This window comes from Sphaerodactylus townsendi, linkage group LG01, assembly GCF_021028975.2.
Source record: "Sphaerodactylus townsendi isolate TG3544 linkage group LG01, MPM_Stown_v2.3, whole genome shotgun sequence".
Lineage (NCBI taxonomy): Eukaryota > Metazoa > Chordata > Lepidosauria > Squamata > Sphaerodactylidae > Sphaerodactylus > Sphaerodactylus townsendi.
In genome coordinates this window covers 35,984,765-36,128,943 of record NC_059425.1, presented here as the reverse complement: position 1 = coordinate 36,128,943, position 144,179 = coordinate 35,984,765, and positions in this window count along the sequence as shown.

Here is a 144,179-nt window from a genome sequence, read left to right as displayed (position 1 = left end):
GGTTCCCATGGTGGTGGGATTCAAACAGTGGTGTAGCGCCAATGAGGCTGGGCGGGGCATGACGGGGGCTTGGCCGGGCATTCCGGGGGTAGGGCATTAATAATTTCTCTGTTAATGTAAAAAACTCTTACTGTAAAAAAAAGTTCCTAATTTCCAGCTGGTATCTTTTTGTCCATAATTTAAACTCATTATAGCAAGTCGCATCGTCTACTGCCAACAGAAACAACTACTTCTCTAATTGACTGCCTGTCAAATACTTAATACTTTCAAATACTTAATTTTGTTTCTAGAAATCAAAAGAAGGATACTTTCCTTAAACAAGGAACTTTACCATATTTCTAAAACATGTTTTTAAAACAGCCCAACAGGGAGAATTATCCCTTTTTCTTACTTGCTAACCAGCCACGTAGGAAACAACAGGGCTTTCTAACGGAAAAGCAGACCCAATTAGTAACCCTCTCTCGGCACACACAAATAATTAGTAACCCACTCTCGGGAACTGGTGAGAACCTGCTGGATCCCACCTCTGATGCCCCCTAACCCTACTTCTGCTTAGTAGCCCAGAAGGGAAAAAATGCAGGAGATATTACCATTACATTGACAGCCTGAAATCATTTCCATGACAAACATGGAAGTGATATCATGCTGTACTTGGATTCAGTGGAAATTCTATGGTAAAATCATAGAATTTCCGCTAAATCCTAAAGCAACGCAACACTGCTTTTGGGTTCACCTTACATATGATGTCATGCAGCTGAGTGATGGTGCCTTCCCATATCCCTGTTCCCTAGTCTCCCTCAGGTGCCAGCCACCAGTTAGCAACCTTACAGTGAAGCCATAAACATACACCATGCTGAAAATCAGGAAGTGCCTGAACTAAAAAGCATGGCCTTTTCTCCCTTTTCTTGCTCTTAGTGAAACAATTACTTCCTGGTTCAGCAGTAACTAATTGTGTGTCTTAAGTTCCATCAAGTCAATTTCAGCTTATGGTGATCCTATAAATTAAGGACTTCCAAAACACCCTATTGTTAATGGCCTTGCTCAGGTCTTACAAACTAAGGACCCCTTCCGCACATGCAGAATAATGCACTATCAATCCACTTTCACAATTGTTTGCAAGTGGATTTTGCTATTCCGCACAGTAAAATCCAGCTACAAAGTGCATTGAAAGTGGTTTGGAAGTACACTTTTGGCATTCTGACATGGGACAATAGGTGCAACAACAAAATGGCCACCACAGGAGGCCAGAGTCTAATCCCAGAAACTGGACAAAGGCTATAGTTGTCCCAATGTTTGGGGACTATATGCCAAATTTCTACTCACTAGATTGAGTTAATGGGTTGCCTTGAACGAGATATTAGGCCCTGGACAGATAGGGTTCAGTAAAGGCAAATCTACTCTTGATCACATTATGGTTATAAACTAACTTATAGCTAAAACTTGCAATAAACGTGGAAGGTCTCTGTACACTGCATTCTTGGACATCAAGGGGGCCTTTGACTCTGTCCCCAGAGACAAACTATGGGCCAAGTTGGCCAAAATGGGTGTTGAGGACAGACTGATTCTGCTTATTTAGGCCCTTCACCATAACACCGAGTGCCAAGTCAAATGTAATCAAGAGGGACTGCTCACATCTAAAATATCAATCTCCAGGGGAGTTAAACAAGGCTGTGCCCTTGCTCCAGTTCTCTTTAATTTATATCTAAACGACTTAGCACCAGTACTTAAATCAGACAATTCACACTGCCCAAACCTAGCCGAACATCAAACCCCTCTATTATTATATGCAGATGATGCAGTCCTCTTATCGCTTAGTAAAATTGGTTTGAAGCGATTATTAGTGGTCTGTAATGAATATTGTCTTAACAATGGCTTAACACTAAATCTTCAAAAATCTAAGATCGTAGTGTTCTCAAGATCCTGGAAGCCATCTCAATGGCTGTTAGGAGGTCATCAGCTGGAACAGGTCAAATGTTTCAAATATCTGGGTCTGCACCTTCATTATAGAGGAGGCTGGGTTAGCCATAGAGACCACATGATCACAAACTGTGAGGCCAGTGTTGCAGCCATCATACTTTTTTTTACAAGGGCAAACAATATGTACCTGTGGCTATTAAAGTGTTTAATACCAAGGTATCCCAGCAGCTTCTGTACAGAGTCTCACTTTGGATAGGCTCCTGGTCTAACTTAGTTGAGCAGGTACAATCATGATTCCTGTATAGGCTTCTGGGTATGCCCTGCTGTGTGCCCTATGCTACTCTGTGCCTTGAAACTGGACAACATCTACTGGAGACAGGGGCCTGGCTTGTCACTTTTAAATTCTGGTTACGCCTGTGTTTCAGTTGTGAAGCCACCACTCTGATTAATAAGTCACTACAGCTTTTCCATCAATCTGAATGGTGGGGCCATATCGAATCCAAAATTCTTATGCTGGGCTACTCTCTGGATTCCTTGACCATATTTTCACCCAAAGAAATATTTCAACTCCTGAAAAGGAGGCTGCTGGATTAGGAGCACTAAACTCTAATTGAAAAGGCCACAAGGTCTTGCTCCCCTCTCGCCCTGGGTATCCCCTGCTCGGGAAGCAGGGGGGCTGAAGATCTTCATCAATTAATCCCTCTCAGGTTTTGCAGAGCAGTGATGCTGGCCCGCTGTAATGCTCTCCCATCACCTGTGCTATCAGGGAGGTTTGCCAAAACTCCCTATCAGCAAAGGCTTTGTACATGTAATGGGACACTATAGTACATATTTTATTATACTGTCGCCTCCTTATGGCACCTAGAACAAAATGGCTATCTCCGCTGTTAGCAAAAAAAAAAGAGCATGCATCCGATTTGCAGAAGATCATCTTTTATTAGATAACACCAGCAGCGAGGTAACAGATCCAGTAGCCAGATTTCTTGACCTATATATAATCCAGAGATCCAAGTGCTAACTTGCCTAATTCCTTTCTCCCCCTTGTTTTAGCTTTCAATTTATGTATTGATATTTATTCATAATTTTATTTTCATTACCTGTTGGTGACTGAATTCTCTGTGTATTGAGTTGTTGAGTTGTTGAGTTGTTGAGTTGTTAAGTTGTTGAGTTGAGTTAATAATTTTATAAATAAATCATAGCAATTAGACTGGGTATGGACTCCTGAGTTTCCTCAGTGATTTTTGTCATGGCTTTATTATGGGTGCATGGGGTGAACGTGATGGTGATCAAATTATTTCCCCCCCGTTTTTCTTTAATTGAAATTAATGCAGCTACAGATGTCTTTTTGTTTTTTCTGGGGCTCTAATCCGTGGGAAGAATCCATGTGAAAATGAGATGTGACAATACACTTTTATCAGTGCTGTAGGACTTTTCTAACCTGCAGGCAATTAGTCAATGCTGCCATCACTCACACAACCAATTAAAGAGTTAAGCAATGCTCTCCAATTCAACAGGAACACTACTTTTCAAGTGATAAGATTCTTAACTGACTAATGTGCAGCATGTTCCTAAGCATAGTTACTCAGAAGTAAGTGCCAGTAAGTTCAATGGCCTTTTTTGCTGTAGTAAATGAGTTTGGGAGTGCAGTTTAGTCACTTTGCATTGGCTAGAATTTTATATAACCAAGTGACAAAATGAATGTGAAAAGAGCCCTGATTCTAGTGATCCATTTCTCTTTCATTCATAGTGGTTACTCTTTTGCGTGGGCACACCAGTTGGACCACAAAACAGTCCTGGGCCGAGGAAACGTAACACTTTCTTGTAGTATCATTTTCCCCATCTAAATTGCATTGCCTGAGGGACTATGCCTCTGCAGACATTGCACCGGAATTATGTTCATGCAAAGCAGGAACCTGCCAGCCATGCATTTGAGGATCATGATACATACAATTGACTTATCACATGAACTGGGCAAAGTGTGGACATGAAAAATCACATGATCACATCATATGGTGATTGTGCATATTGTTCTCCCCATGCACAGGGCTGGGAAGCTCCCATTTCTGTGTGAATGGAACACCAGTGTAACATTTGAAGAGAGCTATTTGCTGCTGGAGATAAAGTGTAGATGAGTGTAGAAGACAATGGCAAACCACCCCATAAACATAGTCTGCTTAGTAAATGTTGTTATGTGATGTCACCCCATGGTCAGTACAGGGGACTACCTTTACCCTATTAGCCTTGTTTTGTGGGTCTTTTTAACAATCAAACTTCAACAACATCTGGGTCTGGCTAGGGATGCCAAACACTAGATAAAGTGTTCAACAATGCAACCCTAAGCAAAGTTACACCCTTTAAAGTATACTGAAGCCTATGGGCTTAGAAGGGGCTATGTTTTTAGGAAAGCCCTATAAACGGTAGGGGCAAGCCATTTAAAAAAAAGAAAAACACTCTGAAGGGATTAGTTTTGAAAACATGGTTTCCCAAACAGGTGGTATTTTGGAAGCCATGAACCCCCAAATTAATGCAGGAATCCAAGAATGTGCATATATTTTCTGATCCAAACACTAAAAGGCCTGTTCAGTGCAGCTCTATTGCAAAGCTAACTGGAATCAAAAGTTAGGACTGAATCATCCTGAGAGGTATTTCTTCTTTCCCCTTTTGTAACTTCACCACTAAGACAAAACCCACAGGGCATCCCAGGGTAGCAGCTTCTTGATGAAAGCATGGTATAACTTGAAGTGAGTGACATCATGGAGTTAAATAAATTGGACAGTCCAGTGACTCAAGGCGACTCTCCTTTCCCTGCTACCACACGGGAGCCAGCAACATTTTGATGCAGCAACTAAGGCTCTCCTGTTTTCCAGGTCAGTGGATGTCGGGAGCCTCACCAATATGACACACTAGACCACAGAGGAGGGAGTTGAATCAATAGTTGCAGGCACTAAAGGACACTTTGTGGTAGAGACAGAAGACTGTTACTTTCTCAAGAACAGAAATGGGGATGCAGAAGACCAAAGAAAAGGAAATCTGTGCAGAACTTGCCATGGCTACTTAAGCATTTGTTTGTCTTCTCTATTCAGTGTACAATGTATTTCATAATCTTAGGTTGACATGCAAAATACATCCCTTTATCTGAAGTGCCTCCTCATAACTTTTCTATATCTATCTATAATCAATCTTCCTACTTACCCAACTACTGATCTGCTCAGTTTACCTTGCAATGTTTTAAAATTCAAATTTATTCGAGCATAAAATTATCTGTATGCCTGAATAAGACAAATAACATATTCAGATATACCCGAATATTTGGGTATATCCAAAAAAATTGGGTCTGTTTGATTTTGGGGGGGGGGGGGTTCGTGCTTTGGCCTGCAAGGGGCACATTTTTCATGCTAGTGGCACCAAAATTTCAGGGTATGCTTCGGGGACTGTTCTGATGATGCCCTACGAGTTTGGTGAAGTTTGGTTCAGAGGGGGCAAAGTTATGGACCCCAAAGTGGGTGCCTTTGAGGGTCCTCATCTCAGCCAGCAGACTTCACATGCAGGAGTGGGGACAAAATAACCCTTTTGGGGGCTTGGCAGAGCTGCCAGGAAGTGACCTGCCAGTGAGCAGTAGAGCCCTCTGACTGAGCACCAGACTCCTTGTCAACTTCCTGTGCCCTTTTCTTGCTGATTGCAGCCTTTGGACTATGAGCCATGGACCTATTTGAGAGTCACCACTGGTGGGAGACTTGTGTAATTCTATCAGCTGTCCTGTTACTGTTAGGCAGGATTCTGTTCCTTTAAGAGGGTGGGGATGTGAGTCGTGGACAAAGCACTGTAGTTTTTGGCCTTGTTCTTTGGCTGTGACATGTGTAGGGCTGGATCCCTGGTCCTGCCACCCCATGATTGGTTCTGCCTGCCCTGTCCATCATGGTCCTGCAGTCATATCTAGTGAAGTAATGTAAGGCTGAACACACTCAAACGAAGTCGACTTTAAAAAAGATATGAACTTTATTGATTTGTGTCACCCTAGCTACAGGGTGCTGGAACTGAGGATGTGTGGGCAGGTCGTCATCGTGGTGGGAGCCAGGGGATTCAGAGAAATGAAACTTACAAGGGAAAGTGAAACTACAAGGGAAAGTGAAACTTAATCCTGACATCCTGCTTCCCTTAAGGCCCCCTCCCACCCGGCTTGTCCAGATATGCCCGGTGAAAGGCTCGGAGGAGGCATGGTGCAGCGATGTGTTGGACCGCCACCTACTTGTTGTACCCGGGAGGGAGATCCTTTCACTCCACCAGATACTGCAGCATACCCCTATGCATGCGGGAGTCTATAATGGGAGTTATCTCCTGGTGGATCTCCCTATTGACCACGTACAACTCAAGTGGAGGGGCATCTGGATGCCAGGTGTTGCTGGGAGCTGCTTTTTTCAGGAGGCTGATGTGGAACACCGGGTGGACATGTGCTAGTTCCTTTGACAGTTCGAGTTCCACTGCGACCAGGTTGATTATTCGAGAGACGCGGAAAGGTCCGATAAACCGTGCACCCATCTTACGCGTCCCTGGGAGACCCTGAAGGTTTTTGTGGAGAGAAATGCCCGGTCCCCCACACTGTAGTCCACCGGTCCGTGTTTGCAATCTGCAAAGCGCTTGTATTATGCCTTGGCCTTGGCTAGAGATTCCAGGCCGGAGCTCTATGTAGCACGCAGGGAGGTGATACACTTGTCTAGGTCCATTGGTCCATTCAGTGGCTCCTCCTCCAGGGGGAAAGGAGTATTGTCATGGCCGTATATGGCTTTGAATGGGCTTTGACCCATGATCGAGTGGAGTTGTGCACATACTCGGCGAACGGGAGGAGGTTCGCCCAATCGTCATTATGATACGTAGCAGCGCAGGTACTGCTCGAGGATGCCATTAACCCATTCGGTCTGGCCATCTGTTGCTACTTGGTAGGCGGACGAGAGCCCCAATTCAACTCCCGAGAGCCCCATGAATGCCCGCCAGAAGTGCAAGATGAACTGGGGGGCCCTGTCAGAAATGATTTTGCGGGGGGCCCCGTGGAGGCAAGTTTGCGGGGGGCCCCGTGGAGGCCAAGTTGAGAGGGAGAAAACACAGTGCCCACAGACCGATCTGCCAACGAGGAGGAGTCAGGGAGGCAAAAGAGGGCATCAGCAAGCAGGTTGCTTTTCCCCGGGAAGAAATTGAGCGTGAAATTGAAACTGGCAAAGAAATCAGCCCATCGTAGCTGTTTGGCAGAGAATTGACATGGGGATTTGAGGAATGCCAAGTTTTTATGCTCTGTCCACACTTCGAACGGAAGTAGGGCCCCTTCCAACCAGTGACGCCAGGTAGCCAGTGAGCGCCTGATGGAGCTTGTCTCCTTGTCCCCCACCGTGATGCAATGATGTGGTTGCTGGGGATGCTAAAATGGTTGCAGGCTATGTGCTCCTAGTTCTTGGTCTTTTACCTGCCTCCCAGTTTCTGGATCAGGAGAAGACTAGATTAGACTGGTGTTTGGCTACTGAGATGCCAGTAGCCCGTATGATTGCAGTGTTAATCAGAAAGCACAGAGAAAAATTGGCAAAGAGATCTCATAAGATGTGAATACAGGAAATATGTGTTGTCTGACATGCAAATAGCAAAGCACTGGAAAACCAGATGAAAGGACTAAACGGGGACATATGACATGCCAAGAATAAAGGCCCCTGTGCACCACTTAGAGATGGAAAGAGGGAAGAATATGATGATATCAGAGTTGTCAGGTTAAGTTTGTTTTCTTCATAGAGGCCTCTTCTTTTAAAGTTAATTATATCCCACAGCAGTAAACATATCCTGCTAATACTTATGACACAGACTTCTTGTGCACTAAGGGCCTTGAATAAAGTGAGATTTAAATTCCTGTAATGTAGAAATAGCCACATCATATTTATCCATGTCACCGGAATAAATATGCCCTCTTTCTTCTCCACTCCTCACAATAAAAATAAATTCTTCATTCTCAAGGATGAAATCCTTAATGGTGTGTTTTAGGGGACCAGACGAAGCGTCTTCAATCAGTAAAGTAACTCTGACAGAAACGTAAGCGGCGAAAATGTACTCCGATTAATATAAATGCCCTGTGCATGCTTCCATCTGTTTAGGATTATGATGGCAGAATATTTTCCTCAGAATTGATGTTGACAGAGATCAAGAAGGCAGTCATGCACCAGTCAAACATTTACCATTTAATAGGGATAGATACGGATATAGATAATATTTGGGCCCAGGCAATTCCATAGCTAAGATCCAAGTTCCTATATTTAGATTTGCTATGTACCTCTACATGGACTATTTATCATACTATAAGAACAGAGGGACAGAACAACCATGCGACATCAGTAGTTGTGTAATGGGTACTTTCCTCTCACATAGCCAGCCTGCCTCAGTCTTCAAATCTCTGCCATTGTTTTTCTACATCCTGTGTTCCTCGAGTCTGTTTCAGTCCCTCCATGGCATCCAATGCCAAACTCACTACAAAGACATCTCCCTGCATGAGCTGCCCCTAGACATACATACAGACATAAGACACACATGCCAGTTAACTGGATACAACATATCAAAGCACAATATTTCAATCCAGGCTCTCAAACCAAGGACTCCATTACAATCTAGGGATCGACCCTGAGCACCTCCATGCAGGAGCCTACTCAGGTTTTCTCAGTGGGGCTTGCACACAGGAAGTATCCTTAGAATTGCACTTTACCACTTCCTGCTTCAGAACCCCGGTGATGAAAGTGAAAACACTGTAGCTGGAAGAAATATTCTGCCACAAAACAACTTGCTGCAAACAACAGTCAGCCCCAGTGCTTATTGCTGTAACCCTGCAGTCCAGCCCGAGTTACCTTTGTGCCCATATCATTTGGAAAGCAGTATCTAATCACCTTAAGAAAGAATCGTTAGGCCATCTTAGAAGTCCATCTTTAGACTTTCATCACTCGAGAGAAATATTTTGCAGCGCAAGGCCATCTGTTATCTATTCTTATTTTCCTCAGTATGTGAACATATCTCTCCATCTTACTCTTTATCAGTCTAGTTATTAGTTATCAGACAAATGCACTGTTCATGTCAGGACCCTTTTCAAACTCTGATTTCTCCACTATTTTATTTTATCATCACAGAATTCAGAGCAATGTCAGCTTTTACCGAGTTCACTGGTTTGCAAACTGTGTTGTGTTGAACCCTAAAAGTCTTCAGAAGTTTCAACAAAGGTTCTGAAAGAAGACCATGAGAAATGGTGAACTTAAAAAACAAATAGCTCGTCTATAATTACTGCATATTTTCTGATGTTTTATGCATGAAAATGGGGACATGAGATTATAATGCCCCATTTCTCATATCAAGGATCACTGCCCAAAGCCTACCATCATTTATGTTTTTATGACTACAGCCTTGTGAAAGGTAAGGTTGTGGCCAAGAGTGCCTTCGATCAGCCACATTTGGCTCCCAACTTTCATTTCCTAGATTCAGCTAATCTGACCACACTGATCCATTATTGTTGGACTCTATATAAGGACAGAGAGTATTGGCATGGTATGGTGCTTAAGAGCAATGGGCTCTGATACGGAGAACCAGGTTTGTTTCCCCACTCCTCCACATGAAGCCTACTGATTGAGCTTGGGCAGCTAGTCACAGTTCTCTCAGAACTCTCTCAGTCCCACCTACCTCACAATGTGTGGAGGGGAAGGGAAGGCGATTGTAAACTGCTTTGAGACTCCTTAGAGTAGAGAAAAAGTCAGGTGTAAAGGTGTAAATTTCCAGGCAGCTGGTTCAAAATGCAGCAGCTCAATTGTGAGTGTCTAGCTGATAGGAATATATCTCACCCACCCTGCTTACCCTGCCTGCTAGTTTGTTTCTGATTCCAGTTGAAAGTGCTTTTTTCAAGCTTGTCATGCTATGCATGGCCTAGGACCCACATATCTAATGGGTCCTTGATTGCCACTACTATCCTCAGACTGCCACCTACTGGCTGTTCCCCCAATTAAGGTAGCCCACCTGGTATCCACCAGAGCCCATGTCTTTTCCTTTGTTACTCCCTCTGTGTGAAACAGACTACCTGAGGAGATGGTGGAGCGCAATTGTTAGAAATCTTCAGGAAACACTGAAGGGTTTTTAAAGAGATATAAATTGCAGGTGTCAGTTGAGGGAGGGGGTTATCTGTGGTTTTATTTTGCTGGTTTTAAATTGTAATGTTTTAATTGTTGCCTTGAGCCATGAGGGAAGGTGGGATGTACATATTTTAACAAAAAATATAAATGTAAAATTACACAATGCTGAAGGCTCTACTCCAATTGCTGAATGCTGTTTTCATCTGCTCTGCATTATGAATAGTACTGCAACAATGGTATGGCATGAAATGGCCGGCATGATCATTCAGCCTTCATGCATATAAACAATACTCTTATTCCCCAGTCTCAGATTTAACTTCTAGGCAAGAGTGGGTGCTAAGTCCTCATCGATGAATGACACCTCTAAGAGTGCTCGATAGGTGTACCAACCCCTGAGCCTGGAATTCACTCTCGATGACTAGCAAACTCTAGGCTATAAACATCAGTTACACGAGCAGCTCTGGAGGGTATTGTCTATAGCAGGGGTCTGCAACCCGCAGCTCTGGAGCGGCATGCGGCTCTTTCAGCCTTATAGTGCGGCTCCGCAAGGCCTCCAGCCCTCTAGAGCAGCGCTAGAAGGAAAAGTGAGTGGAGGGGCCGAACCAGAGGTGAATCTGTGCGTGAGGGTGCCGCTTTTCGTGTCCCCTCCACTCACCTCTCCGTCCAGCGCTGCTCTGGAGGGCTGGAGGGACACGCCCACATTGCCGTCCGACCCCTGGAGGTCAGAGGGTAGCATGGGCGTGTCCCTCCAGAGAAGTGCAAGAGGCAGCAGCACCAGGCAGGTCACAGCCGCCATCCCCCCTCTGCTTCACGGAGAAGGTGGCTGCCTGCTCCGTTGGGCAGAGGGGGTTTCTCTACCTGGCGCCTTCCCCTCCCAGCGCTGGAAGGAAGGGTGAGTGGAGGGGCCAAACAGGAGGCAGCTCCATGTGGAGCCGCCTCTCCCGCTCAGTAGATCTTTGGGGTCATGGAAAACGGGTCCAAATGACTCTTTGGGTGGTAAAGGTTGCCGACCCCTGGTCTATGGCATCACATCTCTGCTGGGTTCTCTTCTCTCCCCAAACACCACCCTTCCCAGATTGGGTCCCCCAATCTCCAGGAATGTCCCTACACATAGTTGGCAACCCTAGTGTTTGATCCCCTCCCAATTCATCTTGTGGCCTATCCTCAAATTGAGATTATAGGAATGTAACAGTAAGCATGCTGCTGTTCTGTGCCCACCAAGTAGATCCCTTTAATCATTTGATCTTGACCCGGAAGAGATCAAGAAGTGTTACAGCTACATCCACAGGCCAGGCACCTGGCCGTGGTGCTACAGCTGTGCTGCTCTGCCACTCCTAAGAGGGGTTCCCAGCTGCACTGGAAAGGCAAAAAGCCTCCCTGCCTCTGAGAAGCCCCATTGGGCAGCACCACACTTACACCAGCCAAAAGGCTGGCCTAAGTACAGGCTATGTCCCACCAGCACAACTCTGCAGCATCCTTCATCACTTCCCAACACTCCCAATGGCGGATCCGGCCTTCTCCCTTTGGATGGGGCTGTCAGGCCACCATCTGTGCAGACACAAAAAACATCGATATGCTTCAACACATAACTGGCAAATATAGCTTTTTACTACAGCACAACCTCAGTAGGGTATGATGTCATAGATCCCACCCGCCAAATCAGACATTTTCCCCAGGGGAACTGATGTCTGTAGCCTTGAGATCAGTAATATACCTCCAGGCCTGACTTGCAACCTTTATCCTTGCTATGATCCTGCAGTACAACAAGTGCTAACCAACAGCTGCAAAACTGTATTGTCGAAGGCTTTCACGGACGGAATCACTTGGGTGCTGTGTGGTTTCCGGGCTGTATGGCCGTGTTCTAGCAGCATTCTCTCCTGACGTTTCACCTGCATCTGTGGCTGGCATCTTCAGAGGATCTGATGTTGGGAAAGCAAGTGGAATATATATATCTGTTGGAGTGTCCAGGGTGGGTGGAGAGTCAAGACAGTGTCTAACCAGCTCCACACAAACACAGGATGACCATAGACAAAAGAAACAAAGGCCAGGATACTTCTATTCAGATGCTCCCACCAGTGACCTTGCTATCTCCATTGACACTCCCATGCTATAGTCTTCATTGTTACTCATATTTCTATACAGATGCCCTCAACTATTGACCTGGTTGCCTTCTTTGTTACTCACAGACAATGTTTCTCCACCCACCCTGGACACTCCAGATCCTCTGAAGATGCCAGCCACAGATGCAGGCGAAACGTCAGGAGAGAATGCTGCTAGAACACGGCCATACAGCATCCTCTGAAGATGCCAGCAACAGATGCAGGCGAAACGTCAGGAGAGAATGCTGCTAGAACACGGCCATACAGCCCGGAAACCACACAGCACCCAAGCTGTAAAACTGCTTGCTGCAATGTTTTATTATTTATGTATTTATACCTCTTGTGTCCGTCATGGAACCATAGAGTTGGAAGAGACCACAAGGGCCATCAAGTCTAACCCCCTACCATGCAGGAACACACAATCAAAGCACTCCCGATATATGATCAAACCACTACACTATGCTAGCTCTGATCAGCTACATGTCAGAATCTGGCCCTTATACCATGTTTGCCAAGACACCTGGGCAATATAGGAGTTGGGGTCAGTTACAGGGAAGATCTGCAGGAGATCTATACACGTATTGCTTCTTTCCTGTCATAGGATTCCCACCACCCCAATAATTCTCTGCCGTTGCTCCTAAAAAAGTTTCATTTATTTTATGTTGGTCTCTGGTAGCATGGAGGTCTTGGTCTGTTTTTGCTTATCCTTATCATGCAACCAGAAGATGAATGCCATTTCTTCTGATAATTGGTTTTGTGATCTTTTATGCTATTTACCTCTTTATTTACTATTTACCCAAAAGATTAGGGTTTTTTCCCCATATATGCTGTGAAGAAAAGAGGGGTCCATCTCAAATTGACATAGGTGACAGTTATGCACAGCGATAAACCACCTTTCATGCACAACTTTTTCAAAAGGGAATTGTCGTACATTCTGGGCCATCTTCTTCCCTTTAGATATATCTGGCCTTTTGGTAGCCAGCTTAAGAGCAAGGGATGAGAGTCCAAGAGCAAAGCATTTTCAATAAATAAATGTTCTCCTCTCCTCAAACCAAACTCATGTCAGGATTCAGCTGGGGGAGATTCAAAAGCACTCTTGGGAATGCATTTGCAATGAATAATCAACAATTGGAGGAAGTTTAAGAATACTTCTTCCTGAAAGCCAGATAGTACAATGAAAACACCTTTCAGCCCTCACATTAGCTTCCCAGAACCCCATAGTTGCTCACTACCATATTCAAAACGAAACTGAGGGAAAGATAGAAGGGGCACCTGAGACCTGCTAAAATTATGGATCACTAAGACCCTTGACAATGTGTGATGGCATGCCAAGTCTCCCAATATAGAACAAGCCAGATCTCCCAATGTAGCAGTTTCCCCTAGTCCTTGCTGGTAAAAATGGGGGTGTAGATAATTTTTTTTACCAGTAGGTAAAAATGGGGGTGAAAGGTGGGGGGGATGGACTGGCATGCTACATCGCTTCCATCACAACACTGGATGCCACATGCCAGCACAATGCCGGTGTACTTGCCCCCACAATGCCCCCCCATACCATCCAGTAGGGTACTAGCCCTAGCTTGGCAACCCTCTTATGTAGTGGTCCTAGCCAATCTGAAAAGAACAACAAAATATATTAAGGACCCACCATAGGGCAGTGGTTAGAGTTTCAGACCAGACTTTGGGAGGCCCAAGTCCAAGTTAATATGAAACTTGTTTGGTGACTTTGGGCCTGTCCCTCTCAGCATAACCTACCTCACAGAGTTGTTGTGAGGGTAAAATGGACGGCAGAACAATGTACACTGCCTTGAGCTCCTTGCAGGATATGGGGAGATGAAAATGTGCTTATTAAATAAATTCAGTTTTCGGTTGGCCATAAAAGGTGGATAATGAACTGTATTTGGCATAGTGGGTTGTAAGATGCACAGGTCTAAAGCAAAACAAAACAAATGGAACATGAAGCCCTCTTTGTGCTATGGGTAAGTGCCCCAAAGTAAAAGGAAAACACCAGGACCTAGAAGTTAATTCCTCATCTCTGCAATATTCCAGGGTGATTGCTGTTATTAAATACTGGAATGCCCTTGTTTGGCCTGAGTTCGTCAAAGCCTGGGAACTAAGCAGGCTCAGCCGTGGTCTGCACTTGAATGGGAGACCACCAAGCAAGACTGGGATTGCTCTGGAGAGGAAGGCAGTGGCAAAAGCATCTGTATTATCTCTTGCCACGACCATCCCATGGCTGGGGTTTCCATGCTAGGGTTGTAACTCAAAGGCACATTTTAAAAAATCATTGTTGTTTTACAAAACCAGTTGGATGTCCATATCAGTTAGCTTCTCTTGGAACATTAAAACAGAATAATATTATTTGATAGTTTTACCTTTCACTGCCCAGCTACATTAAGATAACAGCAAACCGCATTCTTATGGTTGTCATAATATTTAGCTCTGTCAGGTTTACTGTGTGAGTAATCGATGGGGATATGCAAGGTGCAAAAGGTGGGGGAGGAGAGGAAAGCTGCCTTTGTGTCTCTGACTCTCGGCAATCAGCAATAACAACCCAGCGCAATTACTGGCAGTGTGATACATAGGTTGCTGCCTGCTGCTGCTGCCGAGAACCTGTCGAGGGCTGGTGGATTTGCACTGGTGACCCCATCCAGCTTCGGCCGCTGCCACTGGGCCTGCTGAGAGCCACCATCCTCCTGCTCTGCTTCCCTCGCCCTCCCCCCCAGCCTCCCTCCTTCCTCCTTTCCCAGTCTGTCATCAATCTTACTAAAATGACAGCAGACAGATGTTAGCCTTTGCAAAGATCAAATGAAATCTATGGCTTTAGGGCTGTTCACCAAGGAGCAGCGTCGCTTGCACCAGAAGCCGGGCACCAGCAGTCACCTCCTCTGCATCAGCCGGCCTGGAATCAATTTGGCAGCCATCACACAGTCTCCTCTCCATGGGCAACGGGGAGTCCTGAAAATACATTTTGACAAACTTTCATGCTTTTCAACTCTCCTTCAGGGAGGGAGGGTAAAAATCTGCCAGTAAAACTTTTCAGATGATCCCTTCTCCTTTTTTTTCCTCTTCCCCTCCCTTACCTTTTGAGAAGGTCTTTTGAAACATAATAATTCAATGGGGGTTAATTTGGGTTGGTACTCTTTGGCCCTTATATGTCCAGGACCCTGAATGTTGCTCGCAAGAGGGGAGGGGGTGGGAATGACTCTGCAGCATAAATATGCTGTATGTGTCCTTGTCTCATGCAATTTCTTTACATATCTAGGCATATTTATCCCCAGTAGAAATGTTTAACTAATCTGGTAAATGTCAAACCATATGGTACATGTTGTAAAGATTTTGTCAGTACGTTTGTGTTTAACCCTTTCGGAAATCCCTTCCATCTTCCTTTTCTTACAGACCGATTAAATGCTGTTAGGAAGAATAGCTCCCTCTTCACATGTACTGGGCATCTTCCTTACCTCCTCCCACGGGATGCTGGATGCTGTAGTCTGGTAAAGGCCACTGAGCACATTATGATAGGGATGTACATTAGGGTAAAACCAAGCAAAAAATACACAAAAAAAAGCCATATCACTATTTTTTAAAATATAGTCAGCATTACGAATATATTCAGGAATTTTCCAGAATACTGGAAAAAAAATGGTCCCCCAAATCCTGGACATATTCAGAATTTATTGGAAAGACAGGAAACCAACATTTGCAGGCCCACACAACTCTTCTCTTTCTCTCTCTCCCCCCACCATTTTTTCTTTGTTTCTGCATCTCCTGAGGGATTCTATGGCTGCTTCTGTCAGTTTCAAGTCTGTTTTGTCAGTTTCAATATTTTTTTTCTTTGCTGGATTGGCTTTGCTTGGATTTATTCTGCTGTGATTCTCCAGTTTGAAATGAGTCCTGTTGAGCTTGCTCTACCACAGTGGCACTAGGTTCGCACAGGCATCTGTACATTGTCATGTGCTCTGCTGGGCTTGCAACCCCCCTCTTTGGGGTCTGTTTGGCTTGGCACATTGGTCCTACTGGGATTACTGTGGTCCTACTGGGATTACTGGGTTCCGCAATGGTTCTGTTGGGCTTGTTGTTGGTTCTTCCACGGAAGGCATGATTTGATCATTGAGTTCCTGCTTGCAGACATGCTTTTGCCCTGGGACCAACCTGGCATTCCCCCTCCCCATCCATCCTTGTTCAGAAACCCAAAGAGTTGCACCCCTTGGTCCAATTCACTTGAAATTTGGGGGTTTAAAGGACAGGCACCAGCAACTCCATGGCAATTTTGGTGGCTGTAACTCCCAAGCCATCAAGGAAATTTCCTCAAAGGGAATAATTGGGAAACCCCGAAAAACCCAAAGCTGACTACCATACTGGTATTTGGCATTCAGGAATACAAGTATTTTTGGGGTCCAGTATACCCAAATCTGAAAAATTTCCCAAATGTTTGGGTCCAGTATACCCAAATCTTTCTGCACACCCCTACGTTATGAGGGAGCTGCTATAGGAGCTATAAAAGTGACACAAGCAATACACTGAACAAAAGTTACTAGCCCCAAACAGTGATTTAGTATCCTGCCTGTCCTACTCATTCCTACATTTGAACAAAAGTCAACAAAAGAAACTTTTGCAGCATGCCTGAAAATGATTCCAACTTGCTGTAGGCAACCAGGTGTGTGGTTATCTATAAGCCAAGATTCATGAATTTGCCTTCTGCGCATCTCAGTATCATCACATGGGATTTCTAATCAACCAGGAAAAGACCACAGCTGACTAGTATTTTTGCCCTGGGGTCAGTTGCCATAGGGATAAAATTCATTTTTGACCCCAGGGTGTATTTTACACTGCACTTTGGAATCCACCTTGTTACTCAGTGAGAATGGAGGACTACAAATGAAGTACGGGTAAATATATAAGTAAATAAATGTAGGTGGGTTTTTGAAGGGAGCTCCATATGCAGACCAAGCAAAGACCCCCTTCCCCAGGCTCTTCACCATATACAAAGCTTTCCTGTACCCTCAGAGCATAGCTCAGTATTTATTGATTATTGAGTGACAACAGTTTTTGAGGATGTTTGGCAGAGGACTTGCTGCCCACACAATATTAGAGTTGGAAAGATTGAACTGGAACCTTCTGCATAGAAAGCAAGCCCTCTTCCACATCCTCTTTACCTTTGTACTGCACCCCCTTCCATTACCCCCGCTTCACACACAAACCCCTCATTCAGGCTTAGGGTTGCTAGCCTTCCCCTGGAGAAAATGGCTGCTTTGGATGGTGGACTCTATGGCACTGTACACCACTGAGTTGTCTCCCTTGATAATCCTATCTGCCACTCCAACCTGGCTTGAATCCCCGCTCTGCCGCTTGAGCTGTGGAGGGTTATCTGGGGAATTCAGATTAGCCTTGCACTCCAACACACGCCAGCTGGGTGACCTTGGGCTAATCACAACTCTTCAGAGCTCTCTCAGCCCCACCTACCTCACAGGGTGTTTGTTGTGGGGGGGAGGGGAAAGAAGATAGTCAACCCCTTTGAGTCTCCTTACAGGAGAGAAAGGGGGGATATAAATCCAGCTCTTCCACTCTTCCTTTAAAAGCAATTTCTTGTCCACTGGGTTCAGGATTATCCTGGCCTGATTCTGAACAGCTTGTATAGACTCTTGCATCTTACTAGCAGGAACATGTGTAATGTTTTGGGAATACAGGCTGTCAAGGGGAACAACGTAACCACTTAATCTCCATATTAGGAAGAATGTGGTAGTTTACCTGCTCGTAGATTGTGGAGCATAATACCTGGTCTTTTTTGCAGTGGGAGAACAGAAGGTGCGAACAAGCTTTTAAGAAGCTCCTGTGTTTGCTCCAAGTAGCTATTTTATTGCTGGAAGGCATCAGCCCAAGAAGCAAGAGCTACAAAGGAATCTATTTCCACTGGGCTCATATTCAAGATGTTTTGTTTCTGTTGCTGAACTAATTTTTCTATAAAGCCCTTCCTCTTCTTCAAATTGGTGCCCCTTCATTGGTTGCAAATGACCTCCATTTCACTCAAAAACGCAGAAGTTATAAAGGCCCCTACCATGTTATCACAGCTAATCTCACTGCACACCTACCACCTTTTACAAAACTGAGTCACCATTACTGGCAATTCTACCACTTTATGTACATGCAATGAAAAAAGGCCTGTACTTTTGGGGGAGCATCAGAGCTTTAGGGGGCCAAAAAGGCAACCACATTCTCTATCTTCCCCAACCTGATTGCTTGCCAAGCAATGGATGCCAGCCCTTGCAATGGCTGCTGCATGCCTCTTCCTCATCTGGCCCTATTTCCACCCCCACAGCCCTTCTTGAGAGTGTGCTACTGGAGTGGTATAGGAGTGGATTAAGATTTGGTAGGCTCAGATTCCAATCCCCTCATCACCCTGAAGCTTTCTGTCAGACCATGGGCCCATCATATGGTCAGGCTGCCTCACAGGATTGTTTTGAGGATAAAACGGGTATATGCACACCACTCCGAAAATCCTTTGGAGAAAGAGAAGGGTAACATGCAAATATAGGGTAATACATTGGCTGTATTTGCCCACCGAAGGCTTTAACTCTCCAATTTAATGTGTTGTAACCAGTTTACTGAAACGAAGACCCTATGTACTTTTAAAAATCATTTAATGTGTCACTTTAAGACTTATGGAAGTATAAATAAATAAAGTTATTTACCCACCCACAGCTGACAACCCAACATCCCTTTTTATGATAATATCACATCTGAGTGTACCTATTAGGTTTGCCAGCCTCAAAGTGGAGTCTGGAGATCTCCCAGAATTACAACTTATCTCCAGACTACAGAGATCAATTCTTCTGGAAAAAAAATTCTTTTATCTGTATTGAACTTGGAGTACCAAACTCATAGTTTTCCAAATACATCAGACTAGTGTTCCACTTTTATGCCTCTTCCTGAATGGTCTACAAATTTGGTATAATCTTGCTTTCTTAAGTTTGATAAGTGTTTTTTTTTTCAAATTAAGCATTTTGGGACTACATTGCTACTTTCCAACATGGAGCAGCTGTAAATGGCTTCCTCCACCCCAGACACACCAATAAGCTCTTCTCTTTATCACTTCCTGAAAAGCTTAACCCCCCCCCCCCTACATTTCAGCTGAAAGGAAACAGGGTGGGCTTTCCCCCCCAAATTCTTATGCCATCGCTATCTAAAATCTCCCTCTGAGAGATAGAGGGCAGTTTACAGTAAGCAATACCCCAAAAAGAATAAACCATTATACCACTGCTTATGCTGATGCTTATTCACACTTTTGCAACAAGACCTTTCTGCTATTTTGTCCATAGAAATCTCCACTCTATTTTTAGTGGTTTGCAAATAGTAACTCACATACTTGGCTGCCTGCCATTTCAAAGTGAAAACACAGGATGGCAACTGAGGCCTCTGAAGCAATAAATGCTCTCTCTCGAAAGTCCAGGCTCATGAGTTTATTACAGAGAACAGAAGAGCACCCCAGGCTCAGAGCAAGGTCCATCCAGCGGCAAAGTAGGAGCCTCGTAGAAGTTCATAAGCAGGGTTGCCAGCTATCTGGAGAGGAAAAAATCCCTATCCCTTTTACAGAGACTTAATTGATTACCAACATAATATGAAAAGCTTCAGCTGCCCATTTCCATATATTAAGCCTTTATTTCCACATATTAAGCCTTTATTTTTCTTCAGGATTGTTGGCAACCTTGACATGGATATGAGGGCCTTCCCTAGTTGTTTATACCTGGTATTCAGACTGAGGCACACTGCCACTGTACATGGAGGTACAGCTTAGATTTCACAGCTCTCTAAACTTGTTCTCCGCCTATTTGCTTCATCACATTATAAAACCATAGATGAGAAAACAGCTTTTTTGAAGAACATACATGAGTTGCCCCCAAAGCCATAACTACATTATTTATGTATTTGTTTGTTTATTAGTTTTGATATTGCCCCATTCCCTAAGGGTTCTGGGCAGTGTACAGATCATAAAAATACAGTAATATTTAAAATTTCAATTAAAACCATTCCAAAACAGACACTCCAACCTTAACTCCAAAAAGCATTACAGATTCAACATTATGGCTCATCAGGATGGCTACTCAATAAATGTGAGTTCAGGAGATGGAATAAGGAATACAGGGGATGGCACCCTCAATGGCTGACCTCACCAAAAGCCCGGCAGAACAACTCCATCTTGCAGGCTCTGAGGAACTGTTCTAGATCCTGCAGGGCCTAGATGGTTGGGGAGAGAATGTTCCACCAGGTGGGGGCCAGCCGTATCATGGAGGGGCCTGGGACCACCAACAAATTGGCCCATTCCAAATGCAGAGGCTGAGCGGGGACAGATGGTCCCTAAGATATGAAGGCCCCAGGCCACGGAGTGCCTTAAAGGTTAAAACCAACACCTTAAAGACAATCCAGAACTCCACCAGGAGCCAGTGCAGCCGGCGCAGCATGGGTCAGATGTGGTCCTGTGATGAACTGCCCGTGAGAAGCTGGGCCGCTGCATTCTGGACCAGCTTTAACTTCCGAATCAACCATAAGAGAAGGCCCACATAGAGTGAGTTACAATAATCTAGCCTGGAGGTGACCATCGCATGGGTAACTGTGGCCAGGTCAGACTGGGAGAGGTAAGGGGCCAGCTGGCATGCTTGACGTAGATAATAGAACACCACTTGAGCCATATGGGCCACCTGGGTCTCCATAAAGAGAACTGAATCCAGGAAGACACCTAGGCTCTGGGCGGAGGAGGATAATAATAGAGGGGCCCTCTCCAGCAACGGCAGCTGAAACCCCGCTCCCTCCCTTGTGACCCACCCACAGGACCTCTATCTTCGATGGATGAAGTTTTAACCTGCTTTGCCTCAACCAACCAGTAACCGCCTCCAAACAATGCTGGAGAGCTGCAGGGGCTGCAGGAGGTAGACAGCCTATCCCTGAACTTTCCCCACGTTGTGTTCATTTATTTCATTTATACCCTGCTTTTCTGCCCAGTGAGTATGCAAAGCTGCTCACATTGTTCTCCTCTCCATTTTATTCTCATGACAACCCCAGGAGGTATTTATGTTAAACTGAGGGAGTGTCATTGGATCCAAGGTCACCCAGTAAGCTTCCTTGGCACAGAGGGGATTCGAATCTGGGTTTCCCAGTTCCCAGTCTGACATTCTAACCACTACAGAACTCTGTCTCTCCATGCTTCAGATCACAGGTGGGGGCAAGCATGACCGAATGTTCCACTGTGCGATGAAAAAGTCCTCCCCCCCCCCCCCCCCAAAAAAAACTAGCAGGTCTAACACATCATCCTGTCAAGTTACTTTTCTATATGCAATTGCAAGGATCTGTGTTTGCTTGGAGAACCATTCAGTGATGTGAGCCCCCACCTGCAATCCCAGTCCAGACACAAGTTGACTCCCTCCTTGACTATTTGAGAGAACCAGGACGACCTCTGTCTCATTTTCAAAAGGAAATCAAGGTTGCAGAGGCAGACTTTGTGGCTGAAACAAGTTAAGTCGATGTACAGGCCTGAAAGTGCCTCCAGGAAATATTTTAACCCCTCCACTGGGCCTCTTGACAGCACACTCAGAGTCCATGGCTTTTCAGGCAGGCAGGCAGGCAGCTCTGTTACCGTCAATAATATCTGGACATAGTACATATGCCTACTGGGCTCCTAACAAGTGTCCCTTCCCCAGCTGCGTGCTGTGCCTCAAAGGCTCTCGAGGGGTTAATACATGCCATTCCCAAAGTTCAGGGAAGGGACAATACTAAGGGAACAGCAGGAGTTTCAGCATGTTAATAGCCTCGCCTTTTCTGACTGGCCCAAAACGAATGCATGGTACAGTAAATTGTCCTTGTCAGCTTAGCTCAAATGATGGTATGCTTTATTTCTACACATGCCTTGACTCTGTCCATTGAATTTATGTCCAGAAAATAAACACTTCCAGATGGCAATAAAGCATCCGCTTGTAGCTGCCTGGCTATTGAGGCAGGCGGAAGCCAACCTCGAGTGCTTTGCTGCGGAACTTGTGCAGCCGGCAAAAACTGGAAGTTGGTCCCCGCTACCTTTTCCACCTATTTCTCACGGTGGAGTAGTGTGGAGTCAGAATTAGATGGGGTAATGTAGAGTGATAAAAGGAGTGTCATCCCACTCCCAAAACATTTACTTGTTACGGTGCCCTGTCGCACTGGTTGATTTCTTCACTAAGGGGGTTAAAGAGACCCATGACTGGCTGACTCCTGCTCTCTCCCCCTACTACTTTCTCTTTGCACTGCCAGCTTTTGCTCCATGCCATTCCCACACTTTATTATCCTTGATACAGCAACCCAAAATGCCACCCGAATTCTGGAATATTTTTACCCCACAATTATTATGGGAGGGATAATAATATTTTGCTGGTGTGTTCCACTGGGATTGCAGACCTTTAAACTGCAGTGGTGATAAATGTGACAGAATGCTGGACCTTCAGTCTGAACCAGCACTTCCTATGATATTTCAAAATCAACTCTAAAAACAACTTCAAAAATTAAAATACAGTTTTAAAATAATACAGTTTCTAGAGTATGAAAACAAAAATTCCCAAAGTAATTTCTACTCCAGTCTATAAAATGAAAGCAACCTCACTTCCTTATTGTGTCTTTTCCTTTTTTCTCTAACAACTATCCCTAATTCCTTTTCCCTGCCTCCAAAACCTAGCTGCTCCTCACAGCCCCCCATCCAGGTTCTGAGATTTTGGACAGAACTTTGGGGAATTGATTTCTAAAACAATTGATTTCAAAAACAACTTTCTTAGGGTAGCTTTATATATGAAGAAGAAGAAGAAGAAGAAGAAGAAGAAGAAGAAGAAGAAGAGTTTGGATTTATATCCCCCCTTTCTCTCCTGCAGGAGACTCAAAGGGGCTTACAATCTCCTTGCCCTTCCCCCCTCACAACAAACACCCTGTGAGGTAGGTGGGACTGAGAGAGCTCCGAGAAGCTGTGACTAGCCCAAGGTCACCCAGCTGGCGTGTGTGGGAGTGTACAGGCTAATCTGAATTCCCCAGATAAGCCTCCACAGCTCAGGCGGCAGAGCTGGGAATCAAACCTGGTTCCTCCAGATTAGATACATGAGCTCTTAGATTAGATACATGAGCTCTTAACCTCCTACGCCACTGCTGCAGAGCATGGATACTTAAACATCTACACAGTGGCCATTTAAACACTTGAGTTCTGACTTGCAGCAAGTTCACCTTCCCTTTACTGTAGACTTTCCATTATGCATTCATTTTGGCCTCTTCCAAAGTCACTGCGCCACAGATTGGAGAAGCTGCATGGTTTTTCAAAACTGGTAAATGCTGACTTTTCCTTTGGTTTCCAAGTGAACCAGGAAGTATTACTCTTCCCACAGGTTTTGTTGCTCCTCCCCACCCCCTAGCCCACAGATTGCTCTTCAGCCAGGGAACAGCTGCCAGCCACCAGGCCTTGGAAAGCTCTAAGGAAGTGTACATGGGACAGAATGGGGGGAGGGGGTAAGGAGAACGATGAAAGTGGAAGTTTGACAGGGTTTCTGTGCAGTCACACATTCCGGAGGAAGTGATGGGAGGGCAAAATGGCAATCAGAACAGCGTGACTGGAGGACACTTCACAGCGGGAGACACTTTGCTAAACAGGGAACCATAGGGAAAACCCCAAGTGAAGCATCCAGCCACGCCGCAGGCAGTAAGTGCATAAAAGGCCACTGATTCTCATGAGAGCAGTATAAATGCAGCAAGGGAGCACCCAATGCTGACAGTGACTTCCCCAGCCTACTATATGGTTAATGTGCTCCCCTGGTTCTTGGACAGCCCTTAAAATAACTAGAATCTAAAGTAACTGGGGTGGGGGGGAAGGGTGAGGAAAACATCAGTGGTAGCAAATAACAAAAATAAAAATATCTCCTGTTCACTATATGAATTTCCTATCATGAAAATGAAATTAAACAGCTGTTTCCTTTTTCCCTGATGTGGCTACAGAAACCACTAGTGGCAGGATGATTTACCAATTGGGTAGGTTGAACATGATCCTCTCCAGGTGTTGTTGTTAGCCCTGCAGTCTTTGTTAGCACCTAGTAATTTTTATAGCCACATCCTCTCTCCACCTCAGTTCCCCTCCATAACACCACCCTCCTGTTCTGCATATTTACACTATAAGACAGCTGGGCACGTAGAGAGTGGGGAGGGGACAAACAATTAAACTCCCCCAAATGAAGCATCAAAAAAAGCAATGACAAACTGAAGAGTTTAGCAATCCAGTGTGAAGCATGGTGATGTTTCAAATGACACTTGCCCCAATATATCTGAAGTGCCAATAACATCTTCCTATATATAAAAGAAGAGTTTGGATTTATACCCCGTATTTTTCAACCACTAGGAATCTTAAAGCAGCTTTAAAACTTTTTCCCTTTCTCTTCTCACAATAGACACTGTGTGAGGTAGGTGGGGCTGAGAGAGTTCTGAGAGAACTGTGACTAGCCAAAGGTCACCCAGCAGGCTTCATGTGCAGAAGCAGGAAAACAAATCCAGTTCTTGACTCTGCCACTCATGTGACGGAGTGGGGAATCAAAGTCAGTTCTCCAGATTAGAGTCCACTGCTCTTAACCACCACACCATGCCGTGTGAATCAGGCCTGATTTCAGTGTGACACTATAACTTTGCCTTTCACTTGCCACTTAAGGAGATTTACAATTCCAAATATAAAAGTGCACAGTGAAACCCCATTACCCACCCTCCTCAAAAAATGCATGTAGCTTAGCCGTGGCAGATAAAAGGGCTTTACAGTCCTTAATAAGTGCTAAAGAGGGTGCCTCCCTCACCCACTTGGAGGGAAACTGTAATAGAGAAAGAACGAGCTGTAACAGATGCCTCACGGCCAGGCCACCTTAAGAACCGTGGGGAACAACTAGCAGGTAGCAAACAGAAGACTACAGAACTTAGCTATGTGAGTTTGCATATACAAAGTGCCTCATTTAAACCAAGCTGCTACATGTGCAAAGCAGAAATATGAGCAATGTTAGCAGACCAGTATAATACATACCCAGGCAAAGGATCTCTGACATGCTAGTGTGCACCTTTAACTACTGAGACCTGAGTTTAAATAATGCACTGGGTTCCTGCAGACTTTCACAGATACATTCATTTTCCCATCAATAGGCTTGGGTGAAAGTAAAGCCAGGACCAACACCCTTCCAGACTGCAAAAGCTCCCTCTTGTGGTAGCTTGGTAATAATATCTGTTCTCCATAGGTGACCAGCCATGGTTACCATAGATTTAGTGTTAATAGTGTATGGTAGTATCCTTGCACTGTCCAGCTTGCAGCATGCAGTACTAATCACAGTACAATCAGAACTGCATGTATCTACAAAACACAGAATTTCCAGTCCACATGTGATCCAGAGTCTGAGGTGACCACCAGTGAATTGGACTTGGTCTAAAGTATTTTCCATTTTTCTTCTGAGCCACAATGCAACAGAACATTTCCTTGTGTACCACTGACTTCAGCAGTTACCCTATGCCTATCACGTTTACATGAGATGTTATAATCTCATCCCCTATTGTAGAGGCATAGGTGCTTCTCTCATAAAACATGATGACAACCCAGGAATTATACTGAAATACAGGTAAAATGAGCCCCAAGCAACATATTATTGTGAAGAGAGATGATCTTCCAAGATGTCTTTGAACATTAAAAGCAGCCATATGAGGTGGGAGGGTATGGGTTGAGCAGGGCTATAATGTGCAGAAAAAGAAGAAGGGTTTTATACCCTGTTTTTCTCAAAGCATTTACAATTGCCTTCCCCACCCACAAAAGACACCTTGTGAGGCAGGTGAAACTGAGAGAGTTCTGAGAGAATTGTGGCTAGAATTGTCACCCAGAAGGCTTCATGTGAAGGAGTGGGGAATCAATCATGGTTCACCAGATTAGATTCCACCACTCATGTGAAGCAGAGACTCAAACCCATTTCTCCAGATTCGTCTACAGTTGTGCTTAACCACCCTGCTAGGTTAACCCTTTCCTGACATGCTAGGTTAACCCTTTCCTGTCATAATCAACTCTGTCGTGATCAAAGAGAAATTTAAAAAGAGGGAGGACAAAATTTTGCTCCATAGGTGCTCATAGGCAGACATCGTCTTCCCAAACCTTCCCACCATCCTGCTAAAGTACCATTCTGTGGTGTATAGGGGATGAAGTTACAAAAGGTTGCACTGATTTCCCTACAAAGAGAAATCAAAGCAAAATCAGACAGAAATTCCTCTCTTAAAAGAAGGGGAAGAGAGAATAAATGGAGTCAGTGGCTGTATTTTAAAAAGTGGATGGGGAGAGAATTACCTGCCCCATACCAACGGTCAACCCAGCCCTCTTCCTATCACTGCTTTTAAAAGTTAGATCCAGTCACAAATCCCCAATGCCTTGAGACCCGTATTTGGAGAAAGGCAGCTTATGAATACTGCAAATAAATAAATAAGCAGTTTTGCCATGAGGATGTACCCAGATTGTCACATGCAGTGAGGTTGGCTAAAATGTTCTAATTATGAGCACACACTGCCTTTTGTGGCAGCCAAAAGAGCAATTATTGCTCGCTCTCTCTCTCTCTCTCTCTCTCTCTCTCTCTCTCTCTCTCTCTCTCTCTCTCTCTCTCACACACACACACACACACACACACACAACACATATGTGCATGCATTCACTTTATCTTCTCTTCTCCCTTTAGCATTTGCTCACCTCTCCTATCTTCCCTCTCCTTGTCTTCCCCTCCCTCCCCCCTGAGATTTCAGAGGGCTAATTCAGTCTCGCAGACCACAGGTTGAGATAAGTAGGAAACAATGAATGGCTTACTACAATTAAGGGAAAGTTATAAGGCTGGAGAATTGTACACACTCAGCAGTCATAGCTTACTGAAGGGTTGGACTTTATCTCTGCTAGATACAGACCCCTTCATTAGTCACTGTTGCTTCACCCTATCTCATTAAACTTAAATTTCCACCATTTCGTGATTTTTTTTATTGCTTAGAAATTTGTACTTCAGTCAGAAACTGATTACCAAGTGCAAGGCCTCAAAGGTCTTTTCATTAGCAATGTATCCTTTCTTTTTCTTTCTCCTTTTTATAATTCCTCGGAAGTTTGACAAAGATAAGTAAAAGGTATGTAAAATATATATACATATACACACATTATTGTTGCCAACCTCCAAGTCTGACATGGAGTTCTCCAGCTATTACAATTGGTCAACAGTCAGAGGCCCCTTCCGCACATGCCAATAAACCTGGGCTGAGGATGAGGAAAAAAACCATTCTGGAGAGGGGGGGACTTCACATGGGTCCTGTCCCTAAAGCGAGGTTGCCCCATGCTAACCACCCAGAACCACCCGAAACGGGTTGAGTCACACTATCTGTGATTCTTTGGTTGTAATGCGTGTTGCAGCCACTCACAAGTGAACGGCTGCCCTGGGAAGCGCTTTACTCAGCCGTGTTTCTCCACCTTGCAGCTGTGTAGCCACACGGGGTCACAGGGATGGCAGCATGGCTGTGAGGATCCATGCCAGCCTACCCATGTACCTACACAGCATGGGAGGTAAGGCGCAAAAAAAACCCCACGTCTCCATGGGAAGGTGCTACAGCAACCCAAATTGTTTCCACAGGCTCCGGTTGCTGCCTGCACTGAGGCATGGGAAAACAGGCGAGTGGGTTACTTTATCCCGCCTTCAATCTACTCTCCCTGTGCTGTGAGAAAGGGGCTAGAGATTAGTTCCCCTGGAGAAAATGACTGCTTTGTATGATATTGTACCCTCCCATGGTCTCTCACCCCTTCAAATGGTGTCATTCCTCGATGTCATCGCCAAAATCTCCAGGTATTTCCCCAACCAAAGATGACACCCCTAAATTGTTCTCCTGCACTTTTCCCTGCTTCCTTGCTTTGGGTATATTGCTCCTGAAAATTTTCCAGGAGGCAAGCATAGGCAGAATCAGGTGAAAGGGATGTGAACAGCTGCCCTATGGGGGGAAAGCTACTACTTGAGGAAGAAACCCTTGTTTGGTTTGCACAAAAATTCTGCTTCAGTGTTTCCGTTATCTGTGACTCCCATTGAATTCTGTAAGGCAAAATAATATATTATATTCTAGTGCTGTGAGCTGCCCTGAGCCCACCTTGGCGGGGCAGGATGGGCTACAAATCTAATAAATAAATAAATATTGCACAGTCCAGATGGGGCAAAAATATTTGTTTCCACGCCTACACATATTTGTTTCCACACATACACATGGACATGCCAAAGCTAAGCCAAGCAACATTAAGATAACTGACCACCAAACTGCACGTTACTTTAGAGAGCCAAGTGCACATCTCCCATTACTCTAGCCTCAAAATCATTTTTGTATTTACAACAGCATAAGTGCACATCAGTAAAATGCCATACACATCTTTTTTTAAAAAAATCTTGATGTAGTCATAAGATGATCACATGAAATCACTTGTGTGTGCGTTTGTGTGTGCAGTGTTTAATCTATGAAATGTGCACGCTACAGACTCTGAGAGGGTGGAACAGAAATGAGCGAGAGGAATGGAAGCCCGCAGAAAAGTTTGCACGTTCCAAATCTGGTTCAGCTGCATTTAAGGAATAATGAAATGTGATCCACAGTCATTTGGGGGAGAGGTGATTAGTGAACAGGATGGGGAACTTTACCCTAATGAGGAGTCTTTAAGTTCACTGTTGATAAAATTTCAGCCATCCAGTTGTCAGGTAAAATGGCATGCAGTGGTATAGGTTGCACAGGACACAGATGTAGGGAAAAGAGGCTAGAAAAATCATATTACAGGGTTTTTAGATTGAACTGGATAAAATTGTGGGGGTTTTTCCCCCTGCCACGCTTTTATTTGATACGGCCAATTTAAAACGGCAATGTGGTCCCTTTCGCTATCAAAATCCCTTACCCATTGTGGAGACTGTTTGACTCAGCCCAAGGGGCCAGGGGGTCTCTATTCAGCTGCCCCTCCAGCTGCAATCCAATCCAAAGAAATAAACAATTCTTCAAAGAGACTGGAGCTAGCCCTTTTCTTTACATTCCCATTTCTCACCCCCGCCTGCTCGCCCACCCTTCGTCCATATTCACTATCATCTCTGGCTGGCTTGGATGTCACAGCAAAACTTAGGACTGTCATCTCCAGACGGCTATTTTCTTAGCCATGCCATGAATGACACTTTAGTCCTGTGTTAATTGCCCTGCTACAGGCTCAGCTATCAGCCAGCCCCTGTCTCAGATTTACTGATTGAAGACGTGACCGGAGTGAGTGAGTGAGCAAGAAAGGGTCATGGCGCAGAGGGGCCAAGTTCAAGGGCGCCGACTGGTACAGACATATAAACAAGGGAATGGTATGTAAGCAATAAAGACATAAAGGTTGTGATCAAGGCTAGCAATACAATAAACAGCTGTGATAAGCCAGTTTGTTTGTAGATAAAGGCTACAATCCTGTGCACAGCTATGCGTCTCTAAACCCCATGGCTTTCCAATGTGATTTATGTGCATCTGACTGTGTACAGGATTGCAGTCAAAGAACTTACTGTCTTTTTTTAAAAAAAGCACAGGGTACGTTTAATACTTTTCAGGGTGCATTTTCTTTTATTTGATGTGTCTCTCCTTTAACCTTTGAGATATTTTCATTTACTGTCAACTCAGCCTATCCACAATCATCCTTGGAGTTAAATTAAAATTTGTTTGAAGTGCTAATTAATTAATTAATTCCGCAGAAGCCTACCCATTTTACTAAGATATTCATGATGATAGACATTAATATAACTAATTTAACAAATACCAATAGTTAAACTTTTAAAAAATTAGATGATTTTTTTTTTACAAAAAGAACCCATCTATTCCAACCCTGTGCAAATTTCTTTCGAAGTAATCCTGTTAAGTTCCACCACCCCAAATAAGAATGCAGACTTCATTTTTATTTAAGCAAATACATGAAGTGGAAATTAAGTCATGGAAATCTGAAATGGTAGACAACCACTTCAGACTGCGGGTAAGGTGCCATTTTTGAATGCTCCTCATATTAAAATAATTTCTTGTGAAAAGAAAACTAACACATTAAATATGTCACTTCAACCCATACCCTGCTAGTGGTACTTTTGTGTTTATGTAGTTGTTTTTTTAAGTATAAGCACCACCTGATGACTGAAAGTTACTTGTGCCAGAGGCAATAAACCTTTGAAGTTTTATTTTTACCTCTGTTAGGGGGATATATGAGGAAAAGGCCTTGGCATCTGTCTTGCTTACTAGCCCTCCAGGGCAACTGTTGGTCCACTATGTAAAACTGAAGGCTGCAGTACATGGGCCGTAGGTCTGATCCAACAGGGCACCTTTTATGTTCATGTGATTCCCAGCCCCACAGTATTTTACTTTTAAAATAACTATTTAAAAGTATTCATAGCTCATGCACTACTTCACTGAGGATCCTGTTAAATTTTAATCTGTGGTGTGTATGTTTTCCACTATTTTGAAAGCCCATATTGGAGGCTGAACACACAATTCCCAGCTTTTCCATCCCCTTTAGAGTTATATCATGTAGGTATAATGTAGGGATAATGTTGATCTGAATGGTCACATTTCTGAAGCAGAAAGTGATTATGTAACAAACAGCGCAGAGGTGATGTTTCTCAAAAGCCCTCAAACAAATAAAGATGTAAAGATTACAGTCACCCTTTGGACTCCTTTAACTCCTCTAAAGCCACTGCTTAATAAAGTAAATCTTAAAACCCCATTAATGTATGTTGCCTCTGTGTGGTGATAAAGCAACTTCTCAGCAGCAGTGGAGGGAGATACAAAGCAGTTTTTTAAGGCTGGTCATTCTTATATGAGACGTCAAAGAGAGACTACCTGGAGAACAAAAGCAAGACCTCTTCATCTAGGCCTAATCTCACAAGCTATTAGCCCCTCCGCAAATCCATGCAAACCACATAAGCAATGGGGGATTGTGACCCCCTGCTTCATCACCTGCCCTGCCCCAGGCATGCCTTTCATCTCTGCATGAGGCATGGGCTTAATATCCATAAACTTTACCCATCAATAGATTTACCATTAACCAGGTGTAGCCTGGTTATTTGTTTGTTTGTTTATTTGTTTGTTTGTTTGTTTATTAGATTTTAAACCACCCATCCCCAAAGGGCTCTGGGTGGCGTACAGCAGGCCAGCAACAACAATAACATAGTAACATTAAACACAGCAGGCTACGAACAACATTATACACAATAATAACTAAGTTAATTTAAAGCAATTTACAAAATGTATAAAACCATAAAAACATAGCAGCAGCAATATTATATGGCGCCCGATCCCAAGGCCAGGAGGGGACAGTAGTGCTAATTAGATATTATATCGGGCGTGCCAATGATGGAGTAGCACACAACACAGGGGCATCCTGGAGGGGGAATCCGTGGCCGGCCTCACCAAAGGCCCGGTGGAACAAAACTGTTTTACAGGCCCTACGGAATTCACTGAGATCCCGCAGGGCCCGCACCTCTGATGGAAGAGTGTTCCACCAGGCAAGGGCCAGGGCCGTAAAAGCCCTGGCCCGGGTAGAGGCCAGCCGTATCATGGAGGGACTGGGGGCCACCAGTAAATTGGCCTTTGCCGATCGCATATGGACATATGGGGTGAGACGGTCATGAAGGTATGAGAGTCCCAAGCCGCGAAGGGCCTTAACGGTTAACACCAACACCTTAAAGGTGACCCGGAATTCCACTGGAAGCCAGTGTAGGCAGCGCAGCATGGGGGTGATATGCTTTCTGAATGAGCCACCCACCAGCAGCCGTGCCGCCGCATTCTGGACCAGTTTCAATTTCCGGATCAACCGTAAGGGAAGGCCCGCATAGAGCGAGTTACAATAGTCCAGCCTGGAGGTGACCATTGCATGGATCACAGTGGCCAGGTCAGCCTGGGAGAGATAGGGTGCCAGCCGTCGGACCGAACGAAGGTGGTAAAAAGCGACCTGGGTGACATGGGCCACCTGATTCTCCATGGAAAGGAAGGAATCCAGGCGGACTCCCAGGCTGCAGGCCATGGAGGTAGGGGTTAAAGACACCCCCTCCAATACCGGCAGCTGAAAATCCCCGTGTCCCCCACCCCGGCCCAGCCAAAGGCCCAGTCTTCGATGGATTTAGTTTTAACCTGCTCTGCTTCAACCAACCAGCAACCACCTCCAAACAATGCTGCAGAGCCGCAGGGGCCGAGGTTGCCCCCCCCCCTCCATCATCAGAATGAGCTGGGTGTCATCCGCATATTGATGGCAGGCCAGCCCAAAGCTCCGCACCAACTGAGCAAGGGGTCGCATGTAGATGTTAAATAACAGCGGGGATAACAAGGCCCCCTGGGGCACACCGCAATCAAGCGGGCACCTTCAGGAAGCCTGGTCCCCATGCCACACCTGCTGATTCCGGTCTCGGGCATGATCGACCACATCAAACGCTGCAGTAAGGTCTAATAATACCAACATCGCCGATCCGCCACATTCGAGTTGCATGCGGAGCATATCTGTGATGGTGACGAGGACGGTCTCTGTCCCATGCCCAGCACAGAAGCCGGACTGGAAGGGATCGAGTACCAATGCATCCTCCAGAAAGCCCTGAAGCTGCTCCAACACCACTCTCTCAATTACCTTCCCCAGAAACGAAAGATTCGAGACTGGGTGGTAATTGGCCAGATTGCCAGGATCTAAGGATGGTCTTTTCAAGAGTGGGCGGACCACCACCTCCTTCAACCCATCTGAAAATACTCCTTGCTCAAGGGAGCAATTGATGATATTCAACAGGTGGGGTCATAGCTCCTCCCGACATGCTTTAATAAGCCAGGAGGGGCACGGATCCAGAGGACAGGTAGTAGGTCTAACAGCAGCCAGGACTCTGTCAACATTGGACCCAGCGAGAAGAGAAAACTGGTCCAGACATGAACCTGAAGACGGCCACGGAGCCTCCAGTTCGCTAATTGTACTATTACAGTTTCATTCCACTCATCCTCTAGGGAATTAAAGGTAGGATGCATGAATGGATATAGTGCCATGGTAACTGCCAGTCTGTTGGGTTAAAGTAATAATGAGGTGCCAGACATCTACTGAGTTTTAGCATAACAGAACCAAATTAATATACAGAGTTAGAACTGATTTCACACATATGTTCATTGACAATTGTACGGTGGACAGAAGAAATAATATAAGAACATAAGAACATAAGAACATAAGAACATAAGAACAAGCCAGCTGGATCAGACCAAAGTCCATCTAGTCCAGCTCTCTGCTACTCGCAGTGGCCCACCAGGTGCCTTTGGGAGCTCACATGTAGGATTTGAATGCAATGGCCTTCTGCGGCTGTTGCTCCCGATCACCTGGTCTGTTAAGGCATTTGCAATCTCAGATCAAGGAGGATCAAGATTGGTAGCCATAAATCGACTTCTCCTCCATAAATCTGTCCAAGCCCCTTTTAAAGCTATCCAGGTTAGTGGCCATCACCACCTCCTGTGGCAGCATATTCCAAACACCAATCACACGTTGCGTGAAGAAGTGTTTCCTTTTATTAGTCCTAATTCTACCCACCCAGCATTTTCAATGAATGCCCCCTGGTTCTAGTATTGTGAGAAAGAGAGAAAAATTACTCTCTGTCAACATTTTCTACCCCATGCATAATTTTGTAGACTTCAATCATATCCCCCCTCAGCCGCCTCCTCTCCAAACTAAAGAGTCCCAAACGCTGCAGCCTCTCCTCATAGGGAAGGTGCTCCAGTCCCTCAATCATCCTTGTTGCCCTTCTCTGCACTTTTTCTATCTCCTCAATATCCTTTTTGAGATGCGGCGACCAGAACTGGACACAGTACTCCAAGTGCGGTCGCACCACTGCTTTATATAAGGGTATGACAATCTTTGCAGTTTTATTATCAATTCCTTTTCTAATGATCCCCAGCATAGAGTTTGCCTTTTTTACAGCTGCCATGCATTGAGTTGACATTCCCATGGAACTATCAACTAAGATGCCTAAATCCCTTTCCTGGTCTGTGACTGATAGCACTGACCCCTGTAGCGTGTATGTGAAGTTTGGATTTTTTGCCCCTATGTGCATCACTTTACATTTTGCTACATTGAACTGCATTTGCCATTTCTGAGCCCACTCACCTAATTTATCAAGGTCCGCTTGGAGCTCTTCGCAATCCTTTGTGGTTCTCACCACCCTACATAATTTGGTATCACCTGCAAACTTGGCTACCACGCTACCCATCCCTACTTCCAGGTCATTTATGAATAGGTTAAAGAGCACTGGTCCCAAAACGGATCCTTGGGGGACACCACTCCCGACATCTCTCCATTGTGAGAACTTCCCATTTACACCCACTCTTTGTTTCCTGTTCCTCAACCAGTTTTTAATCCATAGGAGGACTTCCCCTCTTATTCCTTCATTGCTGAGTTTTCTCAACAGTCTCTGGTGAGGAACTTTGTCAAAAGCCTTTTGGAAATCCAAGTAGACAATGTCCACTGGTTCACCCCTGTCCACATGCCTGTTTACACCCTCAAAGAACTCTAGTAAGTTTGTAAGACAGGATTTGCCTCTGCAAAGCCATGCTGACTCTTTCTCAGCAGGTCTTGCTTTTCTACATGTTTTATAATTTTATCTTTAATGATAGATTCTACTAATTTACCAGGAACAGATGTCAAAATGACTGGCCTGTAATTTCCCGGGTCCCCCCTAGATCCTTTCTTAAAGATTGGTGTGACATTGGCCATCTTCCAGTCTTCAGGGATGGAGCCTGATTTCAGGGATAAGTTGCATATTAAAGTGAGAAGATCAGCAATTTCATGCTTGAGCTCTTTAAGAACTCTTGGGTGAATGCAATCTGGGCCAGGGGATTTGGTAACATTTAGTTTATCAATGGCTGCCAGAACTTCTTCCTTGTCTACCACTATCTTCGCTAGTTCCTCGGATTCGCCTCCTAAGAAGCTTGGTTCAGGTGCAGGAATGTTCCTCACCTCCTCTTAGGTGAAGACAGATGCAAAGAATTCATTCAGCTTCTCTGCAATCTCCCTGCCATCTTTTAGCACACCCTTTGTTCCTTTGTCATCTAACGGGCCTACCGCTTCCCTTGCTGGCTTCCTGCTTTTGATGTACTTGAAGAACTGTTTGTTGCTGGTCTTGATGTTCAAGGCCATGCGTTCCTCATAATCCTTTTTTGCCTCCCTTACAGCTAACTTGCTTCTCTTTTGCCACCATTTGTGTTCCCTCTCATATTCTTCATCAGCCAAACTGGACTTCCATTTTCTAAAAGACATTTTCTTTTTTCTGATAATTTCCTCAACCTCTCTTGTTAACCAATATGTTTGTCTTTGTGTGTGTGTGTGTGTGTGTGTGTGTGTGTGTGTGTGTGTGTGTGTGTGTGTGTGTGTGTGTGTGTGTGTGTGTGTGTAATTCAGACAGACAGACACTTTGGCTTAAACTCCTGTTACACATGGATTTCCATGAAAGGGGTCTCTACCTGTCAGCCTAACAGCCCAATCCAGAGTGGAAGGGCTGAAGGGAGTTGTGGAGGCGCCACAGCCCTATGCTGGTGGAAATGCCCACCTTGGAGCACTTACCCTCGCAGAGGAGCAAATCTGTTGACAGATGGCCACCACAGCCTTCCGGTATACTCCAATGTGATGCTGAGCACCACATTGGTGTTTCAGTGCTGCTGCCAGGCTCTCCTGTGTAGTGGGGCCATTCCCAAGGCATGGCCAGAGGTGGAGCAATGTTAGTAAACTTCTATCCCAGCTTTCCCTCCAGAGGTGCCACACCCCTGGGCTCTGACCTATACCACCCTTTTGAGTGGTACACCCCTGGACTCTGATCTATACCACCCTTTTGAGTGGTGTAGGTCCATGGCTTTCTGGCAGCGGGGTGGTTTTTAGTTTGTCTTTTTTCCCTCTCCCAATACTGCTAAAAAGCCCTCAGGAGGCAGTGGGGTGGGGTGGCTGCAGCACTGTCCCTGTCTGCCTGGCCCTCTGGATTGGGCTCGCTGTTATGTTAGGATTAAAATGGGATATCTATTTGTACAATCCCACATTCCTTGGAAGAACAACAAGACATAACTATGAATAGAAAAATAAAAGAAGTCAAAGCAGACGACACTCAGGAAGTTCTAAAGTGGGAGGGTTGTAAAAAGATGTGCAGTATTCTGCTTATGAGTTGGATTAGGATTTGGATCAGGACCACAGAGCAAAAGAAAAAAGGGCTTATGCTTCCCCTTTACACCATTGTCCTGTCCTGAACTTTGCCCCATTATGGAAAACTTCATATACCTTATCTAGGTTTATTGACTGAGGGTTGGAAAATTCCTGGAGATTTGTGGGAGGATGCAGGGGTGCTGAGGGAGAGCAGAGTTAGGGGAGGGGAGGTAGCTCATTAAGATTGCAATTCAATACAGTCTACCTTCCAAAGCTGCCAGTTCCTCCATGAGAACTGATATCTGTAGTCTGGAGATCAATTTCAACTCCAGGAGAACTCTAGGCCTCACCTGGAAGATGGCAACTCTTACCTGATTAGTACACATAGAGTTGCCAGTGAGAAAATTAGTACCCCCCCCCCCCAGTTATGGATGCCAAGCTGCCAGCCAGCATCCCTGAGAGCACTTTGTGCAAAGTGATGGGCAGAGATGACATCCAGCAATGTGTGGTGTCACATCCATCCAGCAAGGGCAGGAGATAGGACCCAGTCCTCAGGAGACCTCCTCCTATAAGCAGACAAATTGCCTTCTTATCCCCAGGCCTTGTTGGATCAGGAAAATGCTGGGTGATGGAAGTTTATAACACTTCTCCCCACATGCCATGTTTCAGTGTGAATCAGGACCTGTGCTCCTTGAATGGGAAGGGCCCCTCTGGACTTGTGGACCCAGGAAGAAGATGAGGGAAAATGTGATGTGTTGGTAAGCCTATATATGGTTGCATATTCGTACAGAAAGGGTAAACAGAAGTTCCGCAGACCCATTTCAGGTCAGGAATAGAGGGTTCACCTACTTCCCTATTTAAAAGTCCCAAGTTGAGTCTAACACATAGCTGCTATTCAATCTTAGCAGTTTGTATTTTTAAAGCTGGTCTTAATGCTTATTGTTTGTCACCTTGGGAGCCCTAGGCTGGGGGGGGGGGGGAGCATTAAAATATTGTAAATAATGTTACACAAATGGTTAGAAATTTCAAATACAAAAACACTAGAAACACCCATTTTTAATGTACAACGATCAAAAAGGAGTGCCAGTTTTGTGTCACTTGGCTTTTCTCAAAAAGATATCCAAACTTCTTTCCTCACCCCCCTCCTCCCCTCGTAACATTTAGATTTTTTTCATTTGTATATGCCTAGGATCTTTGGGGATGTGAAATGTTCTTTTCAGTTTGAAACCAGCTGCTCCGTGCAATGATGGTAATTAATATGAGAAATTTCAGATTTTCAGAGTTTGGCTGCTGGGACCTACAATCATCTTCATCGTCATCATTTTTTTTTTTGTAAAAAAAAGAAGAAGCGAAATATAGACGTGTCTGGAAAATGACACATTTTTGCAAGTGCCTCTCGCCAAGCACTTTTGAGCAGCTAAGCAATTTGCATCTAATCACAAAGTGTTTTTTAATCAGTCAGATCAATTTGTAAAGAATTGGAACATTAGGTGCAACCATATAGTAGAGATCTTTACCAGCTGAGGTTTAGAAGTAATTGTTCTCTGACCCAATGAGCAGTGTACTACTATAGAAGTTTGTATTCTATTAAGAGTTAATAAGTGACCAAGAGCTAGTCTAATATACTGTCAGGGTTCATTATCTTTACAGGTTCTATGCTATTTTTTCCCCAGTGCCTTTTGCTCTGCCCTTCTTGCTACATATGGAAAACCTATATCAAGATGGTTGTCATGGCAATGGACAGATTTGCATGTGTCTTATCTATCTATTTAAATACCTTCTTATGGTTTATAACTACCATAATACAGCCCTCCAGTCTTCCTCATTGCTAATTTAAAGCTAGCCTAGTGTGTCTGAGGTCAGTGATACCATCTAAAGGATGTTGTCTAGACAACTCGGAAGCCACTGTCCATGGGGTAATTGTTTTATGCAAATTTTTTTAAAAGTACAATAGTGACATGTTCATCCATGGTTCATGCTATCTAAGCCATGTTGCACAGTGTATGCAGAGAATTCCAAATCATGGGCTCTGCGTAGTGGTGTTGTGCTGCTAAATTTCAGGAGCTGTATTTTGGAAAGAACCAATTTGGAATTGTTCTCCTGCACAGTCTGCATACAAATAGATACCTCCTGTGACATGAAATATCAAAATTGTCAATATTTTTCTGTTTCACAAATTAATTTGCCCTCTCTGTTACAGACATTTCAAGATAAAATTTCATCTGCCTGGGATTAGTAATTCTTTTTGACGAGCAGTAGCACATTTCGGTGCTTTGCTCCTGTTCACGTTGCTTATTTCCCCTTCGTCTTGCATTGATGCAGCCAGGTTATGTGTATTTTTATTTATGGATTATTTAAAAAATTGTACAGCTCAGGGCTGATTATGCTTTAAAATATGCTGAACCCCCCAAACATGAAAATAAAATATAAGCTGCATGAGCATAATGTATCCTGAAAGAAATTGAAATATCTTCAATGAAATGCACCCTTAGTGCATTTTCAAAATGTTTTGGCAAGTATGCCTGGCCGCATCCGATTTCATTATTTGTAAATAACAACCACATTCCTTCATACATAGTGAGAGGTTTTTTTTATTTAAAAGAAAGTCGGGGAAAAAGATGATCTAAGATTTTGCAGATGCATATGAACAGCTTAGAAATGTTTGTTCGTTCTCGCTACATCTTTTTCTACCAGCCTGCCTTGCACTCCCTTTCTCTCATATACCAACACAGCCCCCCACCCCCCCGTTCACTTTCCTGTTTAAGGAGTTTTCAATTTATTATTCTGCTCAAATGATAGCAAAGGCAAACATGATTATCCCACAGAAATCCATGATATAGAGAATATGACAGGCAACCTGGAAAACATAAAAAGAAAGAAGAGGGAACAAAACAAAATCTACCCCGCTCCACAAACTAAAACCAGCTCTGTTCCTGTTTGATGCTGAATTAAAGGGTGTGTTAGGCCTTCAATTGACAACTTTTACTTTCAAGCATATTTTAAATATTGCTTATCTGACTTCCCCCTTTCTTTCCTCAGGATAATTTCTATCGCTGTTCTCAATCTCGAGGAAAACCTAATCCGTTCAGGTAGCAAATTTGGAAGCATTCTTCCTGACAATGGCATTAGTCGGCATGCTTGCAAGGACTACAAATGCTGTTTTCCTCATCCTTCAAAAGGGTAGATTATGGGTTCCCCCTGCTTCCCCTTCCTCCTCTCCATTGCCCTTTTTCTATCATCCTTGTATTCCAGTTTGTGGCGAACTTTCTAAAGATGTATTTTGTTTTGTTTCCAATTTCAGAGTGTTGTAATCTGGAACTGAAGTTTCAGTGACAGATTTAGTCCAACTGGCACTTTTGCGTTAGGTATTACAGTAAACATTCTTTTCATGATATATATAGACAGACACACACCCACACAGGCACATACACACACACACACACACTGGCAAATCTATACAGAACTGACAACACAATCCCAAGATAATTTCTGGCAATTTTTGCAAACGCACAGACTTGAAGACAACCATCAGTTTTCTGGGTGTTTTTCATAATGGATTTTACAGCCGATGACCTGACAGCTAATCTTATGATCTAAGTTGCGCTTTGCGGCATAACCACAAACAACCCCGCCGTCAAATGCTCAAAGGATCACACTGTTTTTCACATGACATGCCTGCATGTTAAGAGGCACAAATGTCCAGAGGTCCAGACTGACCTCCTGACCTCTCGTCTGGGAAACATTCCTGCTCGGGCAGCTCATTCTTAACAACAAACAGAGCAAGACCACTGTGCAATGTTGTTGAAAAGGGGAAAGGGAACGGCCATGAATGGAGCGTGTCTGATACAACAATGACAGACAATGAGGATGAATAGGAGAGAGAACTGTGCCCCTGTTGAAATGGCTCAGACCATCTCCTGTCTGCCCACACCCAGCCCCCTCAGCCTGAACCCTGTTCCTTTTCAGACCACATCCACTCCGCCCCTGCCCCCCCACCACACACACACTTTTATACTTAGGTTGCTGGGGATAGCTAACTAATTAAAAAGGACAGTTTCAAATCAACGCTTTCTGCAAGAACACCCTCTGAACCCACATGATTGCGGTTTGAAGGAAGCGTTTCAACAAATTTCTAGCAGGAATTACAAAATAACAATTATTAGTGTCACTCTGCGTTGAAGAGCACTTTGTGCAGATCATCTCAGTAAGCCTTACAACGGCCCTGCAAGTTAGGCTAATATTAACTCGACATATTGCTGGAAGTGTGTGTGGGGCGGGGGGGGGGCAGGGGAGTAGACTGAGAGAATGGTGATTACCCTAAAGATGACCAAAAATCAGGGACTGCTAGGCTCATGCATTTTATTTTGCCAAGCAAAAGGTGGGTACGATCACTGTGCAGGTTGAAAGAAATGGCCCTACCTTTTAATTTCTAGCATTTTTTGCATAAACAGCACAGTTTTTTATGCGTGCCCCACAGCATCACTCATCCATACAGTTTAGAAGATTCCTAAAGAACATTATTTTGTTTATTTATCCTGTATGAGACATTTATGTCTGCTGCCTACTTTGTAAAGTTCGCAAGTAAGCTTACAAACAAGGGAATGATTCAATGTAAAACCACAGGTTGACACTAGCAACATTTTTTGCAGCTTTATTTATGCTGTGGTTTTACATTTACATTGCAATAATTCTCGATTTGTAAACCACCTTGAGTACTTCCAAAGTGGAAAGGCAAAGATAGAAGTTCTTAAAATAAATAATATGCTTTATCGACATGTTTTAAACACACACAAACAACATGCACAGCAGCAATAAAAGGGGTTTAGAGAAAACAAGTGACTGGATCAGACAGAAAGCCTTGTTCCATGCAGTAGCCAACCAGATGTTCCCAGTAAGCTCACAAGCAGAGCATGACAGGAATGGGTCTACACTGCTTTGCTCCTCACTCCCAGCAAGCATTGCTCAGAGCTATACTGCCTCTGAACATGGAGGCCCTGCTTAGTTATCACAGCTAATAACTGATGATACACTTATTCTCTCTGAGTTTGTGAAAGCACCCTTTAATAAAGGCATGGTCATCATCATATCTTCTGGAAGTGAGTGAAGTTGATTATGCTTAGTTCTGTATTTTTTTCCCCTCCTGATTATATTGGCAACACATTTTTGTGAATGAAGCCTAAATTTTATTGTTCTTTGACTCCTTTTTCCATGCATATCTTTATAATCCTCAATCTCATCCCTTGTCTCTCCTTCCTTCCTTCTTCCCTCCCTTCTTCCCTCACTTCCTGGAAAGCCCTAGAAGCTTTTGCTGGTTGGGAAGACTTTCCAACCTCTTCAACATTTTGGTTGGGGTTTTTTACTCTGTTTCACAGTTCCACAAAAACAAAACGAGGTCCAGTGACTAACAGTGCAGCCCTAAGCAGAGTTAGATCCTTCTAAGGCTATCCGACTTCACTGTAAGTGAGCAATCTTAAGCATATCTATTCGGGTCTATCCATTATGTACTTGAGGGCAAGTGTTTTTAGTGATCCAGGATATTATTGGTTTGTATTTTACCTCAGCCTTGTATTCACTAGGTGAACTTATACCAGCTGCTGTCACTCAGAATGCCCCACTCACAGGCATTGCTCCTGTTTAAAGACACTGTGATGATACTAATAACAAAACTACAGCATGTAGAGATGTTGATAACTTTAATGTGAGTACATTCAATAGGTGAACATACTGTGTGTGACAGCCACAGGCACCAATAAACTAAACATCCAGTCTGACTGTCTGTTGGCTGCCTCAAACTGTGCGTGGTAGCTGTGGAAGTGGAGTTTCATTTCCTTACCTTTTAGGTCAGGAGGTTGCATCTGTCTAGTAAATGAAATTATTTTCCGCAGAGGGAATGACACCTCCTACAAGGCTGTGCAAAAACGCTCATGCATGCTAACACAGGCTTAAATAAACACCAAAAAGTAATGGTTTAATTACATGCAGTATCAAATGCAAGCTAGGTTGGGACAAAACCTGCATTTCATTTATGACTCGATACTCACCATTTAAAAAAGCAGGGGGCAAATTTGGCTCTAAAGAAGGGATGTCCAATTCTGTCCCTTCAGATGTTCAGGGACTATGACTCCCATCAGCCCCTGCCAGCACAGCCAATTGGCCATGCTGGCAGGGGTTGATGGGATTTGTAATCCATGAACATCTGGAGGGCCAGAGTTGGATACTCCTGCTCTAGAGCATAGCACAGGAGAAGGGAGGCTTCAGTATTCCCATCCTTCAAGCCTGCATTTTTTACCAGAAAAAATGATACCAAGGAGACATGTGGAGAAACACCCTGCCTTGTTGTCATTTTTTTCTGGTGAAAACATGGTGTGGAAGGACAGGAAGTCTGAAGCCTCTCATGCTGCTATGCTATCCTTTGGAACCAAGTACTCCCAACACAAGTCACATTTCAGGTCTTATGTAATCAAACTTACTGATTGATTTGTTCACTGTTTATGTTTGGCTGCCAAGTGGCAAACAGCAACAACAGCTCTATCAGAGAGAGAGGGGGAAAGTAGGACTCCCATCAAGCTTCAGGGGCATACCGCTCATGGGGACACATGGGGACACATGTCCCTGGGAGAACGCCATTTAATCACATGCGGGGGGACATCGGCCGGGTCCTCGCACCCAGCCCCTTCTTCAGCGCAGTGCCTGGTGGCTCCCTCCATGCCCGGGCCACACTTGCCAGCTTTCAGGCAGTAGACCTGAGCGCCTCACCAGCTTTCATGTGGTAGATTGGGCACCTCATCGGCTTTCATATGGTAGATCTGGGCACCTTTTCCAACTCTGTGAGATTGGCAGATGGCTTGATCTCTCTACCCACCACATATCTAGGGAAAATAGAGCTCGCCCGCCCCCAGAAAACTCAGATTTTGCCCCAGGCTCCATTTTTCCTAGTTATGCCTCTGTCAAGCTATGTGAGAATTAGCAGTGTTTCACATATGAACATAGCACTATACAATACTGTACTGTTTGACTACTTGAAAAGAAATGTAATGAACAGGCTCAAGCTCTTTACAAACAGCCAAACTGTTCAACAAAGAATTAACTACCAGATCATAATTGGTAAACAGACCAAGAGCCAAACAAGTTGGAATGTAAACATTTATAGTAGCAAGAGTGGAAAAGGAGCTTTATGTGGTTTTAGCAAGACAACATGAGCATATTTACAACCTCAAAGGTGAACTAGAGAATTCAGTTGGTGCAGTGGTTTCACATGAAGTCTTCAAGGCACACATCAATACAATAAAGTTTCTTTTTTTAAAAAAAATCCTGTTCTGACACATTATGTTGCAAAAGTCCATCCAAATACAGCTGCTTGAGGGTGGTTACATTGTGTAAGGCAGGCTGTATCTGGAGAAAAGGTTTGTCACTATTAAGGTCACTATCAGGGGTAGAGCAAGGGGGAACTGTGCCCAGGGCATGCCCCACCACACCCCCGCCACACCCTTGCCACACTCCCATAGGGGCGTGCACCCGGTGCATCATGCACCCCCCACCCCCTTGGCGCTATGCTACTGGTCACTATTGTCTACTCAGACTGGTGGCAGCTTTCCAGGGTCTCAGGCAGAGGTCTTCCATCTTTCACCTGACACGTTCAACTGGAGATGCTGATGATTCAATCAGGGATCTTTTGTAGGCCAAGTGGATGCTCTACCACTGAGATTCAGTTCCTCTCTAATTTGTATGAAAAAACCCTACACCTACACCAATCCCTTCTTTACATGAGAATAGGGTGACATACAAGATTAGTTCCCTCTCCCCAGGGAAATACTATACCCAGAAACATCAATCATGTATGATAACTCAGTGACAGAAGCATCAGGAGGCTCTTCTGATTGGATGAAGGACTGTGCCTGCCAGGCACATGCTTGCTGACTTACTCCTTGCTTTCCAGGTAGGGTTGCCAACTCTGTTTTTGGAAATGCATGGAGATTTGGGAGTGGTGCTCAGAGTGAGTGGATTTTGGCTAGGAGGGCTCTTTGTTGATGTGATGCCATAAAACATGGGTCCACAACCTTTTTGAGCCTATAAGTACCTTTAGAATTCTGACAAGGGGTGATGGGCCCAGGAGGCAGAAGCAACTATAAAATGGCTGCCACAAGAGGTGAAGCAAACCACAATATGTCAGTGAGTGAGGTCATGCATAACTGATAGTAACTTCAACATTTCAGGCAGAAGCTACGTTTAACAGGATGCTTTTAAAATGAACATATTGTTTGAAAATACTTTTCTTGTATACATACAGCATATCTTCAGCAACACACTGTAGATCCTGGTGTTATGGATTCTGCCAAATCAACTTTTTAAAGATCTGCACAGCCCCTCATGGGCAAAAGCCCCACCTGGTCCCATCTACTTTCTAAAAGAACTCAGCAGGCACTAGGAAAGGTGTTGGCAGGTGCCACATTGAATTTTCCCACCAAAGCAGTCTTTTCTTCCCAGATAACTTATTTCTGTAGACTGGAAATCAGTTGTTCATTCTGAAAAAACTCCAGGCCCCACCTGGAGGTTGGTAAGCCTATCTCCATCTGGGTGCAGCAAAAGAAAGAAAGAACTGACGAAAGAGGCGAGCGATCCAATCTAAAGAAAGAAGGCGAACGAATCTAATCCAGAAGCGAACGAGAGCGTAATCCAATCCTAACGCAGTAATCCTAACACTGGTAAAAGAGCACCAGAACTTAAGGATTTTCAGACTTGCCCAGCTGCTTGCAAATCTCAAGGGTAACTTTCTTTGGCTTGGATTTTCTTAGTTCCATTATGAAGGCACCAACATGCCTGTCAATCAACATTTTCCATTTTTCCATGTGTACCTAAAAATTCTTTGTGTACACTTAAAACAACAAAATGTGCACAGAGGCCTTCCCTTTGAATAAGTCAAGCACACCTAATTTTGTCCAGGTAGCACCCGCACTGTTTGTATTCATTTACCAATATATGGCCCATCCATCTATTTGAAGGATGAAAATCCATAGAGAGGGGTAACTCAAGCAATCCATATATAAGCAAACTCCTTGAGTGTCTTCAGATAGGCAATGATTTAAGTGGTGCCTGGTGTTTTACTTGGCAAGAAAAACCTTATAAAAACACATTCTAATGCAAACCTGAGAATTCTATTCCACATGTTGTCCTCTTGACTTTACTTGGTCTTGCTTGGCTTCATATTTGTCTAGTGCCAAAATACTGTGTGTGATGGGAAGTTCAGCCACATTGAGCATATCCTTGCCCACAATCACATCAATGAAATCCTGTGTGATTCAGACAGTCACAAATTTGCAAATGTTCCCCTTCCCCAAAGTGGTGGTATAATAGTGTGATGTTATTTGTGTGGGCCTAGACCTGTAACCGACAATATCAAACCACCACTGTTCATCTTTTCCCTTGAAAACCATATGGGGCCTATAACGAGGCACTGCCTGGTCACTTCAGAGAGAGGGGGGGGGTGCCTCTCTCACACACAAGTGTCTGCCAACTGTCTGTCCCCAAAAGGATTTTTCCCTCCAAAATCTCTGACAGAACAGCTCTGACTGAACAATTTTTTGTTATTAGAACAAAAATTTTAGTAATGTGGAGAAGATCTTTATGAGTTCATATTTCTCTTTCAGTTTTCCCACATACATTTTTTATAAGAAGCTGTCTAAATAGTCTTTAGCTGCTCTTCCAGGGCACTTGCCTATTAGGCAGGGCAGTATCTCTGAAAGAAAACTAAAATAACCTGTTGTCTTTCTGTCATGAACTACACAAAGAAATGGCACCAGAGGCTTGTAAAGTTGAAACCAGAAATTGAAAGATTTTATTTACTGGAACAAGTTTAAAAGTGCAAAAGGAGCAAAGAATTAAGGAGAAAAAATATATATAGATACAAAGGAAATCAGTTTCAAAGAGGCTACTATGTACAATGTTTTATTCAGTAACTTTTTCAGTTGATACAAATGAAAGACAGGAAACTATCAGTATTACTGTGTTACATTTAATTCAAAGATCCTCTGAAGATGCCAGCCAAAAATGCAGGCCAAATAACAGGAGAAAATACTACTAGAACACAGCCATACAACCTGGAAAATCCACAACATCCTACAGGACAATATCTTTGTGTCTTCTTAATGATACCGTCACTTTAACACTAGACAAAATAAATCTGTTACTTCAATACAGTTTTTACAGAGTTCTGTTTGGCAATCTAGTCCCTGTTCTAAAAATATTACTTTTTACCCTCAGGTAAATACTACTAGACTTGGAGACTTGAGTGCACCGAATCCCAGATTTGTCCTGAATCTGGGCGCATTCGGGCATGTTTGGGCTAAAATCGGCTGAATATGTCCTGCACAAATATTCGCAAATCCGAATGCAAGGCATTTGGGCATTTGTGGTGTTTTTTCATGTTTTGCCCTGCCAGAGGGCGCATTTTTAAAGCTAGCAGCACCAAAACTTCAGGGTCTCATCAGGAGACTGTCCTGATGATAGTATCCAAGTTTGGTGAAGTTTTGTTTGCCCCCATCCTCCATTGTCTCCAATGGGAGCTAACAGGAGATGAGGCTACTTTGCTAGTTTTCTTGTGAGGGGCAAATGCTGTGGGCACCCAGTTGAAGGTGAACCTGATGCCCACAGAACAAGTGCCCAGACATCCAAACTTTAGCAAAGTTGGTTGGTTCCTTTCAGGAGACTAACACCAGCAGTCCTGCAGGAAATTAGGTGCTCCTACTCAGAACCCCCCCCCCGAGCCCTTCCCAAATCTCCAGCAGAAAGCCAGCTGGGCATAACAGCAAGCCCCATTGAAGTCTATGGTGGGAAATGTTAATTAATTTTTCCCACCATAGAACTTGCTGAAAAGCCTGGCAGATTCTGTGCTCTGCGGTGGCTGCATTGTACCCAATGGTGAATTTTGCTTCTGGGGGTGGGGGTTGGGGGTTGAGAGAGTTCTGAGAGAACCCCCAGAAGCAAAGTTCACCACACCTGGATGCTATTACCAGGAGGGCTTCCTGGAGCCACCTTGAAAGTCTAGTGCCTCTATCTTCAAAAATGTGCAGCCTGCACAGAAATTCCCCATTGGGTACAATGGTGCCAAGGCACTGCAGAGCACAGCATCTTGGGCAATTGCTTGGGGTGGCTGTCAGGGGTGCATTTTTAAAGCTAGTGGCACCAAAAATTTCAGGGTTTCATCCAGAGACTGACCTGATGATACAACCTGAGTTTCATTCAGTGGGTCCAAGGTTATGGACCCTCAAAAGGGTAGCCCCTATTTCCTGTTAGCTCCCATTAAAAACAATGGGGGATGGGGGTGTTTCATTTGGGGGTCTATAACTTTGGACCCCCTGAATCAAACTTCACCAAGCTTGGGTGACATCATGAGGACAGTCTCCGGATGAGACCATGAAATGATGGTGCCACTAGCTTTAAAAATGTGCACCTTGCAGACCAAAATGCAAAATAAAACCCCATACCCGAATTTTTTAGGTATATCCAAATATGTTATTTGTCTTATTCAGGCATACAGATAATTTTATGCCCAAATAAATACGAATTTTACTGAATTTCTATGCCTAATTGTACTACACACACACAATTCTCTGGACACTAACTTTAAGACAAACACTCTCTTAGAGTGTCTCTCTCACACAGTGCTTATCACAGAAGAATGGCTACTCTCCTTGAGGAAGCTCCAATACTCTCTATATAACTTCCTTTCTCTCAGAAGTTTAACTGCTTCATACTTGAGTGGGGTTCTCCTCAGAGAAAAAAATAACCAAGTCACCAGTGTGATTAATCAGTGTTACTGTGTTACGTTTAACTCAAAGAACTCTGGTACAGATTCCTTTACTGAATTCTGTCCTTCCTAGTACTTAATTCATAGAAGCACAGCCCACTCTGAATTGGCCCTCCACTTCCAGAGAATGGATCAGCCTCAGAGCTACCATTCACTCTGGCTGCCCCAACAGAACTCTTCCTGCAGTCTCAATGTAGTGGCTCAGATCTTGACTGAAACTTTCTTTTCCTCCAATTGTCACATAGTACACAGATTTACTGTTACTCTCCTTCCTCCCCTCTGGTGTACTAGAAAGTGCATTCCATGCTTCTAGTCCTTCCCCAGCCCATATCAGTTATTAGTTGTTTAGAAACTGCTCTCCTTTATCTGTTGAAATCACTTCCTGGATCCTAAAAAGATTTCTCCCAGCCTACTCTCCTTTCCTTGCTTCCTAAGATTCTTTATCAGCCCTTGAAGCAAAAGTAAAATTCAAGTGGAATGTGCTAGACTGAAGCTCCCCACCCCCTCCCTGCACCTGGCTGCAGGAAGGTTATGGCTGGGTCAGCCTGTACTTTTTCAACAGTGCCTCTATCTTTTCAACAGAGCTTTGTTTTCACCCATATCTCTGAGTTACAGTTTTAGGGGTCAGTTTTAAGGGCCTGGATTTTGTTAAATAAAGCATTTTGTTTACTCCTGGCTTTTTATACTGGCATATTTCATAAGACATAAAGGAAGAGGCCAATTTGCTTTGCAGAGTTCAACATTGTTTTTTAAAAGGTCTTTCCATTTCCATTTTAGGCTTGTGGTTTTTGCCAGCTTTTCTGTTTTTCAATGAACCTATGTTCTCCAGGAACCAAACAATTTGGCAACAGGACATGTTAGTCTATCAAAGTAGTTAAAATATTGTTTCAGATAATTTTTTAAAAGATAATAAACTCTTTGCAGCAAGGTCATCTGTCCAGCCAGGCCCTTGAAGCTCCCTCTAATCAATGTATTTTCATTGTGAGTCCTTCCATTTAGCATACTCTGGCCAGAAGAAGGTGGTAGCCTTCAGTAGGTCCAAAAAGGTTGCCAGCTTTCAGGTGTGGCCCAGTGGCGTAGCACCAATGGGACAGGGGGTGCAACACCCCAGGCAGCGCCATGGCAGAAGTGTGGCCAGCCCATGGAGAGGGAGTGGAGGGTGTGGAAGGGTGGGGCAGGGTGGGCAGTGCTGCAGCAGGGGCACAGGGTGTACACGTGCCCCGGATGCAGTTTCCCCTCGCTCTGCCCCTGGTATGGCCTGTAGTCCTTTCAGACTTATAATTTAGATATTAGTTTCTTTAGGCAAAATGACAGCTTTAGAGGCAGCCTCTGTGACATCACAGCTCTGCCTAGCTCTCTCCTCACCCCAAACTCCACCAAACACAGGCTGTGTCCCCAAGCTGCCAGTAATTTTCCAATCTACAGTTGGCACCCCAAGGGACATGGTGGCAACTGTCTTTACCTATTGTCTGCGATATAGGAAACAAAGGAGGGATTTTGCCACTCCAATTTGCCAAGACAGGAACAGCTGAAGGCAAATTTCAAGCAGGCAGAGCAAAATGGATCTTTAATGATTATTCTATTGCCTTTGTGGTGGCTAGGAGTGACAACTCTTTTTGGTCTGTGTCACCTATGGCTTTTTTGTTCTAAGGAAGGTAATAATCTCACGTAGCAGCAGATTGTACAAAAGCCTCCTCCAAAAGCAAAGGTTTTGTTTCCCTCAATGCCCACCCTTTTCTCTCAAGGGAGTAGAAATTCAGCACAGCAATGCATATAATGCATTACATTGTCTAGTTTGTCTGTTTCTTCCAGAACTTTAAACAAGATTAAGGATGAGTCACAATATATAAAAAATGTTGACTAAGCACATTTATGCAAAGTTAAAGATTTGTCCCAAATGTGCCATTCCATTTTAGTTCCTCCCCCTGAAACTGAAGCATCTACATTTTTTCCTCACTAACTGGCCTACCAAAGTCAAGTCAAGAAAAAAGGGATTAGACAATACCCTTCTGACTGTGATTTAAACCCATTATTGCAAGTCCTATCTTCTGCTGCCAACAGGAACAGCTCTCTGCCCTACTTTGACAAATAAAGATAGCAATCATGTGTGCCCCCCATCCCCACACCTCCTCTTTTCCAAAGTGAACATTCCCAAGTCCCTCAACCTTTCCTTGCAGGGCATGGTCTCCAGGCCCCTGATCATCCTTGGTGCTGTCCTCTGCACTCACTCCATTCTGTCCACATCCTGTTTAAAGTGAGGCCTCCAGAACTCTATAGTGTATTTCAGGTGCGGCCTGACCGATGCAGTGTGCAGCAGGACTATGACATCTTGTGGTTTGGATATTATGCCTCTGATACACCCCAAGGTGCCCCCTCCCGGTTTGGTCCTCGTCTGACCCCGACATCTGGGTCATCTGTCAGCTAACGAGGCCACCATGCCTCCCTTGGGGGGGGGGGGAGGGGAGGGAATTTTAAAATTAGGATGCTGGATCCACTCATATCCTTATTTTTTGATAACTATTATTCAACTGTTGCTGCTTTTAATGTTTTAATAACTCTGTATTGCTGCTTTTACCTGTTGTACACCGCCCAGAGCCCTCCGGGGATGGGGCGGTCTAAAAGCCTCAAAAATAAATAAATAAATAAAGACCACATTACCTTTTTTGTGTGCGCTGCTGCATCACACTAGCTACTCATGTTTAGCTTATGGTCCACCCATACCCCAAGATCTTGTTCACACACACTGCTATGCAGAAGTGTATCCCCCGTCTAGTATGTGTGTTTCTCTTTTTTTATATCCAGAAGTAGAACCTTGCACTTGTCCTTGTTAAACTGCATCTTTTTCACATCTGCCTATTTTCTGGTGTGTTCAGGTCTTGTTGAATTCTGCCTCTATCATCTGGTGTGTTTGCTGCTCCTACCAATTTGGTGTCATCTGCAAATTTAATGAGTAGTCCTTCCACCCCCTCATCCAGATCCTTTAGAAAAAGATTTAAAAGTACCAGGTCCAGAGTCAAGCTTTGTGGCATCCCATTGGTTATCTCCCTCTATTCAAACAAAACACCATTAATAACTACTCTTTGAGTTAATGTATCATATTGTATTTTATTATATTTTGTAAGCCGCCTTGAATATGACTATAGAAAGATGGGACATAAATACTACAAATAAAGGAATAAATTGTGTGTGGTTTTCTAATCAGTTTCCTATCCTCCTGACTATCCTAGAGTCCAGTCCACATTCCTCCAGTTTACACATCAGAACATCATGGGGGGCCCTGTCAAAATCTTTACTGAAATGCAGGTAAACAACATCGACAACATTCCCTCGATCCAGTAAGCTCATCACTCGATCAAAGAGGGAAATAAGGTTGGTCTGGAAGAACCTGTTGGGGACAAATCTGTACTGACTTCCCCAGATCATCAGATGGTTCTTCAGATGCTTGCAGATCGATCCCTTTAAAATCTACTCCAGTATCTTCCCTGGAACAGACATGAGTGACTGATCTGTAGTTTCCTGAGTCATCTATTATGCATGCACTCAGTATAAAGCACATAAGTTCAAATCAGGAATTCAGTTTTGTGAAGTGTTTCACCCATGGAGCATCAAAAGCAAGGTCAATTTGATTTCTGGACTTCTTATTTGTGAAATTCGAATTATCTCTAACAACAAATTGACATTTTGATTCTAAGTCTTTAATACAAAGAAACTTTTAGAGGAAGGCTGGAATCGTCAAGGTAACATTAAAGGACAAGGACTGGGAGTTTAGGGAATTAAGTGAGGATGAGAAACCTTGCGTACGAAACTGTTTCCACTCACTTTTTATTGACTGACATGTTGGTATTACAATTAATCAAATATAAATTAAAAATGTAGTATTAGGTTTCCCGGGTGACATAACTTGACTTCGCTATCCTGTTGGTTACTGGGTAGGGATAGGTCCCTAGCTCAGCAAGTCATTTTATAATTTGTTGTTGGTTGGTATAAAGAATTTTTATAAGGTGATTTCTGAGTTTTATGGATTCAGTATGGCATAATTTCCTTCCCATCAAAAGATTTTTTTAAGCTGAAGGTCCTTGCTATGATTTTTTTTCCTGCTTGCACTTTGTTATGATGATGATGTCAGTGTGACTATTTGCTAGTTTTCTAGACATGTTGCTTTTGGTACATTTCATATGTGGCGTTTTCCATGTATGAAATACAAGTTCAGACCTCACTTAGACTGAGAATTTATTTTAATGGACAATACTTGCATCCAGTAATTCTCTTCATATGGGACCAGGATCAGCAATAATTTTAATATGGAGCCCAAACCCTAATACATAATACAGAATTCAGGGAGAATACTTTGTTCAGAAGCCTGTAATGTTCATGTAGAAGAACAAGTTGCGTGATCACATACACACATTCCTTAGCACTTTATTTTTTAGGATTTAAGCACCTTGATTACTGTAGGAGGCAGAGCTGGGACACGGAAAGGGGGTAGCTAGTTCAGCTACTTCCCTACCTACTGCCAGTGTCAGTCACATTCTACAGGTGGAAGTGAGTCTTGCACAGTGATTGGTTGAAAGTAGCCATCAGTTCATGTTCCAAACTAGTCCCCCTCCTACCTTTCCCCCACCCCAGGGAGCAAGTGGACCTAGTAGGGCAGCGGCAGCTAGCTGACCTTCCCTCCAGAATCAGCAGAAGCCTCCCCATTCCCCAACTTGTCTTCCCTGGCCTTAAAACCAAGCCAGGTCTATCAAGGCAGAGACAACAAGCTACCCTCCCAACAGGTCTGACAACACTGTCCCCAGGACCCTCCACCCTCCCCAATCCCAAACTCAAGCCAAGCCCAGCGGGAAAGAAACACCAAGCTGTCCTCCAACCGGGCCTGGCAACAACATCTCCAGTCCCATTCCACACCCTACATTAGCCCCAAACCCAAGCCAGGCTTGGTGGGGCAGAGAGGCCCCAGTTGCCCCTCCCCCCTCAAACCCAAGTCAGGCTCAGCAAAGCAGAGGCAGCAAGCCACACTTTTCCCCAGGCCCAGCACAAGCCTCCCCATTCCCCACTCCTACCCCTCAAAGCCCCATCCCATCTGCACTTACCCATGAGCCCCCAACAGTACCAGCTGAAGAAGGCGAGGAGGCGCAGCTGAAGAGGCTGGCAACAGGTGACTCCATGACCTCAAAGCCCCTCCCCATCTTAGAAAGTAGTAAGTTGGCAAGGTGGGGATGGGCAGAAGAAGTGGCTACAGGAGCAGTGGGGAGTGGAGAAGCTTAGTAGTCAGGAAAAGCAGCTGCCCTGTTAACAGTCTGCCATTTCCCCTCCCCCTTTTGAGAGTCCATTTTATTTTAACTTAAAATGGGCTTTAATGCTAGTAAGAAAAAAACAAAGTTTTATGAAGACCTCCCTACTCCCACTGCTGGCCTTCCTTTTCAGGAATGCAGAGCCTCAGTACACACTCCCATCCACAAAAGGGATTTCACCCCTAAGCACCTACTGTGAAATCAGTCAGCAATTCTGCAGACTGGCATCCAGCTCCAGTGTGGATGTAAATTAAATTCAATCCCTTAGAAAAGTTTCTGAATGAACAATATATCCTTTGATACAAAAATAGAAAGATGTTTGTGTAACTTATTTATTTATTTATTTATAATTGGTCTTGTATACCGCCCTTCCCCCGAAGGGCTCTGGGCGGTGAACAACATGATAAAAACAATAATTACAATAAACCCCCATAAACTTCTTTATCCTCACACCAAGGAAAACTCCCTGACTCCCAGCCAGAGGTGTAGCTGGGCCATACTGTGCCCTCAAAAGACTCTGCATTTTTTTTCCTCGACACCTCTCCCCTTTCACCACTGTAAACACACTTTGGTAGTTGCAGTTCAGTTTCCTGATGAGGAAGAAGCGTCCTGTTCACTTGAGGCTGAACATGGCCTGGTGGGAACTACACTTCCCAGGAGACCTTAGGGCTTGCAAGGTCTCCTGGGAAGTGTAGTTCCCACCCAGCTGTTTTCAGACTCAAATGAACAGGCCGCTTTTCCAGCCTCCACTTGCAGACTGAGCTAAGGTAAGTGGGGGGGGGGAGGCGGAACTGTGGGGGGCATCATGGGGGAGCAGAGCACGATTTTCTGCCCCCAGGTGCACATATGGTGCAATGCACATCCCCCCTCCCCCCTGGTAACTCTGCCTCTGCTCCCAGCTCCCCTGTTATAGTTCATTATTGCTCTTTGGTTGATGCTCATAGAAGGGAAAACACCCTTCCATCCTTCTGTGCTAATGTGGTGTAGTGGTTAAAAGCAGCAAACTCTAATCTGGAGAACCAGGTTTGTTTCCCCACTCCTACACATGAAGCCCACTGGGTGACCTTAGGCTAAGTCACAATTCTCTCTCAGCCCTACCAACTCACAAAGTGTGTGTTGTGAGGAGGAGAAAGGAAGGTGATTGCAAACCACTGTGAGACTCCTTAAAGGCAGAGAAAAAGTGGGATATAAAAACCAACTCTTCTTCTTCACACTGAGCTAGTCAGCCCACACACTCTTCTGAGGAATCCATCCATTCACCAGAACTCTGTGCAGGCCTCTGTTCTTGCATTTGGAGAGGCCGGGGTTCACTGGTTCAGATTCAATCCTAATACCTCCAACTAGAGAAACCTTTTTCATCTCAGCTTGCAGAAATGGGAAAGATTTTCATGTGTCTGATATACTCTTCCCTTGCCCACCGATTCCTGTGGCTGTTTGCTGTCCCTCAGCTGATTGGTGGGTGGAAGAAGATGGCAGACTCCAAGGAGCAATCCATACTCCCAGTGCAGTGGCATCACCTCCAGATTCCAGCATCATGTTGGGGAGTGCTCTAGTAGCACTTTCCCCAAAAACTGCTGGTCACCCAGCAGGATTGATATGAAGGAATGGGGAAACAAACCCAGTTCTCCAGGTTGCTGTTCACCTGCTTTTAACCTTTACACCAGATGATAAGGGCACACAAGATGGCTCAATTTGGCCCTATTGAGCACATTGATTTGTACTGCTGCAATTGAAAATCCTGCTTGATTAGGTCAAAGATCTGTCTACTTCAGCATCCTATTTCCAATGGTGGCCAGGTTGGTTCTCCTGGAAAACCTACGGGCAGCTTACTGAAGCAGAAGTCCTCTCCTACTGTTATTCAGGTTCTGTTGAAATGGAGGTTCTATTTAACTACATGGCCAACAATAGGTGCCAGTCTCCAGGCCATTCAAGTCAGTGACTATCATCACAATATTTTTGGCACCATGTTGGGTTTTTTGCCTGACCTATTAGTAGTGATGTAGTGTAGGCTGAAATGTGAAAAAACACAAAAATACCCCCCCAAAAGCCTGAATACCTTGCATTCAGATTCATTCATATTTGAGCAGGACATATTTGGCCGATTTTGGCCCAAATATGCCTGAATTCGCCCAGATTCGGGCCTAATCAAGTATTTGTTGCACCCAAATCTCCAAGCCTAGCTATAAACAACTTCTGACAGAATTTGATTACGTCCAACGCAAAATTTTAAATTGCTATGTGGCTTTGTGTGCATCTCAGATATCTAAGATGTGCTCTGCCAATTGCAACTCAAGGTGAGGATTTTGTCATGGTATATGATGGCCCATTTATCATATCTGACTTGGTTTCATTCCCATGAAAACCAGAAGTTCAAAAAAGCAATATTCCCTTTGGTAGAAATCAACAAAGATGGTTCAGGAATAAACCTGGCCTGGTTGGGGGCCAGAAGGGGGATTATTTTGGTCAAATATTTTTGTTGCAACGGTAGTATAACGCAGGTGTCATGTTTTACAGGGGAAAAGATGAAATTAGAAATTCTCAGAATCCTAAAAGGACGTCAGGAAGAGAGAACATAAAAGAGAAAAGTGGCCTGTAGTCACAGGAAGGCATATTTCTTTAAGAACACCTCAGGAAGTTCTGCTCTTTTTAATGCTTTGTTGTTGATACTGTGAAGGAGATTGTGTTTCCCTTTGTCATGTAAAAGGAAGGAATAAATTGAACCTGGGCTAGCTAAAGGTGCTGTCTTTCTGTCTCTCTGGCAAAATGCCTGAAACTGCAGTAAGTCAGGTATGTATGAAGGGAGGGTTTGTGTGTGAGAAGGGCCAGAGTCTCTTGTGCATTGAGTGCAAAGCCACACCATACTCTTCTGAGGTATTCCTGAAGGGGTTGGCTGTCCTGTGATTCCAGCAGGGCTGGAGCAGAGGAATTGCCCTCACAATTATAGCTCTTGATTTTCCTATAAAGTATCACGTGGTAATGATACTAACATGGAAAAAAAAGAGGTGCGACTTGCTTAAAAACTACCGAATGTAGTAAAGAAAAAGGGAAGTGCTGCCATGCTGGCTTAGGTCTGATACTCATGTTAAAAAATCCTTGTGCCTCCACATGGCTGTCATGAAAACATTTGACCAGGCATACCCTGGGAACTCTATGTTTAAGATTTAATCACCAGGTGTGTGCAAACCCAATTCAGATTGAGACCACCGCATGCAAGAAGAAGGGGCCATATTCTTTATCTCACACAGCCACAGGGAGTCACTATTTTTCTGCTTGGGGAAATTTACCAGTAGGTGTACATGAACTGGGCAAGTAGTGGGGTCCCCAGGCCATTTCAATTGGAAAAATGGCAGAGAGTGAGAAGGACTGAAATCTCTTCTTCCTGTGCCTCATGAACCAAATCTGAATCAGGTCTTTGCACACCTGGGAATTAGGTTCTCCTCAGGGAGTTCCCAGAACACACCAAGCATTTTCATGAGGTATGCATGGACTGTATAACATCTGAATTGGCTGTTAGAAACTAGTAGCCAGGAATGAATGGGGAGGCACAACCAGCATAGCTATCCCATATGCATTTCCTTCCTTTGGTGAGCATTTCACTAGCGGAGAGATATTCTGAGTGACCTTTTCAAAGTTGTGGGGGTTGTCTGTCTGCAAAGCCTCAAATCTCAAACATGCAACATTTTTCTGAAAAATAGCTGATCCGGAGGGAGATGGAAAATTATCGTCTTCTCCATGTACAATGTTGCTTTCCTTTTCTCCAGGAGCCTACCTACCTTGCTGTAGCATTCTCGTTACACTTTCACAAGGTTATAGACTTATCTGCCTTCAACTCGTTCCTGACAGGCTTCACCCAGGGGCGCCCACCGTTCTTGGTGCAAAGAGAATTGTTTGTCCCTTTCCTTTGAGCTACCTCCACATTTCATGTTCTGACAGTTCAAGAGATGTTTGTGCATTTGATCACTGAATGCAAAGAGCAGCCCAAGCCCTAACCACGTAGAAAGCTACATCCCTGTTTATCTGTACAGTCACCTGGCTGTTTCTCATTCACATGTGATACTATAGTGCATCCTGCCAGATCTCAGTGGAATGTAGAGTCAGCATTGAGAAGGTCATGGAGTCTTTATGTGCTTAAACATTTAATTTGTCTGAAATGGATATAAAGCTCCACACCAATTCATATCACTCTGGCAATTTTGCATTTTTGACTTATTTTACCACCCCTCTCCCCAGTCCTTTCATTATTTTTAAACAGCAATAGATTTGAATAAAGTTCAAATAATTTGATTATGGATCAGTGCCGTAATCAATAGCAGATGCTCCTAAGAATTAAGGGCTCAGCACATGACGAGCACTCTTTAGGAGTGGTACAAAGTTAGAAAATAGCAGGCTTGTAATATGATTTTTTCTGGCTTGCAATATGCACGTTATGCCCTGAAATGATCACTGCATCTGGTGCTGAAGTTCTCTAGGCTTGAAGTGACTCAATACAAATTTTAACTTGGTAGTATTATTAGTCCTTTGTCCTCTGTAACTGATTTGATCTGTAATCCAAGTGGAAGAATTCCTGCTACTGAAGCTACTACTACTACTACCACTGCCATCACCACTATTATCATTCTCTCCTTCTTCCCCCAACCCCTCAACTGAATTTCCCTTGGTCACCTATTACAGAAGCTGCAAGTAAGTGAAGGGGAAAATGGAATGAAGAGTTTCTCTCTATCTGTCCCAGTCTGTTGCTGCTCACCTGCTGACCTGTACCTGCCATGGTGGGTAGTTGCAAGGGTGGATTCACAAGGCAGGAAACTGAGGGGATTATTGGGAGGGCGCTGCTAATTAATTGCATTGAGAACCTTTTGAAAAACAAGATTCTCCCCCTGCCCTTGCCCTCTTGGCTGTTCTTCAATGTCTTTCATAACTTACTTTGTCTGATTTGACTCCAGGGAAGTTTGAGATGTACTTCAAGTGCCTGTGCTTCTTTTGTGTCTCCACAGTGGGTATTAATCAGACTAGGTTTCTGGGGCTGGTAACCACTTTAGGCACCTGCTCAGAAGCTGTTTCCTTTAACCCCATACTCAGACCTGATGAAGCTGCCCCGATTGCTAAAACTGACTCCAGTGTTTGCAAATGTACTTGTAAATCTTGCGGGAAGCTGCTGATACATTTCCTCTTCCTCCACAAGGGGATACATGCTGGTGGATATAAAGCATGAGCCAAGGAGCTGTAGGGATGCAAAATGTAATGAGAATAAAAAAAGACCATTGCATGGTTGCTTGTTCAAACCACTCATGTCTCTTGCACTTGTGCTACAGTTTAGAGCTCTTAATAAAAGTCACCTTGTTTTGAAAGGTTACAGATGCCACCCAAGATTAGTAACCAAAGCCATGGGGAAGTTTACTGACCACTTTTGTTCAGTCAGACAATGGAGACATAAGGACAATATAGAGGCAGCCATCAACAGCCACCAATGGAGGGACCATGGCTCAGTGATAAAACTCCCACCTGTATGTAGAAGGTCCCATGTTTGATCCCCAACATCTTCAACTGGATAGTGGGTGAAGTGAAAGACCTCTGCTTGAGACCCTGGAAAGCCATTGCCAACCTGAGTAGACTTTGATAGACCATTGATATGATTCAATATAAGGCACTTTCTTGTACTCACGTTGCTGCAGCAGGATAATTCCCAGTCTCCAAATTAAGGACGATGCAATGCTCACAAAACAGGTGTTAAGAAATTGAACTTTGCAATGTCCATTTGCTGTCAAGGTGAGCACCTTATATGATCGCACGGATGATTTGCTTACAGTTCTAATTTGCAACATAATTATCAGGTGGAGTCTAGTGATTTTCTAGAATTAGAACTGATTTCTAAACTACAAAAATGAGTTCCCCTATAGAAAATAGCTGCTTTGGAGGATGGACTCTACGGCATCCCACAGAGCTCCCTCCCCTTCCCAACCATGCCCTTATCAGGCTCCACCCTGAAATCACCAGGATTCTCAACCTGGAGTTAGCAACCCTACAATATCAGCTATGGCTTTTATCAAAGAGAGCACTTTTCAGACTCAGTGCCATCAAGAGGAGGAGAAATGAATTTATGTGTGATGTCATTGAGTGCCACCAAATAAAGTCACATGAAATAGCATAGTTAATGCCTTCACTGATAAGCAACATCAAGATGTCATATACAAATATGTGTCCGGGAAGTCTTGAAATATTGAGCAGAGGATCAAAATAGTAGAAGGAAGGTAGTTTTCTCAAAAGAAAATAAAAGTGGATAAAGGTAGGTAGTTTCAGTTCAGCTTTAATGCCAGTGTTCAGTCTATAATGCTTGACCTCACAAAAAGTGCTTCATATACATTACCTCAGTAATCCTGACAAGCTTCCCTGTAACAAAAGCCTGCATTGTTACCCCCACCCCCACCCCCCACATCACAACTTGTGGCTGAGGCTCATAAACACTACATTATTTCATCTCCCTATCAAGAAGAAAAGATGTGGACCAGGGCCCAAATCTGGCCCACAGACCTGAGATTTCCAACTTGTGAAGATGAAAATAAACAGAGCCGTGAGTAAATTTGTTTCATAAGGCCTTGGAGGATCAGAGCTGCCTTCTTCTTTAAAAGCACAATGGTTGTTCAGTTTCTCTCAGGTACAGATTCATTAGCTCTTGACCGGCTCTCGCTTGTTTGCCAACTACTTGTGTGGAGGAAGGGAGGGAAAAAAGTCATTTACCCTCGTGAATGTCAAGGTTAGTGCAAACTGTCCTTGTCATCAGTCTCTCTGGCAGAAGGTCAGGGATAAGCTTTCGTCAAATGGGCAGCGTCAAACAAAGCAGAGGCTGACTTAACTCACTGAAAGAAAGGAGACCTTCCCTGTAAGTCGATAAACATTTCACTGGGCAAAAAAAAGAAAAGAAAAGAAAAAAGACAGAAAGGAAGGGGAGGGGAGCTGCAGAAGAAAAGGCTAACTCTTTCCTTGCCATTCTGTTCATCTTCTTGTTTACCCAGTATCCCCACTGAGATGGAAAAGACTATATACTGTTATGAATGTAACACCTTTTCAATGAGACAGTGTGCTGGTGATGCAACAGGTAGACATATGCAAATCCAACCCCTCAAGAAATGTGCTGGAAATCTTTTAACATGCCCTGAAACTCTTCAGGTTCTCCCTGAGCAGGAACTTCAAAATGACCTTAGGTTTCACTTCAAGTAAAAATTCAGTGTTAGTTCTAAGCTCCCCTGGAGTAATTTTGCTGATCTTCCTAATACTCTTAAGTTTTAGTCATAATTCCTCATATGTTTGCGTGGGAAAGAATCACGGTATTCACCTTGAAATTTGACTCAAAGTGAATTTTTGGTGGCTTTCAAAGTATCGAATGGCCCTTCCCCCATGAGAAATTTCACTGTTCTTGGCAAAACTCCTTCCTTTTGTCAAAGAAGAAAGCACCACATTTGCCCGCGGATTTTGCTCAAGGAAACTTCTAGTGACTAATCTAAATAAGAATAAAAAAGGGGTTTTTTTAAAAAAAATCTAACTGAATAAAATAACGTTTTATGAGCAAATGATATCCATCATTTAAGCTTCTTCAAAAGCCCAATGATTTTAAAATACTGTTTTGCTCTTCCAGGGCTATGCTTGCCACTAGGCATGGTGGAGCAATAGGGTTGCCAGACTCCAGGTGCTGACTGGACAACTCCCACTATTACAACTGATTTCCAGGCGTTGGAGTTCACCTGGAGAAAATGGCTGCCTTGAAAAGTGGTCTCTATGGCACTCTACCCCACTTTAAGTCCCTCCCCTCTCCAAGCCCCACCTTCATGAGGCTCCACCCCCAGGCTCCAAATATTTCCCAACCTGGAACTGGTAACACAATGGAGTAGCCTTCTTCAAGGGAAAGATTTCAGGATTACCTTTTATGAGTATTTACAGGCCTAGGCTATAGTTCCGTGGTGGCGAACCTATGGCACTCCAGATGTTCATGAACTACAATTCCCATGGAAAGCACAATACAGCAACATTGTTGATGCTAAGCATGAATGGGAGCAAGGAGACCTTTTCTCATTTCTTTGAGTTATAAGCAGTTCCAGGGTAGCTTTACAACAACACTCTTCTTGGTAGGAGACATTCCCAGTGCAGTCATGAGCAGAGTTATACCCCTCTACATCTGATGAAGTCCATTACTTAGAAGGTGTAACTTATGCTAAGGACAGAAGATTGTGACTTATGTTAAGGATCTCCGTTAGATGCTGTTGATTTACAAATATGCATGCTCAGCAGGTGGGGGGAAAATCAGGCACACAGGCAGTGTTAATTTGAAAGTAAAAGCTACTACAACAACAAAACAGCAGCTTCCTTGACATCCAGGTGTTTCTGATCAGCTGGTTTTAAATTTCAAGTACATCTCATTTTCAGATTAATTTCAAGTGTTGTCCCCTCCCCCTCCTTGAGATAAAAGTTCAAACCTTCAGCCTCAAGAGTACTGGCAGAGAACTTGGCTGATCACCAGGAAGGCAAGTCAGGAGACCAGATCAGTTGCAGGCCAAGGGATGAGTTGAGAAAACACAGTAGAATCAAATCTGACAGCAAAATCCAACAGGATGGCCCTGCAAATCCTTTTTTTTTAAAAAAAAACATTTTTAAATACCAATTCCAATTGCCTGAAGAAAGATAACCCAGTAAACCCCAGAAACCTTAAGAAATACATGTTATTCTAGTACTTCAACGTATATTTTTCACAGTTGCAAAAAGTGAGGGCAGAGGAAGGGGCAACAAGAAGAGGATGACTCAGCAGAGAGAATAACGGACTAGGGCAAATTTCTACCAGAAGAAACAGCAGCTGTTCCAGTTCAAGTGAAGGTTCCATGCAGGGTTTCTGCTTTCTGCCAGTCATGGCAATGAAAGCTTTTTTGTTTCTATGTTATATGCGAAGCCATAGGGTTGTCAACTTCCAGGTGGGGCCTGGAGATTTCCTAGAATTATAACTGATCTCCAGATGACAGAAATCAGGTCACCTGGAGAAAATGGTCACTTTCAAAGCTGGTCTTTATGTCATGATACCCTCCCCAGGATCCACCCCCGAATCTCCAGGAATTTCTCAACTCGGATTTCATAACCCTGGTCCCGCCCAATGATTATTTCATTCTCTTATCTAGTGATGAACCTACTTCCTTAGAAAGGGCGAATGTTTTGCTAGATCTCTCTGAAGGCAAACATGACACATGAGGGGGAGAAAAGAGGCAGAGTTTGCCTCTGTTACACTCCTACAGGGAAGCAAGTTGATGTATCTTTTGAAATGCAGGCTGGGTGTGGGGTAAAGGAAGACATTGAATTCACATGGGTGAGAGGCAAACGTTTTGCTTATACTGGCTGTTGTGAGTTTTTTGGGCTATATGGCTATGGCTCCCAATGTTCTTTTTGCATCTATGGCTGGCATCTTCAGAGGCATGTCATGCGATGAGATGTGTTTTTCTCACATGTCATCATGACATCCCACTGAAGATGCCAGCCATTGATGTGGATGAAATGTTATTAGAAAAAAAACTACCAGACCACAGCCACACAGCCAACTGATTCTGGCCATGAAAACCTTTGACAATACATTTTGCTTATACTGTCTGGGAGAAAGGAAGCCTACTTCAGAGCAGGCTGGGGTGGACGAGGGGCAAACAGCCACCCCAGTGAAAAACAGGGCTGGACTTAGGGGTGCCAGCCTCCAGGTGGGACCTTGGAATTAAAGCTCATCTCCAGGTTCCAGAGGTCAATTCCCTTGGAGAAATAGATAATGGAGGTTGGACTCTGTGGCATTGTCCCCTGTTGAGACACCTGTCCTCCCCCTGTTCCAGGAATTTCTGAACCTGGATCTGGCAACCCTATTCCCCATCCCTTGCTGGTGCCCAGGTGGGAACTGGCAACCTTAGTCAGACAAGACAAGAGTTAAGAGATATATGACAGATGCTTCCGACAGCTCAGTACACAAGAGATTAGTGAAAATCAATTTTTAAAATCTCTCTACCTCCTTAATTTTATGTAAATGTAGCTGTGCCTGTTCTTGCCACCTGGAGCAGCTATTAGTTTCAATAGGAAAAGAACAGGAAACCTTCTACACATATGTAAGGAAAAGGCCTATTTTAAAGCAAAACTGGATCACATCAGAATACAGGAGAGTTTCCATTATCCTTCGGGATACTGGAAGTCAGTCAGTCTAGGAGATATCAACCAAGTACAGTGAGTGTAGTTGCATACTTTGCTTTTATTTAAAAGTATGGTAGTCATCCCTCTCATCTGGCATTTGAGGATCTCACTCTTCATCCAATGTTGCCAAATGCCTTGCTACACCTATTTGTCTAGGGGAGGTGTTAATCATCTGTAACAATACCCTTTCTCCTATCTGCCTGACTTGTGACAATAATGGTCTATCAGAGAAGGTGATAACCCTTGTGAATTCCATCCTAAGTGGTTGGGAGGGAAAACTATTAATGGGTGTTTGTGTTTCCCATTGAAACCAACGAACACCAAAACTGAGCATAGGGCAGATTAACAGATTTTACAATGATAATAAATAAAATTAAGAAAATCCAGTTGCACCTCTTAGGCAATCACTTTCCTTACAGAATCTGGATTTTCATAGATTATTAGCATTTTGTCAAATGCTACTGCATCTTTTAGCTGTGTGTTAGGGAAATCAAATGGCAGAATGTTTACCCAAAGACTCTTAAAATTATTCACTAGTCTTATTCACTAATAAGTCTTATACAGGGGGAAGTCAAAGACACAAAACCATGTGTGTGAAAAGGAATCTAATCCCTCTTTAGTCTTGGACTGAAACAGTCCAGTTTCTGAATAAATTCCTGTTCGGCCATCTCATGTTTCATATGTCCATCAAAATGCAACTGTTTTACGGATAGCTATTCAGAGACTTTTAGTGAGTTCTGCTAATGGTCAGAGTCATTCAAATGTTCACTGGCATGAGTAACAATAAAGCTAAGCTTTAAAAAACCCTAAAATCCAAAAGAAATGGGATGAAATGTTATAGAATCAAAGAATCATAGCATTGCAAGAAGCCATACAGGCCATGTAGTCCAACCCTCAGCTCAATGCACGATTATTCTAGACTAGAGGATCCCAGAGAAGTGTTTGTCTAGCTGCTGCTTAAAGACTGCCAGTGTGGGGGAGCTCATCACCTCCCTAGGTAGCTGATTCCACTGCTGTATAGCTCTTGCTGTAGAACTGTTTTCCAAATATCCAGTCAGAACCTTTCTGGCTTTAATTTAAACCCATTATCATGAGTCCTCTCCTCTGCCAACAGGAACATCTCCCTGCACTCCTCTAAGTGACAGCCCTTTCAAATACTGAAAGAAAGCAATCATGTCCCCCATCAATCTCCTCTTCTCCTGACTAAATATTCCCAAGTCCCTCAGCCCTTCCTCATAGGGCTTGGTCTCCACTCTCTTCGGTAACTGCTGTCCACATCATTTTTGAAGTGAGGCCTCCAGAACAGTACACAGAACTCCAGGTGAAGCCTGACCAATGCAGTGTATAGCAAGGCTATGACCTCTTGTGATTCGGATGTTATGCCTCTGCTGATACACCCCAAGACTGAACTAGCCTCTTTTTTTTGCTGCATCACATTCTCTGTTCATAGTTAACTCATTGTCCACCCATATCCTTGTTCACACATACTGTGTGTATCCTTTGATGCCTGTCAGACACAAAAAGAAACATGTCCAATGATTGGCCAGGCACGTACTCAGGCAAGCTGGGTAGCAGACCCCCCCAAATTTTGTGGGGCAGCAAAAGAATATTCAGGATGCAGTAATCAGTTCATAGCAACACAGAGAGGTAACCTAATGCTTTTAAAAACTCTGTGTCTGTTAGTCATCCTAACTCCTTTGTGCTCATTGGCCAGAACACTGGAATATGGCAGTGTTCTTACTGAGTAATAGGGTAAACTATTGCTTGCACCCATTTAATTAAATCTCTACAAGTAAAAGGCTTAATTTTTAAAATAAATAAAACTTGGACACTCCAGAAGGGGAATGGAATGCCGGAAAGGAAATGCCCCTCCCACCATAATGACACTGCCTGGGAGCAGTGTAGTGGTTAGAATGTCAGACAAGGATCTAGGAGATAAAGGTTCAAATCCCCACTCTACCATGGAAGCTCACTAAGGTAAATTCCGCATGGGCCAAAAACAGCAGTGTGAAAATGATGTGAAAACGGTGTAAACCCTTTTACACCATTTTAAACCATTTTACACTGTTTTCACACCGCTGTTTTTGGCCCATGTGGAATCCACTTAAGTGAATTTAGGTCTGTCACTGGCCTATTCTGCACAACACAGATGAAACGTCTTGCAGACCTTTTGAAAAGAACTGTTTTGCCTTTTTTTTGGTCTGCATAATGCAGAATGTTTCAGGGGGAAACAGTTATTTTGTCTGTTGTCACCCCCCCACCAGCTCTCACTTTCAGTTTCTAAGCTCGCACCCTCTGTTTTCTGCCTCTTCAGGATTCTCTGTGCTGCCTGCCATTTGCAGAATGTTCCCATGGATGTTTCTTGTGCTTCCACTGTAAAATACATGAACAAAGAAAGTGGCGTAGCACCGATAAGGCGGGGGGCACGACACCTTGGGCACATGCCATGGTGGGGACGGGGGTGGGGCCAGGGCATAGAGGGGGCATGGCAAGGGCATTCTGGGGTGGAGCAGGCAGCACTGCAGCAGGGGCACAGGGCATGCACATGACCAGACGCAGTTCCCCCTTGCTCCACCCCTGAATGAAGATAGTTCTGATTGTCAATTCAGCATGCTGTTTTTCACTTTTTTTTGTTTTCAATGAGATATTTTCAAAGCTACAAAGGCTCGATATGCGAATTGCAACCAATCCTCATATTGAATCTTTGTAGCTTTGAAGAGAACTCATTGAAAACAAAAACAAAGAGAAAATGACACATTCACAGAATCGGCAGTCAAAACCATTTTTGTTCATGCATTCATTTCAATACACATTGAAATGGCGGGTAGGTGAGCTGTAAGTAGAGGAAGTCTCTGTGGGAACATTATGCAAATGGCGGGTGGCACAGAGAATCCTGAAGTGGTGAAAATGGTAGGTGGAAATTGCTCAGGCATCAAAAGTGAGAGCTGAAACAAATTGGCTGGGAAAAATAAAATGTTTTCTACTTTCTGCACAGCAAGCAGGAAACGTTTTCAAAGTGATTTTAGGGGGAAAAGTTGCTAGTTTAAAAGTCCATTTTGAGCAAAAATGGAACATCTTCCAAACATTTTGGCTGGGAAAAAATGTGTGGAATTCCACCCCAAGACACTTGTTTTAATGTCATGTTGTTTGTGTTGTGCAGAATGGCTCACTCTCTCTCAATCTAACCTATTTTACAAGGTTGTTGTGACGCTAAAATGGAGGAGTGGGAAAAGATGTTGTAAGCTAGTTTTGAGACCTCATTCAGAAGAGAAGTGGGGAATACAGATCTGAACTAAGTAAATAAATATACAAATTGAAAGGGGAAGGTTGGAAGCACCAACTGTTTACCTGGGTTTAGACTGGAGCCAGGAAAGTGTCTCTTCTTCCTAATCGGGTAGGCTCTGGGTAAAATTTTATAATAATGACTCATGTCAAAGAGACTTTAAATAGCAGAACAGAGCAGGCTAGAATGCCATGAAGCAGTCTTAGCAAGAACAGAACATCTTAGCACGAACAGAACAGAAATTTACAGTATTTCATCACAAGTTCAGTAACAAATTACCATTCCACTGAATGGGATCCCGAATTAAGTTATTGCTACTTTGCAGGCACGCTCAGTATCGGTTTTCAAAGTTGGCATGCTGATCAATGTTTTCTGCAACCGCACTCATGGTGCGTTGCAATGTAGGCATCCGTCATGACTACTCATATGGGAAACATTAGGGCACATCAGCAAACAATAACCGCCCATTTTAAACTCGTTAGCTTTGGTTTCTGGAGCACATGCTGTGATATCTTCAAGGTGGTGGTGGTGGTGCCTTTAATATTAGCACAGCACATGTGGTGTTTAATGAAGGCATATTATGCCTGTTTGTTTGTGTGTGTTGTGTTGTGCTGTGAGCAAGGTAAAGCCAAAGAATAATTAAGGAAAAAAGGAAACAGTTTCTTCGGGAACACCTCAATAAGAACAGCAAAGTTCAATTAAAGAAAAAGTTTTCTTACATCTGGAATAAACCTTCAGGAGATTATGAATGGGAAGGTTAAGGGAAAATGCATTTACCACCTTCCAGGGCGTGATGCAAAGTCTAAAGGAGTTGCCTCGTACTGATTCCAACCATTTAATTATCTCGCCTTGTGAAAAAAAAGCCCTTTGTCCCAGCTGTGCATATGCTGAGATTCTGAAGGAGGGCAGAAAAAAAAAGTGAAGTCTGGTACTGAATTACAGAAAAAAACTCAGCTTTTTTTTTTTTAAAAAACCCAAGCTTCTAGATTTTGTGATGGTCAAGCAGAGCTATGCCAGATAAAGGGCCCTTTTCTCATCTCGTTCTGTTTTACAGGCAGAGTGGGTGGAGAGTGAAGCTTGGCAAAGTAGCCCAAGGCAGGAGGCCATAGAGATTAGCATTTGTCACATATCCAAGGCATCAGCTGTAACAGAAACAAGGTGAGCATTGAAGAAATGAGAGAGAGAGAGTGCAGCTTTCAGAGCCCAACCCCTTTGACCACTCAGGACCAACCTACATGTTACCTTTTATATGAGTTCACCACAGGCACCAGTAGCCATACTGCAGCTGTGAGTTCCAGGTGGCAACTCCATTTCAAAGTGCTATAGGGGCTCCATTTGGATCAAGATCCGTGGTGTGGGGAGAGGTAGGCAGAGGTCCCTTCACCTGCCACACCTCAGTCCTGTTTTAAATCAGGTCCCTGTCGTACTTCTAAGTATGCATAAGCTTAGTGAAGACTGGAGTAGGGTTGAGCAATACCAAGAATATTTGGTAAAATTCAGATTCGGGCTTATCCGGGCTTAAAATTATCTATATGCATGAATAAGATGAATATCATATTCTGTATACCTGAATTATTCTGAATAATTCGGGTCCGATTTTTTTTGTATTTTGTGGTTTTATTGGGGGTTTTGGTGTTCAGGGGGCACATTTTTAAGGCTAGTGGCACCAACCTTTCCACGTATCTTATAGAGACTCTCTTGATGATACCACCTACATTTGGTGATGTTTGGTTCAGGGAACCCTGTACCAAGTTATGGACACCCAAAACGGGTGCCCCGTCCCCCATAGTTTCCAATGGGAGCTAATAGAAGAAGGGGACTACCCCTTGGAGGGTCCATAACTTTGGACACCTGAACCAAACTTCACCAAACTTGAGTGGTATCATCAGAAGAGTCTCTGAAAGATACCTTGAAATTTTGGTGCTGCCACCTTTAAAAATGTGAACACACACACAAACACACACACACACACACAAACAAACACACACAGAAATTCCCCATTGGCTGCAATGGAGCCACTTCAGAGCACAGAATCTCCCAGTTCTTCAGCAAGTTCTATGGTGGGAAAAATTATTGGTTTTTCCCACCATAGACTTCAACGGGGCTTGCTGTTATGTCCAGCTGTCTCTATGCTGCAGATTTTATTGGGTTCTCTGGGTGGGGTCTTGCTCTGGGTAGGGGCATCTATCAGAGGCGTATCTATGCAAACTGGAGCCTGGGGACAAAACCTGAGTTTGGCCTGACCCCCCCGCAACCAAAGATCTTTTGCACCAGCTCACAAAACACCTCCCACCCCCAGCAAAACATACATGGCTCTCTCCTCACCAACTCTCTTTCCTAATTTTGTCCTCACACCAACCCTATGAGGTAGGTTGTTAGCTTGAGAAACAGCTCCAAGCCAGGGCAAGTGCATATTAAGCATGTAAATCTCTCACAAATCACCCCCAGCAAAACATTTACCAAACAAATGTCAGCAACACCTCCAGTGGAATCCACCCCCCAACAGCATCACTTTTAATGGTGTTTAAATTAGGGAGCCCAGATTCTCCTTTTAAATCCACCTTAAAGGGAGAATCTGGAGTCTCCAGTTAAAACAACATTGAAAGTGATGTTGTTTTGGGGTGGATTATCCCCCACCCTGAAAGTCTGGTTCAGGGAGTCCAAAGTTATGGACCCTCAAAGGGGTAGCCCCCATCTCATATTAGCTCCCATTGGAAACAATGGGGGCACCCTCTTTGGGAGTCCAGGGAGGTTCAGGGGGAACAAAGTTATGGACCCTCAAAGGGGTAGCCCCCATTTCCTGTTAGCTTTCATTAGAAACAATGGGGGATGGGACTTCCCTTTGGGGGTCCATAACTTTGTCCCCCCTGAACCAAAATTCACCAAATTTGGGTGGTGACATAAGGACAGTCTCTGGGTGATATTCTGAAATTGTGGTGCCCTAGCTTTAAAAATGCACCCCCTGCAGGCTGAAATGTGAAAAAACACCAAAAAATACTAAAAAGAGCCTGAATACCTTGGATTCGGATTCGTTCGTATTTGGGCAGGACATATTCAGACAATTTTTGTCCAAATATGTCTGAATTCACCCAGATTTGGGCCAAATCTGGTATTTGTTTCATCCAAATCTCCAACCCTATTTTATTGAAGGGTGGAAAATATATGTAGTCCCATTAATTTCTTATCCTAAGAGCCAGATTCAAAGCTTTCTGAATATTATTAAATGTCCTTAATTTCTTCAATTCAGACTGTATTCTCAGGATACCAGCAGAAGGCTTGTGTAGTGTTCTCAGGTATCTTTTGGTTGGATACTGAAGCAAATTTCTGCTGCCAGATTCCTCTCATTAGACTAGGACTGCCTTCCTCCTGCTTTATATTTGGGCCTCCTTTATGTTTGCAGCCCCAAATGACACACACACACCCAGCTTCTCTTGTAGGCAAGGAGACATTGGATGGGAGAGCCAGATGTCTGAAGCTGGAAAGGGAAATTGTGAAAATTGCCACGTCCTTCATTAATGAAAGTTTTTCCTGGGCTCTACCCTTTGTTTTTTATTCTGTGCATGTTATTTTTAAAAACCTCAAACATTCACAAGAGTTACAAACATGCATAAGAGTTTATACGCTGTACTCTTTTCCACATAAAGATTAAAGTAGAATTCTGTATTAATGTATCTGTTGCTGGACCTCTTTTTTGTTGAATGCTCCACTTGGGTCCTACTGCCTGCCTAGTTCTGCTCACCACCCTTGCCTTCTGCCATCTCTCCTTCCCCTTTAAGAGAAAGTGTATACTTCACTGAACTCCTTAGAAGAAAACAGATAAAAACATGATCAATAGACTGAACTGTATTGTATGGAAAACAGTCACCAACTAGAGTAAAAACTGAGAAAAAAACTATTGCACCCAAATAGCAATCATAAATGGGGAGCAGGTCTTTATTTTCCCTGTTTTTGTGCATTTTTCTCCTTTGGAGCCCACTTTTTGCTTTGAGTCGCTGTGAGTTCCCAGTGATTTGGGCAACTGTGATCAGTATATGCTTAAAAGTACCCTTTCCAGACCAACAACATAATGTCACAAATTCTACCCTTTCTCCTTCAATCCACAAAACTGGAGGCACACACAGCACTAACCTGTCCTTTAACCCACGCCAAACTTGCCCGGGCCTCTACATTGCTTTCCTCCATCCAAGTATTTTTCTCCTCCTCCCTCTCCTCCTCCTGCTCCTCATGGCCACCAAATCTCCCTGCTGCCACCACCACTTCCTGTATTGTTGGCGAGGTGGCATGCGACTATGGCCCCTTTTGCACATACAGAATAATGCACTTTCAATCCACTTTCAATGAGCTTTGCAGCTGGATTTTACTGTGCGAAATAGCAAAATCCACTTGCAAATCCTTGTGAAAGTGGATTGAAAGTGCATTATTCTGCATGTGCGGGAGGGGCCTCTACCTCCCCTGCAGGCTCCTGTTGTTGCTGCCAGATCGGGGTCTCGGTGGCTGCCCCACCCCCTGAGGTGAGTGCAGGTGGGGTGGGGACATCCAGGCCAGCTAGGGACACTGGTTTTGACAAAGGCAGCACTTAAAAATGAATACTAATTCTTATAATCATTCAGAACTATTTTCTAATGTGTAAGCATACTATTTTCTCTGCCCACACCACAACAGACTGCACTTTAATCTTTATGTGGAAAACAGTTTATAGCAGGTACCATTTTTTTCCAGCCAGCAGGCACAAGGGTTTGTGAATCCAGCTGCTAAATTAATAATGCATTCCTAAAAAGTTATACCTTTCTCTATTTATTTATTTTAAAGGGTGTAAATCTGCTCAGAATTGCACTGCCAATCAGCTGGCATAGTACATAAACACTATCTTTCCTCCAGCAGTGGAATTTCAATATCTGCATCATGAGTTGAACTGAGCAGATTACTACAACATCTGTATAAGTTCTGTAACAGCACAAGCTCCTGCTAGAATTTGTCTTTGCAGTAAGTGTAACAAACAAATATACAGCAGAAAACACTGCCTGACATATAAGTCAGATACAAATCGTAGGTGATTGCTTTACCCATAAAGCACTGGGGTGTCCTTGTTGGGGCTGAAGTAGATGGGAAAAGCCAAGAGCTGTTCTTCAGCTTCTCATTTCCATTTCTAGTCTGACCCTGATATTTCAGTGCTCCTTCAGGAGCTAGACCATTCACTCATGTTAGCCAGCTGTCTTCTGTTCTGAAGATGAGGTTCCTCTTTGCTTCATTCTTCAATTCCAAAGGAGTGTTTCTGTATGCCTCCTCTTACCGGCCACTTGAATTTTGTAATTGTTAAAAGTGAGCTGTTGTTGTAAGTCACCACGATGGTTGCTCTTCAAGCTGTATTCTTACTTCTGAATATCAGCATTTCAAGGTCCAGAAGAGGTTTGATCACTAATTCACTTAGCAACTTGCCTCCATTTCATGGCACTTAACCAGTATATGGCTCTTTCACATGAATTTAAGGGCTGTATATCTTCACTAAGGAAAAATCACATGTGGGCCTACTTTGAAGGAGACACTTGACTACTTTATTCCTATCATTCATCCACTCCTTTTCTCATCCATACACAGTCACACTAATCTAATTGTCAGGTAATTTTTGATGGCACTGGGGCTCAATAAGTAACTCTAGTGGGTTTGTCCAAATACCCAGTAACAAGTGTTCCCACCAAAATTTTGCCAAATGCAAAACTGGATGAAATTGAAAGGTTCTTTCAGAAGCATGGAGGAATGCTCAAGGAAGTTAAATGAGAGTCTATAAGACTACTGCAATTTCTTTCACCACCACAAGATTTCATGTTAAATGAAACTGGAGGTTTTCCTCAAACAAAATCTCAAAGGTGAAACATTCTTCTGAGAAACATCTGACCAAGAGAAAGATGAAATACCTTTCATACTGTGTATATTTTGTTTCTCTTTATCACAGAACCTCTCTACCACCACTGAAGCTTTCTTGTTAGACTTCCACAAGGTTATGTACTTATCTGCCTTTGTTCCTGACAAATTGTACCCATAGGGACCAACTGTTCTTGATGAAGCTAGGTTTGTTTGTCCCCTTCCTTTTAACTACCTCCATATTTCATATTCTGACAGTTTGAGGTGTGGTAATATCTTTTAAAAAACTAACAAAAAAGGGTTATCCTATAAAAAGGGTTCTTCTTTGATTCAATAAGATGACCAAAATTGTCAGGGTTGTGGGCAAGGGCCATGGCTAATTTGTACAGAAAATGTTTTATTGTGCAGATGGTTCCCAGTTCACAACCACTCACATCTCCATTTTGAAGGATTCCACACAGTATGGTCAACAAAAAGCCAGTGGGGAGCTGCTTCCTTAGAAGTGAGCTGAATCGGCCAAAGGTCTCATTCAGGGCGTTTCCCCACTCTCCACGATCCCCCCTATGCTGCGCGCTGCTCTCAGCACACGGCATCCCTGGCACGCGCCTCTGGTATCCCTGAATCGACCCCGGCAGACTCTGCACAGGGTCATCAAAGGTGCCATTTTACAAGAGGCAGCCAGGTGGATGCTCAAAGGTGCATTGAGGGGGGGGGGCATGAATGGCAACGCCAGGGCGGCTGCAGCTTTGTCACTTCTTGTCGTGGGGAGTGCCAGGGGACCCCGTGCTACTTGAGGAGAGCAGCGCGGGGCTTAAGGTAAGCGGGGAAAGGCCCAATGTAGGAGAAAGCTTCATATATTCACACTGGATTTCATCTGAAACAGAACTCAATGCTCTTTCTTGAGTGAAAAATCTCATGATTTTTGAAGAGTTGCATTCAAGGGTATACAAATATGCTATTTTTCGTTTCTTCTGGTTTTTCAGGTATTCATTGTGAGCACTGTTGTCCTATCAACAGGATCAAATACTCCTTGCTTGGCTAAGGGCTGTGGCTCTAAACATCTGCGCAGCAAGTGCAGGGAAAGAAACTTCTCTTCTTGTATCTTTAGAAAGCCATTCCCAGTCAGATGAGACCAAACTGAACTAGGTAGACTAATGATCTGACTGGTATAAAGGGGCAAAGGGTCTGACTGGTAATGATAAAGGTGGTTTCATATGTTCACCTTACTTATGGCACTCTTTCCAACACAAAGAACTGCTCAAATAGTCTTGCTACAGCTCCAATGAATTTGCCTCAAACACATTCTCTGAATATTTATGATAGTATCCAGATCTGAATGCTTGAATATTTACAGAATGTACACTGAATATTTGATATTTATTTATGTTATTTATATGCAACTTTTAGCAGAAATCAGTTTGTAAGAAACCTGAAGATCAGATTAAAATACTACATACCTAAGGTCTAATGTAGGGTCATGTCTAAAGGAGTTGATGGTATTGGGGCTTCAGGTGTCTGTGCACTAATGGCTAAAGCTTGGACAATAAGAAGGAAGAACTTGAGCGTCTAATGCAGCCACAGGGATGTCATTTAGTAAGCACTACAGAGATTTCATTGGATGATTCCTATTACTGGAATGTAATATTGGATGTATATGAGTTGTTCAAGAACAATCAAAATGGTCAAAGTGTAGGCATTGTAGCACTGTATGTGAGAAGAGGGTTTGCTTGTCAGGAAATACTGGAAGAGGTGAATGACAGTCTAGTGGATGAGGATAAGGGAAGGAAGGACAAACAGTATTGTGGTTGGAATCTGCTACAGACAGCCTGACCAGGATAAAGAAGTGGACACTGTCCTCTTTGAGCAGATTGACAGGGTTTATAAACAACATGACCTGGGTGACTTCAACTTTTGTGATGAGTGCTGGGAGACAAACTCTGCTAAGAATCCACAGTAACTCTGCTAAGAATCCACAACTTCCTCACTTACCTGGCTGACAACTTCATTTTTCAAATGGTGGAGGAAGCTACAAGGGGCTTAGCCATACTGACTTAATATTAACCAACAGACAAGAGTTGGTAGATGGGGTGAAGGTAGTGGGGACCTTAGGGGGAAGTGACCATGTCCTCTTAGAATTCCTTTTGCTCCAAATATGGGAGGGATATTTTAAAACGATAATCGATATTGAGTTACGTACAATGTACTATGAACGGTTGGTGTTTTGTACAGTACTGCATATGGAATTTATGTATCATTTTTATTCAATTCAACAAAATTCATTAAAAAAGAATTCCTTTTGCAGTGGGGGATCAAGGATGTTTGTAGCCACACTTTTCTGTTAGATTTTGGTAGGGCAGATTGCAACAAAAAGGAGAAGAGACAACCCAGGAATCTACAGGCCAGTCAGTCTGACCTTTCATTCTGAAAGCATCTGAATGACGACTTGATGTTCCAAGGAAGTCAGATTTGTCCTCAACAGGGAAGTCAGATGATCCAGGGAAGTCAGATTTGTCCCCAACAGGTCCTGCTAGTAGATCAACCTGGTTTCTTTCTTTGATTAACAGATGACCTTACTTGATTGAAAAAATGCTGTCAATGTTGTTTATCTGGATTTCAGTAAAGTTTTTGTCAGGGTTCCCCATGATGTTCTGATGAGTAAACTGCAGGACTATGGACTGGACTCAAGGGCAGTTAGGTGGATAGAGAATTGGTTGGAGAACTGCACTCAACAAGTAGTTGCCAATGGAATTTTATTTTACCTGAATTGAGGGAGGTGACCAGCGGGGTGCCACAAGGCTTGGTACTTTTAAATCTTTTTATAAATTATCTGGATGAGGGAGTAGAAGGACTCCTCATTAAATTTGCAAATGTCACCCAATTTGCAAATGTCACTAGAAGAGATAGAATTCAATGAGATATGAACACACTGGAAAAGTGGGCAAATGTGAACAAGCTTCAGTTCAATAAGTACAAGTGCAAAGGGTAACAAAAATGAGAAACACACATACTAGATGTGCATAGCAGTGTGCATGAAGGAGATACTGGGGGTACAGGTAGACCACAAGCTAAACATGAGTAGCCCATGTAATGCAGTGGTTAAAAGGCTAATGCAGTCTTGGGGGATATCAACAGAGGCATAACATCCAAATCACGTCTCAGTCCTACTGCACACTGCATTGGTCAGGCTGCATTTGAAGTACTGTGTGCAGTTCTGAAGGCCTCATTTCAAAAAGGTTGTAGACAGAATGGAGCGGACACAGAGGAGAGTGATGAAGATGATCAAGAGCCTGGAGGCCAAGTCCTACAAGAAAAGACTGAGGGACTTGGGAATGTTCAGTTTGGAGAAGAGGAAGTTGAGAGGGACCATGATTACTCTCTTCAAGTATTTGAAAGACTGTCACAGAGGAGGGCTGGGAGCAGTTCCTGTTGGCAGCAGAGGACTTTCAATAATGGACAGAAAGGTACTGTCTGGAAAACACATTTTACAGTGAGAGTAGTTCAACAGTGAAATTGGTGGCCTAGTTTGGTGGTGAGCTCCCCCTAACTAGCAGTCTTCAAGCAGTGGCTGGACAAATGCTTGTCAGGGATACTCTTGAGTCTAGACAGATCCTGTAATGAGCAGGTGGGTGGCCTTGATGGTCTATATGGCCCCTTCTATGATCTGATTATTTCATGATCCTTAGAACAGGGCATAAAATATTTTGGATATCTTCTAATAATTTCAATATTTGTTATTTTTCAGTATTTGATCATTAACAGGTAATAGACGTAGGATGATAATACTTGATATCTGACAACATAGCTGGTCTTTGGCAAAGCCAGTATGAAAACTACTCAAATGTTAAAATGAAACTTCGCCTTCAAACCTTTTAAGAAATAGAGTGAAATTGGAACTGGACAGATTTTGAGTGACCGAATATTCATTTCAGTTCTATTGTATTCATGTGTTTGTGTTTCAGAGACAATCATGCTCAAATACTTTTGGGTTCTCTCTCATATCAGCTAAAGAAGGAAGAAAGAACAGGAAACTCAAGTGCTGTTCGTTACTGTTGAAAGATTCACATATAAACCAGAACACCAGAACATTTTCATTTCCATATAGTACAAAACATGCAAAATGCCATCTTCAGTTAGTGTAGCTAACTTCAAGCATGCAGCCATGTAATACATCTGCTCTCAGCTTTCATCATTCCACTGCTAAACATTTTTCAAGAAAAGAAAGGAAATCCATATTTACTGCTAATGCCACCTGCAGGTTGAAGAAAAACAGTTGCCAATCAGGTCCCTGAAAAGTACTGAAATGAATGATTTATGCCTTTGAAATCCAGGTATAAGACACTTTGGCTTAGTTGTACTTTTGGAAAATGCACATTGTCATGTTTATGAGTATAATATCATCAAACAGCATTGTTTTCTGGCCCTTGGAATGGTCAAACCCTTCAAAGACAGACAAGGTACACACTAAACAAAAGTGTGTGCTTGAATAGCCTGCTGACAGATAAAAGGTCAAAGTCAGAAAAAGCATTGTCATCCAGTGACAACTGACTTATGGCAACCTTTGTAAGGTTTTCTAGGCAACAGGCATTCAGAAATAGATTGCCATTGCCTGCCTCTGCATCATGACCCTGGTATTCCTTGGCTGCCTCCCATTCAATTACTAGCCAGGGTCAGGGCTCAGAATGTGTGACTGGCCCAGGGTCACCCAGCAAGCTTCCATGGTGCACATGACATCTTAACCACTATAGCTGGACACAGAAAGGAGAAGCAAGAAAGAAGGGGATACACAGACCCAAGAGGCAAGCAGAGATGTAAATCAAAAGGCATGTGCCATCTCATGCACACTGCATGGCTTGTGTGATACAGACTCTCAGACGTATAGCTCAGTCCTAAGCAAAGTTATATCTTCTAAGACCATTGAAGTGAATGTGCTTAGAAAGGGATTTAGAGTTGTCCTGGTAGTGTCTTCCCCCAAACAAAAGAAGTTTTGGTGCATGAGGCAGAAAATGTATTTATTTGTTTAGTGCATTTGTATCCTGTCCAACATCCAAGGAGCTAGGGGTGGCATAGATGGTTCTTTCTACCACCATTGTATCCTCACAATAACCCTGTAGGTTAGATTGGGAAAGAATGAGTGGCCCAATGTCACCAGCTGCATTTCATGGCAGAGGAGGATTCTGATTCTAGGTCTCCTAGATCTTAGCCTAACACCAGCCATTACATCACACAATCCAAAATGGTACTCCCACAGAGGGTGTTCGTTAAAAAAACCCAATCCAAATTTCTCCTTTAATTTTGAGTTAAGAATCTTCCATTGTTTCATTTATTATTTCTGAATTTTATTCAGAATACATCTTTTGTCCTACAGTAGTAAAAATACAATTAACTGTACAGTCCTAAGCAAACTTGCACCATTGTGAGCCCATAACTATACTTAGAACTTCACTGTAAAAAAAAAAAAATCAAAATCATTGCCAGCTGCCACAAGATACCATGATGGCCACAAACAAAAATGGTTTTTAGTGGAGATTAGACAAAATCACAGTAAATAAGTCTATCAGGGGCTATTAGCCTTAATGGCTAATTAAGGCCTTTTCCACATAAATCATTTAGAACATCCCCAGAATGTTTTCAATCCCCCTGCCGTGATGATTGTCCATCCACACTCACCTCCTTGAAACGTTTCTTTCTCTTTTTTTGCTGATGAATTGATTCAGTCCCTTGTCAATCTGTTGAGTCATTGCTTCATGTAATCACAGGTTTACTTGCAAGTGAATTTACTCAGGCATAAGAGACTGCAAGAAGGAAATCTGTTGCATATTGCTTCATGTAATAGTAGGTTTACTCCTGAGTACATTTACTCACATGTAAGAGAAAATGTGAGGGGAAGAGAAGTGAGAAAAACAGCCAAAAAATTAAAATACATGAAATGATGAAAACCAAGAAGCAAGTGGGAAAGAAATGTGGCAAGAAGAGGCATAGCAAGGGGGGAAAGCACTCGGTGCACTGGTGCATCCTCCACCCCCCTCCTGCCCCTCTTGCCCCCACCATGCCATGCCCCAGAACGCCCCACCACACCCCCAGAATGCCCTCACCACACCCCCACAGGGGTGCGCGCCCGTTGCATTGTGCCCTCCCCCGCCCACTTGGAGCTACACCTCTGGAGGTGAGGGACACACAAAAAAGGCAGGCCAATCTCCTAGGGGGAAATTGAGTGAGGGCACAAGGGTTTGAAAAATGGGCATCTTTTCAGCAAGAAATTTAAAATGTTTAAAGAATACCACATGCTCGGGAAGCCGCTGCTTGCTCCAATTCTGGAATAAATTTCCGAAATTCTTCTAGTTAAAAAAAGAGCACAAGATGCCCTGCAGCCCACTTCTGAGGAAAAATGTATTTAGGGAAATCCCTTCATCCCTATTCTTACGGTAGTAAATATTTAAATAAAAAGTTAACTTATTACTAGGGTGGGGCCAAAATTTGTCACCTAATGCAAGCCATCCTACCATGCCTAATGGAATGTATTTATATCATAATACCAGGAACCATGTTTATGGAGAGGGATGGTAAACACATACTATTTCAGTCTGTATATTCAGCAAAACCCAGCCCACATCCTGAAAAATGGAAACATCAAACCATATTAAAAAAAGCAGGAGGTACAAACTAAAACAAAGAAGCACTGATAAACTGCTACAGAGATCAGGCAGATATATAACCATGTTGCATTTGAATAATCTCATCTCAGCAGAATATATTATTCTTACAGCACTGCCCAGAAGTGACATCTGCAGAGATGACATGCATGCATGCACATGCAGGTAAATTCATCATTTTCACAATCTGGAAGAATTTTTGTCTCCTTAACTGTATAATATTTGTTTACCATATTTACAGACTGCCTTTCCACTGTAAGCACCCCAGGGTGATTCATAACAAAGGCAAATTAAACAGAAATTCACAATTAAAACAAGTCAGATCTGACAAGAGCCAATATGCATAGACCAGTGGTAGCAGGCAATCAAAACCAAGCATCAGAAGAAGCAGATACCAAACACATGAAAAACTGATTTAATCTGATCTCTGAAAACTGACAAAGAAAATTTTCAATTCACCCCCCTTGGGAAAGTGATGGGTGTTTTCAACAAATTAAACAGTGAGATGAAAGTATTGTTGAAGGCTTTCATGGTCAGACTCAACTGGTTGTGGGCTTTCCGGGCTGTGTGGCCGTGGTCTGTGTAGCTGTGGACTTGTTCCTAAAGTTTTGCCTGCATCTGTGGCTGGCATCTTCATGTCCCAGGGTGGGGAATCAAACAGTAAGTGTTTGGGTGGGACTTGCTATGCAAAGGTGTGTCTGACTGCATTGTATTGCGGGTGGGGTTTTCAGTCCATTTACCAGAATCAAAGGCCAAGGGCATGCTAGGTTCATGGACAATGAACTCCACCCAGACACAGGATCAGCATTCACTAATACTGTTGCTACTGCAGGGAATGCAAATATGAATACGAATGTAAATGAACTGAAAACCCCACCACAATACAATGCAGTCAACCATACCTTTGCATAGCAAGTCCCACCCAAACACTTACTGATTGGTTCCCCACCTTGGTACATGGACAATATATACCCCACTAAATAGTCCCTTCTCACTGGACACAGTGTGTAACATGCTTCTCTCTGTGATACACCTCTGAAGAAGCCAGCCACAGGTGCAGGCAAAATGTTAGGAACAAGATCTATCAGACCACAACCACACAGCCCAGAAAGCCCACAACAACCAGTGAGATGAAAAATGGTTGAAAAATGACCAGCAATGCTTAAAGAATCTGCCCATCTTTTTATAGTTCTTATCATAGAGATTAGGGGAAACAAGCAGAGACCTTCAATAATCACTGTGGTAATGGCTCCCCCACCCCCACTCTGCCACCTCAGTAGTTGCAACTCCTCCCCAGTCCACCCAAATTTAGCTTTGCCACAACAGTGTCAGTTCCCCTCAGCCTGCCCAACCCCAGTTTAACCATGCTGGTGTAACCTCAGCTTGTGGGTTCTATGGGGCAGTACTTGGAAGGAGTTGCAAAGAACCAAATTTAAACAAAACAGTTTACTTCTCTTTACAAATAACATTAAACATCAACATTTAACATTACAATTCAAGGTCCTGTTCAGGTTGCATTTCAAGTCCTTCTAGTTACAGTCTACTGATACTTCCAAGTCCAGTTCTTCTTTGCAAGTGGGTTGGCTCCTGAAGACTCCAAGGGCTTGATGAACAGGATGCAACATGATGAAGGTTTCCAGGAGAACTCTCACCCATTACAACCACAAAAAGAAACCCTGAAACAATAAACTCCAACATTTACAACATAGCAAAAATAAACTACCTTCCCAGTAGTTCCCAACAATATTGCAGTTTACCTTAACAAGGTGACAAGGGCTTATACAACCAAGGTCCAAGTCTGGTAGCCTTGTCTTCTCCAAAGAGCTCTGCAGCCTTTCTGCTGCTCTGAGTCTCCACCCCCTTACTGGTTCAACCCATTCTGGGCATGGGGGTTACACTGGCAGTCCCCCACCGCACCCAGCCAGCCAAAATATAGCTTTGCCACTTTGATGGTCCCCTCCATAGTGGAGAAGTAGAAGATCTTGTATTTGTGGGATTTAACCCCCTTCCATTTTTTTCCGTTTTTTAAGTTTTCTGCAAACCTGGAGTACCCCTTGGGTTTCCTGAAAAATCTTCAATCAGTGTGGCCCTGATCCACAGATTTAAATATCTGCAGATGTGGCCCACACTCGGCTATTAGAATATATGATTTTTATAGCATTGCCTCTGACAACACATCCTTCCCAAACTCCAAACTTCCACAGGCACCATCCTCAAAATCTCCCAGAAATTGCCAAGGCAGTACTAGCAACCAGGTAATCTTGAGCCAGGTAACCTTGGGCCAGTCACTCCTTCTAAGCCTAACTTACTTCACAGAGTTATTGTTGTGGTGATAAAATAGAGGAAATGCAAACAATATAGTAAGCCACTTTGATGTCCCATTATGGAGAAAATTTGAGTATGAATAGTTGTGTAAATCAGGTCCCATTTCTTGACATACAGTAATGCTTGAGTCTTCTTAAAATACTGAACATTTTGGGGGGATTTTAAGGAATGGTCTGTCACAAAATACAAAATAAAAAATACTGGTCATGTTAACTTTTTAGGAATGAGGTGGTGTGATAATTAAAATTATGAATTTATGAGATGTCAGGGTGGCATTGAATGATAATTTGCCACATCAGATGCCATGCCTCTCAGGTATGTGATATGAAGAATAATATGCATATGGGAAAACCATGACTACATTTATTTATTTGCTTCGTATCTAGTTTGCCTTTCTGACAGAGATTTTTGTATGTCTGGTGATTGACAGTAAGCTATAACAATTTAACATGGCACTGTACCCCACATGCTAATGCAATTTTCTGCATATGAGAACTTTGACAATCCTTAAAAGAGTCATATTTTCCAACAGGGCAGAATTCTGTACTGATGTATATCAAAATAGTCAAAAGAAAAAGCTGTTTTAGCCAATATGTGTTTGTCAGTTCTTCTTCTCACCCCCTCCTTCCATGCCCTGAAATGGACATCTTGTGTCTGCATAAAAAAAAAGGCTTCAGCACATGAGACTGTGCAACCTTTGACATGATGTAACCATTGACGATGATGACATAATGTCATAAGAACAGATGGAAATAATATGGCGGAGCCCTCTCTGCCTCTAATAGGCAGCTGGTGACATGAATGAAACACCTCCTGCACCACTTAATAAAATTATCTTCATTTAGAGAAGGGGATGAAGATACAGAGCCAATTACCTTAGTGGATCTGTCAGGCAACCTTAAATGGATCTTCAGCTTGCACCGTTTTGGTCCACTTTTGAAAAAAAAAAAGATAAAATGACTCAGAAGTGATGCCTAAGGAAATTCTCATCCTCAGTCTGGCTAAAATTAATAGGGGAAAATTCAAAGCAGAATAGAAGTGGATCTGAGAAAATTGGGGCATTTTCACATTTGTCTCTTCATGTCTTTGAATTACAGGAGTCCATCTCCTTTGTCCCTAGTAAGCTAAGAGGAAATGAATAGGTAGGGCCAGGCCTTCTAAGTCGGAGGGTCCATTTACAAGGTAGAAAGTGAGGCCTTCAATATATTATTAGTAGATAGGTGAACACACACACACCTCTCCCAGATTCCATGGGGTAACATGCCAGCAAGTCTCAAACAGAGGGCTACAGAAGTATCCAGGTAATTTACTCTTGCGTCAAGGGCAAAAGAAATTGCTAGGCTGATCTCAACTGCTCTGCAGTACAGTTCTAATAGCCAGGAATGGTAGTACAGTTTCAGGCTCAGCAAAGATCAGGGAACCGGGAAAGGTGGCGGGGGGGGGGGGGGGTGATCCTAAATAGCTCTGCTCAAAAGTAAGACTGAAGTTATTCACAGGGACTTACTCCCAGATTGTGCCCATAAGGATCCCAACCTTGCTCTATAAAGTTGAGGATTTGTTTCATCCTTCACTCACAGAGAGTTGTAATATTAAAACAGAAACCTCAGATCTTTGTTTTGTGCCATTTTCTGTTTCTTCATATGAAAATTTCCCATTAAATCTACATATTTTAACATGATTTGTGCATCAACACGTCAATTTTATGGATTGTACAAACATTATGCATATAACTGACATGTACTGTGCATATAAGCTGCATATATTTTGAGGGAAGTTCCTAAAAAATGTCAAATAAATGAGCAAGTCACAAGCAACAAAACTGTGTGGGTCCAAGTCATTCAAAATGGCAATCTCCAACATGAAAAAGGATCTGCCTGATTCTCCATCCCCATGTCCACCTCTCTGCCTACCTGTCCATGTTCTCACCTGTCTGTCTGCCCACTGCATCTACCACTTGTAACATCAGCCATAGGTCTCAAGCCCTGAATGCTGAAAAAATATGGTAATGATTAGAGCCCATCAGCCATCCTATTGGCAGGCCATTTGAAGGCCTTTTCAGTAGCTTTTAGGTCCTGCCATGAGGGTATCAGTGCCTAAAAGCTTCTGCCTAATCCACAAAAGTCAACTCTGGCAAGAAAGATAAAGAAAGTTCAGTTTGTTTAATGTGTAATTGAAAAGCAATTACTTGAATAATACGTTTTTATTCACCAACAATCACAAAAACTCTAATGAAGCAACAAGTTATAAGAACAATAAGTACCTATAAATATTTATATGAAATTCTGGCTAAATTTTAATAGAATATCTCTAAACTAATATGAAACTCAGACTTGAATGTGTACATGCCACCTGAACCTTTACAGCAGAGGTGTTGAACTCATTGGTTATGAGGACTGGATATGACATAAATGTGACTTGGTTGGACCAGGGGGTGGGGAGTGGCCTTGGCTGGCGATCCCACAGCAGGCTCACCAGCCAGAGACTATGGCCATGAAGTGACAGGACAGATTTTTCTACAAACATGGAAAAGAGCCGCAGATTTGCAGAACAATCTGAAAACTAAACCAAAAAAAAAGGGGGGGGGAGTTTAAAAACCACTCAAAGTAAAAGAAGCCAGATCTGTAGTTTTAAGAAATGCATGCCCTCAGTGACTGTTACTAGACAACTACAATTGTACTGCTGGCCTTTAGCCCTTGGTTTCTAGCAACAAAACACACGGAAAAAGAACTGTTTTCAGGACTGTTTTGGACTTTGAGGGAGGAGTCACTGGTGCCAGTCCTGCAAGGAACAAGCAGGTGATTTGCAACTACTTGACTTGCATGACTCACCCAGACCCAGCAGCTTGCTATTTCCAACAGCAGCCATCCTTCAAAAGCTAGCATGCTATAATGTTTATTCAAACTAAAATCTGGGAGACTCAGTCTGAATCTGCACTTTGGTATCTGAGCCAGTCTTTGGAACCAGTCACCACACTCAACCTAACCTACCTCACTGGGTTGTTATGAGGATAAAATGGAGGCTTTGGGTACCATTGTAGAGAAAGGCATACAGTGGTGCACTGAGGGGGGGGGGGAGAATGAGAATGCTCACGCCCCAGGCGTCAGTTGCCTGGGTCACATGGGGGCATTTGGTTATCCACTGCTATCACTCACCGCCCATTTTCCAGAGTCCCTTTCCCACCACCCACTCACCACCTCCTGCTAGCCACTCACTGCCTGCCCTCCAGAACCCTTTCCCACTGCCCACCCATTTTGCTTCTGCCACTCGCCCACTCACCACCATCACTTGTTCACCACTTGCTTCCTGCCCACTCTCGCTGCCCACGCACCCGCTGCCGCTTGCCCACTTGCCGCCATTCTCTCGTCACCCTCCACCAGCTCTCCAGAGTCCCTTTTACGTTGCCCGCCCACCTGCCACTGCTGCTCATCCACTGCTGCTTTGAAGAAGTAGGGGTGCAATTTTGGGGGGAGGGTGCAACTTTTTTAGGGGGGAGCAATTCCATTACTTGCCCCAAGCATCATTATCTGATGGTATGCCACTGAAGGCAGAGTAAGGGAGGGGGGAATGAAGGTATGGGGACTGACAGGAGGAAGAAAAGTAGAAATAGTGTGGGATGGAGACACAGGGAAAAATGAGGTTCACACTGCAAGTCCTTGTAGGTTCCTCACTGCACAACTGTTCCAGTCTAACCTGACTGCTAGAAGTATGCAGTGTTTTCCCAGGGAAAGATTGCTGGGAGAAGGGGGGGAAAGCTGAAGATAGGGGACAGATAAAGGAAGGTTTGCTGGTCAGAAGGGGAGAATGAAGCAAGAAAAGGGGGGAGGCTATGGGGACTTTCAGGGAAGAGAAAGAGGAAATATTGGGGAGGGAAATAAGAGATGACCTCCACAAGTGCTTGCAAGTCCCCTGCTTGTTGTCTCCTAATCCTTGTAATTCAGTTCTTGCATTGTTTATACATCTGATACCGTATTTTTATTGGATTTCTCCCCCTAATTTTGTAATCCACCTTGAATCCCATGTCTCAGGAAGAAGAATGGACTTTAAATAAAGCAAGTAAAGAGACAAACATGCCCCCTTTCCAAAATCAGAAGTTCTGTTCCAAGTGCCCTACCATCATACAGACATTAGTCAGAGACAGGTATATGGGGAAATAAGTGCTCTTGAACACGCTCCTTGAGAGATCCACTACATACTAATTTCTCCTTTAAATTTCAAAATTTAAAGGATTTTATTTGTTAAACATTTTTGAGAGAAGAATGCTACAGTGTTTGATAGCCTTTTGTTTCTTTAAGAGATTTTACCTGAAAATTTGGTATGGGGATTAAAAAAATATTGTTTTAATTAAGATGCACGTTGAAAAATATGATATATTTTGAAGATATAGGCAATAAATGAATAAGTAAAGGCCTCTGACAAGAGCAAAACCCTGGCCTAAATGGAGAAACTGTTTTGTTCCAGTGTGGCAACTCCTATTTTTCACTGAAAGTACAGATTTCATGGTGCAAGTTTAGTTCTGTCAGATTAAATAAAAAACCAGAAATAGTCAGTTATGACCATAGCCAAGATTATTCTAAAATATACACCTTCAGAAAACAAGAGAGCAAAAATATTCATAATTATAATTTATGATAGCACAATTTAAAGTCATGCAGAGGAACAAAACAATCATATAAAGGGTGGAGGGCTATAAATGTTTCAGTGATACCAATGTTTTTTAAAAAATTAGCCAACGATTCACAGCAAGCCACTAAGTATTATTTCACTGGAGAATTGTTCACCTAAACATTAAATTAAATATAAAACAAATTTTGCTCTGTGTGGAATTTTCTTTTACCTAATGCCATCTCAAATGGCTCTATAATACTCTCAAAAATAGTTTAATGTTTTAAAATGAGATTCTGTTTTCCACATCAAAAGGGCACCAGAACAGTCCACAAATTTGTCCATCAGAAAATCAAACTTTTGATATAGTACTGATTCCCAAAATAGAGCTGTAATAATAACAACACAGAATACAATTAATAACACATAGAAATATGCTGGTTTTTTCTTGTTTGTTATATGAATTTCTTTGCTTCTGTCACATATCATATGTTATTAATGTTACCTTTTATATATAACGATGCTATTATTTATTCAAAGTTCAAATAACAATCATTAAAATATATAGTATATTTCATGTATCATAATTTTTCTTCTTTGTTCTTCTTAAATATCATAATGACTTTTTGACTATGTATTATATTTCAATGATATCATATTTTACCAGAAAATAAAATAAAAAGATTGCTTAAAAATGTTTTAAAAAGAAAAGAAAATCAAACTTTTGTTATAGGACTGGCAAAAATAAGTTCTTTTACTGATATAACTTTAACCTATATCACTTTATTCAGGTTTAACATCCCTAAAAGCCCTACTGCAAGAAGATAATTAAGAATCTTACTACTGCTGCAGCTGCTGCTGCTGCTGCTGCTGCTGCTGCTGCTATTTATTATTATTATTATTATTATACACATAACAACACAGCACAAGTGTCTGGAATTCATCTCTGAATATCGAGTCCTTCCCAAGGACCTAGGATATTAGAGGTATTTGCGTAGAATATGTGCAGTTCCTAGAAGTGCTGCTTTCTGCAGCATGTGGACTGATGTTCTGTCCAAGTTTAGGCTTTCCAGATGTTTTTCAAGATTTCTTGGGATTCCTCCTAGAGCACCGACTATTATTATTATTATTATTATTATTATTATTATTATTATTATTATTATTATTATTATTATTATTAATTCAACTTAATAACCCGTCCACCCCCTAAGGGCTCTGGGCTGTGTACAAACAGTGCATAACTACAGTACATAATAAATAAAACAAAATATACATGTGATATTAAAACCTTAAAAACACAGCAGCATTAACACAACCACGATTAACAGGGCTATTAACAGCGCCCGATCCCAAGTCCGGGAGGGGGGCCCCAACAATGCTAAATAAGATCTTACATTGGCAGTGCCGAAGATGGTACAACAGAGGGCACGGGGGCATCAGAGGGCGCAGCCAATCTGCGGCCGGCCTCCCCAAAGGCCCAGCAGAACAATTGAGCACGTGTTCCCAATGATGAACTAGAAAAAGCTAAGGACTCTGGAAGATGTAGTCCAGAATGTGCCATTTCTCATGTACAGAGGGGCTTATGGGACTACAACTCCCAGACTCCTTCTCACTCAGTCAGCAACACTTTTTAAAGCTCTGAAGTCTTCATAGGGCTGTCCTATTCCTTGCCCGAGCCAACTCTTGGGTAGTCAGCAGTTAGCCTAGCCCCAGAAGCTAAGACTGAACACGTGACCCTGCCCCAGGCTGTTTGGACGAGGAGGGGAATGGTTTTGCCACACCAGGAATGGTTCCAGCTGAGGTGATGAGAGCAGGGCTATGGGGGGAGTGGCCTCACCATGCCCACCAGAGACATCAGTAAAGCTACCAAGAATTGAGTTGGGGGGGGGGGGAAGAGAAAAAGAGAAAGTACGGGCAGAAAGTACGGGCAGTAAGAGAATGAGAAAGAGACAGATAGAGCTAAGGTAATTGGCCATAAAAAGAGAATGAAAGCTGAGGTAGGGTAACAGAAACATAGAGAACAGAGAGTTGAGGTAGGAAGAAAGAAAAGAGAGAGCTGGAATAAGTAGATGGAAAGAGAGAGCTGGTGTAGGAGGGTGGAAAGATAGTTGGGGTAGTGGGGCAGAAAGACAGAGAGAGCTGGGGTAGCAGGGCAGAAAGTTAAAAACAAAGTTGGGGGAGTGAAGCAGAAAGAGTGAACCTGGGTAGGGGGCCAAACAGAGAGTTGGGGCTGTGGGGCAAAAATAGAGAACATTAAGTGAAGGGGTAGCAGAATGGAGAGTGAGAGGCAGAGAAGGGGAAGAACAGAAGAATAAAGTGGGGATAATATTCTCTCAAGTCCCCACTTGCAGGTTCCTATTTTCACACAATGGGATCCCTATCTTTACAGGCACCCTTCTAGCTGATTCCCCCCCTTTGCAAAACCAGGGTCCAGCTTTGTAAATGGAAGTGGTGCTTGTGGAGATGGGGAAAACTCTCAACAGATTCACAGACACCCTGCTGCCCCTCCTTGGCAAAGCTGGGATGTCCGGGGGCCACAATTTCAGTGTTTGCACTGGCACAATTTCCTATAGATATGCCCTGTCCATTTCATTTTTTAGATCCCATTATATATTTTTTCATACAATGGGCTTTATTGCTAGTTAAAAATAACAGCAAAGAAGAATTTTACCACATCAACCATAATGCTTTACAAATGCCACTCTGAAACAATCTTAATTCATGGCTACCAGAACTGACTGGGTATTTTAATAACCATTTTGCAAAACATTTCTCCCTGGCAGCAGTGGGCCTGGAATAGAAGAAAACATGCAATATCAAATCAACTGTTGACAAGGAACTATCACAAAAATGTTGTTCTGAAAGAATCCCAGTAAGACACCCTTTCCTCTGCGCTGTAGTTGGTGCATTACAGCATATAAGCATACATGATCACATTTTAGGTATCATCTATAAAGACAGAATGGGAATTCAAATTTGGCTATTTTACCTTACATGCTGTATAGCACTCAAATTTGATATTAGGGCCAGTTGAATTACTCAAATTTTGGATTTCTTTTTCCAGAAAATCTTTTTCTTACTTCCATGTACAGCATCTTCCAAACCCCTGGACTGGAAAGCCAAAATCAATTTTAAATATAGGCTACCTAATGCTGAGCACCTTCCAGCACCTACTCAATTGGCAGTTTGAGAGCACTGTTAGCCCTGTTTCTTTAACCCACAGTTTATGTATTTCCTTTAAATCATTTATCTTCAACTGATGGGTGGGTATGACTTCACTTAAGGGGGGTGCCACACAATGACATTGTAAATGCAGAAATTGTAAGACTGTGAGACAGAGAAGCAGAAAAATAGATATATAAAAGACAAAAGTTAATAAAATCGCATACAATATTATTTCAATGGATACCTAAATTCAGAGATTGAACCCATGAACATACAAGACAGATATTTCTACAAACGTGACAAAAGCCCCAGGTTTGCAGGGGGGAAACCCCAGAGAATTGTCCGCCATAACAGAAGCATTTTCTGTACTTTAAGGAAATAATGTCCTATGAGATCTCAGTGGCTAATGTGGGAGTTGTCAGACAACCACAATATATGCAGCATCCAAACCTTAGTTTCTGTCAGTCAAATGTGGGAGAGGGCCCATTCCAGGGCTATTCTGGCCTCCCAGTCTACCTTTGCTCATCTTCCTCCTGCCCTAAAAGGAGAAGTCATTGGGCCAGGCCCAGCAGCAACCATCAAGCAAGTTGCTACCATGTAATTTGCACAACTTACCCAGATGTAGTGGTAGCTACTAGATGACTTGATGCCAAACAATTCTTGTGGGTCCAAAACCATCCTCCTCACAACTTGCCTGACTTCGTTGCGCTTGGCAGTGGCCATCACACAATTCTCCTCAGTAATTTGCTACTGCACAACTTTTTAAACTGGACCAGACTTTCTTCAGGGAAAAGCTGCAAAGGGGAAGGAAGGAAGAATAGATGAAATAGAGTATGGTGTAGTGGTTACAGTGTCAAACTGTGAAACCCAGGTTCAAATCCCGGCTCTGTCTGCCAGATGAATAAAGTCCAGTCACTCTCTCAGCCTAATCTACATCATATGGCTGTTGTGAGATTACAACAGAAGAAAGGAGAATGATGTAAGCTGTTTTGGACCCAAATGGCAAAAAAGGTGGGGTGCAGGTGAAGTAAATTAACTGAAGATTGGGGAGATAAAAGAAAGATTAGAAAGATTAGTTGATAAGTAAGAAGGACAGAAGGAAGCGGGGAAATAGGAAAAGATATGAGGGCTGGCTGGTAGTATCACCACAGGCTCAAGAAAATCTGTTTCCTACCCCTTAAGGAAGAGGATTCCACTGAGCTCTATCCCGTCCTCTGTCTGCTTGAGAAATGGACCCAGCCCCTTTTAGTAGCAGTGGTCGTGGTGCTGCTAAAACCACTGCTGCTACTCTTGCTTCAACAACAAAAATATCTGTACAAGCTATGCTCCAATGCAGGTTTAAGCATGCTCCAGCCAACTGGTTTCAATAAATGTAAATATGTTTAATTCTCTCTAAGATTAAGGCAATAATATAAAATGGCATATGTGTGGCATTGTACAGATAACATTAATATATAAATGGGGAAAAATTAGGTCTATGGTACAGACTTGGGTTAAAGGTAAGTTTGGGTATGGAAAGGTTGAAGATATTATTATTATTTTAATCGTCGTGATCACAATCATCTAGCTCCTTTTCTCTCATGCTTCCTGCCTCACTCTCTTTTCTTTATCACCTTTTGAATTACAGAGATCTAGTTTCAGATGAGCACACTGAACAAACCCTCCACCGTGTGTCAGCTTTTATTTCATTATTTTATTCCTCCCTAGCATGGCTGTACGTGTTTCTGCCCACTATCTGCATAAGTCTTTTGTGTATTGCTAATGGAGTGCTGGAATTGTGGCAGCTCCGAGAAGGGAATACGTGTGAGCAACAATATGCTGACAGACCCCTCTGTGGAATCTAATCCGTTCCAGCTCATGCACTCCTCAGAAACTATTTAACTTTCATTAAACTGTGTTTGATATCAGCTAAATAGAATGCATACGGTACCAATATCGCTCATATGGTCTCATTCATTCAATCACAGCGGTCTTCCCCCTCCCTTATATGCCCCCCTCCCTTGTCTCTGTACCCAGGATAGCAGGGTAAATAGGAGACCTTTGAAGATATAGTTAGTGCTCAGATTTCTTTATTCTTTTGTGCTGGTTTCTCAGTGTTGAAACAGTGATTCATGTATGTCTCAGACAGTTTCCATTAATTTCATGTAATGTAGCTTTTATCTTCTAGCTGGGACAACTCTCTCTAATACAGACTCCCTTGGTTGCCCCTCTCATTCTCTCAGCCAGCTCTTTTTTCCGTCTTCTATTGCTGCCTCCCCAGCTGTCCCTTGTTAGGGGACACCACTTCTTTTTCTTAAAAACCCTGTCCCTTTTCTCAGAGCACTGCAACCATCTAAAACCATGAAGGATGTCTCCTTTGCAGCTCTGCAGCCAAACACACACAAGAATTGAAGTCTGGATAAACCATTATGCTAAGTGCACTAGAGAGCGCTGACCCTTGTTTTAGTGCAAGCGTATGAGGGCATATAACAAGATCATAAACGGCTATTCCCAATTAATTAATTGTTCTTTTTAAAAAACTAGTCTTCTGTCTGCTCCCAGAAATGTTAAAGGGCTTTTTTTTACACAAAACAACTTATTACACTGACATCCCACGCTGTTTTAGAACATTCCAAATGAAAGCTGAATAACACCATTTATTCTGTCCTGAGCTCCTCAGAGGACAGTCCAGCTACAAAAGTGTCAGCAAATGGACAGAAACACAGACTGAGATGTTACTGTTAAAACACAAGATGAAGAAGTGGCTAGGAGTATTATTTATTTCGAGAGCACAATCATGCCCCTTATCTTAACCATGATGACCTTGCCACGGCAGATCCATACTACTGTGATCTTAACACTTGACTATTTGTTAAATGTGGGGCTGCCCTTAAAAACTGTTCAGGAACTTCTGTTGGTAAAGGATGCTGCTGCTGGATTATTGACTGGTCAACACTGGTATGATCATATTATGCTAGGTGCTACAACAGTTTCACTATTTGCTTCTGATTACTATTCCAGGTGCCAGTTGTACACTTTAAAGGTCTTCATAGCCTGGGAGCCAGATACTGAATTGACCTCCTTTCCACTTTCAGGAAGCACTAGGAATCACCAGGAACTCTGTAAGAACTTCCTGTCAGTTGACAAGGGTAGGAGTGTGCAAAAAGAAATTCCAAGGCTATATACATGGAAACCACTGGTTTGGGTCATTACAATGATTTTCCAGAATGGTACCACAAATCTGAAATTCTTATGAAAACTTCCTCCCGGAACAAATTTATTTATATATCTATTTGGTCTTCAGGTGCTGCTATCAGGCTTCAGACTGTGGTTGTGGTTTTCTTTTATTCTGTTGATTTTGTAAACGATGGCATTTCTGCCTTCCAACTGGACCCTTGCAAGGGAGGGACGTAGAGGGCTTCCAGCTAGCATTGCTAGCTCCAGGTTGGGAAATACTTGGAGTTTATGGTTGTGAAGACTGAGGAGGGTGGGATTTGGGGAGGGAAGGGACTTCCATAAAGTCCTGCTTCCAAAGCAGTTGTTTTCTCGGGGAGGGGGGAGGGGGAACTGAACTCTGTTGCATGGAGATCAGTTGTAATAACAGGAAATCTCAAGCCACCACCTGGAGGCTGACAACACTATTTCCAGCAAATCACCTTTGGAGGAAAGCTAGAGAGAGATACAGCTCTCTTTTATTCCCTTCTTGCTGGGTGGGGAGCCCTTTTGTTCTTTGCAAATACTGTGGCTGGGGAAATAGAGAAATGTGGGCATTTGTTTAGGCGCCTGTAGGATTTGGCCGCTTGGGCCAATGCGCTTGGAACTTGTGGGAACAGGCACTGCTCATTCCCCATTGAACATAATGGCCTGAACTCCAAACCATATGGATTTTAATCCAGAATTGGTAATGTTTTACCCGACAATAAACTAGCGTGGTAAAAATCCCTCCCCCTGCAAAGCTCACAACTGGAATTATAACATTTTTTTTCCTTGGCACACACTATAAACAATGCCTTAGGTCTTTTTAAAAAAACTCTCCCTACTTCCACTTCCATACAGTGGTGGGCAACCAAACCTGGAGGCGAGGGATTCTCTACCCCACTTGGGCTTGGCAGCCATACTGAGGCCTAGTTCTCAATGAGATGGTAAACTTGTGGCTGTCCCGGAAGGTGCCAGTGGGTGCTGACATGATTGATTGCCCATCCATGCCAACCCCCTTTAAAAAAATTAGGCTGATTCCACATGGGCCAAAAACAGCAGTGTGAAAACCATGTGAAAATGGTGCAAAAGGGTTTTAAATGGTGTAAAAGGGTTTATACTGTTTTCACACCACTGTTTTTGGCCCATGCGGAATCAGCCTTAGATATAAAGTTAGGTTTCAGGGAAAATCTTTCTCACCAGATTTTACTTTAATGTTTTTCCATGTACAAAGATTTTTTCCCAGTCTGGCAAAGCATTCATACATGTGAGCTCTGCAGCATTCATGAAAGGTTACAACCCAGATTGACCATCATAGTGAGAACTAGAGCAAAGATTTCATCCACATAACACTAGTGATCTCCCTTAGGCCCAAAACATAATCAGAAGGCACAACGTATTGCAGCCTCACTAAAACTAAGTGGATCTTGGTTGCCAAAGGCTTCTTACAAACCCTATAAATCTTGAGTTCCATGTAGGTTCAAACTGGTTCCCCCGATTTTGTTCTCTCTCTCTCTCTCTCTCTCTCTCTCTCTCTCTCTCTCTCTCTCTCTCTCTGTGTGTGTGTGTGTGTGTGTGTGTGTGTGTGTGTGTCTGTGTGTGTGTTTCATTTCTGTTTTGCTCCTAGTTGGGGTACTCCTAAATTGCAGTTGGTACATTTTTTTCTATTCCCAAATCAGGTCAGATTTTGCAAGTCAGAAGCTACCTCTCCATTTTTGTGACCTATTCACATTGCACTAATTTGACTGTGAATGAAGCACAGTGGGGGGACTCAGTTTGGAGTGAGGATGGGGGCAGCAGATGCAGGAGGAAAGGCTGCTGTAAACTTTTCACAGTGAAATTCCCACGGAGAGCACAGCAAAAAAAAAACCCTCTACTGGGCATATTAATTACCCAAAGGACCATAATCGCTCCATTAGCAAAATTCTCCCTGTTCTTAATGAAAACAGAAATTAAAAAAAGAAAAGAAAAACCAACCCAAACTCCTGTTCTAAATCCTTCTGGCTTCACCTGAGTGGAGCAGAAGATAGGAATCTAAACTCGGAGGCAAAAACTCACAGTCATTAGAGTGGGTTGTCCCTCTCCTTCCCAATTATGTTTTATTGAAACTCAAGGAATAATCGTGTTTGTTTCTAGACTGCTTAAGAGAAACAACATGGGGTCCTTTTAATATAAGGAGCCCAATTATTAGGGATATTATTTTGTGAAACCTTTTAAATTTTATTGGTAGACTGGAGGGTGGGTCCCCCTCCCTCCATGCACTCACTAAGCAAAGTAAAGAAGGCCTTTCTTCTTCTTTTCTTTCTTTCTGTTTTCATTTTGGAAAGAATGTCTGGCCGGGACAATTAACTGTATACATTAACATGAGGCATTCTTGAGTCATGTATGATTAAAGATTAGTAGGGGCGAACAAAATGTTTGCTGTTTTATTTTTGCGTTTAAACTAAAAAAAAATTCTAACTATTATTGGAAGCTGCCTTGAACCACAAGAAAAGATAGGATATAAATGTTTTGGCAAACAAATAAATAAATAAATGTCGTAGACTATCTGGAAAATTCATACTGTCTTCACACATTAAGGTTTTAGTAAGTGTGAATGTGATCAATGGGTGTGTGCAAATACAGGCAGCATATAGGTACTCTGGCTGGAGAGCCAAGCCTGGCTGAAGTTTTCTCAAGAGTACAAGTTCTGACTTACCAAGCTGATTATTTTGTTGTCTATTTGCATACATCTTAGAGTCTCTTTGGATTCCCCATCCTGAATAGTTGAGTGTCAGTCCCAAACTTGACTCAGGTCACTTATGAATATGTTATTAAAAACCCAGAGCCTTAATGCAGATCCTGGGGGAGGGGGGCTCCCTCCTTACAACTCTCCTTTGTAACATGTATGTTTTACATTCCATCAACTCATCACTTCCAACTTATGGCAATCCTATACATTAATGACCTCCAAAATATTATGTCATTAACAGCCTTGCTCAGGTCTGGCAAAATGAATGCTGTGGCTTCTTTTATTGAGGCATTTTTTCTATTGCCTTCAACTTTTCTTAGCATTATTGTCTTTTCCATTGAGCCTTGTCTAGTTATGCTGTGGTCAAAGTATGATGGTCTCAGTTTAGTCTCTTTTTTTTTAGCTTTTAGGGAGAATGTAGGCCTGATTTGATCTAGAAATGTTTGAGTTTTTCAAAGGGGTTGGAAACTGAATGCTAGTATAGAAGAACTTTTGATCTGATCCACCACACATAAGAAAGTCAGATGATGCTGGGGTAGAGGAGACCCTTCATAGTTCTGATGTGCATAGAGGCAACACAAGTGGTAAATGCACAGCTTTTCTTTCTATCTCCTTGCCTTGCCCAAGGAATGGTTTTCAGTCCACATGTTTAAATTCCTTGCATGTTGCCACTTGAATGGGTATCATAAAAATTTAGATAAATTTATTGACTTCTCTTTACTATACATTATTAATCACATTAATAGCATTAGCAAAGGCTAATTGAAAACATTTCACCTATAATTACCCTAGTCTTTATTTCAGAACATTTTTTGTCAGACTGAACCAGAAAAGGAGTAATTAAGACTGTGATTCCCCCAACCAATTTTATTATTAAATCTTCAAAGAATGCGCAGGCAGTGAAGTAAACAGCTGTGGTTTACTATACCAGGAGTCTAAAAATACAATTCAAAATAATTTGCTTTAACTATTCTGGAAAACTATGTGCAGGCCTAATGGTTATTCAGCTGGTCGAATATTGTTTGTGCCCCTCTGACTAATTCTGTAACTTTTATCTAATAATATATTTTATATTTTCTTTCTTCTAGGGTTGCGGAATAATAAGCCAGTTCCATTTTGAACAATATACTTGTACAAAAAAAATGAACTGAGACACAGGGAGAAAGGTTTGGAAGTACACAGGGCGTGAAGGAGACTGGGACTTACTGCTCATTTTTCTTCATGGATGAGGTAACCAATTGAGGGAGATCAGAAGGGGAAGAAGCAATTAAGCATGCACGAACATCAGAACATCCACTGGTTGGCTCACTCCTTGTTTGCCAGTTGAGACAAAAACCTTTTTTTTTCTGTGAGTGTTCAGCAGGATGTTCCCCTGTATTTCTTACTAACCACACAATAGAATTGGTTTTCTGCACATGTGAATTTTCACACAGCTTGGTGTTCGATTCCCCTTCATCCTTGATGCATAACTGCTCTGCTCAGCAGGTAGTTGCTTAAATAGAAAATAAAATCATCCATGGAGTAGCAGAGGAGAGGAAGAGTGGGACAGAAAACACTAGGTAAGCTCTGGTTTTCTTTTTGGAGGGCTTTTCTCAAAGCCAAATCTTTTAATAGCGTGTTTTTAACAGGGTTTTTTTTTCTCACTTTGTTTTCCTTGTTCAAGCAGTGTGTTCACATCAAACTTCTGAGAGGTGGGGCTTACTATTACCTGTATTGCTCACACTCTGGAAGCAGCGGTGCACATCACAGTTCTTTTACTCACTAAGGACATATCTTTTGAGGGAGAGTAGAAGGTATGTTGGATTCTTGACAAGGGGCCAGGGATTCAACCATTAGGTCATGCCTTGGAGTGCTGTAAATGGTCTTGTCTAAATAGGTAAGGGGAGCACTTTTTTGGTTGAGAAATTCTTACAGAACTTTTTGAAAAGAGGCCCTGTACTGCTTAATTGCTAAATATGGCTGGTGGGGGAGTTGCTGCAGTTACTTGCAACAGCTGTGGGACGTTTGTTTTTTTGCTGGAGGCGCAAGTCTCTACCTTTCAAGATATTAGGAAAAAGGAAGATTTCCTCGACAGAGTGGAACAGACAATACTGGGTGAGGAACACACTGCGGATCTCTCCAAGGAAGATAGCAGCTCTCAAACACTGAAGGTGGGCAATTGGAGGTATGTGACACAACGAAGTAAACAACTAGGGAGCATTCTGTGAACTTAAAGCTCCAAAATCGATTTGAAGTTCTCTCCCTTCTCAGTGAGCATAAGGAACAGGCACAGGAGCAACAGAGTCAGACCTCAGAGAATGTGCAAGCGATAGAAGTTTCAGCCCATAGAATGGCCCCTGCAAAACCTCAGAGGAGATGTGTAGTCATGGTTGGGGACTCCCTGCTGAGGGGAACAGAAGCAGCGATTTGCAGGCCTGACAAGATGTCGCAAGAGGTACGCTGTCTCCCTGGGGCAAAAATCTGTGATGTCACTGAGAGGCTGACAAGACTTGTTAAGCCCACTTGTTAAGCCCACTGACCGTTACCCTTTCCTTTTGATCCACGTGGGAACAAACGACACAGAAAGACATAGCTTTAGGGACATCAGAAGGGATTTTGAGGCTCTGGAAAGGAAGTTGAGGGACATGGCCAGGGGAGAGAAAGAAGAATAGTGGAGGTGAACAACTGGTTTCGCAAGTGGTGCTGCCTGGAATGATTTGGGTTCCTGGACCTTGGTCTGTGGTTGCATGAAGAGGGACTGCTAGCAAGGGACGGGTTGGAACTCATGCCTGTAGGTCGAAACATCTTTGCCAGGAGGCACACAAGCCTGATCAGAAAGGCTTTGAACTGAGTTATGTGGGGGAGGGAGACAGTATTCAAGTAGACAGGAGTTCATCAAGTGATAGTGATGATTGTCCAAAGGTTATACAGAGAACTGAGTGAATAGGTCAAGAAGCCAACAGCGGGAGGAAAAAAACCTTGAAGAACCAGTCAGAGGAAATGCACCATGGCCTTCAATGTCTCTACACAAATGAACAGAGTATGGGAAATAAACAAGATGAACTTGAACTCTTAACACAGCAAAACAAATATGATATTAACAGGCATCACTGAAACCTGGTGGGATGAGTCTCATGATCGGAACATAAGAATTGAAAAGCATAACCTATTTCAGAGAAACAGATCAAATAGGAAAGATTATTACAGCTGTGAGCAACTCCATGACTTAAATCCTGCAAGCCAGGTTGAGAGCATTTGGGTAAAAATTAAGGGGAAGAGAAACAGCTCTGATCTCACTGTGGGGATCTATTATAGACCCCCCCCCCCCATGTCAGTCTGAAGAAATGGATGATGCATTCTTGGAACAATGACCAAACTTTCAGAAAGGAAAGAAGTAGTAGTCATGGGAGATTTCAGTTATCTGGATATTTGTTGGGAGTGAAACTCTTCCATGACAATCAGGTTCAACAAATTTCTCACTTGCCTTGCAGACAATTTCATGGTACAGAAGGTGGAAGAAGCAACAAGGGAAACGGCTATTTTAGATCTGCTCCTAACCAATAATGATGACCTGATTAGTGGAGTGAAAGTGGTAGGATCCTTAGGTGGGAGTTATCATGTTCTCCTGGAGCTTGTTGCACAGTGGAAAGGGGATGCTAAGCATACTCATACACGCATTCTACATTTTAAGAAAGCAGATTTCAGACAGCTTAGGAATCTACTGGGCACAATCCTGTGGTCAAAAATACTAAAAGATAAAGGAGTGCATGATGGCTGGGAGTTTCCGAAAATGAGATCTTGAGGGCACAATTTCAAACAGTTCCAATGAGGAGGAAAAATGGGAGGTGTCTAAGGAAACCAGGATGGCTGTCTAAAGAACTTTCAACTGAGCTAAGATTTAACAAGGACATTTATAAGAAATGGAAAAGGGGGGAAATCGTCAAAGAGGAATTCAGACCAGGATGTGTAGGGAGGAAGCTAAAGCTAAAGCTCACAATTAGCTGAGGCTTGCCAGAACGGTTAAAAAGAAAAGCTTTTTTGGTTATGTCCATAGCAAAAAGAAGAAAAAAGAAAGGAAAGAGTCACTGCTTGGAGAATATGGCAAATGCAAATGGAGAAAAGGCAGAACTACTCAACACCTTCGTTGCCTCAGTCTTTTTCCAAAAAGGAAATGGTGCTCATCCAGGGAAAGATGAAACCGAAGATACAGTAGGAGAAATTCAGCACAGAATAAATAGAGTTAGTGTAGGAACACCTGGCTACTTTAAATGAATTCAAATCTCCAGGCCCTGATCAGCTACATTAGAACCACTTGCTATAATCTTTGAGAACTCCTAGAGAACAGGAGAAATTACAGTGGGCTGGAGGAGGGCTAATGTTATCCCCATCTTCAAAAAGGGGAAGAAGGAGGACCCTAATAATTACTGTCCAGTCAGCCTGACATCAATACCAAGGAAAATTCTGGATGTCTACAAAATTATGCATGGAGTAGAAAATGTCAACACAAAGAATTTTTTCTCTCTTTCTCACAATACTTGAACCAGGGGACAAACATTGAAAATGCTGGGGGGAAGAATTAGGACTAATAAAAGTAAACATTTTTTCATGCAACGTGTGATTGGTGTTTGGAATATGCTGCCACAGGAGGTGGTGATGGCCACTAACTTGTTTAGCTTTAAAAAGGGCTTGGACAGATTTATGGAGGAGAAATCGATGTATGGCTACCAATCTTGATCCTCCTTGATCTGAGATTGCAAATGCCTTAGCAGACCAGGGGCTCGGAGCAGCAGCAGCAGAAGGCCATTGCTTTCACATCCTGCATGTGAGCTCCCAAAGGCACCTGGTGGGCCACTGCAAGTATCAGAGTGCTGGACTAGATGGACTCTGGTCTGATCCAGCAGGCTAGTTCTTATGTTCTTATGAGGCAGGAGGGTGGCCAGGTACGGGGGATGAGGAGGAAGAGGAGGTGCCCACTCACTTGCCCACCAGCCCAGCCCTCCATACCCCCTCGCTGGAGCTGCCGGCATACCTGCTGCCTTTCACATCATGATGAACAGGCACAGCATTGCACATACTGATGCCCACCATACAGGCTGACCTGAGGTGGGGGGAAGGAGGTGAGGTGTGGGGGGCGATTTCCGCTCCCACGTGATTACATTGCCTGCACCCAGGGACATTTGTCCGCGTATGTCCCTCTGGCACGTATGCTCTGGTGGCCACCTCTTAGTTTCACTTCTCCAAAAATGAAAGCCATAAAGACTGGAGGACATCTGACAAGGAGAAACAGGATTCTTGTAGCACTTTAAGGACTATCAATGTGTTATTCCAGCAGAAGCACTTGTGGACTAGAGCCCACTTTCTCAAATGCAGCAAGAATTATCCTTGCTGTGCAGACATGTGTGTAGGGGCTATGAAAAAAAATCAACAGAAGGATAAAGGGGCCTTGAAATGCAGAAAGTGCATGGTGAAATGTAACTCTGTAACATTCAGGTCAAATATAAAGACATTCACTATTGTGCTGAACTAGTTAACACCTGTGATAGTCCCATGTTGCAATGATGATTAACTCCACAGTTAGTGAGAAATTCCAAGTCCAGGTTCAAAATGGGGCAAGAGGAATAAAGTGAAACCTTTTAATGAATTCCAATTCAGCAATTTCAAAGGGGAGTCTTCTTTTAAAGTTATTTTGTAGGAGAATGGAGGGAGAGAGAAACAAAGTATGCTAACTGAAACTGCTTGGGGAAGTGTGAGTTAAAATACCTTATATCAGATGTAATCCTGTATAACATAGCACAAACTGTGTTTTTCAGAGATCTCTCCAGAACGGAGCTATACGTTTGAACATTACTGCAGTATTTGGGACAAGATCTGGAACGTACTTACACTACATGGTGTTAAGAGCTTCTTATCCCATGTATACAAAGAAAAAGAGACAGATGTACATCTTCTGTAACAGGTGATGTTCATACATATTGAGCACATCATTCCCTACACAGAAGCAATAATGTGTGTCGAGAAAGGCCTTGAGAAAGCTATTGTACCTCTCGATCTCATTTCCAATTCTCAGCCAAGTGAAGAACAGCAAACAGGTTGTGTGACCAAACACGATATGGATAGTAAAACACTGGGCAAAATAAAACTGCTCCGCAAACAATTGTAACAACTCAAGAATCAGACAGCACAGGAGGAAGACTGCAGCCAAATTATGCACGGCAATAAAGGAAGCATAAAACCGGCACCTTGTAAGAGAAGTGTGAGTTTAAAAATAGTGGTGATCATGTGATAATTTATTGCCTGATAATGGGCCACTGTGACTGTTTATTCTGGGTGCTGCCCATGTTGTTTGCCTTCATGGAACGCAACTGTACATAGCATGCACCATGTAATTGTTTAAGTAGTTCATAGAAGAATTTTGGGCTAGTGCTGGAAGAAATCACTAGAAATAATTTAGCTAGGAATTTACAACAGTTTCAATATTGCTTCACTGCCGAAGCATTCTAAAATCATAAGGCAATCATACAAATCTTTCGAAATGTGAAAAAACAAATGAAACCTACCGGTAATCAATCAGTACAAAAAAACAGATAATAAAACCTTAATAAGTGGCAGCAATACAATTCCTAAAATTAAATATGGCAGCAGGAAAAAATATATATACAGAAGACACAAAGATGGCCAAGAGCACAGATGGCTTTAAAAAGGAATTAGACAAATGCATGATTATTAGGGGTGGGCAAAAAAATATTAGACCTGGAATTAAAAAAAAAAACTTGAAAAAGCTCAGTGCTACATATCAGCTATTTGGGTATTTCCAAAAAAGAGGGTTACTAAATGCGAACCCACAAAATATGCCTGCCTCCAGATTCCACAAGGGTCTGGGAGGCAGCATGCGGCAGAGAGCTGAACCCACCTGCCTTCTGCCTCTGATACCCAAATGGAGTTCAGAGACAAGCAGAGAGTTGAACACTGGGCCCAGCCAGGTCAAGCTTGCAATTTAAAGCTGGCACTGGCCAGCGCGATCCCAGTACTGAACTGCAAGCTCAGCCTGGCTGGGTCCAGTGTTGAACTGTGTGCACTGTCTTTAAAGTCCATGTGGACTTTGGAGGCAAAGCCCGCAGTTGTACACTGGACCTGGCCTAGCTGCAGGTAAGGAAGGGAGAGGGGGTTTCTTTCTCTTTGTGTAAGGCGGCAGGCAGAAAAGGATCTGAAAAATACTGGGGGGGGGAATCAGAATTTGGGGGGATCTAATTTATCATCTCCCTTTTATTGCTGCCTTTTTCAGATGAAAAAAAATCCCAAAATGAGGTGACTAATGGGGGGGAAAGGATGAAAAAATCCTAATGGCTATTACTAGGCTGACCAGACGTCCCGCTTTTGGCGGGACCGTCCCGCCTTTAAACAATTTGTCTCGCGTCCCACGGGTTCTTCAAATTGTCCCGATTTTGGGGAGGCTGCCGCACTGCCTTCTGGGGCGCAAGGCAGTGCGGCAGCCTCCCGCGTGCACGGCCGCAGGAGCACACTGCCTTCTGGGGCTTGCCGTTTGCTGCTCTGTGACAGGGCAGCAAACAGCAAGCCCCAGAAGGCCATGCGCTCCTGTGGCTGTGCGCACATGCGCACGCGGCCGCAGGAGCGCACGGCCTTCTGGGGCTTGCCGTTTCCCGGCCTGTGACAGGGCAGCAAACGGCAAGCCCCAGAAGGCCGTATGCTCCCGCAGCCGCGTGCACTGCCTTCTGGGGTTGCCGTTTGCCGCCCTGTGACAGGGCGGCAAACGGCAAGCCCCAGAAGGCCGTGTGCTTTTGCAGCCATGTGCACTGCCTTCTGGGGCTTGCTGTTTGCCGCCCTGTCACAGAGCAGCAAACGGCAAGCCCCAAAAAGCAGTGCGCTCCTGCGGCTGCGCACGCATGCGCGCGCGGCCACCTCCCCCATCCCGGATCACAAAGGTGACCATCTGGTCACCTTATATTAGCCATGAGCACCAAAGGGAACATCCACCTTCAGAGGCAGAATACCAGTACTAGGAGACAGTATAAGAGGGAGCCGTTGGCTTCTATGCCCTATTTATTGGCTGTCAAGGACAACTGGTTGACTATTGTGTGAAACAGGATGCTAGTTTAGAAAGTTTATTAGTCTGGTCCAACAGGATCCAAGATTTTTTATGTTCTTATAACCATTATAGCAGGGCCTTCAATGTGGTGCCATTCACTGACACTTTTCCTGATGATCACTAAGTGTTTTTTTTAAGTGCATGGAGCCAGATGGGGATCCGGCCCAGAAAGAATTCTGATTGGTCCCTGGGGATCAAATTGACTTGCTGATTAAAATAGCTTTGTTTCAGGAGCTGCTTCTATTACAGTGTTGGTTCTCTCTCCAAACTCTTGACCAGTGTATTTTTTAAATCACCCCTCTTCTCACTTGTGTTTTGCCTTCTTTTGTATGGTTAGCTCTACCTCCTGCAGCAGCCATTTTGGTTGTTGGTTCAATTTCCTATACCAGCCATTGTATGGGTGTGCCCACGACCCTATCTCAAAATTCCAAATGGGCCCACACACTCAAAAAGATTAGGAGCCCTGCATTACACTGCACTGGCTTCCACATTATGTGAATGGTGGCTTGATTGTGGTCAGTGCATTTATATTCCTTTGTCTACTTATTTTAGATATGGGGGTTTTATGTTGCTTTTTAGCCCAACTTGACTGTTTCTAGACATGGAGACATTAGTATTATCAAGGCTGATTCTTAATCTATGTATAATTCCCATGTTAATATACTTTAATGAAACGTGTTTCTTGTGGATATCTTTGTTTTTCATAAAGGTACCTTCCTATATAGATCCCATCAATCAAGAGAAAAATGGGATATAAATTTTTTAAATAAATATATATGCTCTTAGCTAATTTCAGTTTTTAAAAGGAATGAGCTTCTTGGTCCTTTGAAACTCTGAGGGTTTTGTGGGTATATCACCCATTTTTTGTCTTAATGTACCTCTTACTTTGTGTGGGTGTGCAGCTGCTGTTTAAATTCCTCTTAGAAATAATTTCAAAATGTTTAAGAAATATATTACAATTTATCTCTAATGGACAATGGGAGGTTACCATCTCTTTTGAATTTTGGGCTGGTCTCTCTCCCCATCTCCACCCCATGCCTATTTTATTTTTTGGCCATTGCTTTTATGAAATTAAACAAACTTGGGGGGAAAGCAGCAGGGAAACAGAGCAACATGATGTGTACCGTAATCAGGTACAGTTGAATTTCAAACTGCTTCATAATTTCTCCTCCGCGTTTCTCTCATACTATAATGAAAATCCTGGCATATTGGTCGCTCCGGCTGCCAAGTGATATGGTCGTGCCCTCTCCACAGGATCCAAGTACAAACATGCCTGATACAGCCTCTCAAGGGGGAGGCCTGACTTCACTGTTACACTGCTTAACATATGTAGGTGCACCTGAAAGTTACAGACTGCTGCTTCCCATGGCCCTCACTCGGGTACCTTTGGCTTCTCTGCCACCAAGGGTTAATTTTCTAATGGCTGTTTGCCGCTGATGCTGGCCAAGTTTTCTGTCGCCTGCAGAGCGCCACAAGCTGTGATTTGGAGCCAGAAAACACTATTAATTTTCTAAATACGAAGGATCACATATGTAAACTGTCTGGTTGCATAACCAGTTGGGCAGGTGGAAAAAATAAAGAGACTTTCTCTCAGAGAAAGACAGGAGATTCTTTCCGGCTGTTTTCTCACTTGTTTTCTTGTTTGTTTTCTTTCATGGCCTGCACAAAATTATCTAAAAGTTCCTTAGGAAGTTATGAAGAATAGCTGCATCTCCTAACAGTTATTCAGGATTCTTACTTAGAGGGAGTTGATCATAACATCTTTGTTGGCTTATCAGTCAATTAAAGGCAATCGAAACAGGCCATTTGGAGATCAAAGGGGAAGGCACAATTCACCATATAATAAGCAAAAACTGAATATTTTAACAGGCTCTTTTTTTAACTCTCAATTATCATAACTTACCAGAAACAAAAAATTGCTTCAGAAATAAACAAGTATACATACCATTAGCAGTCCTACCAAATAAAATTTGCCCTTCCCATAGGAACATAGCTGCATTCTACTGAGTCAGAGCACTGGTTCATCTTATTCAGTTCTTCCTTTTGACTGGAAGCAGCTTTTCCAAAGTCTTGGGCAGAGAAAGATCCCCCCCCCCTTCTTACTCTGCTTGCAAAACAAGTGCATTTCCACTGAGCTATGGCCTCTCCCCTCCTCTAATTAAAATTGCCCCCATTGATGAATTAGTTCTTTTAATCAATTAATCCACCAATTAAGCCAATTACAATTTACCATCTTAATTTTAAGCACATCTTTTTATTGATTGGTTTGCTTGGTACTTCAGTGTCATGGCTGGCAAACTAAGTAAGAGTCTGCACTGAGTATGATGCAAAAAGTTTGCCTCGGCCCCTTTTCCTGAACTGGTAGGTCCATGTTCAATGGCAGTGCGCATGCTTTTCATGGAGAAGGTTTCAGGTTTAAGCTCAGGACCTGAACTGAACATTTTGAATCATCTTAGGCTGAATTATGGCAGTACCCATGGCTTGGATCAAAAGGGTAGTTATTGCAGCAGAGGCCAGGTAACACAGAGGTCAGTAGGAACTATGTATCTCTAAAAGCCATCAACTTTGGCCTGGCTGATCAATATTATGTTCAGTTGAAGGCTGGACCACCTCTTCAATTCCCAGCTGAGTCAACAACTCCCCCTCTCCCCACATCACTATTCTGACAATCTGCCATTCTCAAATTGCATGGAGCATACGAGAAAGTCAAATACAGGTTAGAGAATCCCCAGATTGCCCTTTGATAAAACTAACTTCCCACCGCTACCAGATCTAGTAGCTCCGAAATCCAATTTGGCTGCACAGCTGCTGAATGGCTAAAAGAGAGAGACCTTAAAGCAAGACTCATTTGATATACATCTAATTTTTTCAAGAACAAGCTTAGATATTTCTTCAGATGGAGCAACCCAAGCAACCTCAGAGGCTCAGTATCAAGTTGGAAGGAACATAAAGGAAGCATTGTGCAGTGGTTCGAGTGTTGGACTAGGATGTGGGAGACTCTGGCTCATTTTAATCTTTCAACAAGCTATGTGGTATGTTAGGTGGGCCTAAAAACTGCCCTAAAAGTTATCTGGGATCTTTATGGAAGAGTGGAGTTTGAATCTTGGCCAACTCAATTCTAACCTAACCCTCCAACAAATAAACCACACTGGCTGAATGATCAAATAGAAACATCTAGTTCAAACCTTCCTCCCCCCCACACACACATAATGCAGGAAATTTGGAACTACTCACTACTCCCCAAGTAACCCCTGCTCTATGCCCAGAGGAAGCCAAAAAATCTTCCAGGATCCCTGACCAATTTGGCCTGAAGAAAATTCCTTTCTTACCTTAAAATGGCAATTGGCATTACCCTGGGCATGTAAGAAAGGGCCATGAGAGCAGAGCATGGAATCATCTCTTCCTGCCCTTCCTCTCATGATTTGCCTCAGTTCATAAAATTGGCATTGCTGTCAGATAACCTCCAACGAAGAAGAGCTCGCCATCTCCCAAGGAAGTCTGTTCCACTGAGGAATCGCTCTGACTGAAAGGAAGTTCTTCCTAATGTTTACTTGAAAGCACTTTTGATTTAATTTCAACATGTTGGTTCTGGTTCATCCATCTGGGGCAACAACTCTACACCAAGGTCCATCATATGACAGACTCTCCAATATTTGAAGATAGCTATCAGATCACCTCTCTGTCATCTCTTCTCCCAGCTAAGCATTCCCAGCTCCTTCAACCTTTCCTCATAGGACTTGGTCTCCAAACCCCTCACCATGGGGGACCATGAAGTCCTACATGCTGCTGCCATCTCTTAGCCATTTTATTTCAGCATAAGACTTTCTGACATAATTTTGATCTCCCAACCTTTCCCCATTCCCTTTGGAAGCTGATATAAGCTCCTTTCATCCTATAATGTACATTTTATTACAAAGCACAAATTTCTTTGGCTCCAAAGTACTGACTTATAGGGAGACAGTGCGCTGAGGTCTTTCTATTTTCAATAATGCGAAGAGAGAACTAATGAAGGTCTTTATGTAAATTTCTCCTCCCAGTTATCAGATAGGAATTTTCACACAGAAATCTGTCACATATTATAAAAATTCTTTATGCTATCAAACACTAATGATAACTCGCAACCCACCAGAGCCCATGGAGAAGATGCTTTGAAACCCTACATAAAATACAGCATTCCATCCCAGTAGCAGAAAGCCTTGCATTTTTACTACCATGACTAGAGTTTGCAATTAGCATAGAGCAAGTTTCCTCTGCCCTCTGCAGCCATCATGTTAATTACAAAAATTACACTGTGTTTAAAAGTGCAATTAAGAGACTAATCAGCCACCAAAAGAGAAAGAAAATCTCAGAACCTATTTTTTTCATATTTTGAGGCCAGGTCACAATAAAAGCTGTTTTAAAAAAGAGAGGACAATTCATGTTCTCCTTTAGAGCCCTTCACAAGCACATTTGGAGATCTCTGTTCATATGAACTCTGGTGGGGTTTCACACTGTTCTTAATGAATAACATGTTTGGCATGGAAAAGAAATAGGTAGAAAGGAAGCTCAGATCATTAACTACCCAGTCCATGAACAGGACAGGGGACATCAAAAGGACTGTGTTGTGGAAGTCACAACTAGGTTAGATGTAGGTAGAGTACTGCTGCTATACAGCTGAAAGCCAACTCGTTGAACATTTCTATCAAAGAAGCCATTTTTAAAGGAAAATTTAGCAATTCCTGTTCACGAGGAAACATCTAAGGGCCAAACCAGATGTGACAGCATGCCCATGTCTGACCAAGAGATGCTGTCATATCTAGACTGTATCTATGGAATATCTATGGAATATTAGCAAAACTAATATCAAATTCCAGCACTTTTATTATTGGCATCAAATTTCACTAGAAGTGAAATGTTGAGGGAGCTCATTGAAATTTCACAAAAACTGGGCCCCTGCTGGTAGCTGGTGGAGGGGACTTGGCAACCCTGTGGCAACTGGATCAATCAATGCAATTTGGTTCTCTGAAAGAATAGAGTCAAAAGTTCATCAAAGCATGAATCAAATGTCAGGCACCACTAAGAGCTGGATCCTATAGATGCTTGGTCTGGCCCAATATATATTGACAGCAGATGTCAATATATACCCTCAGAAGGGTAAATTTCCCCCTTCATCCACCATGTTGTAGGTGGCTTTGTTACTTCAAAAAGGTTGTGCACTCTTTAAATAACTTGATGAAAATGCTCAGTCATCCCAAGAAACAATTATGACAATACGCAACAATATTTCTTATACAATCAAATGCTTGCAGTGGGACATCAGGAGTCCCTCACTAAATCCCAACAGGCCTGAACTCACATTTTTTCTGTAGAAATATATCCAGGGAATTAATGAAAATCACAGGTATTTTTCTTTAAATAACTGAATAAAGATGTAGCAACATTAATCGCAAGCTTGGCACAGAAACCAAATGACAGTTGATATTCATGCCCCCGTAACCACTAGACTGATGTCAGATGGAGCTGCCTTGAAGACTGCTTGGGTAAAAAGAAAGATAGGATGAGTGAACTCACAGGACTTTTTTTTCTGGGAGGGAATGTTTTGGTGAGGGCTTGTTTTTGTGGTGGACACACTTGTGAAAATATCTGCCTATTAGGTTACATTGTACTCATTCTCACCAACATTATCGCACAGACATAGCTGATTGGTTATACAGTAATGCTGATACTGAATTGTCACTCCATTTGCTGTATGATCCCTGACTGGGTAGAATGTTTAAATAAATAAAGTAAGTAAGTAAGTAAGTAAGTAAGTAAGTAAGTAGCTTGGCAATAAGGCAACGCAAAGCGGTGGCCTGAGGTGGCTACCTCCATCTGTGCTGCTGGTACCACCTTGCCAAAAATACAAAACAAGCCAACTCATGTCCCAACTTTTTTTTACATATATACATAAAACCTTTATTAGGCATAATGTCCCAACTTGATGGGATAGTGTAATCACAGGATGTTAGAAACCTGGAGTTTATGCTGTCGTTCTACATCTATATTTCTGGGCAAAGCCCAATAAACTGCATTTGGCATACAAAGCCTTCCGTGGCTTGGGCCTGAGTAGAAATGCAGAAAATCACAGCAAGAAATGCAGATAATCACAGCAAGATCAGGGGCTGTTGATATCAGTCCTAAAATTTGATGTGGGTAGATAACATTCAACAATTGTAACTAAATATAAATATTAATACAGAAGTTCCCCCTCTATTCTGCACTCCTTTCAGCAATTAATATATATGCCCCAGGAATATATAGTCACATAATAAATTTTAAAATGTGGACATCTTTGGACTTAGTCTGAAAGTCTGAATCAGAATTTCCTTACAACACTTCTGTGAACCTGGGAATTTAGTGTGAAAAATCTAAGAATTGTTCCTCATTTTTTTTCAACTATACTTTCTAACTCCACCCAACCCCCACAACATTGTGGCCAAATTGACACCATCACGGTTTTAAACAAACTTTTAAATGGTTTTTGTGGGTTTTCTGGACAGTGGGGCCATGGTCTAGCAATTAGCTCCCACATCTGAGGCTGGCATCTTCAGAGGTATGTCACAGTAAGGCGCTGCCCAATGGGGAGAAACACATCTTACCATGACATGCCTCTGAAGATGCCAGCCCCAGATGTGAGCAAAATGTTAAGAGCTAAAACTACCAGAACATGGCTATACAGTTTGGAAAACCGCAACAGCCAGTTGAGTCCAGCTGTGAAAGCCTTTGACAAAACTTTTAAATGTACATAATCTCATTGGTTCTTGAAGTTCTTAGCCATAACAATAAATAATATAACATCCTCGGTTCATATTAGAGGCAACAAACTTGTGGTTCTCAGACACTGAGCAGCAAATTATGGGGAATTATTATCATGCTTTGCTTTGAGCTTCAAAGATGCCATCTGTTGTTGGAGGCAGCTGGACCTGGGGTGTGACCCAACAAAGCAATTTCTTCTGCTCATTGGTTGACAAAGACATAAAGCTGAACTCTTGAGATCCAAGCTAACAATCTAATCACTACATTCTCATACCTCATTTCAGTCTTCCATACATACTCATTTCTTATATAAACTACAGAGAAGCTGTAGATAAATGATCCAACTTGCATAGTATATAGCTTTTATTTTTACAAAATATTTGCTTCCAGCAGAGTGTATCTTAATTTACAAATGCCGGAATCTGTCATTAGGAGTTGACCCAGCCGCGTGGCATTGTCAAATGCAATAACGTATCTTTTAATAGTTTTATATCAAGGAAGGATATAACATATCATTAGTTTAAATGTATTTGCAAGCAATTACCCCCACCAGGATATTTGTGAATGCTCATGCAAAATTGATGAAACCCTGACATGCTTAAACATTGTTCATTTAGCTCAATTCCTTATGTATAGAAGAAATAGCATAAATAATTTGTCTGCTACTTGGAAAACGGCCGTTCGGTATTCTTGTTCACTTCAAGGTTTCTGTCTTGCCTTCTGAACGATAGCCTTTGGTGATCATTTTTTTCCAGGAGAGGACAGTGGGGGTAGGGAACCAAGTTCCTTATATGTTTAATTTTCAATGAATACACTAGATTATTTATTCTCCTTAGTGTAGCTCAATATGGCTATTTCAGTGTGAACTAGATTTACTGTATGTCAGCTGCTTTTCCCTTACAAAATGGGATGAATTATTAAATGGGAAGAGGTTGTCTGACAACAGGTTTTTCTAGTACTTTACAAAGGAAAGACCTTTGACATTCATCTGTCTTTTGCAAAGAAGGAGAAAATCAATTAAGCTACTATGTTGCAGTTAAAAAAACAAAACAAAAAACAGCAAGCTGTTGTGCCAAAGACCTGCTTACCTCTGAGTGGTTGGTACATATGTTGCTTACCTCTGAGTGGCTGGTACATGTGGGTAAGTTAAGTTTTGCCCCTTGGGTAGCAGTCATGGGCTATCCCTTAGAATCTTCTCTGGACCTAATCTCAGTCGCTTTGGTCAGCTAACCCATCTTTTGACATACCATGTCCAAAAGGCTGTGACTCTGGTCATGCTTGGTGGCTAGTCCCTTTCCTACAGATGTCCAAGTTACATTCATCATTATTAATAACAGTGGTATCAATGTACCTGGCATTTTGGAGGGTAGAAATGGGTAGATCTGTGCCCTGAGGAACTCACAGTGTAAACTTTTATATAAGGGAAATAACAAAAGAAAGGGAAGGCAGTAGAGGTGGGCATAAACAGGAAAAGAGTGTGCATTAATTCCAGATGCATCTGATTAGCTTCAATAAAGGGGGGTTGTGCAGAATTACCATTTAAGGTTCACTTTGGGGAAAACATTCACAACAAAGTTCAAAGGCCTGCTCCTTGATATAGTCAGTATTTTTTTAATTATAACTCACAATAATTAAATAAGTAGGTGCTCATGAAGATACATTTTAAAACTACCCCCTTACCTTTCATAAATGGCACTTCTACTATTTGGTGCATTGTGAGTGCTTTTATTTTTTTTTATAAATACAAAGGAACCCGTTTTCCTTTTTCCTGTTCTCATGCGTGCTATGCATGCAGAGATCGGAGCCCATGGAAACAATCCAGGTTGCTTTCATGCCTTTGCACGGATATGTTTCTTTTAAAAAAAATTCCTGCAACTCATGTGTAGCTGTGCAGGCATACAGAAATGAACCCCTGCAGCCATGCTGATCATCCCACAATATGATCGGCTGCACCTGCGTAGCTGTACATGTGCAACACGCAAAAGAAAAGAAAAAGAAAAGAGGACCTCCCTGCAACTGCAGAGCAATAATGAATGTAATGTTATGGCAGGCAGATTCTCCCTGACTCAGGACAGCATGGGGGGAGGGAGGAAAATAAAGTGCCTCCTGCTTGGCCATTCACGCAGGAGCTGCTCCAACCCAGGATTTTGGAAAGAATTTCTAGTTTAGCAATTTTCAGAAATCCCAGGTTGAGGGAAATAAAGCAGGGCAAACTCGGTTTTGGGGACAGGAACTGTGTAAAATCCACCCCCCAAATTGGTTTGTGTTGGGCTCTATACTCATTATATTTGCACTGTGTGGAATCCACCACTGTGAGAATCCTGAGGGTAAGAGAAGGTCAACATTTACTTCCAGAATAAAAGGCTTGGCTTTTGACTGTGCTGTTCTCTCAAGGACTTATCATCTGAAATGCTAGAACTTTATGTGCTCAGCAAAGGCTGTGAGTTATCTGTAAATAGTTTTAAGCTTCATTACTAAACCATTTATTTATCTTATTTCCAAGTAGTGAACACAAGTTACTGCGTTTTTAAATCCCTTTTCCTTGATGTTTAAGATGCAATGATGGCATTTAGAAGGCCACTTGGATTCAATCTGTCAGCAGAAAGCTGGGGTAGAGACCCGTTTGGTCAAACTAAGTAGCACACTTCCTCTTCTTATACAGTCTTAAAAACTCTGACCATCACAGGTCCTATACCTAATTCCACTTTAAGCAGACTCATGTCTTTTTAAATATTAGAACAGGGAAAAGTACATGAATTGTGTTGATAGAGACTTATATATGTATGAAGAATACTGAGAAGATTAGGAAAAGAGACATTTTGCAACCTCTCTCTTAATAGCAGAAGTCAGGATCTCCCAGTCAATTTGATTGGCAGCAGGTTCAAGACAGTCAAAAGAAGAAGCTTACACAGGCAATGTGTAATTGACTTGTGGAATTAACTGCCAACAATGTGATGACGGCCACTGGCTTAGATGGGTTTATTTTGCAAAGGATTACACAAATGCACAGAGGATAAAGCACTTCATTTCATTTCTATAAAAGAAACTGTCACAGATCTGCTAGACCACAGTACATGGCTGGTGGGCCATGTAACACTTGGCGAGTTATGAATTGTGTTGGCCAGAGCCACACCTTAGTCCATTGTTGGAATGAATACTAGCTGAATAGGTTAAAAGACACATGAAACACCATAACTTTTATTACTGGTACAGAAAGTCCTGTGAAATGGTAGGTCCCTCTCAATCCTCCCACGAATCTGTGAGGGCATAGAGTATCTCCAACGATGGCTAAGGCTTGAGAAGCGCTGACAGCCAAGCACTTGGCAATACTGCAACCAAACCAAACTTCATTGCCATAAAAATAAAACATTGCAGTAGGTCTGCCAAAGTATAATAGAAGACCCAGTATGACATAGGAAAACACCAGTGTGGCTTAATGGAGATCCACCAAGGTGCTTACTTTGGTTTAAGTGTCACACTAGGATCTATGAGATGTGGTTTCAGATTTCTATTTACTGATGATCCATGGGTGACATTGGGCCAGTCATACCCTCTCAGCACAGCCCACTTCACAGGAATATTGAAAGGATAAAATGGAGTAAAGAAGAATCAGGTACACTACTGTCACCTTCTTGAAAGAAGTCCAGATAAAAAAACATGATAGGAGACATTTGTAATTGGGTAGGGTGGACCTGCTTGGTTTCAGAAACCCTTTCTACCTGCCAGAAGGAACAACATCTAAGAGATTTTTGGAAAAAGGAGAAAAAAGCATATGTCTATAAGGTGACTGTGGTCAGCAGCCACCCACTGTTAATACCAAATCAAGATCTAAGGGGAACAGGAAGCAAAGTTATGAAGACATAAAGCTACCTTATACTGAGTCAGACTATTGGTCAGTCAAGGTCAATATTGTCTATTCTGTCTGGCAACAGTTCTCCAGAGTCTCTAGTGGAGATCTTTTATATCATCTGCTGCCTAATCCTTTTACCTCACAATGCCAGGGATTGAACTTGGGGCCTTCTTCATGCAGAGCAAAGGCACTACCACTGAGTCATAGCCCATCCAATTCCCACACACCTCCTTTCAGACTTTCCTTGAAAAAAAAATCATCTCAGAAAGGTCTCAGAGAGAAATAAACATGCTAGTTCATTAGCCTCTCCCTCCCTCCAACAATCCCCCTCTCTTTCTAACAGTAAATGTCCTCTAAGGACTAGGGTTGTCCTGGGAAATTCATGTGATTTGGGGGCAGAGTCAATGGAACAGAGAATTTGAAGAGGGATTTTTCCTAAAATCCATGGTGTAACATAGCATCTTCCCACCGAAGCTGCCATGTTCTCAAGGAAAACTGACCTCTGAATTCTTGGAGAACTTCAGGCCCAGCTAGATGTTTGTCATGCCCCTGGAGAATTATTTTCTTGTTAAGTCTCAGTTGTCCGTATAGTTACAATGGGTTTAGTTCCTTTTGTATAGTGTTCTAAGAGAGGAAATTGTAGTTAGACTCTGTCCCTTTAAGAAGTCTCCTAGGCACAGCCTTCCTTTCATTACCCAGTAGTGCCCCTGTTTAATTAATTTAATCTAAGGTGCCAGCGGAGTTGGAAGGCTGCAATATCTCTTACGTCTCTGTTGTATAGTCTATGCCAGGGGTAGGGATGTCACACCTCGCCGCATGGCCAATTCTCACATGCTGACAGATGTTCATGGGAACTACAATTCCTGAACATCTGGAGAGCCCTGCCAGCATGGCCAATGATGGCCTATGCTGACGAAGCTTGATGGGGTAATTCCTAATTTATCTGGAAAGCTGAAACGCAGGTTCTGACCAGCATCAGTGTATAGTCCTAAAGGGTGTATAGAGAGCATTAAGTCTAAGTTGTTAACAGAAAGTAGAATCCAGATGAAGGACACTGAAGGAATCAAGAGGAAGCCCAGACAAAGTGGACTCTCCTGGAAGGAGTCAGGAAAGTATAAAAGTCTCAAGTTTAAGTTGTTCCAGTCAAGCAAGTACTTTATTTTAATCAGACACTGGGAGGAGTTAGGGCCTCAATTCTTCTAGCAATAAAACCTTTTTTTGAACTGTTACACCTTGCTTGTGAGTCTCCCACTCTGTTCTGGCCGAGTACAGGGCACCTAAGATATTTTACTTGGGGAACAGAACAATGTTGATAACCCTTACTTCAGACTAAATTTAATCTGTAATCCAAAACTGGATGTTGGGATGTAGAGATTTCATGTAAAAATGCTCAATAAGTACTGAAATGGAACTTTCTTTGGGACACGGGTTCTAAATCTTGCCCAAGCCCATTCTATCTGTAACTGCAGAGTTCTACTTTTCAAATCATGGTATCTATGAAAGGAGAATCTGCTTCTCCCCCCTACCCCACAAGTGTAAAAGCAATGCTTGTTAACTAACCATGGCCAGTTATCCATTTTGTAAAGGCCAAAGTCATTTGGCAATTTAGAAAATATCCTAAAACGTACAGCAGTATTAGAATGTGGTATGCGTGGGAGTTATATAGTCACATATTCTATTTCTTCCTGAGTATAATTTTATTGGCAACATTTATTTTATTTATGCTAGAAAGAAAGAGAATGTGAAAGAATCTTACTTCAGGGGTGAAAAACTTCTGCTCATTAGATCTAGGGATAGAGATGAAATCCAGCTCTACCATTTTTCTTACAGAATTTGGGAGTTTCAAGTTACTGGAAATGTATACCAGAAAAGAATTCATGTGGACAGGTTGAGGTTCTGCTGAGATATAGTTTCTGGAATGCATGTGGAAAAAGAAACTATATTTTTAAAAAACTTTTCAAAATTGGGCCATGCGTGGAAAACCCTTTTAAAAAATTCAGAACAAATGGAAGTTTTAAGGATTTTTAAAAATTTTCTTTGCAGACTGCAGACTAGTTCAGCTATGAATTTCCACAATTTAAAAACAAAGAAATGCTTTCAAGTCCACCATTTTGTACATATATGTGTGTGGTTGTGTATGAGAACATTATATAAATATGTGTGCTTTATGCCTATTAACTGCTGTCAAGTTGCTTCTGACTAATGGCAATCCTATGAGTTAATGACCTCCAAAATGCCCTATCATTAACAGCCTTTCGCAGGTCTTGCAAACGGAGGGCTGTGACTTCCTTTATAGATGAAATCTTATGTTGGGTCTTCCTCTTTTCCTGCTGCCTTTCACTTTTCCTAACATTATTGTTTTCTCGGTCTTCCAATAATATGACAAAAGTATGATAGCCTTAATTTAGTAATTTTAGCTTCCAGGGTGAGTTTAGGCTTGATTTGATCTAGAACCTTCTTATTATATATTTTTTAATTTTTTAATTTATAGGTTTGTACCCTGCCCTTCCCCGAGGGGCTCAAGGCGGCAACAACAGTTTAAAACAATCACAATAAAATTATACACATATATTTAAACAGTTAAATAATCATTGTTAAAATAATCTAACTCAGATGGCAACTGCGATAGAAACCCTAAAGAAGTCAAAACGTCCCCAGGAGGTCAAAGTAGATGTTAGCCTAAGCTGGCCATCCAGGGAAAAGCTCTGAGAATTGGAAAAGCTCATGGCAGTTTTACAAGGTCTCTTGAAACTATTTAAATCCTGCAGGGCCTTGATCTTAATGGGAAGCATATTCCACCAGGTAGGGGCCAGAACTGAAAAGGCCCTGCCCCTTGTTGAGGCAAGCTGGATTGCTTTTGGGCCAGGGATTTCCAGGAGGCTCCCCCCCCCCCCGCAAAAAATGCAGGGGCCTACTTGGGCAATATGGAAATAAGCTATCCCTAAGGTATGTGGATCCAAGACTGCTCACAGCCTTAAAGGTCAAAACCAATTCCTTGAAGATAACCCAGTACTTGATAGGCAGCCAGTGAAGATGGAATAGGACAGGTTATGTGGTCCCTACTTGAGGCTCCAACTAGGAGCCTTGCGGCCGCATGCTAAACAAGTTTCAACTGCCGGGTTAGGTTAAAGGACAGGCCAGCGTAGAGCGAGTTACAATAATCTAACCTTGAGGTGACCATTGCATAGATCACTGTGGCCAGATCAGAACAGGAGAGGCTAGGTGTCGTGCCTGGCAAAGATGGTAAAATGCAGTCTGGGTCGGAGCCCAGGATCACCCCCAGACTTGTCACTGATGAGGCCAGATGTAGGGCCTCGCCGTCCAGCACAGGCAGACTAAAGTTGGCCGGCATCTTCCTGTGACCTACCCACAGGACCTCCATCTTTGCTGAATTCAGTTTCAACCTGCTAGTTCTTAACCAGCCACAGCCTCCAAACACCTTGTCTCCTTGGTGATCCCTCGTAACTGTAAAGCTCTCCTTCTGCCCCACGTTTCAAATGAGTCAACTGTCTTCCTGCCAGCTTTTTTCACTGTACAACTTCTACGTACATACATAGTAATGGGGATTAGGGGTGCGCACAATCTTTTTTATTTGGTAAATTTCAGATTCAGGTTTTCACTCAGAATTTTTCAGTAAAACCAAAAAAGCCAATAACCAATAACCATGGGCTTTATTTGGCTTGTTACTGAAGAAAAATCAGTTTCTAAAACCCCAAATTAAACATTACCAAATAAAAAAAGATTGTGCTTCCACTCCCCCCGCCCCACCCCCCACTGCTGTTTCCCAAGTCCACGTGGACCTGGGAAATGGCAGTAGGCAGAGAGAGCTTCAGCTGAACACTCCCCACTGCCATTGCCCAGGTCCACTTAGCCCTGGGAAGCAACAGTGAGGAGAGCGTCTACTGAATGTTAAATTACAGTCCAGCATTTAGTTGAATCTCTGTACTCCCCAACACCATTTGCCAAATCTATATATACCTGGAAAACCACAGCAGGGAGAGCATCAACTGAATGCTGGAGTCCAACATTCAGAGGAAGCTCTTGAATCCTCAACCAAAATAGCCAACTCATGTCCAGCTTTTTCAGTATCAAGGTTATTTGGCTTTGTGGAATAGCCTTGGTTTTTTTACCAGTAAATTAAAAAACCCCCAAAAGCTGATATTCGCTATTTGAAGAATACTATGGCATGAATTAACTTGATCTTGGTCACCAGTGATGCATCTTTATGCTTAAAAATATTTCAGTTCCATTGTGGCTGCCCTTCCTAGTTTCAATCTCCTTCTGATTTCTTAGTTGCAGTCTCCTGATGGAGCCAAGGAATAGAAGATTTTCAACAATTTCAATATCTTCATCATCAGCCTTGAAGTTGTATACATACATTCAACATCTGCCTGATGTTAAGCTCTTTCTTTGTGTGTATAGGCACACAAGGTTTTAATAATGGAAGGGTTTCTTTTTATAATGTATTGTGCTTCCATGGAAAAGCAATATAAGTTCCAATAGTCTCTTTTCTCAGGGGAAACAACCTAAGACTATGTTCTCAGCCTGGGACTATGTTCTTCCTCTGAAGATGCCAGTCACAGATACAGGCGAAAAGTCAGGAGAAAATACTACTGGAACATGGCCATACAACCCAGATAACCCAAAACATTCTAGTGATTCTGGCCATGAAAACCGTTGACAATATGGAATCCCTTTCTCTCAGCCCTATTATACTCCCTGGAAGGTGAAGGAAGCCCATTATTAAAAAACTTTTATTGGCAAACCCCTTATGTACAAGGCACAAATAATAAGTTTTAGTGGGGTATATATTGTCCATGTCCCAGGGTGGGGAACCAATCAGTAAGTATTTGGGTGGAACTTGCTATGCAAAGGTATGGTTGACTACATTGTATTGCAGGTGGGGTTTTTCAGTCCAGGGAATGATTCACATTTACATTCCCTGTAGAGGCAACAGTCTTAGTGAATGCAAACCCTGTGTCTGGGTGGAGTCCATTGTCCATGAACCTAGCATGCCTTTGGCCTTTTATTCTGGTGTTTTTAATTACTGGTAACCAAGTTTTGTTAATTCTCAGAGTATCTTCCTTTTTGTTGAATTTTTCTTTATGGATTTCAATAGCCTCCCTGTGTGGTCTGATATAGTAACTTTCCAAGTTGTCCAGAATTTCAGCATTTTCAAATACAATGTTACGTCCAGTTTTGTTTAGAGCATGTTCTGCTACTGCAGATTTTTCAGGATGGTTAAGCCGACAGTGTCTTTCATGCTCCTTAATACGAGTCTGAATGCTACATTTTGTAGTTCCAATATACCTTTCCACAGCTGCAGGGCATGCGATAGACTCCTATAGAAGTGAGCGGGTCTCTCTTGTTCTTTGCTAAGCATAGCATCTGCTGTATTTTTTCTGGTAGGTTTGAATCCAGTTGAATCCTGCCATGAAAGACTTCTACGATACAGTAATCTCTTTTGATGAAAATAAAGCATATCCCCATACAGTAGACTAACTAGTCTTTAGGATTCTTTTTCACTCTTCCTGGAAGGTATATCCCTCACTGGTTACATATATGCTCCTCAGCCTGAACCCTCAATAACCTAACCACCAGTACACTCCAGTCTTGCTTAAACCACATCACACAGGGCTGTCACACAGTATGGCAAGCCAGAATCACGCACTGACACTACTTTCCTCAGAGTTAGGTTTTGTGACAGCAAAGGCAGATAGCTCTTTACTTCAGGAACTTCAAACTCCAAAAGCCTTTAAGATACTGTTCAGAACAGGCAGCTGTTCTGATGGATGGTGGCTATGTGGATCATATCACCCCCGTGCTTCGCCACCTGCACTGGCTCCCAGTGGAGTTCCGGATCGTTTTCAAGGTGTTGGTTTTGACCTTTAAGGCCCTACACAGCATGGGGTCCTCATACCTGCAGGACCGCATCACCCCTTATGCTCCAAATAGGCCACTGCATTCAGCAGCAGATCTGCTGCAGACCCCCGGCCAGAGGTGGGATCCAGCAGGTTCTCACAGGTTCCTGAGAGTAGGTTACTAATTATTTGTGTGTGCCGTGAGGTGGTTACTAATTGGTGATTTTGCCATGTGATTTTTGCCTTAGTTACACCCCTCCTCTCAGCAGTAGCGCGTAGAACTTGAAGCAGTCTAGCAGGAGGTGCACCGGCGTGCATGGCAGCCTGCGCCTACGTGCATTTGTTTCCCGCCCAAGGACCGTCCTTGCCACAGCCTCGCCCAGGAATGCCCTGCCCCTGGAATGCCCGGCCACACCCCCACCCTGCCCCATTGGCGCTACGTCACAGTTTGAATCCCACCACCATCGGAACCTGTTACTAAAATTTTTGGATCCCACCACTGCCCCCGGCCCTTTAATGATGCGGCTGGCCCCGACCCGGGCCAGGGCCTTTTCGGCTCTGGCCCCTGCCTGGTGGAACGCTCTTCCTCCAGCTGTCCGGGGCCTGCGGGACCTTGGTGAGTTCCGCAGGGCCTATAAGACGGAGCTGTTCCACTGGGCCTTTGGCGAGACTGGCCGCGGATTTACTGCCCCACAATGAGGCTGCCATTTCCATTCTGGCAGGGCCGTGATTCTGTTTTGGGTCCGGCCTTTTTGATCAGGCGCTGTTCTTTTGTTTTGATGTTCTGCTGTTTTATTTCTGTTTTATTCATTTTGATGTATTTGCTGATGCATCTTTGTTTTAATGGGGTTACTCTATGTTTATATGCTGCGGCACTGGTTATTGCCTTACCTGTGAAATATAATACAAATATAATAAATAAATAAATAAATAAATAAATAAATAAATAAATTCTCCACAGGGAGACACCCTCCTCCCTCCCTCACAATACTTCACCCTATCAGAGTGCAGGGTTACTTCAGCCAATCATGTGGCTTCCCTGTGCTTCACTCTGGAATGGCACTTGACAGATCTTCACTTTAGAATACACATTTAATTCTGCAGTTTGTCACAAACAATGATAGCTCTATTAGCAAAAACGGCTCTCTCATCCCAAACGTAAGCCATGGAAGAACTATATCTCCACTTAGCTCAAGTTATAGCAAAGGAAGTTAGGAGAAAATGTTGCATGGCTGCATGTTTTGAGAAAAGTTGTCTTTTTAGTTCCCACAGGTGTTTGTGAGTTTTATGGGCTTTTGCAGTGTTCTGACAGTCTAAGTATACATGTTGTATACATTGGAATATAAATATTAATTTGAGAAGGAGGCACAGAACATTTCAAACAGACATTTACTGAGGAATAAAAACTGCCAAAAGTCCTGGAATGCCAAAAGGATCTTCTTCTCCCTAAATTCACAATTGTGCATTACTTTGTTTTTACTCCATATCATAAAAGAAAACCTCAGAAGCATTCCCCCCACACACATTTCTTTTCATTAATTCATAAAGTGCTTGAGGAGAAGAGCATGTTTACCAAAATACATACATAGAACGAAAAATCTTCTGCTTTTTCTTTAATCCCCAAAACAAACTGTGGTTCTAATTAAAGCAATGTGCTTTGGAGAGTTCAGTTTCTTTGTACAAAAAAGATTTATTCTTTTGCCTGATGTTCAGGATTCACTTTCTGAAGCCTGTGAGGATCTTATGAAAGCAGAGAGTCAAATCAACCCCTAAAGGAATGCTGTAGGAGCTAATGGTGTTACTCCAGGGATGAAATTGAACCAATAATACTATTGATCTGTTTTGTCTTATTTCAAAGAAATAACAGAAATTGAATCCAAATAAACAACAGAATCATTTTTGTTTTGTTTTTCAAATGTGTGAAACACTGGTAAAAATGTTAAAAGGCACACACCTCATAATTTGCCAGACTTAAGGGGTCTGGACATTTGACATTAAGGTTTGGCAGAGCTGAGAAGACTTTTCAGGAGTCATCTCCAAAGCAGAAAGTCTTTTCCTCCTGAGTGGAGTTGTGGTAAAAAATTAGCAAAACGTCAGCATATAAATTTGACTTTTAATATACTGAATGTTTACACAGCTTGCTTATGAAATCTGACTTTAAGGTATGCATGTAAAAAACATGGTCCTGATCCAGCTCTTGTTATGCACAACATGTAAAACATATGCAGTATGTCCAGATAAGGACCTATACAAGCATCACAGAAGCCTGGCATCCATACTTGGTACTCCCCAGCCTTTGATAAGTTAAGCACCAGTCAAGGGTGCACTGATGACTTCAGCCTCCAAAACTGACTGCCTGATTGTCAAGTCAGTGAGAGTCAAACAAGATGAGACAATTGAGGTTCTGTATTTTGCTCTTGGTAAACAGCAACCATTTTTGAGGCACAATTCAGATGTGGGCCACTTCCTCTGTATCATTTCCCTGAAACAACCACAAGGAGATGCATTGGAACAAACAGAGTTGGATTCAGCCAGGTTTCTCATGCGGTTTTATATAACTCCCCTCCTTGTTACAGCCCTGACCCCACATGTTAGCTCAGCTCCTATGATCCTCAGCAACTCCTTTTTGGTAGTCAAAAGGGACACCTTCCTCCTCTCTTTTTTGCTAGAAAGTGGCTGGGAACCATCCCAGCCACCATTGCTGGCCGGAGAAGGGTGGTTCGCGTTCTTGCCACTCTCCCGCAACTCTCGTGGGCGTTTGGGCTGGCCCACAAGATTTTGCATGCATCTGGTCATGTCCTGACATCATTTGGAGGTGGGCCGGCCCAGGCTTTATAAGGCTGAGTCAGGCAGGCCAGGCCCTCACTTCAGCCTTGGGTTCAGACGCATCCCCACCCTCCTCTCTCTTTATTTAACTGTTAAGTTTTCCTGCATGCTTATTTTGTCATAGCCGTTTGGTGGGTTGCACATGGGGGACTGATCTAATGGTGTGGGTGAGCGGGTAAGGTAACCTGCTTTGATGGAATCTCCCTAAAAGGCTTGGGATGGAGCAAGTCAACGGGCAGGGCACCCAGATGTGGGCTACTAAGACTAGCGCCCCTAGCAGCAACAAGAATTTTCAGGCAATGGCCCACTGCCCATCTGGAATTTTCCATCACTGCTCCATTGGTTTGTGGTTTTCCTCAGCAGTCGGGCTTGAGAAAATCAGTAGCTGGGGGACAGCACTTAGGCTGCCCAGTGCACAGATCAGATCCTCATGCTGCGCCTTTCGCTTCTGTTTACCTTGATCCAATAAACAAAATGGCTATGGCTGATATGCTTTTCCCCACAAAAATGGTGTTGTCTCTTATTTCCTGGTTTGGCTAAGGGCAAGAGAGAGGGCAAATCATTCCCTTGGCTGGCAATGGAAAAATTTATTAGATCCATTAAATACAGGAACTTAGATGTGTTTCTTGGTGGGTTGTTTTTCACTCAGTGGCTCACCAGTTGCACTGGGTCCTCCATAAAAGATTCCAAATAAGCACTGGAAAGGAAACAAAGGCTCAGGATTCCAGAAATATTCCCTAATGAAAGTCATCTGTATTTCTTCCATCTTTCTCAGCAAATCTAATTCCAAATGTTGCCAATGTAACAATTCATTTACATCCTTGTCAGAGGTTGCACTGTAAAGGGAAAGGCATGACCAGGAGTTAACTACACAACTGCTATCTAATGATCCTAATTTCCATGATTTTAATAATAATGAACCCAACCAAACTGTTAAGTTGCACTTTTTACCTCAGCAAAACTGAGCTGTAATTGTATAGAGAATAATTTTATGGATGAATTGCGCCCTATAATGTAAAAGATTAAAATAAAGCTCTCTAACATCCAATGTCCTAACAGGTGCAGACACTTACCTGGGCAATTAAAATCTTTTTAATATACAAATCACAAGCAATGAGGCTGCTGGCATGATAAACGGGATGTTTCAGGACACAAAAGGATTTGTTGAACAGAGGGGGAAGAAATGTTGTTTATTAGCAAGAATGTATTTTGCTTTGGTTAAAGAAAATGAAATGATTCCACACAAATCACTAACTTAAAGCAGACAGAAGCATTCTTGGTTCTGCTTAAATCATGAAAAGTTGGCACCTGTTTTTTGAATATTTTTACCTCACAGACATTAATACTCTATCACTGAATGGAGTCTTGTTAAAAATAAACATCTGAACTTGTCCTAGATAGGGCTTGAGCACACCTGATGCTGATGCTTGACTGAATGTGGTCCTGATTGAGAATTTATGGATCTATTTTAAACATTTATTGACTCTGTTCTTCATTAAAGAATGCTTGAGGCAGCTAACAACAATAGTTAAAACACACGCCAATAACCATAAAATCAATGACTATGTTAAAAAATGAATAATGAAATAAACACTAAAGGGATGGATAATATTATTTTCTATTCCTGTTTCCATTAAAACAGCAGCATAAAAATATGAAAACAAGCCATCAGAACCATTCAACAAGATGTTCTAGGCCAGCATGAGAAGCTGCCTTACCCCAAGCCAGATGTTTGGTCCATTTAGTCCAGGGGTAGGGAACCTGCGGCTCTCCAGATGTTCAGGAACTACAATTCCCATCAGCCCCTACCAGCATGGCCAATTGGCCATGCTGGTAGGGGCTGATGGGAATTGTAGTTCCTGAACATCTGCAGAGCCGCAGGTTCCCTACCCCTGAAGCAGATCTGGGTTTCAAGTCTCTACTCTGCCAGGAAAGTGGTGAGGTTGGGCAAGTCATTCTCACTCACCTTATCCCACCTTATAGAGATGGTGTTAAAATAAAGGAGGGCGAAATTGTATGGTAAGTTTCTGCAGGTTCACACAGGTAGTGGGACTTGGAGATCCCCCAGAATTACAGCTTACTAACCTGAACCTGGTAACCCTACCTCTCCCCCATTCCCTCACTAATGGCCTGGGGTGGGGATGGATCTGACAACCCTATTCATGGGGAAAGGGGAAAATGGATTTAAATATCTAAATAGATTGAGACTATATTTGCAATTCCAAGAGTTTGAGAGGGGAAATGGGCATTATAAGTTGAATAAATTCAATTTTTAAGCATAATCTTATAAGGAATGTTATTCTTTAATTCCATACTAAATTTCTATGTAAGTGAAGTACATATGTGTGGGGCAGGGGAGAAGAATTTGATCTCAGGGCCACTAAACTAGTCCAGCTGAGACACTGCACATCTCCTGTTTGTAAGAACAAGGCCATTGTCTGTACCCTGATATAATGCAAACCTCTTTTGTCCTGAACAGGAAGTACACAGATGCTTAGCAAACAGCCTTGTGTCTCATGTGTTTCCTTCATTCTGTAGGCAGAATGATAAGTGTGCCTTCGGTTTCATAAAATCTGCAAAATGTCACCATTGCCCACAGCACTTTGCTCTACAAGAGCAGGGTAACAAGTGACTTAACTGCCAAAAGCCTATAACTCCTGACTTTGCAGCCATGCTTAATGATTGCTGAAAGGAATAAAATACTGGCAAGCAAAATGTGAGCCAATTTGCTTCCAGGTTCAATTCAAAGTACTATTTATTACCTTCATAGCCCTTAACAGCCTGGGCCCTTCATACCTTAGTGAACCTCCCGCCTTATGTACATCCCTGTCCCCACAGACCAGATGATGATGTCCTGTTTTTTAAACTGAAACAAGAATACCCAGGGCAGGAGTTTCTCCATAGGGGCAATTTCCTGCTAAAGTAGAGTCACTAGACATTTCCCCCTACTGCTGCCTGATGGAGATATTTCACCCCTGGTTGTAGAAAAAGAGTTGATTTTTATCCCCCACTTTTCTCTGCTGAAAATACTCAAAGCTGCTTACAATCTCCTCCTCACAACATTAGGTTGGTGGGGCTGAGAGGATTCAAAGACAATTGTGACTAGCCCAAGGATTCTTGTGGAGGAGTGGGGAAACAAACCTGGTTACCAGATTAGAGTCCACTGCTAATGTGGAGGAGGGGGAACACAAACCCAGGTCCATTCCACACAGCACAAAAAAGACATCTGTGGGACATTGTAAAAAGAGGTGACTGCCTCTTCTCACTCTGCACACCCAAAATAAGATGTATGGGGGACATCTTAAAAAGAGGCAGCCTCTGGGTGCTTTCCAGATAGCAAAGGTGTTCTGGGGAAAAGAGGCTGTTTCCCACCTGACCGTTTTCCTCTCTGGTCAGTTTCACCCTCAGCTTGAACCTGACATTTTGTGTGCAGCTGAAGGGATTCTCCCTGCCATCATTTGCTGAAAGCTCCCCCAGGATGTTAGCTCTGAAGGCTCCGATCCTGGGTGCCTTTTCAGCCTGAAAAGTGCATAATTATACTCAGCTGATTCTGCCAATTCCACCAATATATAGTTTCCCATTTTTTGAAAAAAAAATGAAGAGCTATCTTCATAGCTATACAGATACACATGAGAGAATCTTAGCTGCTCAGAAGACGGGTCTGCTGCTCAATGGAAAGCATTGGGCTGATTTGCCCTCTGTGAACTGACTTGGTTTCCTGTGCAGTAAGGGCAAGTCCAGGCAAGATTTTACTATCCTTGTGGGTGGTACACTAGCCAGTGCAAAGAATGGGTTCCCCATTTTGGCAAGGCACTGCTAGGCACCCCAAAGGAGGGGTAGAGACACTGTTGTCTTAAAAATGGAGCCCAACTTACCCATTGTGGGTCAGTCAGGTAACTATTGAACTCCCTCCCCAATCTCAAACCCAAATCTCCAGGAATTTGCCCAGAGTTGGCAGCCAAAAATGGCTTTGTGGGTACCTTAAACTGACGTTGTGTGGATGTCATTCAGGTTTTGGAAGGCAATTCTTTTCTGTTGAACAGCTGAAGCTGCCTTATACCAAACCAGCATATTTAGCTCAGTATTGTCTGCTCTGACTGGCAGTGGCTCTCTGGGGTCTCATGCAGAGAAAGGCCTTTTCTAATATCGGCAATGTCAGATCCTGGGATTGAACTGAGGCCCTTGTGCCTGCAAAGCTGGTGCTCTTACGTGGAGTCTCATTCCTTCTACTACGTCTCACAGCCCATACCTTTCATCTTGTAGAAAAGGGTGAGACTAATCCTATTACCTCTTTGACTTTTTCTGCCATTTCTTGCCTCTTCCGCCTGCCCTGAGCAGTTGTCCCATCACCGTTCCTCACACACAATGTTGGAAAAAACCTCTTGAGCCATTGCTGGCAACCCTTCTGCCTCCAGTTCCTTGACAGCAGAGGTGAGTGAGAGAGAGAGAGAGAGAGAGAGAGAGAGAGAGAGAGAGAGAGAGAGAGAGAGAGAGAGAGAGAGAGAGAGGAAGAAAGAACAATGTGCAATCGGCACTGCATTAGAGATGGAAAAAGTACTTAACGCTGGCAACATTCATCAAGGCTGAATACATAAATGCCACATTTTGAATAAGCCAAGCACAAGACAATGACAAAGGAAAGGCACGTAGCTTCGGGAATCTCTATCATTTTCATTTGCTGCTGTCAGGAACCTGTTTTTTGCCTCTCACTCTATCAGCCATTATAGCATTAATGAAGTAACCTCACATAGTTATTGACTGGGTTGTCAGCCTCCCTGCCTGATCCCTTAATAGAAACCATTGGTCTTCAGTTAAAAATGGGGTGAGCTGGGAGGTGCTGTGGGCATGTGCTGAATTTCAAGTGCACTCCTGAGGTTATCGGAGAGCCATGAAATGCAAATTATTATATTTTTTAAACACACAGATTTCATGCAACCGAGCATATAAAATTGACTAATACTGTACTTTATGCATTCCTAATAACGCCTCCAAATATGCACCGCATATGCTCTTTCCCTAGGAAGTTGTGGGTGGGATTTCAATAAGTCGAAATGAGCAGCCAAAGCTCTAATTTGGCACATAAAGCACCTTGCCTAGATGGTGAGACTCTTTCTTCTAAATCTCTCTCTCTCTGTTTTTCAAGTCGTGTCAGTGGACTTCTCTGCTCAAACAACACAGGCTATCTTTTTGTTTGGATTTCCATCTCTGAAGGAAGCGATTTCTTTTTTTTTCTTCCATCGTTTCCCTCTGTTCTTCTTTTCCTAAAGCAGCCTCAAGTCCCAGAACTAGTATATTGTCATTTGCTAGAAATTGAGAGTTGGCAGAGAGTTTAAGAAATAACTTCTCCCAAAGGTTAATAAAATCCAGGGAGTAATTTTGAACTCAGAGCTGTTAATTCAGATGCTGTCTGCTTTGTACACTTTCTGTTTTAAAATGAACTGTGCATGTTAACTGGATTGGTGCGCTGCGTATCATCCTGTAACCTGAATTATAGAGCATAATGCATAGCTATGCATCATACAGATGAGAAGGGGGGTGGGTTTGGCCAAAATGAGTGGTCTGTTAATGCAGCCCCAAACAGAGTTATGCCCAATAAAAGGGCACAACTTTGCTTAGAAATGCACTGTGATCAACTTCCCCATCTGCCACAGTAGCATTTCGGTCAACTTCCTTGGAATCCTGATAATGTAATGATGTATATTTACCTATCCTTGTTATTGGCAAGCAACGATTGGCATGGAGAGGGCAGGGCAGGGTTGCCAACACCCAGGTGGTAGCTGGAGATCTCCTGCTATTACAACTGATTTTCAGGCAACAGACATCTGTTCAGCTGGAGAAAATGGCCACTTTGGAAGGTAGATTCTATGGCATTCTACCCCTTCAAAGTTCCTCTCCTCCACAAATTCTGCTCTTCTCAGGCCTCACACCCCCCCCCCCCCAAATCTCGAGTATTTACCAAACCAGAGCAGCAACCTTAGGCAGGGGTGGGGAAACATATATTGTAATCATGAGGTAAATTGATCTGGTCTTGGGAAATTGGGCAAGTAGTAGAAAGTAGTTAAAAATTTAAATTATTTTGATTAGTTTTTGAAATTTTGTTTCAACCAACGATGAAAAATCAGGATCCGGGCATGTATCAAAACAATCACATCAGCACTTCATTTTGCATCTCTATTCACTGCCACATATGATGGTAGTCCAAAGGTTATAGAGAGAACTGAGCAAATAGATCAAGAAGGCAACAGCGGGAGGAAAAAAACCTTAAAGAAGCAGCCAGAGGAAATGTACCATGGCCTTCAATGTCTCTACTACACCAATACACAGAGTATGGGAAATAAACAAGATGAACTTGAACTCTTAACACAGCAAAACAAATATGATATTATAGGCATCACTGAAACCTGGTGGGATGAGTCTCATGATTGGAACATAAAAATTGAAGGGTATAACCTATTTCAGAGAAACAGATCAAATAGGAAAGGAGGAGGAGTAGCATTATATGTAAAAGATTATTGCAGCTGTGAGCAGATCCATGACTTAAATCCAGGTTGAGAGCATTTGGGTAAAAATTAAGGGGGAGAGGTGGATGATGCATTCTTGGAACAGATGACCAAACTTGCACGAAGAAGGGAAATAGCAGCAATGGGAAATTTCAATTAACCAGATATTTTCTGAGAGTTAAACTCTTCCATGACATTCATGTCCAACAAATTTCTCACTTGCCTTGCAGACAATTTCATGGTCCAGAAAGTGAAAGAAGCAACAAGGGGAACAGTTATTTTAAATCTGCTCCTAACCAATAATGATGACCTGATTAGTTGAGTGAAAGAACAGGAGAAGTCCCAGTGGACTGGAGGAGGGCTAATGTTATCCTCATCTTCAAAAAGGGCTGACCGTCAGGGCTGTTCGACAGTGGAATTCACTGCTTCGGAGAGTTGTGGAGTCTCCTTCTTCGGAGGTTTTTAAACAGAGGCTGGATGAACATATGTCGGGAGTGCTTTGATTGTGTGTTCCTGCATTTCAGGGGGTTGGACTTGATGGCCCTTGGGATCTCTTCCAACTTTGTGATTCTATGATTCTATATTAATGAGTCACATTGTAGCTCAATTTTGGAGTCTTGTAAGGGACAATTCACACAAGTGTTTTGAATAGCTTCATCTCAGTCCAGATTCCAGTTGACTAAATGTTTTGACTTGTTTCACAGCTGACACAGTCCCATTTCCCACATTACACAGCTGCAAATCTGGGTTGCCCTTCGAGTATACATTTCTGCCTCTCTGTATCCATACATTAATGCAGGTTTGTGGCATTTCGATTTTACATGGGTGCGATGTCTTAGATGTCATCCATGAAGCAGCCATCAAGATAAATCAAGCCCATACAGAAGACACTTCCATGTAGACAATCCCAGAGATGTAGCTGCATTAGTCTGTTGTAGCAAAAACCAAAAGGAATCTTGTGTCACCATAAAGACTAACAGATTTATTACAGTATAAGCTTTTGTAGACAAGATCCTATTTCATCAGACTCGCAGAATATGTCCTTAGTTACCTCTTGCATTTTGTTGCCTTCTGATCTCACTGTTTATATTTTCCAAACCCTGAAAACACAACTGATACTTCTGATGAAATGGGCTCCAATCCACCAAAGGTTTTGTCATGATAAATAAATTTATTGGTTTTTAAAGTGTCACAGGACTTCTTTTTTGCTTTATTTCATTGTACGATGGTAACAAATAACCTTCCTGTAATTGATGTTCCTGTATATGTGTAAAACACATGTATATTGCATTGATTTAACCACACATAGGAGAGTGACATATTATGAATATATGAAGCTGCCTTGGTTCAGCTAGCTTAAGGGGCCAGGCTAGATATTACCGTTTCTCATGGTTTTGGTCTGGGTTCCTTGATCCTGTTTTCAGAATATCAGTCACACATCATGTTGCCTGGAGCCCTTTACCAACTCTGTAGGAGCCAAGACTGGATCAGTTCTACCACACAGGGGAGAAGGGGCTTCAAACTTTTCCCCATGCTGTGTTCCTGACCCCAAACATCTTCAGGGAATGCTATTTGCTCCACAGGGGGGGCTGCACATGTAGTCCATATATGTGTGCAACCCCCCCCCCCACATCAAGGCTAATGGCACCCCTCACCAGAACTGATTTGGTTTGGAAAAATTGCATTATAGACTGAAGCCCCTTCTCCCTCCCCCCCCCCCCAGCTGTGGTCCCCATGTGAATTGGAGTTCTTCATCCTTGGGAAATGAGTTTCAAATAGCATAAATAGCATAAGATGTGGCTGATGGCCCAGAAACAGGTCCTTCTCAATATCTGCTCCTCATATCTCTTAACTGAATATTCCAGGGACAGAATCTTCTGCCTGTAATAGACAGGACACATGTAAAATGCTAACCATCTTGCTGAAGTAGCTTGCACACACACACACAAAAATGTGGTTGATGAAAAAGGTACAATCCTGTATAGGTTTACTGAGATTTAAGTTCCACTGAGTTCAGTGGGGCCCAAGTTCCATAGTCACATGGGGATAAAAAAAGGACCTCTGACTTCAGCATACTGGAATTTTAACTTTGCTTTTTCCCTCTTCAGTTTTTTTTCTCCAGGGATAACTGATCAGAAAAACAGTGCTAAGCACAGACCCCGTTCTTCCATTTTTACAGCTTTTCACAGCTAGTAGGGCCCAGATTAATGTGTTTGTAGCGCTGCTTATCAATGCACGCTCTACAAGGTCTCCCTTGACTGGTTATCCTTCCCGACTCCCTTGTGTCTTCCTCTGGTATCTCCACATGGCAATCTGTATGCCAGTAAGCAACAGACATGACCCAGATATGTCCATCTGTCTCTCACATGATCGGAGACAAAATGTTGTCTGCTTAAGCTCCTGCCTTTCTTTGTTCAATGTGACATCAGTCTGTTCAGTGGCCAAGATGGGAAACAGATATTAGTTTGGAAATATATCAACGCTTTCAATCATTAAGTTGCTAATTGAAAAATTGGGAAGACAGACCAGAGCATGATGACACCCTTAGAAAGGCATCTGATTTCAACAGTGGAGATTCCTGTGGTGAGATGCTAAAGAGGAAAGTCTTAGTGCCAGACCCGAACAGGTCAGGGGGAACAGATTGAGGCAATAGATTTGTGTGAAGTGTGTCTGGCCACCAAGACTAGAAAAGAAAAGAAAAGAAAAAAAGGGATGTTATGTTGCCTTAATTTATTTTGAACAAAACCAATGAGGAAAGTGCATTTCGTTATCACTTCAAGTTAGTGATTGTAAATGGGACTCAGTGTTCAACAGACCTGGTACCTCTTTTGAAGTCAAGGGCATTTTTGTGACCAAGAAGCACAGTGATGTACAGTAACAGTCTACCCTAATAGATGTTTCCACTGGCTTAATAGTCAGACCCATTCCCAAAATGAAACTTTGATGACATTCAGCAGATATAGGTTTTTGTATGGATGCTACCAAATGCTGCTTAAATACTGAGGATGGAGTTATGCTGAAAAATAAATAACTGAATTCATGTTGTTTTCGTTAGACAGACTTTTTTGGCACAGCATAAATAAAACATCTTCAGGATGGTGGGGGGAAGCATTTCAGGGAGGAACTCCACACAACTTTCCCCCAAAAAATGTCTTGACAAAAAGTCTATTTTAGCTCAGAACGTTTTGGGATTTTTTTTGAAAACTTTAAACTTGCAACGTTCCTTCCCAGGATGATTTTAAGACATTTCCTGCTTGCTGTGCGGAAAGCAGACAATGTTTTATTTTTCCCACAAAAGTTTAAAGCTCTCATTTTCATATTCTCTGCCACACACACCTGCAATTTTCTGCCACTTCAGGATTCTCGGTGCTGTCCGCCATTTGCTGAACATTTCCCATGGATGTTCCCTCAGGTGGCATCCAGCTGCTCACCATTTCAGTGATTTAAGTACATGAATAAACTCAGTATTGCCTGCCAATTATGCAAACCTATCTTTTCCCCTTTTTTTAAAAAAAATTCTGTGAGCTAGCTTCGAAGCTACGGAGACACAATACAACAATCAGCAATATGCACAGATTTCATGTTTCCATATCTTCGAAGAAACCTCACAGAAAATTTTAAAAATGGAAAGAACTGTTGTAATCAGGAATGCTTTATTGGTTCTGGTGGGTTTTCTGGGCTGTGTGGCCGTGGTCTGGTGGATCTTGTTCCTAACGTTTCGCCTGCATCTGTGGCTGGCATCTCCAGAGGTGTATTATCAAAGGAATTGATAATAAAACTGCAGAGATTGTCATATTGTTATATAAAGCAGTGGTGCAACCACACTTGGAATACTGTGTTCAGTTCTGATCGCCACATCTCAAAAAGGATATCGAAGAGATAGAAAAAGTGCAGAGAAGGGCAACGAGGATGATTGAGGGACTGGAGCAACTTCTGTATGAGGAGAGGCTGCAGCGTTTGGAACTCTTTAGTTTGAAGAGGAGGCATCTGAGGGGGGATATGATTGATGTCTACAAAATTGGAGTAGAAAATGTCAACACAAAGAATTTTTTTCTCTCTTTCTTACAATACTTGAACCAGGGGACAAACAGTGAAAATGCTGGGGGGAAGAATAAGGACTAATAAAAGGAAACATTTTTTCATGCAATGTGTGATTGGTGTTTGGAATATGCTGCCACAGGAGGTGGTGATGGCCACTAACCTGGATAGCTTTAAAAGGGGCTTGGACAGATTTATGGAGAAGTCGATGTATGACTACCAATCTTGATCCTCCTTGATCTGAGATTGCAAATGCCTTAGCAGACCAGGTGCTTGGGAGCAGCAGCAGCAGCAGCAGAAGGCCATTGTTTTCACATCCTGCATGTGAGCTCCCAAAGGCATCTGGTGGACCACTGCAAGTAGCGGAGTGCTGGACTAGATGGACTCTGGTCTGATTCAGCAGGCTCTTTCGTATGTTCTTATGTTCTAGGAGTAATGGATTTAAACTATGGGAAACTATGGGAAAAGAGATGTTCTTATGTTCTAGGAGTAATGGATTTAAACTATGGGAAAAGAGATTCCACCTAAACGTTAGAAAGAACTTTCTGATCGTCAGGGCTGTTCGACATTGGAATATGCTGCCTTGGTGGGTGATGGAGTCTTCTTCTTAGGAGGTTTTTGCACAGAGGCTGGATGGCCATCTGTCAGGAGTGCATTGATGTGTGTTTCTGCATGGCAGGGGGGTGGGCTGAATAGCCCTTGTAGTCTCTTCCAACTCTATGATTACAACCCCTTTCCCCCCAGGTCTCCTTTCTTAGGCCGTTTCCGCACGGCCCATTAACGACGGCCTGGGGGCGGTAAAAACACCGCCCCCAGGCCGCCGTTCGCACAGGCGCCGCTGCTGCAACGCAGCAGCGGCGACCTGACTGCGCTTCCCTCCCCCCAGGGTGGCGTCAGGCCGCCCTAAACAACAATGGGGGGGTGGGGGGGGGGGGGGGTGGGGGGGGGGGGGGGTGGGGGGGGGGGGGGGTGGGGGGGGGGGGGGGTGGGGGGGGGGGGGGGTGGGGGGGGGGGGGGGTGGGGGGGGGGGGGGGTGGGGGGGGGGGGGGGTGGGGGGGGGGGGGGGTGGGGGGGGGGGGGGGTGGGGGGGGGGGGGGGTGGGGGGGGGGGGGGGTGGGGGGGGGGGGGGGTGGGGGGGGGGGGGGGTGGGGGGGGGGGGGGGTGGGGGGGGGGGGGGGTGGGGGGGGGGGGGGGTGGGGGGGGGGGGGGGTGGGGGGGGGGGGGGGTGGGGGGGGGGGGGGGTGGGGGGGGGGGGGGGTGGGGGGGGGGGGGGGTGGGGGGGGGGGGGGGTGGGGGGGGGGGGGGGTGGGGGGGACCTACCAGCATGGCCAATTGGCCATGCTGGTAGGGGCTGATGGGAATTGTAGTTCCTGAACATCTGCAGAGCCGCAGGTTCCCTACCCCGTGCTAGATTCTTGTCCAACCGCTACGCCACCGAATTGAGATGAGCTGTATGTCAACTGTAAACATGGCATTTGTATTGCAAAATTAATCATCACAAAAGACAGCCCACTGATAATCACTGATAACACATGATATGAATCATGAGGCAAGCCATCCTGATATACAATGCACACAGGATATATTCCTGAGCAATGCCGTGCTTTTCCTACCCATGAACTACAGGGAACACGTTTCCACTGTGTGTTTTTTGACCCTGTTTAGTACACCTGACAATCATTTGGCTTCTCTTTCCTACAAGGGAGATCAGCTCTGGCTGAACAAAATGTGGAAGCTGAACAATCAAGACACAAAGCATATATTTCTGGTTTGAGAATATTTTTCCTAAGCTCTGATGCAGGAGCTAGGGTTGATAGCTACGGCCCGGGAGATTCCTGGAGACTTGGGGGCAGAGTCTGTGAATGGAGGAATTTAGGGAGAGATTTTACCTTACAGAACACAAGATGAGTGTATTTCCGAGTAGTCTGATAAATTATGATTCAACTAGAGGAGTACTTGTCCGGCAATTTGTATCAGGTGGAAAGGTACACTGGAATAATTCTCCTAATTTACTACATGCTAATTTACTACAAGCAGGAAACTGTTTTGCAGGGAGAAGTACCCAGTCATGTAAGCTTCTGCCTCCAGTGGGAAATAGTAGTGTCTCAGCCTAACCTCCCACACAGGGGTGTTGTGAGAATAAAATGGAGGAGAGGAGAATCATCCAAGCTGCTTTGTGGAGAAAGGCAGCAATTGGAGGTCACAGAAACAATCCGGGTTGCTGTTGCGCCTTCATACTGAGAATCATCTCTTTTTTTATTTACTTCCCACCCATGCATAGCTACACAGGCATGCACAGATGAACCCCCACAGCCATTCTGATGTCTCACGATACAACCATCTGCACCTGCATAACTATGCAGATGTAAGCCACAAAATTTTAAAAAAGAGAAACAAAGGCGAATAAAGCACCTCCAGCCCACCCATTAGCTCACGAGTGGCTGCAACCCAGGATTTTTTAAATGACTTGCAAATAGCACAATTCTCAAAAAAAAAACCCAGTTTGGGAGAAATAACACATGGCAGACTTGTTTTAGAGGCAGGATCTATGGGAAGTCACCGTCCCCCCCCCCAACAGTTTTTTACCATCCTACAACCGTTTATTGGCCTGTGTGGGGGCCTCAGACTGGCATTGGCTCTCCAAGGTCTCCAGCAGAATTCATTCAACCTCCTACTTTTAACTGGAGATATTGGAGACTGGGATCTGCTAAATGGGATCTGCTAAGTGACTATATTAGGGTTGCCAGGAGGAGGGGAAAGAGGAAATTGTGTGGGCAGCAGGGTTCAGGAGAAAGTGAGGTGCCCCACCCCAAGTCCTTAAGGTTCCCGACTGTGCAGCTGGGGCTGGACTAGCCCAGCTGATGAAATGAAAGAGTTTTCCCAAAGAAAGATTGCTGGGGTGGGGGGGAGAGGGCAGATGAAGGTAGGGTGGCAGATAGGTGCTAGGGAGAGAAAGAAACAAGAAAAGGGCCAAGGCTTTGGGAGCTTTGTGGGAATGAAAAGATTGAACAGCGGGAGAAGGAAAAATGAAATGCCCCCTGCAAGTCCCTGTATGTAACTCGCTTGTGCACTAATTTTAAAATCTCAGCCAAATAGCACTTCTCATAAATTTCCCAACAAAACCCTCTCCCCATCTCCTCCATTCCCAGTCCTTTGCCTCTTAACCTGGCAGCACCCCCTTACATCCCCATCTTCCCACCCGATTCTTTCACTCCCTTCACATTGAGAGGCCTTTGCCATTCGGCTGTCCCTGGCGAACCTGTATTTGGCATGCACCAGCAGTCTCCCTGGCGGCTTTTATTATTATTATTAAGTACAATGTCTGGGCGTATTGTATGAGGGCACATAATTAGCCTTCATGCAGCCCAGCAGGGGTGACCCATTTAAAGTTTTACAAGGAGTCAAAGAGCCCTCTGCAGCCCGATCAACGGCAACCTTCAGTACACAAACGTGGGACACAGTCTGGACGTAACCAAATGTTGGGAGTTTGTCTGAAGCTTCGCTAGACATCCCACGGCAAGGGAAAAGGCATACATTGCCCTGACGATTTATTGCCATTGTGTACTGTGTGCCAGGTTAAAATAGCAAGCCTGGGAGAGGTCTCAGGGGTCAGGAGAGCTAGGCTCCGTGCAGCTATTTCATCCCTATATTAAAACATTTCTGACCGTCTCCTTAATCCTCGAAATCATTAAATCTTGTTTTCATGCAGACATAGATAGGAGGGGGGGGGGGGAGAGAGATACATTCCAGCAAATGAATCTGCTTTATATTACCCACAAAATATTACCATAAAACAGGAGAAGGTAGGAAAAGCAATGCTCTCTCTGCTCACCAGGGCCTAGTTTATCAAAAGGTGAATGCGAGTTTGTGTAAAGGGGGAAAAAGCAACCTCGTGTCAGGTTTGATTTAAGACAGAGTGCAGGCTGTTCATGGCAGGGCGGAAAAGGGATTTTTTTTCCTTTCACCTATTAGACTTTTTCTTTCTGTTTTGTTTTCAAGGGAGGAGCAGACAAACAAGATGGTTACCAATGACCACGGCCATTCCTGTGTCATCAGAGTGGACTGGCAGTCTGTTACAGTCAGAGCTCTGTCTATGGAAATGGCACAGATGGGGGACAGTTAAGGTTGCCAACTTCCAGATGGGGCCTGGAGATCTCCTGGAATTACAGCTGATCTCTGTAATTCAGTTCCTCAGGAGGTCAGTTCCTCAGGAGGTCAGTTCCTCAGGAGAAAATGGATGCTTTGGAGGGTGGAGTCCATGGCGTTTACCCCACTAAAGGCCCTCCTCTCCCCAAATCCTGCCTTCCCTAGGCTCTGCCACTAAATCTCCAACAATTTCCCAACCTGGAGTTGGCAATGCTAGGAACAGAGATTCTGGATCCGTGAGAATGTTAGTTGCGGTTTAAAAAGAAAAGCCATTTCCCAGTTTTCTTCGGTTGTGAGAATGTGGTTATGGCAACATCCTTAATGTGCCGTTTTGTTTTCAGGGAGAGAAGAACTTCTCTTCCTTGTGTATTTTTGTGTAGTTGAAACTTACCCGCTACCACCACCCCTGTCATCTATACCAGCCATTACAACTTTTCTACACTGGTTTTCCAAATGTACACCAAGAGGGAGGGGATCAAACATTTGCTTTGCGTCCAAATTCCGTTCCTGGCATATGTAGCTAAAAAGGATAAAAGCAAAAGTGGCTAAAAGACCTCTCAACCTGAGATCCCACAACAGCCACACTCACACATCACAGCTGCTTTGGCACTTGAAAACATGTGGAGGAACAAGAGCACCTCCTCCCATCACCCTTTAGCCCTGATCAGGAACAGCCCGTAGAAACATTTTTAAACCAACTCATTATGTTTTATGTCTTGTTCGGAGCAGCAGTGGCGTAGGAGGTTAAGAGCTCATGTATCTAATCTGGAGGAACCGGGTTTGATTCCCAGCTCTGCCGCCTGAGCCGCTCTGCCACTCTGCTGCCTGGGGAATTCAGATTAGCCTGTACACTCCCACACACTCCAGCTGGGTGACCTTGGGCTAGTCACAGCTTCTCAGAGCTCTCTCAGCCCCACCCACCTCACAGGGTGTTTGTTGTGAGGGGGGAAGGGCAAGGAGATTGTAAGCCCCGTTGAATCTCCTACAGGAGAAAAAGGGGGCATATAAATCCAAACTCTTCTTCTTGGCCCTAATTCTGAATTTTTGAGGATGGCTGGCTCTTAAGTGTACAAGGGGGTCATGGACTCTATCTCTAAAGCCACAAGACCAAATGTCAGCAAGCTGTTACCATGTGCGAAAAAATGTACATAAGGTATTTCCAGCTCTGGGCTTTAACCATTTAAGTAGACAAGGGGAGGGATCATCAAGCAGGTCATTAGTGACACTCCTGAGGGTTTCACTTGCATCAGTAAGAACCTAAAACAGATATGTTTTGCACCTGGACTCGAACAAGCATTGTTAAGGGAAGAATTCTCTCTTTATCCCTCTCCTATCAAGCCAGGGATGCAGATGAGAGCTGCAGGAATACTTTCAGAGGGTAATGCCAGGTGATGAAGCCAACATCACAATGTTCACCTATCCACCCAAAGTCCAATTAATACAGCTACATTTCCAACTACAGCTGTCTTTAATGTCTCTCCTGACAAAAAAGGAGCTTGCTCCTTTGGATTATGCGGCAGATTTGACTCCAAGTATGGTTGTCAACCCGTAGGTGGTGGCTAGAGATCTCCTGCTATTACAGCTGATCTCTAAGTGACAGAGATCAGTTCACCTGAAGAAAATGTCTGCTTTGGAAGGTGGACTGTATGGCATTATACTCCACTGAAATCCCTCCCCTCTCCAAATCTCATCTTCCTCAGGCTCCCCCTCTAAAATCTCCTGGTGTTCACCAGCCTGGACCTGTCAACCCTAACTCCAAGGCATCATCTGATAATATTTAAATGAAACAGTAGGGTTGCCAGCTCCAGGTTGAGAAATACTTGGAGATTTTGGCGGTGGAGCCCAAAGAGGACTGGGTTTGGGGAACAGAGGGATTTCACTGGAGTATAATTCCATGCAGTCCACCTTCCAGAGTCCATTTTCTCCAGGTGAACTGATCTCTATTGCCTGGCAATTAGTTGTAATCCCAGGAGAGCTCCAGCTACCACCTGCAAGCTGGCAACCCAAGTCAGCCTGCTCTTCCCAGGCCATTTGGGCCCATTAGGAGACACACAAACTGATGAAGGCAGAGACTTCTGCACTTCACCTAACAACATAAAACTCTCATCAACCTCATCAACCAATGCATACAATTTAAGTTCCAAAGTATGTTTATTGCAAGTCTTAAACAGGTGTAATAACTGCTGTATAATACCTAGCCTCCCCAAGCCTGGGTGCCATTGCCCACCTTCCTCTCTGCTCGCGGGGAAGAAGAAGAAGAAGAAGAGTTTGGATTTATATCCCCCCTTTCTCTCCTGCAGGAGACTCAAAGGGGCTTACAATCTCCTTGCCCTTCCCCCCTCACAACAAACACCCTGTGAGGTAGGTGGGGCTGAGAGAGCTCCGAGAAGCTGTGACTAGCCCAAGGTCACCCAGCTGGCGTGTGTGGGAGTGCACAGGCTAATCTGAATTCCCCAGATAAGCCTCCACAGCTCAGGCGGCAGAGCTGGGAATCAAACCCAGTTCCTCCAGATTAGATACACGAGCTCTTAACCTCCTACGCCACTGCTGCTCCTGGGAGGCCACCATATCCCAGGACATGTTCTGCCTGATGGGCGTCTGGCCCTAGCTGAAGTTGGAAAGGACACACATGTCCAGGCCCACTGTATCATACCATAACAAAGATTATACCTAAGCCAAATCCCCACCTTGCAACTTCCTGTTCTTGTCTGACCATACTACATTCTCCCGGCAGCAAGTAATGCTTCCAACTCTGTTGTCTGTAGTCACTTGTGTATCTAAGAATACCACACTTTCCTCATGCTTTAGTGTTCTGAGTTTACCATTACTTCTGTCATATATTGTGTTTGTCAGAAATAGATGATTGCTTTAGATGGAAAGATCAAAATTCTAGGCAGATGCGAGGCTAGGGTCTGTAAAGCCATTTTCTCCTCTGGCATACCTTTCCCTTTCTTTTTGAATACACATGTTTTTAAAATCTCCCCTTCTCCACTTTGGAGGATGTATCCATTTGATCCAGCCAAGCAGTTCCCCATAAGAGCAGCCATTCAATATTGAATTAGGGGACTCTTCGTGCAACGCATCTCACCAATTACAAGGCAGGATTGCTTTTTCCTGATTTATAATACATTACTCCGTTAAGTAATATAACATTATAGATACAATTTGTACCTCTCTCACTCTCTGAAGATTAGAGAGGTGGCACATGAGGAGTGGATCATTAAACAGACGTGGAAGGCTAGGGGGGCAAGCTCTTCTGTTTAACAAGCTGCTCCAAACTCCACCTCCCTCATCCATGGAGAGAGACAAGAATAAATTGCTTCTGGAACTTATTATAAATCATTTTCTTAGTGTGTGTGTATATATACACACACACACTTCACTGTAGATTTCAATATTACTGTAAACGGAAATTTTGCAAGCTTTATCAATTTCATCTAGACTGCACAATTAAGAGTGAGTGGAATTTTTCCTAGTGTTGCTGATGAAGTTTTGATGGATGTTCTGACAACTAAGGGACTGTGACAGGCTTTGAAAGACTCCAAGGCAGTCAGCAAGGCATTCCAATCTGTGAATGCAAGAAAGCTAGTCAGTCACTTTGTATTTTGTATGTAACCCAATGTTGTTACAAAACAACTAAGAGGAGAAAAGGAAGAGTTTGAATTTAGACCCTGCTTTTCTCAGCCATAAGAAGTCTCAAAGCATCTTACAAACTCCTTCTTTTCCTCTCCCCAGGGCTGACACTTTGTGAGGTATGTGGGGCTGAGAGAGCACTGAGGGAACTGTGACTAACCCAAAGTCACCCAGCAGGCTTCATATGGACGAGTGGGGAAACAAACCCAGTTCTCCAGGTCACTGTCCACCTGCTTTTAACCTTTACACCAGATTATAAGGGCACACAAGATGGCTCAATTTGGCCCTATTGAGCACATTCATTTGTACTGCTGCAATTGAAAGTCCTGCTTGATTAGGTCAAAGATCTGTCTACTCCAGGATCCTATTTCCAATGGTGGCCAGGTTGGTTCTCCTGGGAAACCTACAGGCAGCTTAATGGAAGCAGCAGTCCTCTCCTACTGTTATTCAGGTTCTGTTGAAATGGAGGTTCCATTTAACTACATGGCCAACAATCTTTTATAGGTCTACACTCCATGAAGGTGCCAGTCTCCTGGCCATTCAAGTCAGTGGCTATCATCACAATATCTTTTGGAACCCAACCCGCCTTTTGGCACCATGTTGGGTTTTTTTGTCTGTCCTATTAGTAGCGATGTACTATCAGTAGTGTACAATCAGTAGTGATGGAAGCCAGACACACATATTCAAAACGGTTGAGAGTATAATAAAGGGACAGCGAAAACTGACTTACCATGACATTAAATGGAACAAGTGAGAAACTGAAATAGACCTCCACACTTTTTAGCCCCATTCGCAGGCAGACTCCATGCTTTGCAGCGTGTTTGTATTCATTTGGGGAGGGGTTGCAAACCTATGTCTTTCTTACCTATGAGTAGATAGAATTGGCAGTGATTGTAATAACAGGCTGCACTCCCCTTCTGTGTTCCTTCCACTTGCCCATTCAGAATGAGAGCAATGTGATACCAAAAAGATTGCCCTCACTCTGAACTGGCTACACTTGCCACAAGTGACATCACAAAGCAGTACACTGTAGTGGTTAGAGAGTTGGACTAGAATCTGGGAGACTTTGGGTCAGTCATGCGTTCTCCTCCTAACCAGCCTCACAGAATTGTGAGGATAAAATGGAGGGACGGAAAATGAAGTGAGCAGTTTTGGTCCCCCAATGGGGACAATGCAGTAAACAAAATAATGTTTTTAAAAATGCCATATCTGATTGGATATTTGATATTGTGAGACCATCAAGTTTGCAACATAATCTCTGACTGACTGGAATTATATTGGTGAAGAAGACTAATCCCCAATGGAGGAAGGAAAAAATGGTGCCAAAGCAGCTTCCTAGAGGGGCAGTGAATTACAAGCAAGGATATTTGAAATGGCCTCCTAGAGGGGTCATGAATAACAGGCAAGGAAGGTTGAAATTGGTAAGCTTTGAGTGAGAAGGGGCTTGAATCTGGATTGTCTACTCCAGACCTGTCATTGTACTACCGGTAGGACAGTAGTCAATACAAAAGTAACCTGTAGTCCAAGACACCCTGTTTAATACTATAAAATCTCCACAGAGAGGAGCAGCTTCTAAAAAGATTGACCTCTGTTTCTTTTGCCTATATTTCCTCTGTAAAATCAGCCATCTGAGACTCAGGAATTCGCTCCAGCAAATGATATGCAGCTTTGTAACCTTCATTGTGATATTAGGCCGGTTCTACCTGGATTTCTAGCTTTATTAAACTTCATTATAATCTCCTTAACTATGACAACACCTTTTTATAATGCCGCAAATTGCATCGCTGCTATACAGTGCAGTACAACAAGGCAATCTTAAAGGTGTTATGGACATCGACAGCCCACTAAATAAAATCTAGGTTGAGAGCAGCCCAGTTCATGGTATTAACTATGGAGATAGTGATAACGGTAGTGCCATGAGAAGCAGATACTGGAGCTGAAGTTGGTGTGTGTGTATGTTAAGTGCTATCAAGTCCTGCTTAGCAGTAGGAGGACAGGATATTAATTTAAATAAACAAAGTCACTTCCAACTTATGGTGATCTTATAAATCAATATCTTTATTGTTAACAGCCTTGCTCAGGTCTTGCAGAACAAGGGCTTCCTTTATAGAGTCGATCCATTTCATGTTGGGTCTTCTTCTTTTCCTGCTACCTTCAACTTTTCCTAGCATTATTGTCTTTTCTAGTGACTCTTGTTTTCTCATTCTGTGAGTTTATCAAAGTATGACAGCCTCTCTTTAGTCATTTTAGCTTCAAGGGGCAGTTCAAGCTTGATTTGGTCTAGAACCCACTTATTTGTTTTTCAGCAGTCCACAATATTTGTAAAACTGTCCTCCAACACATTTCACATTTATCCACTTTTTTCCTGTCAGCTTTTTTTTATTGTCCAACTTTTACATCCATAAACTGCAATGGGAAATACAGAGGCATGTTCTAGTTGACATTCCTATTATTCCTGGAATTCAATAAAATGGATGCTAGTAGTAGGGCATTCCTCATTCGTGTGCATGTGTGTGCGTGTGTTTCCATCACTGCCTTAGTCCTATAGATCTTTGTGCTAACACCAAGGCCAGACAGGAGATTTGGGGGGGAATTGGTCCAGCCTCTTTGTACAAATCTGCATCATTCCTTGGCCAGCATCAATGACTCTTCAATGTCACCAGTTAAAAGCTGGCAACTTACATTGCCAATGATAGAATGTGGCAGACTAAAGAAGTCTCACACAAGCAGAGTCACTCTTGAAATGGCTGCTGGAGGCTGAAGAAAGAATGAGATATAAGGAGAAAGCTGCAGTTCTCTAGGCAACACTCTCAGCACTATCCACACTCTCCATTTCAACTTGCCATTGGAAAGGGGTGGGCAGTATGTGAATGTTTGGCAAAATACCCAGTCTACTCAAAAAGAACTGGGCACACCCTGCAGGAGCTGAAGTTTGTCAAATAAATTTCAGCTCATTTTTAACTTGTCAGAGATCTCCATTATCTCTGACATAAGGATGAACAGAAGGGTTGTTGTTACTAACTGGGAGAGATAGGCTGGTGGTCTGGAGAAGTGGAGCTTTTCCTATGACAGAA